Raw genomic sequence first — 144,179 nt, forward strand, 5'->3', positions numbered from 1 at the left:
GATGTCTAGTGCTGCCATCCAAAATGCCAAAATTATCTCTCTGGAGACTTACTCATTAAAAGTAGCAAATCAATTGAGTCTTTTGCAAAGTGTACGAGTGTGGTTTGGGCACTGTAAAGGACTCTGCAAAAAGGTGCTGTACTTGACAGTTACATGATAATGCACAAGGAAACCTCCAAGACAGCAGTCTTGATACTGTATCTTGCAAAGGGTAGAGAATTGTTCGAGATGATAGCTGACACTCTTCCAAAAAGGCACCATAATCCTGACAAAAATTGAGCAAGCTGGAGGTTGGGCTACACGATCTCCTGAGGTCCATTCAGCCCAAATTATCCTACGAGTTACTTTGATTGAGTGTTCAGAAAAATTGCGTTGTCATTCTCTGCAGGCAGAAGTCCTGGATTTGATGGAGACAAAACATTGCTTGGAACAATGGAAGGAGCAGATGAGTCTGTCAGAGCAGAAAAACACACTTCTTTAAGGTATAAACAGTCCTTAGGTGCCACAGTCGTTATGTTGCATTCGAAGAGCCGAAGTCCAAGAGGGTTTAGACAAATCTGAATCTTATTGCTGATATGTTCCTGGCTCCAGTCGCTGCTCTTTCTAGCTTTGCTAAAGTATCTCAGAATTCAACTGTGATGTGCCTACGTGAAAATAATAGAGAACAACCGTCTTCTCAATGCAAAGTTACCATATTTACCTATAAAAAGCACTAAGAGAAAGGATCATCTTAAAAATTTTTGAAATATTTGCCTGCAAAATATACAAAACTATAAGCAATAGGAAGTGTATGAATCTCCTTAGGGAGATTTTAACTTATTTTACAGTGTATTGATGGACATACAGGTGTTCTCATACATATGACATCCATTCACTTATAGTTTCAGAGTTCCCACAATTTTACAGAACGTGTTTTTTCCAGTTCATATACAGACATCAGTGCAAAGTCAACCACTTAAAGAAGAGATAAATCAGGCACCAACTATGTAAAATGTTAAGGAAGGAGGAAGTTAGCCCTGGAGGAGAAAGGGTTCTGCTGTTTACTTTTCTCCCTGTACCACAACTCTTGCATTGAATCATGACTGCATAAGTACCTAGCTTCTGTTCATACGCTTAGAAAGAGTGCTTCTGCAGTTAATCAAGTACATGTGCTTAGGTGCTGAATGAATTTAAACACCATCAATGGCATGTGTTGCTGAAAGCCTGCCAATTCAAATCCCACTCTGGAAGACAGATGCTTACATTTCTCCAAGATTCTATCCAAAATGTCAAAATTGATGCTCTTAATCTCACCCCGTAACACTAGCAAAGTGAAGAGCTTTACTAAACGCTCAATGCTCCCTTTGTGAGGTAGTGAACATGATAATAGATTGGTCATAACAGATGTTAATTATGTTGCTTAACACAATACACAAAGATACACCTGTACTACAGTGTTGACAACAAATTAAATAATAAAGAGCAGTATTTAAAAAGAGCAGCATTTTCTGTAACAACTGCAGTCTGGAAGGAACTGCTTGGAGCAACTGGCAAGGATAATTTATAATTAGAGCAGCATACAGCAGTAGGGTATTGGCTCCTGTGCTCTTCAGTTACGGGTACTTAACATAACACAAAACTGATGAGTTGGGCAAGTTCCATCAGCTGTGCCAAGGGTAATGTTACCTACACGCCTGGGCTGCTCTAACAGCTTGTTGCTACAAAAAAAAAGGTGACTTGTTATCACTCCACTCCTGGCAACATGGACCTGAGCTGCCTTGAATCAGCTCTGGGAGTTTTCATTTCACATGGTAAAATGATTTGACTCAGTAACCTTGGGAAAAAATTATTCACATTTTTGCTTTGTTATTTCTCTGTCATTTTAGAAAGTTGAATCAGGCAGGTATAGAATTGGGTGGTTTTTAGAGCCTGTGCAAAGAAGCAGAGACACCACGTGGCAGTTACCAGATTTATGTCCCAAACACTCAATTTCTGGTATTAGAAGATCAATCTCTTTCAGTTACTCCCCACTGAATCTGTTCCATTCTGTATAAATAACACATTAACTAGAGTAGGGAAGAAAACTTGGTTTGTGCTCTGTGGGGAGAACCTGGCTGTTGGGCTACAGTGCCAACGTGTATTTTTCTTCCCAGCATATTTCTCATATATATGAAAATGCATACACAAGAATAGCTCTTACACCCTGTGTTTGTTCATGAGAAAGATGATACAGTTTGCATGCCTAATTCCAAATATGTGTGCGTGATTGAGAATCCCTGTGGAATGACAAACTACCTTTGAAGTATCAGGGCTTTTCCTAGTGGATAGTGTAGATGGTTCTTCCCATCTCCAGGCCCAGCCCTTTCTGTTCTTAAGTTCACCTCAACAAACACTTCTGTTAAAATGCTTTACTACTCCAACATTATATATGGGGAGATTGACAGGGGGAAGTGCAGCTATGGATTTCATCACCGCTTTTTATCGAGGGATAGTTCCCAGTATATAAAATTCATTTTTTTCACTATGGTACTCCAGGACTTATGGATATTAAAAGGTGCGGGGGATGGTGCTGTCTGCAAACAGATGAAATGTATTTAAAGGACTACGCTTGCATAAAAATTACTGCCATAACCTGATACACGTACAAACCCTCACTTGCTCCATCTCCTGGCACTACGGACACAAACCCCTGTGACCTATGATCTCTGCTCCACTTGCTGGCACTGAGACCTCCATACACACACCATGGGGAGCCTCTTGTCTGGGAGAACAGTTAGAAATGGAGTTTAATGAGGCTGTGCTGATGAGATGCAGGGCATGGCTAGACAAGCATGCTGATCACAGCCTGTTTACAGGCAAGCAACCGCTTTTAACTCCTTACACCTCTATTTTTGCATGCTTTTTCCTCCCCAAACCAGCTTGATCCTTCCCTTTCTCCACCTTTGGATTCTCCTTTCAGTATATCGTAATAGATCTCGTAAAACCACCAAATGCTCTTCCCTTGCAAGCTTTTATGTCTCTCGTGTTCCCAGGCTGTAATCCCCCTCTGTGTGAAAGATGCCACCATGGAGAGTCTATCCTATGACTCCTCATAACAGGCCTCACTCCCAGGGCAATGGTTCACCTCTGTCAGCATGGGAGGGACAAGGCAGGGGTCCACTGCTGAGGCTGCATTTTTAGGATAGCCCCACTACATCGCATAACCTAACAAAACTAACTGTGCAGCACATGGAACATCTCTGGACACAGACTGGATATGACATGAAAAATAGTCAGGCCTGATAATAGTGTGAGAAGATGACAAAAGTTACAGAAAGCGCCATGAGGGATGGCAGGATTTTGCAGGGAGTTCACAGGGAGTTATGTGAGAAATGGCTGAACCCCACAGATAACAGGGGGGGAGCACTGAGGCCTTTCTGTGAACAGCATCTTGCAAGCCCCCCAAGTTAAGTCTGTATCAGTGATTCCATGTAAGGCCTAGGCAATGGCACCAGAAGACCTAGGCAACAGAATGAAATAAGGTTATGAATGTAGCAAAAACTGGGATCAGTGGGGAAGAAGTAATGAGAGGATGAGAATTTTAAACAAATATGAATGTACAAAAGTGGCAAAAAGTAGGACCACGAATCAGAAAAAGGGATAACAAGGTATAGAAATCACTCCAAACACAGTGCTGTTTGGAGTACCGATGGAGTAGGCCTGGGTTTGTACTGCATTACACTCTTTATCTTCTTGGAGAGGTCACAACAATCAAGAGAGTTAGAGGCAAAATAATCACACTCATCTTCAACAGTGAAGATAAAGGAACTACACCCTCTGCACTGAAGGAAGTACAAGCTGGTCAGCCTAAAATCAGTCATTAGGAAGGCTACGGTGCAAATTTTTTAGTCATGAAGGCCAAGAAGATTGGCCAGTATGGATTTATCAAAGGTAATTGCACCAAAGGTGACCCAGTGCCCCCCATAGTGAGTTGTCTGGGAGGATAGCAGCAGATGTTGCACAACATGACTGTAGTCAAATTGGGGATTAAGGACTGGATGACTAGATAATAAAGAGGTAGGGTGGATTGTCAGGTCCAACCTGTGGCCAGTTACAGGTGGCATGCCTCAGGTCACTACTGTTCATTGTCCTTACTGATGAGCTAGATGATGGAATACGGAGTGTGCTCTCTAAATTTGCAGTTATTGCAGGGGTAGAGGGTGGTGGGCTTCTGAGAGACCTGGACAGGCTGGAAATGAAGTTCATGAAGTTCAGCAAAGTCAAATGTCAAGTTTTGCCTCTGGTATGTAATAATCACATGTAACTGTGCATGCTGCAGAGACTCTAGAAAAGGATCTGGGAGTCACGGTGAGCAACAAATTGCCCAGTTAACCCTTGCAGCAAACAAAGCCTACCACAAGTTAGGCTGAATTAGCAGGTGTGTAGCCAGCAGGTTGCAAGAAGCAATTTCCCCCTCTATTCAGCAGCTGTTACGACTGTATCCTCGGAGTATTGTGTACAGCATGGTGCCCCCCAGTGCAAGAAAGACACTCACATACTGGAACTAGCCCAGTAAAGGGCCACCAGATGACCAGGGGAACATAACCTAGAGAGTTAACCAGTTTGCCTCTTAATATAAAGCCTCACTTTATCAAAAGAATACTTCTTCAGGCTCCATTGGAAGTTACTTAGTCACCTAAACATACACTTACACAGCCATTTTAAATGCCCCCAAACACCTGATACATCCTCACTGGGCTGACATAGGGATAACAAAAGACCCATTCACTTCTGAAGCTTTAAGGTAATTTAAACCAAACACTATTCAGGTTATTTCAAAGTACTCAAGACTGCACTACTGCTTGCCTGCTACCAGCTCAGTTAGCCTGCCAGGCTCCTCCCTCACTGAATGAAGCTTAAGTGCTGGAATATTTCCAAGATGTCTATTTGTATAGGAAATACCTTAACCTAGCAACCTGAGCAATTTTAATAGCACTGGCATGCTGGTACAGTAACTGAGCAAACGAACAAGTCTCAGTAATAAGACAAGTAAGGCTATTAAACATGTGATGCTGTACTGCTGCATTTAATTGAGTTGCTTTGGAAACACCCAAAGTTTATTTGTCAGTGAACATCAGTATGTTATTTGTATTGAATGCAAAGTCTCTCTTGTGAGTAGACAGGGAGCTTGAAACAACAAAATCAACAGAAGTGGATACAGCTGAACTTTGGCCTCCTCATATGTAGAAATACACTTTATATATGCTTCTCCAGGACTGCAAGGCTCCACTGATGATCATTTAACGTTTTTGTGGAGGATGTACATATGAAAACCCCGCCTTACATTGTCCTGGAGACAACCATATGTTCACAATTCCTGTTCATGAGCAGCCTTGTCCTTGTCCTCAAAGATGTGCAAACAGATATAACTGAAGATTTGGACAAATTTATTGTTTGCCACTGAAATGGATAATCTTATCTGATACAAAATTTCTGATGAATTCTACAGAAAACAAGTATGGAAGAAGACGAAGAAACTTACTCACACTATGCAGTTTTCCTGCCATACTGGACAATTAATTACACAATGGGGGAGGAATCCTTTATTGCAAGGGTACACCCTAGAAGTGTCTGTTTTTCTCCACTGATTGAAAAAAAAAAGAAACCTATGGCAATCCCAGTTAGCTTCGTACAATCTACCCACACATCTAGGCATATTTTAGAATGGCCAGCGCACATTTCACCTATTAACTTTTGTTTACAAAGGAACCTTTAGAAAAGACTGATTCTGCAAGCAAGTTGTAATTGCTAAGCACACACAGGGCTTTGAAAAATAAGCATTTCAAGTTTACAATACTCTGCAGAATCTGTCAGTTACGCGTCACATTGTTTTAGTTCCATTATGCTGGAAGATAAATTACATTTCCGTCACAAGGAAAGGAAAGACCACACACAAGTTTGTCTAATGCCGTAATTCTTCTAATTCTAAAATGCCGTAACACCGAAATGCCACCACGCTGAAATGCCACATTGCAAGTGATTTAAAACTTTGTAATAGTCAAAAGGGATTTCTAACGGCTTGCCAATATTCATGGCTCCAGCCTGACATTTTACCTCACAAAATTAGATGCGCTTTTATCACTTACTGACTTTATTATAAAAGGAAAATCCACTGCTGACAAAGTGTTTTGGAGAATACCTCAAGTGTTACTCTTGGCCATTTATTGATGATAATACAATCCTATCTTCAGTATCTAATAAACAATTAACAGAATAACATCTAGAGAGTGAGATTTCAAAGCACATTTACTAAGAAACTTGACGACACTTCTCATCCACCAGTTACAGAGCAGCACATCAAAGTACAGGTGGATTCCCTTTGTACCACGTCCTGGATGTGAGCAGACAGTCCTCCCTGTATATTTTTGGAAACCCTTCTAAATGGAAGGAGGAAGACTGTTCAGAAAGCCTTTCAATACTGGCTACTTGCCTCTGGCATATAATTACATCAGAGTAGCTCCAAAATGACAACCAAATCCAAGCAGATCTGCAGAAAGAGTTTTACCCCCTGACAAGGACTTACTTTCCCACTGCAGAAAAAAACATAAACATTCTTACTTATCAGAAAAGAAGGAAGAGGTTTGGAGTAGTGTAGAAATATCCACTGAAAAATATCTGTGAGTTTTCCCCAGGTTTATATGAAACAAGAAATATGATCTAGGTAATAATATTCTGAAGTACTGTATACATTTATTTTTGCATAGTTATATCTACTTTTATTTGGCTGAAAGACTGGTGATTTCATTTTACTTTTTAAACAGTGAGACCTTCTGTCTTGTTACGGATGAGATACCATTTACACACGATGCTTGTAGATGCAGAGGATTTTTTCAGCATTCTCTCCAGTGCTTCAACATTTCTATCCATCAGCTGTCAAAAATATTTGTGCAATATAATTCATTTCTCCTTGTTTCTTTTATCTTCCAGCTCTAAAACAGCCTCACAATCTTTTAGATTAACAGTTATTCAAATAAAAAATGTGCTAAATGCATTACATTTTGGAAAGTCATTTATTGAGAAAAAGTCAAATGAAACAAGCCTCCTAATCCTTGACAGGCTTTAACACATGCATAGCTTCTCAATTCATTGAGACTGTTACCAAAATCAAAATCGACCGGCATTTGCTAGATTGCAAAGTAGATTAGTAAATTGTCCCCTTTTAAAAGTCATGTCTTTGAAAAATGAATGATTTAGCAGAAAGGCACACTGAGAAATAACATACAGCTCCTCACTGATACAGAACGTGAATCTTCCATCACCTCAGAGAGACCTGCTCAGTCCCAAATGCTGCTGAGCACTGGGTCACTCTCGTGTGAGCCGCAAGTGTTCTGTGTCTTTAAGCACCTTTGCATTCCTAACATTTATCACCTCTGATAGGAGAAATAGCTGCTCGTTAGTGTTTCGTTATAGGGTATGGAATACTCTTGTGCTGATGTTCTAGAAACACCCGTGCAACCTGTCTTCATAAATCTCTAGTGCAGCACAGAATCTGCTTCAAGAAATACACATGAAAATAAATCTTGACTTCTCATCATAATGCCATAATGTGATCATTATGAATTCTTCTATGCAATGCTGATGTTTAATGATTTATGGAGTCTTTAAGCTCTGTTTAAGTTGACAAAGTGAACATGCAGGCACTTTTTAAGTAATGGATAAACGTGGATTAGATTATCTTTCTAAATGAATAAAAATGTGTTACAAAACTGTGGTCCAGGGCAGGTTTGATGTTTCTGTAATTTCAGTGACAGCAGCACGATTTTGATACTATTTTATCAACTAAATTAGAAAAGAACAGCACCGGCAACATACCTACATCTCTAGATTCCTTTCCTTCTATAACTTAGCTTAGCAAAGGCTAAGACTGGGACAAGCACAAACAATACTTCTCTCCAACACTCTCCCAACCCGCAGATGGTTTCAGCTCAGAAAATATCTTTTGCTACAAGGGTTTCTGTCTACATACTGGCTCTCCCCAGATTTTTCTTTGGTGAACTCGTCCGGTGCTTCCTTGGGGCCAAATAAACTCTTGGCATCACATCCTGCTGTGGTAGGGAGCTGCAGAACTCAATGAGCTGTTACATGAAAAATCACCTCCTTCTGCTTACTTTGAACCTGTGCCCTCACGGTTTCAACAGTTCCCTTGTTAAAAAATTGAACGAGAGCAAACACTCAGCTCCTGACTACTTCCCCTGTACCACAAATGACTTTGTAGCACATGCTCTCTCTCTTCAATTGTTTCTCACTCAAACGAAGAAGCCCTGGTTTACTTAATCATTCCCTATGTGGTAACTAGTGATACCTTCAATTATCATTAACGCTCTTTTTCAATCTTACTGTTCATTTTCTAGTGGGAGGAAAAGACACGGGAAAACTGAATTCGTATGGTAATTCACCAATGTCTTCCTTACTGTTCCCTCTTGCTTTTACAGTAATTCTCAGTGGATGTGCTTTTTGGTTACTACCGATTGCTGAAATTACTCTTTGTAAACCTCAGGTCTAACTACAGGCTGATGCTGAACAGCTCAGAGCCCACCATTTCACACATGGAATTAGAGTTTTTCCTGACACATATCCTTTTGTGTTTATCTACACTTCATGATACCTGTGGTTTTATTGGCCACCTAATCTTTCATGATCCGTTTACAATTCTGGAATTGCTCCTTATTTTTACTGTTCTAAATAATTCCATGACATTGGTGCATTTTGCCATTTCACTGCTTATCCCTTTTGCCAGCATCTACTAGAACTACTATTTATTACAGCCAACAGGTGTGCTAACTCTGAATTCCTTTGAAGACCTTGTGTAATTCTCACCTATTCCTTCAAAACTGTGGGTTTAACAGTCTCCTTGACATTCACCTTAAGTGAATTCAGATCCTCTGACATGTTTCCTACAAAAATAGATTTGGGGATGGGGTCCTCCTCATTATCTCCCACAGTAAACACAAATGCAAATAATTCCATTGGGTTTTTTTTGGCTGTGGTCTCATATATCCTAGGTATTCATTTTATACTGGGATCAGAGTCTGTGGCATTTTCTTTTGGTGTTTGAAGAAAGAATGAAGAAACTCTTCCATTATTGAGGAATTACTGAGGCAGATTCAGAGTTCATCCTAAGACAAATGGCGTAGAACAAGTATGAAATTTCAGGAAGAAGGGAAATATCAGCACTTCTTAATGATTACTGAGGCTCTGTATGCCTTGGTTGGATGGTCGCAGCCAGAGAGTTGTTGTCTATGGCTCTGTGTCCAGGTGGGGGCCGGTGATGAGTGGTGTCCCCCAGGAGTCCATCTTGGGTCCAGTGCTCTTCAATTTCAGTGACATACACAGTGGGATCGAGTGCACCCTCAGCAGTTTGCTGATGACACCAAGCTGAGTAGAGCAGCTGACACAACAGAAGGAAGGGATGCCATCCTGGGGGACTTGTGCAGCTTTGAAAAGTGGGCTCATGTGAACCTACTGAGGTTGAACAAAGCCAAGGGCAAGGTGCTGTGCTTGGGTTGGGGCAATCCCAGCTATGAATACAGACTGGGAGAAGAGCTCACTGAGAGCAGCCCTGAGGAGAAGGACTTGGAGTCCTGATGGACAAAACGCTGCACACGAGCCAGCAGCGTGCGCCTGCAGCCCTGAAGGCCAACAGCATCCTGGGCTGCATCAACAGAGGGGTGGCAGCAGGGAGAGGGAGGGGACTGTCCCCTTCTGCTCTGCCCTCGTGGGGCCCCACATGGATTGGAGCTGTGGGAGCGCGTCCAGAGGAGGCCATGGAGATGCTCAGAGGGCTGGAGTGCCCCTGCTGTGAGGGAAGGCTGAGGGAGCTGGAGGTGGTCAGCTTGGAGAAGAGAAGGCTCTGGGGAGACCTCATTGTTCTCTTCCAGTACTCACGCTTACCGGCAGGAGGGGGAGTGACTTTTTACACAGTCTGATAGCGATAGGACAAAGGGGAATGGTTTAAACTAAAAAACGGGAGATTGAGATTAGAGCTCAGGGGGAATTTTTTCACCGCGAGGGTAGCGAGGCACTAACACAGGCTGCCCAGAGAAGGCTGAGCTGGACGGGCAATCCGGGCCCCACCTACGCAGCCACACACCCACGGCTCAGCCGTGTCCCCCCCACCCCAGGGCGGGGCGGCAATGGCGGCGGGCGGGAGAGGAGGCGTTGCTATGGGCGGTACCGCCCGCCGCTCGGTGCTCTGCTGCTCAGGCCTGCGGGGCCGTCCGCCGAGCTCCGGCGGCGGGGCGATGCTGCTCGGAGCCGCCGCTTGAGCCTCGCTGCCAGGCATGGGGCTGGGCTCGAGCTCCGAGCTCCCGGACGGCGGCGCCGAGGGCTTCCACGTCCACGGGGTGAGGCGACGCGGGCCGGTGGGGGGCGGCGGGCGCTGGGGCGGGGATCGCGCTGCGCCGCGCTGCCTCGGGCAGGCCGGGCCCCGCGCTGCCTCCGCGGGGAGAAACTCTGGTAAAAAATGGTGGTGCTGCACCTGGGGGCTCTGTGCGCTCAGGCAATGAGGAGCGTGGAGGAAAAGCCTGAAGCGGAGCTTGGAAAAAAAAAAAAAAAGAAAAAAAAAGATATATATAATAATAAATTCACGGTTGTGGACTGCTTCCCGGGGTCTGTCACTTGCTATCTCAGTTCTGGTTCAGTCAAAAATCAATATTGACTCAGGTGTAATAATTAACACTGTGTCACTTAACATAACCGCAGATCCGTGTATAATTAAAAAAATATATATATTATGTTTTGTAGGTTCAGGAGAACTCCCCAGCTCAGCAAGGAGGGCTGGAGCCTTTCTTTGACTTCATCGTTGCGATAGGACACACCAGGCTTGTACGTCTCTCTCCTTAAACTTTATTTTATTCTTTATTTTTTCCTGGGCTATCATAATTATGAGAGGTAGAAGCCAAAGCTTCCAGGATACAGAATGTCATACTGGACGTTGTATACAGTATTAAAAAGGTAAACCAAAACCTGAGGATGTTATTGATGCCTCCAGTCACCCTGACTTCTTAACAGGTTAACTCTGTGCTTGTGATGTTATTCATGCCTATTTTCTGCCACAAGGTGAATATTGAGCTAGTGAGTCAGTGGTGAGAGCGAAACATTTGTTTAAGCAAACTTGTTTCAACATTTGATAAAGTATGGGAAAGAATCGTGGGTAGGAAGAAAAGTGCCACGTGGCCTGCCTGCTTATACTTTAGGGCTGGTCACAAGTTCCTGTATGGTGAGTTATTGAGGAAGAATTGAGTAAATTTTAATGTATTGTCTTGGTGTGAAAGGCTTTTGCTGTATGTTTCATCCTAGCTACATGCATTGTGTATTAGCACAGGTGTTGTTGTGGAAATGATCAGTATAACAGCAGATTGTGATGGATAATCGGTCCACCTGTCAACATAACAGAAATCATTGCAGTTTGCTCAGCTGCTCCCAAATAGTCTGTCCTTTACATGTTCGGTTTGCAGCAGTTTTGAGGTGTTACTGAGAAAGGATCAGTGCTGATCACCCATGAAGTGTTGCCACTTACTGTTGCAACTGTGTAGTTAAGATCTAACATTCCTGACCTAGTTACCAGCAGTTAGAAGGAGAGGAAAGGAAACATTAAAGGGAATGATCGTAGTTACTTTTTTAGAAGGGCATGAACTGACAGCGCAGGCTGCTTCGGAATAAAATAAAATAGCAGTTTCTGCACTGATTGTAAAACGTAAAGTCTAATGACTGTTTTGGTTCTTAGTATTCAAATTCTGCCACGGGCTGTGTTACAGGTGCAACTAGAAATAACGTTAACCACATATATGTCTTTCTGTGCTCTACAGAATAAAGAAAACAATATGTTGAAAGATCTACTGAAGGCAAATGCTGAAAAAGCAGTGAAACTGGAGGTGTATAACATCAAAACAATGAAGATAAGAGAGGTGGAGGTGATCCCCAGTAACATGTGGGGAGGACAAGGTCTTCTCGGAGCCAGCGTGAGGTTCTGCAGTTTCCAGGGGGCCAATGAACACGTGTGGCATGTTTTGGTGAGTCAGAACTCTTTGCTTCTCCAACAAGTTGTTGCTGAGCTAAGAGCAGAATGTAAATTGCCATTTCAAAACTTCCTCCAAGATAGAAATGTACTTTTTTATTACTGGAATCTATTCTGTCCAGAGGGCAAGCATCAAAAAGGTGTTTTGTAGAAACATAGAATGGCTTGGGTTGGAAGGGACCCCAAGGGTCATCAAGTTCCAACCTCCCTGCCACAAACAGGGCCACCAGCCTCCAGTTTTACAGTTCAGATTTGAAACTTCTCATCTGTTTGTGTGTGTGTGTGTGTGTGTTCTGTTAGATGAGGTATGCCATTTAGAAGGATTGCTAATTCATAGTCTGAGGTATTCCAGGAATGTTTTCATAAGGATTTACAGATCCTTATGCATGAGAATGTCACTGTATGTAGAATGAAGATGCGGGTGACTTGTCTCTTGGTGGCTTGCTGGTGTTCCTATAACCTCATTTTAAAGGATATTTTTTCAGAGTAGTTTGAATATAGAAGTGCAGGGCTGAAATCATGAAGAGAAGGGGAACGCAGTCTTGAAAGTTTGAGCTATTTGAACAGGGACACGTTGTTGGCTGTCAGTGTTGCCTGCCACTAAGAATAAAGTTAACCACAGTCCAACCAGTCCGTGCAGACTGCATGATGGGGAGAAGGGCGCTTTGTCTTGTGTTGAAGAAACAATAGCAAGGCAAAAAAATTAAAAAAGGGTTCTGGCTCGGTTGGTGTTTCTGTTGGCTCAACTTCATCAAAGTAATATTAATGTACAAAAAGCACCAAAAAGTTGTTTTAAAGCCGGGAGGGAGAGGTGAAAGTGTAGAACAGCTTAGGAAAGACTGAGCTGGTATTTTCTTATGTCTCTGGTTCTTGAAATGCAACTTCTTATCAGCTTCATCTCATTTTCAGATTGGTTCTTCTGTATTTGGTGTGTGTTACACGATGTTGCACCTAGTATTAGACAGTTTGAAGGCTTCTGTTTTGTCCTACAGACCAAATGTTCTTTTCTTTTGTTGTCTTTTGAGTTAGCTTTTAGTAATTTCATCTTCTGAGAGCGCAGGTGACGGGTGTCATTCTTTCACAGGATGTTGAACCTGCGTCTCCTGCAGCTGTAGGTGGACTGCAGCCATACACTGACTACATTGTTGGATCTGATCAGATTCTACAGGAGGTAGGGTTCATGTTCCTTCACATAATGATTGTCTTCATGCCTGCTGTGTTAGGATTTATAACCCGAATTGCATGCACATAAAATGTATGGGGGTGGTGGTTTTGGATTCTGTGAGGCTGACGTTTGAGATGCTTCATGGCTGAGGTAACCTTAACCTGTATCCATTCATTTATCTACCTATTTAAATCTGGGAAAAAAAAAAAAAGAAAAAAAAAGGTGCACATTAGTGAGTTTTAATCTATGTTTGGGTTTTTAATACCTCATGCCAAAGCAAATGCCTAAAATACTAATTTGCTTCTAGTTCCTCATCTTACGCCTTTAATAACTACTGTTATTTCTTTTCTCAGTCAGAAGATTTCTTCTCGCTGATTGAGTCCCATGAGGGAAAGCCGCTGAAGCTGATGGTTTATAACACTGAAGCAGACTCCATTCGAGAGGTAGTTGTGACTCCCAATGGAGCTTGGGGTGGAGAAGGAAGGTACTGATCTGCGGACAGCCCCTGGGTGATGGCAGGTTATACGCTCGCTGTAAATGAGCTCTCGTTAAGAATATTACCTTGTTAAGAATATTATTACGGCTCGTTGTTTTCACTGTAAGGCTTATTTCCTTGTCACACACAACTGTTCATCCTTCCATTTAAAAAACAACTAGCTGAGAAGTATCAGGCGTGTTCTGGATCTAATCCTGTTTGAGTTGACACTGATGGTAAAACCTGTGCTGACTTCCTCCATAGCAGATGTACTAGCTACGTTCTCACAGTCTAGCATTTGGTGAAGCAAGAATGAAATCCAAATCGGGTCAGATCATATATTGCATGAAGATATGGAAAATAGTTAACCAAAAGCTGAGCTACATCTGTCTAAATATCAGTTGCAGAGTATTCCTTCTGCTCTGTCAGTAGCAGAAAGGATTCTTGCAGGTAGGTATTTCCTGCTCCAGTTTAAGGACTCACACGCTTTTCCTTTTAGAGTCAGAATTTAAAAGGCTTACCAGCTTTGCTAAGGATTTCTTCCAAGTCTTGTTTTACTTCTGTTGTGCAGTTTGGGATGTGGTATTGGATATGGCTATTTGCACAGGATTCCAACGCAGTCAATAGTATCAAAGAAAAAGCCAGAAAGCAAACCACCTTCACCCTTACCAGAAGCTGGAACTCCTCTACCATCTACTAATGGCTACACAGAGGTATGTAGGAAGTAAGATAACATCTAGGCATGTCCTCTTGAATTTCAAATTTTTCTGCTTGTTTTAAGATTCATAATACAGTATTTTTGAGCACAGCATAAGTAAGAGTTGATGATGCCAAGCAGATGGCAGAAGGGATGGCTTGAGAGAGAAATAGCCTTTATTGCCTCAATATTCCATCTGGTATCCTTCTGTATTCATCACTGTAGTTGGGTATTTGGGTGCAATAATGGATATTCCAGTTATTCTGTCATTGGTATTGGCCGAAATACATTTTCGACAGATACTTGCTTCCTGTTCTGAGGACGTGACAACTGTCTCGATCAGTGAGAAGATGGTTTAGAATATCCTTGTGGCTAGGAAATAAAATACACCTACAAGAATTAGGTGTCAGCTGTTCAAAGAACATATCTGCTTTGAAAGGATACATTGTGACCAGTCGTAAACCGTGACTTGATTATTGATTTCAGCATCAACAAGTTCTCTCTGCACTGATGGACTTGGAGACCGAGGCAGAACGCTGTCTCAGGGGAAGGCTGACTTCAGGTGAAACTTGCATTGTGAAATGACGTGTTTTACTGTGTTGTTCCAGGCTCCATTATTGGCACCTACTTCTCAAAGTGACAACTCTGAAGTAGTTATGAACCTGGATCGTTCCACAGGCCAAGAAATGAGTGGGTATTCACCAGAAAGCTCACTTTCTCCTCCTCCCCCTCTCCAGAGAGTTATGGATCCAGGTATGTTTTCTTGCCTGCTTTTTCCAGCCTGCACCTTTTGAAAAAAATAAAAATCTTTAGAGGACATTTAAATAAACCAGAAAGGTCTTAACAAGTTTGAGCATTAAATAGAGGACTATGAGCGGAGGTGTTTCTTTTCCTTAACATTTTTAACATATTGGATTTCAGAAGTGTAGTATTTGATATTGTGAGCTCTATCAAAATAACGTTCTGTAGCATTCTTTCTGCTCACATCACCTAACTTTTAGGTGACATTTGTTCAGCTCATAAATAATACAGAGTTGAATAAATCAATTTCAGTCCGCACGTAGCGTGTCTTAAGTTTTGTGTTAATGTAAAAGTGTCACAACGTTTTCTTTCTTCAGGGTTTCTCGACATGTCTGGTATTTCACTTCCTGAGCTCACTGACTTGACAAACGTGTCCAGCGTTTCTTCCTCTGCCTCCTTCAGCATGCCAGCAGCAGGCTCTTTCGTAGGCACGGAAAAGCTCATGTCGAACAGCGAACCTCCTGCTTATTTTGGTAAGTCTGTTCAAGATTTCCAGACCTCTCTCCTCCTCTCTAGCATGGCACCAACTCACACCTGATCATGCGTTTTGGAAATAAGCTTTTTTTAAGGAAAAATCAGAAAGTGGACTTGGCTAAAGTGAAATGAAGCAGGAAACAGAAATCAGGTGCAGAAATGGGTAAAGCCAGTCTTATTTTCTTAATAAGGTTGTAAAACATCTCTCGTTAAGTGGAAAATGTCAATGATCCAAATTAAACTGAGCTTACAAGTATTTCTAATATCAGCATGAATGAATTTCTGTACCACCAAGTCGCAGAAACAAATCAGCAATCCTAATAGTGACGTACGTATTTAAAAACAAAACAACTTGAAATTATAGCCCTTCCTGGCTTAAGAATGTAGTAGATCAGATAGGTAAACATCTCTTGAAAGTTACTGCACCATGAGGTTTTACTGAGCTTTGTAGAGCTGAGTAAATGCAGCTCGTGTGTTTGGGAGCTGTGAATCTATGCCCTGTGCCTGTAAGAGGCACGTCACTCAAAATGATTCTCTAGGCACAGTAACCAGAGGCACTTAGAAGCGTTGGGGTGTGCGTGTTTGTTTTGTGAAATACTTCTTAATTTCCCAGAGAACACCACAGCTTTGGGCCATGAAGACATAATGAAGAATCCTGAAGGCTCTGCCACGCAGCCAGAGTTGGACCATCTTCTGCCTCCAGCGTCGTCTTTACCTTCTTTCACTCTTCCTAATGAAATATCTTCAAAAACAGCACTAGAAACTGATCCCAATAACCAAGAAACAATACTCGCAAACAGTTCTGAGAGCTCGTTACCCACCACTCAGGTGAAACCTAGTGATGAAGCAGCACGTGAAGGGCAAGGGGAAGAAGCTGCACAAGGTCACGAGTGAAATGGATGCTACTTTTGTTTAAAAATTAGTTTGGAATATTTTTCTGCTCTTGAAAGAATTACAGCTCTTCTATTTTGTTAGTGTAGACAACACTATATTAAAAAAAAAACACATATCCAGGTGAAATACATATTTTTGTCTTTCCCAATCACTGTTCAACAGATTGGTTTGCGTTCAAACTTGGAACGCTGTCCAAAGTCACCAAAGGGAAAGCAAAATTAATGCAGAAACCAGGTAGAGACTGGAGTCTTGAATGGAATCGAATGTCTGAGCTTCTGTAGTGACGAAGGAAGAGCTTTTCTTCTGCTTTTCTATTTGCTATTTTCATACAAATCATTAAGGCACTGGGGTGCAACCCGGTGCAGCAGCGCACATTGCTTTCCGTAGCTTTACTTTGTTTGCACTTGTTTTCAAATAGCTTCTGAATGTGTGGTACGTGGTGAATAGTAAATCTGAAATGAACAATGAAAAACACGAGGGTGTTTTTATACCTCTGGGGGCAGTGATTTATCACAGAATTCTGCATCTTCTCATTGGGAATATCTTCCCTGTAGTTGGTACAGTTCACCTGGTGAAAATCCTCTACAAACGAAGGGCACTGGGTACCCACTGGTAAAATTTGTTCTTTATGTTCCAAGTTTCAAGTACAGTTTCAATGTTAAATAAGGCAGAGGGGTCAGAATACTTTCTTCCTGCTTAAAAGACAAAGGGATTACGCCTTAAGTACAGGTAGTAGAATTAAAAGATTTGAAAGGCATTCTGCTGGATGGTCTGCTAAATACTGACCTTCTTTCTACTGCTGCTAAAATCAGTTCCTTCTTTTATTCCCTTAATTGACCGCTGGAAGAGTAAACATCCAAACACTAAAGATTTAAACTAATAATACTGAAGTAATTTAAGCGAGGGGTAACTTTTTCAGCCTGATAACTGAAGCCACACAGGTGATCTGTTGGTATCTTTTGTTTGTCTAGGACTGCTTCCAGCATTGCACCTTTATCAACATAGTTTTTAAGCTTTATAGCAATCCGTTTAAGTTAAGCTGTACCGTAAGCACCTTTGGACACTTCCTGTGCTGAAGTGTCACAGGAATAAAGAGCTTAGTGCTTACAGCAGTCTGGGTGCAGCCTGCTTCATCCTAAGTGGATCTTGGGAATGGGAGGAGTTGGCCTGAAGACTTGATCCAAAGGAACAATTGTCTGATAGAGCAGATCAGAGAACAGTTATATTCTTCTAACAGATAGCACTAAATTAAGTTTAACCTTCCAGTTCTCAGTTGCTGATCTCTTGCCAAGTTGGAGGTGAAGTCTCAGGATGCTTGAAGCTATGGTACTTTGTTGCCTCCCTGTTGTAACTAAGAGAACCAAAGGATTTTTTGCACTTGCAGGAATGAAAAAAAGCTCACTAGAATTTCCTGAGTTTCAGAATAGAACCTTGAAAGCCGCCCTGCTGCTGTACCAGGCCGGGTAGGGATGGAAGCTGCTCGTCCAGGCTGCCTTGTCTGTGAGTTGTAACTGGGAAGGGCTGCAGGTGTTGTAGAGATCATAACATTCACACAGGCATGGATGGGTTGGATTTCATCTCAGCTCCTACTGGGGATTACAGCAGGAACTTTCCCCTCTGCTGCCTTTTACTGTTTTTAAGTGAGAGCCGCTGCAAGTTGCTAATTGCATTTAATTGATGGTTCAATCTAATCTGTTATTTCCTGGGCGTTGCCACTACCATTCAAACATCATTTTGCTTTAGCACTAACTTGCCTTGGCTCAAGGTCAGGGCAATCAGCCTGGTCACTCCTCTCCCACAGAATATAAACAATTGAACTAATAAATCCCCAATCACATTTTCCCCCCCCCCACCTCTTCTGCCCATGAGTTAGAACTTATGGCTATGACTTAATTTTTGACTTTTTAATATATGATTTTTAGTGTTTCTGAAGTTCACACTAAATCCTTCAAGTAGTTCTCCTACAAAGATACGCTTCAGCTATAACCAGTACCTATGGCTGCTGGTTTCAGCACTACCCTAACTGAAGAGAAACATCACTTGCCATAGTAAATCTTGTAACAGGTTCTGCTTCTAGATACTTGATTTACAAAGCCTTTCCAATCTGAGCATAGGAATTAAAGCAAGTCCTACAACTCAATGGCCTTTCCTGTGATTCTGACCATCTAGATCTCTTGCTCTGTTCACAATGCACCATTGGGATGTGTCTCACGTTGACTTCAGAAAAGCTGGGCAGAGCATCTTATGTTCTTTCCTTCAGGACTCTTCCAGGCAGCAGTTCCCGAAAACAAGATGAAAAATTCAGATGAGCAAAAAAAAATAATTCCTCCTACCAGCCATTCCAACTGTGATGAGTGCTGGCAGGCTCTGGAAACGCCTCTGGTCTCTGTTCGCCTCTGCTCTCTCCTCTCCGAGCATTGCAGCTGATAGCACCCACAGGAAATATTTTGAGTATTCTGTATCAGCATTTCCAGCATCAGAAAACACAATGGTGTTTCCCCATTTGCCACTTAGAGCACTAATGTTTCTGCACCCAGAAAACTCGCTTGGGCTACCTCTATCACCATCTATCTGTGTGTTCAAGAAACATTTAGATATAGCGTTGAGAGACATGGTCTAGTGGGGTTATTGGTGGTAGGTGGATGGTTGGACTGGATGATATTATAGGTCTTTTCCAACCTAGCTAATTCTATGATTCTATCAGGGCAGTCTTCTTATGTTCTACGCTGGTAGCACACGGTATTCTCATAGTATGAAAGTAAGACTGCCCACAAAAGCAGCACTCATTGTGCACATTCTCCGCCTCAACAGCATCTCCAAGTTTGCATTTGAAGGCTTGTGTGCCTGCTGAATTCTTACCTTTGAAGGGCTGGATGAAGGCAGTGCAATTACCTCAGCCATTCCATTCCTTAAGGCTTGAAAGTACTCGGCAGTCCTTTGCAGTACAGCCACTATGTGGCAATGGTACAAGTTATGAACTCACATAGGTGATCCAAGACACAAAGCAACTTCAGACCATTTTAACTAAAGCCTTTTATTCTATGCAACTGTGAAACATCATTTATCCTTCTGGCATTGCAGACTCCTCTGTCAATCTTTCCTGAAACTGCAGTTTTAGGATGGTTTGGAGAAAAGGAAGAAAAAAAAAAAAACAAATAGAAAAATTACAACATCGGGTTATTTCAAACAAAATTACTGAGAGAATTTACAGTGTATACAATGGGTCAGCAAGATGACCAGAAAAAGTAGTACTGAAACAAAGCACAGCCCCTTGCTATTAGTAAATACAAGTCAGGACAATTTATCAATAAAAATTACAGTCGTGTTTAACCATTAATTCACAAACACTACTAAAAAAAAGTGCAGATAGAGCACAACTGTGTTAACGTGAGCATACACTGAAATGAGCTTTAAAAACTGAAACCAACCCTTCCAAAAGATGAGTAAAAGACGTGCTACCTTAGTTCTGAGCCACGTTTTTTATTTAAGCAATGAGTTTGTTGAGCTAGGTTAGTAGTGCAGAAGGCAATGATTTGACTATTTTTTTTTTTTTCAAATAAAATACAATGAAAAATATTTCACTTCTTGTTTGACCACTACAATCCCAGTAATATAATCTATTGGGACTTCCTTTAGGCCTCAACCTAAATCTTGATAGCAAGATACAGGAGGGGCAAGAGCATATGTCTCCCAAAGAAACTCGATTAATGTACTGCCCTCTGAAGGCACTTGTGCTTCTGCTTCAGACAAGTCATCTCTGCATCATTTCTTTACGAGGATTTCTAATTTGTTCTGGATACAAATGGTTTTCCTGGGACAGTCCCGCATTTTCTCAACAAAAGCTGAAACGCCGTTACCCCCCTCCCCCCAATAAGTTAAACTCTATAAAAGACTACTGTGAGTCTGTGACAGTCACACATTTGTTTAAGAAATAACAGTGAGAAGAAGATTCGCATACACCTACGACAAAAGAACAACTGCGTATAAAACTTTGGAAGAAAAGAAAAGTATTTTTTACATCATGAGTATGAAATCCGCTGAATTTGTTTGGAGTTTTCAGATTCAGAATGGTCTGAAGTTTTAACAGAAGTGTCACACTGTTATGGAGCAAAGTTACTAAAAATGACGGTGTCCTTAAAGCACACATTGCCAGAATTAGTTCTAGAGGTTCGCAAAAATTCTTTAGGTTGCCGCAAAGCACGTTCACTCTATTGTGATGCACAGCATCATTGGACTGACCCTGCTACAATATTTAACTAGTGTTCTTGTTTTGCATGACAACAGCTCTCTAAAGCAACATTCGAGTCACAGTATTAGAACAAGTCTGATGTTAATCCTTCACCTGCAATTAAGTGGGCCAATTCATTGAAGTATGCAATACCTATTTACCGAATGTCTTTAAGTGATAGAAATGGTTCAGGAACTCACGAGAGATCACTGTAGGTACTTCATGAATGGAATGTAATAAAAATACTGCGCGCGCAGTTCTGAGTTAGGTTGTGAATACCGCTACTAATTAATATGGCGGAAATGGTTTCATATCAAGCGTGAGCAGATGACAATATAAAGTTCTGGAAAAACAACAAAAGCAAAAAGGAGGAAGCAAAAGTCTGCACTGGATTATCATCCATTCTCTGTACACCTCACACAGTATCAACCACTCAGGGACTTCCCATCTCATTGACTGAGACGAGGACAGATTTTAGTTTAAATCATACAGGTTTTTGTCCTCTATATTACAGATCTATTAGTCACTTCAATTAAATGTATACTTTCCATCCATACTGAGTCATCAGAAGTCTCATCTACCTTAGGGGTTCAGTGGGCTTCTATAGTACTACTCTTGGAACCAGTACAGTATGGTCAAGTCAATGAGTAACCATGTGAGTCCACTCCTCCCCTTCACGTTGATTTCTGGCGATAATGAAGCGTCAGATCACCACCACTCTTCCAGATGAAGTGCTTTACAGTTCGAAGGTCCATATTCGGGTCCAAAACCTGAATAGTAAGAACATTATTTACTCCACAAGTCTGCTGCACTGTCAGAAAACTCAAGGGTTAACACTCAGGTTGGGCAAAACACTCCTACAAGTGAACTGGCAAAGACCAAACATGCAAAGGCTCAGATTCATCAACTAGCAAGTAAACCTCTTGTGTTATGGGAAGGTTTTTACCTTTTTACCCATGTAACATATAATTTCATTAACAACCACTTCCTCAATACTTAACCTTAATGCAAGCAAATGTCAGGAACAAGTCCTTGATTAAAATTTGGAGATGGATGCTTTTTAGAGCTTGCATCAAGAACTCCGCCAAACTTTTTTTTTTCCCAGTTCAACTTTGCTTATGCATTTCAGTGCTTACCATATTCTATGTACGTTTGTTGACTATGATCAAGGCATCTGTACTGGTGGAGCAGGGGCAGTGATCATGGGGAAGTGGCAGAGACAGAGCATTATGAACTGACCACAGCCCCCATGTCCTGTTTCCCTGCGGTCTTCAGAGAGACTAGGGTGGGTGGTGGGAAAGTCTTTTCAGTTTGCTTTTTGTTTTTCCCTTCTCAAGTTATAATAGGCAATAAATCATATTAGTCTCCCTAATGCTGAGTCTGTTTTGCTTGTGATGGTAATTAGGGAGTGATCTCCTTGTCCTAATCTCAACCCTTGAGCCATTTTCCTTCATATTTTCTCCTCTTCTTCCTTTGAGGAGGATGAGTAAGTGCAATGTGGGAGAGCTCAGCTGCCCACTGGTGTGAAACTATGGCATGATTCTACAAAGGCTGCTGGTCAGAACTGAATGAAATAGGCGTACTTCATGAATTCTCTGGCCTGGCTATCCACCACTGTCTGAACTTGTGTCAGCTGACATGATGAGAAGATATTTACTTATTTTAAAAGGCAGCAGATAATCTGTGGCATATTTCCATCTCAGTACTCAGAAATTCACAACTGCTTGACTGCTGGAAGTTGGTTTTATTCATGAGCTGAAATTCCTGAGTGACTTACCTGGTCCTGGCAAAGAAGTTCAATTTTCTCCTCTGCAAGCACAGCAATGTCCTCCTCTTTTTCTTGTTCTCCTGCTTTCTCATTATTGGAAGAGCTAGTGGTCTGAGACTCATTATCCAAGTTGATGATTTTCTCATACACGTGCTCCATCACTTTTCTCACCTGAAGCATATCACTTGCTGACAGTCGGTCTCTACGTAAGGTAAATAGCGGTTAGCAAGAAAAAACTTGAGGGAACTATTTCTTATTTTCATGATACCCTATCTGTTGCAAACCATGCAAATACACAATTAATTTTTGCACCTATTACGATATAGAGCGGTGAGCAGGATCATCCAAACAAAATACCATGACATCATACACAGCTACCAATCCAAAGATTGGCACCGAGGGACTCAGAAAACCAGTAACATATCTGAAAGACTGAATTAAAAATCAAACCTTATTCTTCCCATAGAAAAGGAATTAGTAAGAGAAGGACAAAGAGGACATGGAGCAATGAAAGGGGCAGAACAGAATATGCTGTTCTCCTTTCTACACAACAAAAAGTGAATTCTAAACAAGAAAGTGTCAGTTTTTCCACAAAGTACACAAAGTCCACAGAGCTCTCTTTCACAAATTGTCTCTGATGTAAAGAATTCAGCAAGAAGAACCAGACATTTATGAAAAATACCCAGAATTATTGCAAATAAATGGGAGGTGTATTGCCCACCTAACTGACTAGACACTTGAGAACCTGCACTGATTTCTAACCTATGCAGTCCACGCGTGATGGGCAGAATACATTGTGTTCCCTGTCAGGTTTTGTACCTTTTCCTTCTAAATCCTATTTTTCATTACTGTTAGAAAGAGCAAACGAACATAAAATTGTGGTTCTGGACAGCAGAACAATGTCTAAGTTTCTCTGAGTTCTGATGAAACACTACGAACAAAACGACATCAAACCAAATTCCAGTGTTCGGTTTTCAGAGATTTCTTAGCATAAACTTAAGAAACTGCCAGTTGAAAGAAACTGTATTTTCATCCAAATATTCTGATACAACTGAATGCTTCAGAGCATTGCTGCTTGGACGACTGGAAACTATGTATCACAAGTTCATCAAACACAGTAAGATTTTCTCCAGCAACGTTTTTCTGAGCTTACAACTCCCTCTTCACAATGTTGAAACTCGAATTTGCACTATTACTTACTTTTTTAGAGTTTTTGCCCCTGAAGACGAATGAGGTTGGAGGTAGAAGGGAATCTTATTGAATTTGGGCATATTTTTCTAGAAGGAAATACATTGGAAAGATGTTAAATTTAGAATGAACTGTTATCAACTCCCATTTCCACCATCTGGTAAGCAAAGTATAGTCAGTTCCTCATTATCTATAACCAAGAGGTCCTTAAGAAGCAACTACCACAGACAGCTTCCAAATTACTCACACTCCTAACATGCTCCAGTTTCAGTGACATACATACCGTGTCTACCTTTTGAATATAATTATTCTTCCCTTGAATTATTGAATTATTCCTTGAATCCCTGGAGGCATTCAAGGCCAGGCTGGATGTGGCTCTGGGCAGCCTGGTCTAGTGGCTGGCAACTCTGCACTCAGCAGAGGGGTTGAAACTCGATGATCTTTGAGGTCCTTTTCAACCCCAGCCATTCTATGATTCTATGATGACCCACCTCAAAGGAAATCAGATAAAAGGAAAAGACAGCAGCAGTGTAAAGGCTACTCTCTGTACCTCAGCTCTACACTTGAAAAGGATGCCTGATACACACAGTTCCTTTCTTAAGACTTCAATCCAAAGGACATGCACAAAAAACCTTAACTGGACACTTCAAAAAATAATGCTTATTCAAGGGTCTTGAATACAGTCCTTGAGACCACTTATTTTAAAGTGCAGCATGTGAAGGACAGAGGAAAAATTGAACATGTCATTTCAGATTGAGCTCAGTTAAGAATTTTGTAGTTGACCTTCCACAAACAAAAACGGAACAAACCCAAAATCTATACGTGGGAAACTTACATCCACAGTGATGTCAATCACCCATTGTGGCACGGTCTCATTCAGAAGCATTGACTCCGTTTCACCACCTGAATCCCGACATAACAACCTACGATACAGAGAAGTCAGCTTTAGAAATGAAAACATTCAGTGTTAAGAAATCAATCATGGTAACATGCATTAAAAAGCTTTCAGAAGAGGATGTGCCCTTTTAATGCACATACAGCCTGAAGCTGCTTGGCCAGCCTTTCACAGGATCAAGCTGATGGAGGAAGTGGTCAGGTATTTCCTACAAAGGCCAAGAAGTGTAACTGCGTGCAAGAAGGATCCCTAAAGAAGAAATAGGGAGACTACAGCCTGCAGCACAAACTGTGAAACTAATTTGCTCATGGACTGCATGTGTTTTGTGTTGTAAGCACAAAACTGTCAAAAGGGGAAAGGCACCTGACATAAAGCAGTTCTTTTCTGCTTGGGAAATATCGAGCCTCGCATATAAAATATCCACTAAACTCTCACTGAATTGAAAGAATAAAAATAATTTTAAGAAATGTGCACATGCATGAAACAAAATCAAATATTTATGTTAAATAAAGAGAAACTGGACACGAGCCAGCAGTGTGCGCTGGCAGCCCGGCAGGCCAACTCTGTTCTGGGCTGCATTAAAAGAGGAGTGGCCAGCAGGGAGAGGGAGGGGATTGTCCCCCTCTGCTCGGCTCTTGTGAGGCCCCATCTGCAGTACTGTGTCCAGGCCTGGGGCCCCCAGCACAAGAAAGATGTGGAGCTCTTGGAACGAGTTCAGAGGAGGCCACCAAGATGATCAGAGGGCTGGAGCACCTCTCCTGTGAAGAAAGGTTGAGGGAACTGGGCTTGTTTAGTTTGGAGAAGAGAAGGCTCCGGGGAGACCTCATTGTGGCCTTCCAATACTTGAAGGGAGCGTATAAACAGGAGGGGGAATGATTGTTTACGAGGGTGGATAGCGATAGGACAAGGGGGAATAGTTTTAAACTGAGACAGGGGAGGTTTAGGTTAGATATTAGGAGGAAGTTTTTCCACACAGAGGGTGGTGACGCACTGGAACAGGTTGCCCAGGGAGGTTGTGGATGCCCCGTCCCTGGAGGCATTCAAGGCCAGGCTGGACGTGGCTCTGGGCAGCCTGGTCTAGTGGTTGGCGACCCTGCACTCAGCAGGGGGGTTGAGACTCGATGATCTTTGAGGTCCTTTTCAGCCCAGGCCATGCTATGACTGTATGAAATTGCTTCACATTCTCAGCACACCTTGTTTTTATGAATACTAGTCAAGTATTTTCCCAGAGACTGCTGCAATCCAGCGTTTAGGTCCAACATGCAAAGCTTGTTTCCTCCAATGATGTCATTTTAATGTTCTCCTGAGAACAAGCTGTATAAGACCTGAAGTCCACCAGTACAGAATGAATGCAATATTAAGCTTCAGCCAAGGTGTATACACATTGATACTGGAAAGAAAAATTCCGCTTTCAAAGCTGCAAAAATTTAACTCGATTTTACTGATCCATTCATGTACTGAAAGTTACACCATTTTGAAACCTATGCAGCTTATGAAAGATAAACAGTAAACCAAAAAGGATCAACTCCCAACATTAAAATTCACTATGTTAATACTTATTAACTCTCTAGTGGGCAGGATCTGCTCTGTCCAAATCATTAATGCTCGAAGTTGAATGTAAGAGTTCTATAATAAAGTCCTACAAGAATCTGAAATATTACAGTTTCCTTCTAAAACAAAGTTCAGTTTATCTGTTCGCAGGAAGAGGGCACCAAAAAATGTCTCAAAGCTCTAACATGGAACTAAAAGCTATCATACAACTCTTAACACTGTAAAACCCCGCACCTTGCGGCTTGAACAATGCAAGTAGTATTATTAACTGCTGCTTATTTTGTCTGCCATGGGCACATCTTAAATGCACAGCACAGAACAAATACAAGGAATCGCATGCTGCTGAGGAAGAAGTGTTTGGTCACTCAGTGTATACTTTTGGGTTTCTATACCTGAACAAAGTGCGTCCTCCAGCCTCACCAAATATAACTGGTGTATGTGGTGGTACTTGAAAATATCCATTTCCTTTCTGGACTCTGTTCTCCTGCTCACCATTCACTGCTGGAAAAAAAAAAATACACACACCAATAAGACTGTACTTGACCTTACATAAACCAAGAAATATCTTCCCCATCTACAGTTAATCAATATAATAAATGAAACAAAATCATAAGCTCTGTAAAAGCAAGAAAATCCCCATTTACAACACTCAGCAAGTTTATCAGAAGGAGCATCAGCGAGTAAAGAGATTTTCCCCTATGCTTTCAGAACTCTGAAAGATATTAGCTTTGTTTTTCCTACGTGGATTTGCCAAATGTCAAAACACAGCACCAATAAAGCTCAAACTCACGCTTCCTTGAAGTTACTGCATTCTATATTCATTTATTTTTGGATAGTGCTAGTAGTCTGGTCTTCAAACACTTGAAAAAATGATTCTATATCCATGCAAAACTAAAAATAAAATCAGCATTAATTATACAATTTTTGAAGAGCACGACTTTTGTCACTCCGGTACTTGAAACACAAGTTGTAAGTATTTAGATTCATATCTTTCACTTGAGAAAACAACTTGAATATTTTACAGCATCTAATGACCGTGTCTGAACATTACGTTGAATTCCAGCAACATAAAAAACTAAGTGGTGCAGGCTCATCAGAGGAATAAAGCCTCAGCTTCCTTAAAAGCAACACACGTAGTGAAAGTAAAGAAATAAAGAAAAATCACATTAAGCAAAGAGCTCAAGAAAGGAAAATCCATTATATAAAAGAGGAGGAATGAATATAATGCTGAAGTTAAAGTAAGAGAGAAGTCCTATAGTTTGAAAGATTTCCTCATGGCAGTTCTGTTCACAACTGACAGTAACAAGAACAGATAAAGCTCTCATCTCTCTTCTTGAGTTGTTACTTTTGAGAAGGAAAAAAAATGGAGGCTCTGATTCTGTAGTGAATGTTCTGAACGTTTCACTAACCCATGACAACTCACAGAAATAAGCAGCGCAGCGTAAGTATCCCAACACTACAAAAGCCTGAGAATTACAATTCTACACTGCCAGACTCCAAAGCTGTGGGCTGTCAATACACAGAAGTATGATAATCAGCAACTTCATCCAGATGAGTCTGCTAAGTGCTGCAATGTTGCGTGGAGGTCACTTCTGGATGAAATTGGTAACCCTTGGCATAATCTTTGCCACAGCATGGCAAGAGAGTGCAATTAAGAAAATTGTTCAGTGCAGCAATATCTGTAGAAAGTAATTTCTTAATTACCATTCAAAGACCAGACTTTTTAGTCAACTCTGACCTGGGTTGAATGCATTTCAAAGTAATGCAAAAACTTGAAGAGTTACGCAGTTCCTCCCATTCTGCTTTACCTTAAAAGGCCATTCTAAGATAGCTTTGCACAGACTTACCACAATTTCAATATTCATTAAATACATTTTTTCCCAAGTAACTATTTACTTTATACCATTCATGATGCCAGAAAGTAAGTTGGAATTACACCAAGAGTAGTGACTAATACTGAGTAACTGAACTACTGCTCTTTGTTGTCATTACCTAGACCATTTCTTTTCCTTTTCCAAATTGAGCCTTACTTTTGCCAGTAATTGTTTTTCACCAAGGCATCATGTTTCTGCAACTTTAGAACCATCTATTCACTCTTTCTCTCCTTCAGATTAGAACTCTTCGTATTTTTTGTTAGCATTTTAGGAAGCAGAAAGCTGTTCAGCACCTTTCAACTCAAAACAATTTTAAAAGCAGTAAATGACATGAAAAGCCACAGTGCATACAGAACTGTAAGACAGCAAGTCAAGCTGCAACTGTTAAAGAAACAAAAATATATGAATATAAGAACAAATCTCAAAGAAAGAAAATATTAAAACACTAACCATGATTTATTTCATTTTCTTCTTCATCCATTGGATTGATGTGTGTTCTAGGCCAATACTCCAGCAGTGCTTGCAATAGAAGCCCTCCAAGGTTCACTGTCAAGACACAAGAACTTCAGTTATGTCAAAAACACCGGTGTTACAACATCCTACATCTGATCAATGGATGAAAATCTTCCACCAAGGTTCCCAAAGCAAACTAATTATGGGCACAGTTAGTTGCTTATCACGCACTCAAAACTGCATGCTACAATCTTTCAGAACAAGCTGATTTTTCAGAAGGACTGATGTCTCAGAATCACCACTACTGCCTCATTCGCTTTCTTCAACATTCTCTAGTTTTGATAACAGCTCTACGTTTAGGAAAACTACCTGGTTCCTTTTGCTTCCTGGAGGTCTAAAACCATGTTAAAAAGAAAATCTGAACTACTTAAATATTTCAGAAAAATATATTTTCTTCGGAGAATTCTTTGCAAAATGCAGACTCAAGAAAATCTCTCTAAATCCAACCAACGACTGATTTATCCGGCAAACATCTTAGTATGTAAATACTGGAATTTGTTCTGCTTTCGTGTTTCAGTAGAAGACCAATACTAGTAAAAACGTACATTTTGGATCAGAACCATCTGGACTGCTAAAACCAGCATCTTTCGCTGAAACCCAGGCTGCAAAGCAGTCACTTTCATCCAGAGTAATTGTCAGCATCTGTTGGAAAAAGACCATGAGCAAGAAGAATGCAGTAGTTGTGTTGTATTAAACAAGTCTACAAATTTACTGAAGGAATAGCTAGGAATGCAAAGCAAAAAATTAATTCCTAACTGTATTGTGGATTTAAACTGACACAATAGTGTAGAAGTCATACAGATTATTAAGAATGGAGGTACAATTTGCTGTTTTGCTTCAAAATAAATCAAACTCATCAGATACACGAAAAGTTCTTCAAAACCTAGAACACACTATAATCGTTGTGAAGAAACAGTATAAAAAATATTATTAAATATGACACCAGAAGAAGAGTTTAGGATTCGTAGCTCACCCCAGTTTTCAAGTCTACCGAGAACCAGTTTGGCACATACACCATTTTAAATCTCTTCTTAATTTCCTCTTCAAAATCTACTTTCCCAAGGTCTTCAACTTTACATGCCTGTACACCAAAAGCAATACAGAAGTTTTTCAATTCTGCCTATTAAATTGTAACAACTCTTAAAAACTTGATTTTCATATACATTCAAAATTATTATCATTTCTCCACTACTAGTTTAGTACAGAAACACACAAGTTAAAGCTTTAATTTTTTCTCCACAAATTGAAAAATACATTTTTTTCTGAGGTAACAGCATCAAGTCAGCAGAGAAGGAAAAGAAAGGAAAAGTGAATCTTGAACACAAGACAACACTTTGACTTGGTGAGTAACCCATCTCTAAAGTGAGCATTACGTACGCAGATTTATCCTGAAAACCCTAACAACAACAGCTGAAAATAACTGAACGAAGGTACCAAATTAACATTAGCACCTGACTTCGGTCCTAATGTTGTTCTCAAATATATACCAACTGTAAAACAAAAGAACACACATTCACTTTTCTTCAAGTCCTCTAAAGCATTTTTAGTGCATATCTATGTTCTCCATTCTCATTCCCATCTTTTTCACTTCAGTCAGCAGCTCAGTAAGACAGCCAAGTGTGCTTTAGTAAAGAATATTGTTAGGAGCACACAGGATTTTGCTCTTGGAATGAGTTCAGAGGAGGCCACCAAGATGATCAGAGGGCTGGAGCACCTCTCCTATGAGGAAAGGTTGAGGGAACTGGGCTTGTTTAGTTTGGAGAAGAGAAGGCTCCGGGGAGACCTCATTGTGGCCTTCTAATACTTGAAGGGAGCGTATCAACAGGAGGGGGAATGATTGTTTACGAGGGTGGATAGCGATAGGACAAGGGGGAATGGTTTTAAACTGAGACAGGGGAGATTTAGGTTAGCTATTAGGAGGAAGTTTTTTACTCAGAGGGTGGTGACGCACTGGAACAGGTTGCCCAAGGAGGTTGTGGATGCCCCGTCCCTGGAGGCATTCAAGGCCAGGCTGGACGTGGCTCTGGGCAGCCTGGTCTAGTGGTTGGCGACCCTGCACTTGGCAGGGGGGTTGAGACTCGATGATCTTTGAGGTCCTTTTCAACCCAGGCCATGCTATGACTGTATGATTTTGCAACAGAAGGAATGGCAAACAATCTCACTGATCTGGGATTCCAGTCCTCTCCTTGCACTATATTTTTTTCTCCTCTGACCAGTCACTGAGTAAAGCAAGATAAAGATAACCAGGGTCAGACAGCGCATCTTTCACAGAAGATGTCCCGTCTTGCATTCCTGCCTGCTACCTTGACAACGAACTGGGGAAGTGATGAATTCATGTCCCTAGAATACCCAAAGTTAGCATGCTCCTTTGGCATCTGTGGATTCATAGCAAACTCAGGACCTGAAGCACAGGCTTCCCTCTTACAGACTAAGCTTTCTTTTGCTATTACACACATCACTGGACAGACATGTCCAAGGCCCTCCTTGAGCTCTCCTCCAAGGAAAACCCAATTGAAGCAAACGTTAGTCAGGTGCCTATTTTCAGGAAAGAATCCAAGGATCTGAATTTAAGCAAATGAAGATGTTATGATCCAGCCTAACATCAGGCAAAGAAGCTCTTAGCATGCAGAAAAGCTCAGTAACGTTCTGTCCTCTTTCAATAAAAGAAGTGATCTTTGCATTATGTCTTAGGACAGAAAAAAGACTTATTTTTCCAACCAGAAGAAACTCCCATACCAAAAAAAATATTTCAAAAATAGCCCACAAAATAATTAGTGATCCAACAGTAGATGTTTAATCCAAAATCATGTACTTACCTTTAAGACATCCCAGTATGCCACATTATTATTTGTGTCTTTGGTTAATATGTGTCTCTTGTCATTAAGAATGTGGCACTGAATGATACTAGCACCCCCTGCCAAACAAACAAGAATTAAGGTCACTGCAGTAATCTTTTTGTCTAGCTTTACAGTAAATTAAACCATGTAACATGACACGTGTGATTGTTGTTTGGTTTTACTATTTTATGCAAGTATCAGCAATATTTAAATGCCATTCAACCATAACTAACGCTACATAAATGCTGTCTTTGATTTTATTTGTCATGGTTTCGCCTGGGATGGAGTTGATTTTCTTTGTAGATGCTGACATAAAGCTGTATTTCGGATTTTGGATGAAATTAGTGGTGAAAGCACTGATGTTCTCATTTGCTGCAGAGCAACGCAGAAAGCTGTTGCAGAACAGTCCTTAAAGAGAGCCAAGGGCTTTTCAGAAATCAAAGTGCCAGATACCTAAGAATGTGAGCTAGTCTTAAAGATCTACCATTTCTGCTAATGATAATGCTTTATAAGCACTCAGGAAAGCAGCTGTTTACCTTTTATAACTTGGTCAGGCTGCGTACACAGGGGTGGTATAGGATTGGTACAATCGTTATCATAGTCCCCAGATGCTCTAAAATTATGAATTCCCTTCAAAGTCTGAAGAAGCAAACAAAATAAGGACACATTCACAATCATTTTTAAAAATTTGCTTTTATCTTGACTGACAACTGCCAGTTCGTGCTCCTATTCAGACGTTAACCATTCATGGCTGGATATTTTACAAATAAAAGCAGCATAGGCAGACAGATAGTAAAGGAAGCAATTCAAAGATATATGTACTTTGGTCAACTTGAGTATTAACATATTATTTAAAAAACAAAGAAAAACCCTTATAGATCATCACAGCTCAGTCTAATTGCAAGTAACACTCTAGTAGATGCTAAAGCAAGGCTGCACATTCCATGACTACATACTTGGATCCACAGAGTGTAAAATATATGTCACTTACCCATTTATTCACAGAGGACTTAGTTGTTGCAACCCAGATTGCTGGAGGAGGATCAGCTGATCTATCAAGTTCCATCTAAATAATGGAATTATAGATACTTTCAGTCACTCAATTCAATTTTGCTCTGTGTATGCATACAGCTTATATACTGCCTTTCCTTGTGAGCATATCCTGTTGGCTTAAGCATATAAGCAATATACATACATATAAATCTATATAGCTTATATACTGGTTTCTGTTTCAATTACCCACTCTCTTTACACCTAATTCCTAGTCATTAAGAGTTACAGACAATAAAAAACTTTCCAAATTTCAAAAGCAGTCTCCTCAATAGGCTCAGACTCATGCACGTTTTTTTTCCACCCAGTTAAGATCACATTGTTTCAGTGTTCAGAAATCTTACTGCTGGTTCACGATTACACAAAATATTACTAATGCAGTTCTGTGCATGTTGCTAAGAAGCAATTAATTTTTATCTAAAGCCTTGGTAATGCTGATTTACTTTCTAAAAGCCATACCAGAGCCCAGCAGAAGCAACTTTTCATATTTAAAGCATATTCAATTTCAGTAATGCCTGAATTTATACATTTTTGGTAGCTATCAGGCATTTTTCCAAACAATTAAGTTTCAGATGTAATTTAGGAGAAAAAGCCAAAATATTGGAGATTGTTAGTCAGGTAAAAATATGCAATATACACTCTTGTCAACATATACCTGAAGACACTGTTTTGTTAGACAGGATAAGTGCCAGGACAAGAAGTAGATGGCACAAACTGAAAAACAAGAGGCTCCCTCTGAAGATGGGGAAACAATTATTATTTTTTTTTATACTATCCTTTTTTTGGATTGTGAGGGTCACCAAGGACCAGATCAGGTGTTACAAAGTCTCCCCCTCCTTGGAGATTTCAATTGCTTTCTTGAACTGGTCCTGGGAAACTGGCTCTAGGTGGTCCTACTTGAACAAGGGGTTGGACGAGATAATCTCGACAGATACCTTCCAACAAAAACCACGCTGTGATTTTGTGAAGCAAAATCAATTACCTTAAGAACTGGTGCCTTTTCTTCACAGATAAGCACACGGATATCAGGATTCCGTAAATCTGTACAATAAATCTTCCTGTCTCTTCCTCCTGAATAAACATGAGTGAATGCTTCATTGACCTGCAGAGCCCAAACACCTTCATCATGGACTCGATATGTGGCTATACATCTCTGCTGCCCAAGGGACCACAGACGAATAGTCCCATCAGAACTGCCTGAAAGACACTGAGCAACAATCATTGTAATTTCATAAAAAGCTTGCATAATTCTCGTTTTTCCACTAAGCTGATGCTAAATCAAAACTGGCAGTTAACAACTCTCGTCACTAGTTCCCGACGTTTTGTATCCATCACTTTCCCATACATGAACCCCATTCACTGCCAGCCACCCCCTCAATCACTCAGCATCTTAACAATTCTTGTTAAGCTATCTTCTGTAATCTACAACATAAAACAGTTATCATGCTGAAAAGACTAATAAAGTTTTTATGTTCTATGAAATGCCTTGCCTCAAACAGTAGCACATACCTGGGTACCATCTCTGTTCAAAAGCAAAGCTTTTACGTTGTCTGTGTGCCCCTTGAGTTTCATTAGTTTTGCACAAGTTCTTGGATCCCACACCCTGAGAACCTACATAAACAGACACAGGAGAACTACATTAACATTCCTTCCATCTATGCATTCTCTATAGAAAATTAAGCCTTTCTGAATAAGCTGACCCTTATTCTCAACATGTACACATCCATCACCAAGAGCATATTTCATTAGAACAGGATACACGACTAGATCTTATGCATCTCTAATAAACAGACAAGATTTTCTTCCCTGGATTGTAAAGGCATTTGTTCTGGCTTTTTCTGTTGTCCTCCTAGGTCCTTAATGAATAGAAGTGTCTGGAAGCAAGACAGTGTGATGTGTGAAAAGAAAAAGAATTCCGAGAATCCTGGCTGGTATATTCTACTTCCATTTTCACACTGACTTGGAACCTTTTGGTGTTCTACCTTTCTCTACAATAAACACTTTCAAACACAAAGCTTCACTAGCTCACTTTACTGACCACCCTGAGGGGGCCTTGTAAGCTGCTGTACCATCTCCTTTATGCCTGTGGTTTGTGCTTCAGTTTGTGTGATCAGCTGAGTAACATGCCCCCAAAAACAAGAGTCTTACAGTGATCATAATGATCTCTGATACACAGAGATTTACACAAGCTATAGTTTTAATACATAATCTATAGATAACTTCAACTTCCACTCAGAGAAAAAAAAAACCCTCAACAAAAAAGCATCTACTTTCCCAACTTAAAACACAAAAGCTGCTACAGAGATGAAATTGAAGATGAATAAAATTGTCTCTTCACATTAAAAGTTGAACAGAAGCAGAATGAGCCTTACTAGATTTTCACTTACCTTCTCAGTGGACCCTGATACAATAACTGTTCCCATCTGATTCATTGCAAGGCTGTAGATAGAATCTTTGTTCCCACTCAGGGAAGAAGCTGTTTCAAAACACAAAGTTAACATTTTCAATTTTAATGCTGCCATTTGAAAACATGCTTATTTATTTACTAAAAAATGCTGTCTTTTGCAGACCCAGATGCAGGTTTTGATCTATAGTGGTGCCATCCTACGCCACATATGGGGCTCTGCTAAAAAAAGGGCAAGACTGTAGACAGCATATTGCTATGCTTTCTGGTTCTTGACCTAGTGTTGTATAAAACCTCACAATTATGGTCACTACAATCCTGGTGTCCACAATGATTCAGTGCAAGGTAAATTTGCTGTTCTCAGCCACTTCATTTGAGAATGGTACTTCTAAATGATCACCTGATAAGTGTTTGGATTTAAGTGCAGAGATTCTTCCAAGCCAAGCAACAATAAAATTCTACTTGAACCTAAAAAGCTGTACTAAAAATCTCTGAATGTCCAACAAACATAATTTATAAAAGGCTTTAAAACTGCCTCTATGGAGCTAACACGGGCAGGAGGACATCAGGAACATAGGAGAAAATCTTAAGTGCTTATAAAGAAAACTCATGCTGGAACAAAAGCAATGCTCAACTCCCTCCCATTCTAGAAGGGACAGCCTCTCAGAAGCAAAACTCCCCATCTAATTTGAATTGTAGCTATGCTGACTGAAAGCAAGCTTCCTTTAAATGTTGGCTTGTGGACCTTGCTCTCCTGTCATCAGACAGGAAATTAAACCACAGCCTTCACTTGCACTCTGAGGAAATCTGTACTGTTTGAAAGGACTGTGGAAAGCCAGTTTATTTACGACACACATGTTCTTCTCACCAGAAGCATTTTCAGTTGGGAGCACTGTACTTACAAAGAACAGCTTCCCCTGCTTCTCTTCCCTCTCCCTTATCCAGCATTACTGCTCTCACACCAGAAATGCAAATTTATTTCTGTCATCTTAGACATAAAGCCTCTACTTCCTTTTCATTTTGTGCTCAGAACAAATCATTTGGGTTCTGTATCACTAAGGCAGCATTTAAGAAACTCATTTTTCCACCCCCCCAAAATCAAATCTTCCCAGGAGCAAGCCAATTCTTTCCTCAAAAATTCCCTGTTCTACCAAAACATAGCATGTCTTGAAGTTATCAGCAAAATTTGGTGATAAAACACTTCTTTTGGTGATAGCAAACTTCCAGGGAAAACACATAAAACTACTTAGCTATATGTAATCGTGTCATCCCTCTTATTCTGGGGTCCAAAATAGCTCACTAGAAGCCAACCCGCTGCTGAAGGCCACACAAACATGTCAGCACAGGGCTACACCTGAATTAAAAATCCCATACATGGATCAAACACTCCGTATGAAATGATAGAGACCGCTCACTTTGAACACTATACTCCTGAGCTACCTACAGGCCGCAAAGCACGCTGCGATCAAACTAGATCTCCTTCCACAAAACATGCTCTGTAAGAGCCACCGCAGAACGGGATGCTGTTGATTTGTGTTACTCATTCAAGCAATTAAATATTACCCAACTGGAAGATCACTGTCGCATTTTCCAGAAGAGAAACTTGACAGCACTAAGAAAGTGCTGTTGGGATTGCTCTCTGGGCAAAAAAAAAACCAAATCTCAATTTACTGTAGTCTCTTCAAAGGGACAGAGAAGAAATGCAGAGTACTCCTTAAAAGACGATGATAAAATTAAGGATTAAACCTGATGTAGAATCTACTGACAGTCTCCCCTTGCCCTCTAACATTTAACAGCTGAGTTAGATTTCTCCAGTACCTTACCCCTGTGTGTAATTAGTGCTTACCATTACTTCAACACCACCCACAATGGCAGGAATTAGTATCTACATTTATCTAGTAACTTTATCCTTCCGATAGAGACATTTATTGAATGTATCAAATTCTGCTCTGGGGGCTGTACTGCATCTGTTGAGGCATCTAGATAAGCACAGAAAATGCATCATAGAAATTTTCCCTCTGGATATTCCTCAGTGCATTTTCTGCATTAGTTGAGGAGCAAAAAGCTTCTTAAGCTAAAGCTCTGTGAACTTCTGATGAACAACATCTCATTACATTTCAGGAGAAAATGTCCAAGAAAGACCTGTTTTTTATTCTGAACGTCATGACTGCTGGCTGCTCAACGTTTTCAACCATTATATAATGCAACAAATGGACCAAGTATAGATACCCTAAAAATCTTATAGATTCTTGCACATCTTTCCATCTGCACACAGAAATGAGTATCTTTGGTCTCAAAATGATCTCACAGATTATGCTACTCAATAAAACGTGCTGCATTTGTCTCCCCTCCCCAGGTACCTACTTGTGACAGTGTTATTTGAGGCAGTCAGTGCTGTGAGAGTATTTACATCCCAGAGGAATATCTGTCTGTCCAGCCCGGCAGATGCTACCAGTTCTTTATCTTTTGCATATGCTAAGGCTTTCACATAATCCTATAATAAAGTATAACAACGTGACTCAACAATATTAAACATTTGAAGCTTACAGCATTTAAAAGACCAGCAATTATCATATATAGTAGTTACAAATAATATTTTTCACCTTATGTGTCCTTAGTGTTGACATGCAAAATCCCTTATGTGCGTTCCACACTTTAACAGTAGTATCTGAAGAAGCAGATATCACTAAATCGGAAAGGATAAAGAGCAAGCTTTAATGGCTTATGTATTACTTTAGAAAATGTCTGAACTATTCTTTAAGTTCCTTAACAAATGATTTAATGAAAACACAACGTGTATGTATGATTCATTTAAATGTGCTTATGGTGTTTTAGCAAATTAATAACAACAGGAACCATAGAAATACATTTTACAGGCTTAGAGAAGATACATTTTAGTACTTACATGTTTTACCATTGCAGCAGAGTACAATATCGTTTACCCAATCCGTGTGATGTTCCATTGATGCAATATAAGGGTCTTGCTGGAAATTAAAACAAAAAGTTTTAAGTCCCCTGGTGAATGGAAAAGATAATGTGACAATCAGATTCTGTTGTGACATTTGCAATCTTCGAATGGATCAAAAGCTGACTAATATGATGCTGATTGAAGTCACTATTCTGCTACAGAGAGGAACAGAACAACCAAAACACCATTCAGGATCTCTCAGGCATGAAGCTTAAAGAATCATAGAACTGTAGGGACTGGAAGGGACCTCAATTGATCAAGTCCCACCCCCCCGCTGAAGCAGTTCCCTGCAGCAGAGCACACAGGTAGGCATCCAGAGAGGTCTTGTGCAGTCTCCTTCTCTGGAGATGTTCAACCTCTCAGTGAAGGCTGTTCCAGTGCTCTGTCACTCTGATAGTGAAGAAGTTCTTCCTTGTGTTAGTATGGAATTTCCTGGGTTCCAGATTCTGCCTGCTGCCCCTTGGTCTATTATTGCTCTGAAAAAGAGTCTAATAGAAACTTATCTCCTGCATATTTCACACGGAAGCTTTGGTTTCCAGTAATCTGCCCAGATTCATAACGCCCACCTTCTGTTCAGTGGGAGCCAAGGCTGGTGACCCCAAACTGGAAAGCAGTTTGGTAGAAAAGGACCTGGGGGTCCTATGGACACCACGTTGAACATGACCAAGCAGTGTGACCTTGCTGCTAAGAAGGCTAATGGTATCGTGGGCTGCATTACGCAAAGTATCACCAGCAGGTAGAAGGAGGTGACCCTTCTGCACTGTGTCCAGTTCTGGGCCCTCCAACACAAGAGAAACATGGAGCTACTGGTGAGAACCCAGCAAATGGCCAAGAAATTAAGGGACTGGAGCACCTCTCCTCTGAGGAAAGTCCAAGAGCCAGAGCTGTTTAGCATAATGCTTTAATAAGCTTTCCTTAGCTAGAAGATCAAATGCAATGGTGAAAGAAAGCAAAGCTAATAAGATCTCATCAATTGATCCTTTTCTCCTTCAAAGTAAAAATAACAATAAAGGGTAGATAATGAGTAGAGATCATCCCAAGATACCAGAATATATGAGTTCACCAAAAGTTCATTCGTAACTAACACAATACACACAGATCTAAGCAATCTTATTTTATGACTTCTTTATCACTGAAAATTGCAATGTTCTATATTTAATTTACCTCAGTTGTGATTAGCTGTTCAGGACATTGGCCCAAATGCGGGTTTGTAAGCTCCAATATACCTTGTTACAATATGAACAATTATCAACAGCATTTTTCTACCACAATGATTGGCAGTTGTTAGAAAACAATATCTGGTGTATACCTGTAGCATGCTAACTGAGAAAAAACAAAAGGAGATTTAGACTGAGAAATCCTCTTGGCTTACCTTGTGCTGATTGACACTCCATATCCTTATAATAGAGTCTCGGCCTGCTGTGAAAAGTCTATTTAATGCTGGATCCAGCTGAAGTGCATTTACCCCATTTCGGTTATACTTCTCCACCTCATCTCTAATCACATAGGAGACCTAAAATACATTTACACAGATCTGATTACGGTATTGAGATACTGAATCGGCCACGAAACGCTACCATCTAATTTCATTCTAGTGAGGTTCTCAGGTAGAAAATACTAAGAGCTTTAAAAGCATTAAATGAGTCTGTCAGTTTGAAAGTTACCATCGCTGCCCTCAGTCAATTTTCCCCCCCATAAAACGGGGAAGAGCAACAAAGAAGATGTTAGCAGTGCTACATACAGAGCCCAAGGGATTATTTAATCCTTACAAATCAGGCTTAGAGTGGGAGAATCCTTAGTTCAATTCCCCGCTCTGCACAGAGATTGTGGATGATCCCAGACAACACAATGCGTTCGTGTCTCATTTTCTAAGCAGGTTTCACGGTTTCTAAAGCTGTGATGACACTGTGTCCCAGCCTTGCGAGGAGAGGACACCGCCAGAAAGGATTACAAAGCACTGAAAGACTGCAGGTTCAAATGCTATCCCAGCTATCACTACTAGTACTACTGTGACACTTGGAGAAGGGCAGTAATTTGACCCTTTTTTGTTTGGCTGTTCTTTAAAAAAGAAAAAAATACTCCCTTTCTAACGTAATCAGGAGCAGAAATATTTACTCTTCTTCCAATTGGAGAGATTCTTCTTTCAGTTTTGTTCCTTCTGTATCTGACAGTACCGTGCATATTGGTCACTTCATTTTTTTTACTCAGAAACAACAAATGGAGATTTAAGGGGACAAACTGCAAGGCTTACAACAGTCTCCACTATTACTCATGCAGCAAATGCAGTTATAAAGCACTGTAGATGCTTCCAAGCTAACCTATTCACACCATGCTGCCTCTCTCCTGATCACTTACACAGGGTTTGCTTATGGCTAGGAGGAAAGCTCTCCATTTAGAGATCATGAGGGGAAACCAAGAGCTATCCTCCTTTCCAGATTCTGGAAAACAATCACAAGAGGGTAAAACACTAAGCTTGATAGAATACAGGTTGCCCAAGGAGGTTGTGGATGCCCCGTCCCTGGAGGCATTCAAGGCCAGGCTGGACGTGTCTCTGGGCAGCCTGGTCTAGTGGTTGGCGACCCTGCACACAGCAGGGGGGTTGAAACTAGATGATCATTATGGCCCTTTTCAACCCAGGCCGATCTATGATTCTGTAATTCTATGAATACAGCCTGCCAATAGCTGGAATTATTTGTACCTGTAAGTGCCAGTGTTTTGAAAACATTTTCAAGGAGTAGTTTTGGACTTAATAAAAATAATTTTTCAGACCAATAAGCACCTTATAGCAGTATAAAGAAAATGTTTTCCACTGAGCAACCATGCATAATACTGTTACGTTAAAACACTTGAAATGTTTTTGGGGTTTTTTTTAGTGGTATACAGAGCAAGATGTCCCTGCAGCACCTCATCCGGCCTTGGCCATGCCACATCTATGTTGTTAAAGGCCCATGCAACTCGAACAATGTTACAAACAAAGTCAAGGTCTAACACAGAAAGTAAAAAGGAAACCCAATGTCACACCGCTTTCCAATTTTTTTGAATAAAAGCAATGAAAATATTCAGTTAAAAATACTAAATGCAAGGCGTTCAGCTCTTGGCAAGTGTTGTTTATATTTCAAGGGAACTGAGAAAATGAGAGTAAGTATCCTGTTTCAGGGTTAATAAGCCTCTGATACACTTAACAGCAAATGGTAGATGTTAGTACCAGTTCAGCATTGGATACAGCATCACTCTTCTTTTCTGTGAGAAGCCTGACAGAAGAACACTGCAACAGCAACTGAATTTTAAAAACCTTATTTCCTACTGATTTTTTTTTCCTGGTGTGTGTAAATAAGTGACAGACTGAATGGGGAAAAAAAAAAAAAAGACAGCAAACTAACAAAAAAGCTCGACACTAACAACATTACCCAGGAGTAACTGCTACTTTTCACAGTATTCTGCCATTTATTCCAAACACTAAAAAATAATCCAGAAGTCCCTGATAGTACAAGGGGAGAGAACTGAAATGAAATAAAATGATCTTGCAGTTAGCAGGTTTATTGGATACCATAACACTGTTTCAGACGAATACCACTTCTGTGTTCAGAGCATCCAGGTAAGGATGAGAGTTTGCAGCAGGTTGAACCACTTCTCAGGAATAAAATATGAATGGAAAATAATAAGGATGGCACAAACAGGGACTCTACTAATGACATCCTAGAGTCAGAAGAGACTCCACAAATTTCCTTTTCACATCAAAACCAAAAAAAACAAAGCGTCAGGTGGGCCACTCTGGCAAACCTCAATCATTTAGACTGAAGCAACCATTTTATACATGAAAAAGCTAAAACAAGACTAACAGTACATACGGCTCAACTAAAAATAACATCAAAAGGCACCCATACACCCCAGAAGCATCCAAGACTGTATTCAAATAGTTAATCACGTTATATGTAATTTGAAGGGACCAAATAAATCTTCCTCATAATCTGCTGAAAGGATGCTAGAATGCTTCTCAAAACAAGGAACTTAAAAATCAAGCAACAAATACAACAGCAAGTTGATTTCAAATATCTGACAGTTGTTTCAGACTGGTAGACAGCAGTCACATCCAATAAAACCTAGAGATCACCAAGGTGAACAGAGAAAGAATGCTGGTTATCCACATGTCATTCTCCATTATTGCTTTATTTTTGAGGTCTGAAGTATTATTATTTGTTTTTAGATTGGAGTGGCAGTCAATACAGGAACAAAATAACTGTTAGAAAATAAAGTAAAAATACTATAAATATGAAGTATACATTCGAGTAGGTGTACACAAACACACAAAATAACAGATACAACAGGTTTTGCTGTGGTTAAATTCACTTCTGCCCCACAGCACAGACATTTTTACTAAGCCAGACGAGACAGCATTGCATCTGGAGAGGATGTGAAGCTCACCAGGAAGCTATGACTTGCACCACCTGGCAGTCACTTCAAACAAAGCAACTGAGAGCACATTACTGCTTGGTTCACTGCATTGATTCACGAAGTCAGCATCAAACCACAAAGACGATGACTGACACGGAGTTTGTTGTGATGTTGCCATTTGATAGTCCAGGCAGGGCAAGATGGGTCACGAAATACTTTAATAAGGACCAAGCCTTTTTATGTTTATGCTGCTATAGCATTTATAAACTCTTGTAACAAATAACACCCTTTCACTGCAGTAAACACTGCACAAATATTAGAGTGATGAACCCTCACTATGAAGAATTTATGGGATTCAGTATCTTAAATGGATCAGGACTAGTCATTTTAATGACTAAGAGCTCCAGAGATACAGGCAATATCAACAAATACATTTCAGTACACAAGTCCAAATGAACTTCTTACAGGATCTGTGATATGTGTCCTTCATGAACTGTATCAACCAGTTGGAATTCTTGCTCCTCTAGTTACAGTACACACGTTATAACAGATTTTCTTAATGGATGGGTAGAATCTGCTGTTAAAAATGCCAACATTCCACTGGAAGAAACAGCGACCAGACAAGGCATGAAGGCACGCATTCCTTGTTTTTAAGTAGAAGGAAATTCTCAAAGATAGTTGCTATCATGTACAACTAGGAAAAAAAAAATAAGATATTTTTCAAAAACTCTAGAATGCATCAGCTGCATTAAAAAATATGTGATGAAGCAAGTAGCCACCAAGGAAAAGATAAAACAACAAGCTTTCTTCAGCATCTTGGCAGTGCAGATGGTACTCTTTAGAAAAAAAAAAAAACAAAAAACATAAGTTTCTAAAACTAAGAATACACCGATATTTGGATTTTCATCAGAGGATTCAAGCCCTAGAAGAACAGTAATACACTGAGGAGTTCAACTTATCCTTTTACAATGCATCAATTTACTGGCTAAGGATTAGACAGAAAACTCCGCTTTACATCTTAAAAAAATACTTAAAATTGAGCCAAATTTCACAGCCAAGATACTGGTCCAAAACACATCAATATTCACCTGTTGTGTCGAGGGATTTTGAGAACAGAGTCACATTTACCCTGGACAGGTAGCAGGTTTGGGATAGCAGTTGTAAAGTTGTAAAGTCACCCCTCAAGGGCAGCTACTTCAAGACACCGGCTGAAAAATGGCTTCACCTTGAATTGTTTCACAGTAACACATCTGAAAGCCGTAGCACATGGCCAACCACTTCTCATCACACAGTGGTGCTTACTACTCCCAAACCTCCACATCTCCATTCCCTCCTCAATTAGTGGGGGGATCCTACTGTAGGAACACTGACACACTTCAAATGTGTGCCTTACATTGAAACGCTTATACTTCTTACCTTTATTTATGTATGGATGTTATTCTGAGGTCTGAAACACCTATCCTGATTAAACCCTTATACAACATACAATTATATGCAGAAGCATCCTACACTATTCTGAATGGTTCTACTGACCAGTAAAACAGGTGCATCAGAGACAACAACAGTTCAGACTTGCATATATTTTAACCAGCTCTCATGTCTTGTAAAGAATCAAGTTCCTCCACGAGTTCCCCCATGCCTGATGGGCATTTTTCTAAAAAGTGCCTTCCCCTTGCACTGCAGATTTGGGAGAAATCTCTATCGCTTGATGTAGAAACACCATAAATGCTCAGTCATTTGGAAGCAAAATAAACTGTTCATCGTTTTTACCACCAGCAGCTGATGGATGTAAGAGCTACTTAGAATTCCATTACCTGACCAAAATCCTGTATCTATCCAAGAAAGTGAAATAATAGGACTGCAGTTAAATACCTACCTTGTAGTTAAGACTTTATATGTGCTTATAATGTAACCGAAGTTATTCTCCATTGACCTAGACTTAGAGTGTACTGGCTAAGGCCCAGATTGGCGTAGCAGGATAGGGAGAAGAAAAAGCATCAAGTAACACAATGACAGCAGATCATCAAACAAATAGCTAGCTACAAAATCCCCTTCCCTGGGAAGCCAATCTTCAAGAACTTGCGTATGGCACATATGATGATACCATATTTTGGATTTCTTGTATTTTAGAGAATGCCAGTGGGTTTTTCAGAAGGGCAAGAGAATTCTTTATGCAGCACTGATCAAGTGATTACGTTAACTATAAAAACCACTATAAGCTAGAAAGAATAATACATTTCCTCTATGTGACAGAGCACAAAAAATGCCTTACAACACAGCACCCAGCTCTGTTTGGAAGGATGCTGATACAATTTCAGGCTTAATCGATATTCCTTCTGACTACAACAGTTAAAAACAGGTGAAACTTGCACTTGCCACCAGAGGTAGGCATAAAACATTAATCCTTTTCCATACCGAAAGATGTAAAACTATTTAAAGCGCTGGCAGTACCTCAGACAAGAAAACGAAAGATCACAGTGAATCCATTTTCGTGACTTTACTGTTCACCGCCACATCCTGACTGGTCTGCGGCCTTCCCTTCAGAACGGTTGCCCGGAGCCGGGCGGGCGGCTCAGCGCTGCCTTTCCCGGGCTGAGGAAGCCGCTCCCCTTCCCTCCTCAGCCGGGCCACGGACCCGATGCCCGCCTCCCTCGCACAACACCACGGAGACCCCTCCCCAGCAACCATCGCACACCTCCAGGGCCCCCCCGTTCTCCTGAGAACGGCCCACGCACATCCAACCCGCCCCGAAGCCCCGCTGCTCCCCGCAGCCGAGCCCCGCCGTGCACCCACCTGCACTTTCCGCCGCCCCGCCGTGTTCTGCCGGTGATGCGCCGCCATCTTGCATGTTGACACTATGATGTCACTTCCGAGGAGGACGAACCGTTCCGGAAGTCCCGCCCCTCTCCCCGCCCAGACCCGGATAGAGAGCAGGCGCGGGGGCCGGCGTTGACTGGGGCGTTGCTAAGGCAACCAGTTGGGGGCGGGGCCAGACCAGGGGGCGGGGACAGACCAGGGGGCGTGGCCAGTGTTCCCGCTCTGTTGTGGCCGTGCGCCATTTTATGCCCTCGGTTGTGGTTTCTAATCCTTGAAGCTCAGGGTCTGGGATCATTTTCTCATTCATCCTCCTGCTCCCGCTTGTTTTTTTCCTTTTATGTGGTGGCTGGAGGGCTAAGTTTTTATCCCTGGGAGAGCAGGGGAGGCTAGGCCTATGGACTGAGGTTGTTTGACCCCAGCTGAAGAGCTCTGGGGCTGAGGTTCTGACACAACACTGGTGCATAGCCATGACCGTGAGGTGCTCTGGCTCACTGTGTGCAATGGTGTGCAGCACATTAGCACCTCTGAGCTGCTGGAGGCTTTATATGTGCCTTTAGAGGTCATAGAATGGCATAGGTTGGAAGGGACCTTAACGATCATTGAGCGTTGGAGCTGCCACAGGCAGAACTGTCCCCTGCTGAACTGGGCTGCCCATGGCCCCATGCAGCCTGGCCTTGAGCACCTCCAGAGATGGGGCATCTACAGCTTCTCTGTGCCAATGCCTCACCACCCTCTGAGTAAAGAGTTTCCTCCTATCACTTAACCTAAATTTCCCCTCTTTTAGCTTAAAGCCATTCTCCCTTGTCCTGATGTTATCAGACCGTGCGAAAAGTCGCTCCCTCTCCTGTCTGTGCTTAAGTACTGGAAGGCTGCAATGAGGTCTCCCCAGAGCCTTCTCTTCTCCAGACTGAACAAGCCCAGCTTCCCTCAGCCTTTCTTATAGGAGAGATGCTCCAGCCCTGGGGGCATCTTTGTGGCCCTCCTCTGGACCCACTCCAACACCTCTTCATCCTTGTGCTGGAGCCCCAGCCCTGAGCTCAGCACTCCATGTAAGAGCCCACGAGGGCAGAGCAGAGGGGTACAGTCCCCTTCCTCTCCCTGCTGCCGCCCCTCTGTTGATACCACCCAGGATGCTGTTGGCCTTCCGAGCTGCAAGTGCTTCTCCACAGAGTTGTTCTCAAAGAGTTCTTCTTTGTAGACACATCTGGGATTGGCCTGACCCACGTGTAGCACCTTGCACTTGGCCATGTTGAGCCTCATTAGAGTTACATGAGTCCATTTTTCAAGCTTGTCCAGGTCCCTCTGGATGGCAGCCATTTTATAGGAGTGTGCTAGGGGACAAATGCTCAGCCTGACTTTTGGGCTTTCCCACTGAGACAATAGCGAAGACTCAAACATCTTCCCTAGAGAGCCAGGGAAGATTGTATTATTTTGTCTAACAGAAAATGCTTCCTTAAATTCTGAGTGTATGACTGTATGAAATTCTACGCTGCTTTTTAGAGGTATGCCTCCCAGCTTCAAAACATCTCTGCTACTTAACCCATTAATGCATGAAGTGCTGAGTTGCAGCAATGACCATATTTTGTGTTAAGATCTGTACAGAACTGTGTATGGGGATGTTATCTTAGCAGGTTTGTTTTGGTATTGATTATTTCATTTACTTCAAAACAGTAAAGGTGACTGGAAGAGGGGAGTGGTGAAATGCAGAGGATCGATAATACCTAGTAAGAAACATTTACAGTGACAAAAATGGGTAAAGGAGTAAGTAAAGATTATATAGTCACATATTCACATTCCTGCTGATTGCAGCCGTGATCACTGGCCACTCATTAATGCTGATATAAACTGCTTATTTTGATAAGAATTGCATTTTCCAGCATGGCTGAGCGCAGTGTCCTCCTTGCAATCCTCCTTGCAATTGCAAGCAGAGGGTATTATTCTTAAAAGAGATTTGCCTTGAATAAAGCTCTTTCTTAGCAGCTATATTTCCACTGTTTTCTGTTATTACAGCTGTACAGAGCATATGTTTCAAGGCATCTAAGACAGATGTGACAAAGTTGTATTGTTTAACGCATCACATTTTTTTTCAAGATAAAAATTAAGGCTTTTTTAAGCAAAAATCTAGTTGTATCCTAGCTTCAATTTAATGGTAATTATCAGATTGTTTCAGATGCATGCATTGCCTATGTAATCCTAATGGACTGTGAACTAAACAAAGAGGCAGCGTGAAGTTTTTCTGCTTAAGTAAAGGCTGAGCCAAGTGCCTTCCTACATTTCAATATGCATTAGTCCATTAAGGGATTTAAGACTTCTTTCCACAGAACAATAATTATCATGCATACTTTAAAGTCTCTCTTAAAGTCTCTCTGATAAAGATATTGACATGTTTATGATGTTTTGTGTTATTCTGATAAAATGGAATAATTTACTTAATTAACCCTAATAATCATTTCATAATCCATGATCAGAAATGGATTTTTCACTGAACAGAGTTAATCTTCATATTGTGTCTTCAAAGGCAATCTTCTTGTTTTGTATATTTTTAAAAAAGATTTCTTTATTGATTGTAGACCTTGTTTACTTACATTGTTATGCAATTTTAAAATTGTTTTTCCTCTCTGCATGTCAAGGAACTGATTTTTTGTGGATAGTCACTGCTACTAGTGTTTGTTAAACCCTTCTCACCAACAGTTCCATTACTGAAAGGAGAAAAAAAAATGCACAATGCTCACTTTGTGTCAAAGAACCATTGAAGTTGGGAGGGACTTCTAGAGATTGTGTAGTACATCAGAGGTTGTCTTTGCTGAAACACAAGAAGTATCACGGTGATAAGTGGTAAGCTGCTGGTTTCTGTGTGTCTGAACTACTCTTTCAGCCTATATATACAACTTTATAATGTTAACTGTTTGCTTTTGGCTTTGGACGAGAAGGAACAAGATTTATAGATAAATCCAGGGATTATTTTTCAATTTCCCTAAAAATCTGATAATCTTCGGCTGAATTGTGATCAACAATAGATGTTGAGCCAAGAAGGAAGTGGGATAGAACTGAGCAGGATTCAGGAGTTAGGGCAAGACATCGAGATAAGGAGAAAAGCAAGTGGGTGCTTATTGGATAAGTAACCATTGTAAAAAACATAAAGATGAAATTTGCTCAATAATAATAGGGTCAAAAATACTATTGCATTTTCCAGCTTCTTCCCTCTGCTGTTCCAGTCCCGCTTTGTGAGGCTTGGCTGCCACAGCATTAAGAAAAACCTTAAAAGAATGTAGACATAAAATATAACAATGATTTGGAGCCTGGGAAGCAGGGATTACATTGAGAAGTTCAAATGTTTATTGGCTACAGCAGAGAAGACGAAAGGAAACATTATAGCAGTTTTCAAATAATTGAGAAGAAATATGGAATAAACTCATCTTCATGCCCATGGTGAATGAGAAGTAATGGGCTGTAACTGCAGTTCAGAAGGTTCATACGAAGCACAAGAAAAAACATGTCTTGGCAGTGAGAGTTGTGAAGCTCTAGAAAATGTTGTATATGGAGGGTTTGGAATCACCATCCATTGTAAGAAGAAACTAGGCAAATATCTCCAGGAGTTACATCAGTATTGCTGGTGGTATTTGAAGCTGAACCATGAACAAGGTGGCTTTAGGATACCCCTTCCAACCCCATTTTTTCATATAATTATAGAAGTAGAGAATGTTTTTCATAAGCAAAAAGCTCTTTAGTCCTGCAGGAAGTTGTGTAATAGGTGATACAGCTGGGAGAAGAGCTACATAAAATCAAGCTATGAAGAAAACATTCGTTTTAAGACCAGCTAATCACTGAACAAGTCCCCAAAGGACATGATAGATTTAATGTAGCTTGAAGCCTATATATAATTTATGGACATGACTCAGAGGAAACTGTTTGAAATTACTGTATTTAGTCTGTATTTTATGAGACGTGAAAGTTGGTGATCTTAGGTCCTATTTTATTGTGGGGCTGATTTTTCTTGGGATACCACATTCTATGTGACTGCATCAACAAGACATTTGTTCGAGTAATATAACCCACTTTAGTCTCCTTTATGTTCCAAATCTGCTGTAAAAGTCACCAGAATATTTTCACAGAGCAATGTGCAATGGCCACAGGTTTTTTTTTTGGTAGCGTTGTGTCTATAACTGCCCCTCTTGCTTCTGGATGCTCCACAAAGTTGCAGAATTCATCTGGAATAAAGTTTTAAAGTGTAAAAATACAAACATATTTTTAATTATGTTACTTTCTCTGCTCAAAATGAAGTAATATTTGTAGGGGGGTCTGTGGATATATATATATATATATTTCTAATGACTGGCATTGATGTGAGTAGCAGTCATGAAGTAGAACCAGCATGATAGCAACTGGAAGCAAAGAAAGAAATTATTTTTTCTAGATTTTTAAGTCATTTTGATAAATCACGTGCTCAAGCTAGCCAGAGAGGAGGGACAGAAAGAACTGAACGACTGGAGACTTTGGAGGAAGGAAATGGATAATTATTAAATGGATAATTAGTTCATCTTTAACATTGCTTTAAATATGCTTTCTTGCATTAATCTGAGAATTACTAAATATTATATTCTGCTTCCCCAGCATATATAGTTTGTTTGCTTGTTTTTAATTTGTAAAGCTGTTTGCTATTACATAATTTATTGCAGCCTTGACAAAAAGTTGAGGCTTAATCTTTAGTCTTCCAGGGAAGTATGGTAAGAAATATTTTTGAATCCAAATGCTCAGACCTTGGTGGAGCTCTTCCATTTTTCATTTCATAATTCTGCTTGGGGGCGTGCAATAGACTGAAGAATGAACTCTGTGAGCAAGAGCACATCAGAAATGCTGGAAATCTTTCAGAGATGATAGTAGCAGTATTTTGCGTGCTTGTAATAAGCCTGTTACTTTTGAGAAATACAAAACGCTTCAAAAACGCTGTTTTTCAGACTACAAAGTGGAAGCAGATGAAATGGCTTGAACTTTAGGCGCTCAGCTAATTTGCAGACTTACTCAGTGTACAGCAGGTCATTAGGCAGAAAGCTACTTTGTGTAACAACGCATTTAATGTGTACTTACCATAAAAGCAATTTCCTGTTATTCTGTAAAACCAATTAGCTATTTACCAAATACCGAATTGCACGTCCGTGTGATTTCTTTCTTTCTTTTTTTTTTTTTTTTTTTTTGCTATGAAAAAAGGAAAATGTGAATCGTAGAAATTTTTACCTTGATAAATTCATCTCATACTTTACGCCATGAAATAATTTTCTACAAGGGATTGGGGCAAACCTTTAGCGTATCTCAGAAATGCCCGATAGCCTGAGCCCCTGAATTTGTCTCAGTGATAAGCTATGGCCTTTGTATCTCTGTATAATATAAATCTGCTTCTTTGTGTGCGAATTTCTGCTCTTTTCTCCTTTTATTCTTTGCATAGTTAGCGTGGATTCCATGTATCGTAAGAAGGTGCATTTCTGCACTTGTTTAAATGTTTTGGTTGCAATTCCTAAGGTTATCTGTTTACAGCTACAGTTCTTCTCCTTTTTATCCTTGCCTCCTTTCTTCAGGTTACAGGTGTTAACAGTTTGCAAAGAAGGCAGAAGTGCAACTCTTCGTACTCCTTTGATCTCTCTCTTTATTCCCTATGCCCCGTTTTTCACAGGGTTACATTACTGAAGGGGATATAGCAAAAGCAGTGTGCTCAGATCAGGAACTTTCTTTGTACTTAGTGATACTATCAGATAGGCTATTACACAATGTGCTGATTTTGACCAGAGCAGACACAGTGCCCTGATGGAATGATGTTGCACCAATACTTAAAATCCTGCTCTTGAGGACATACTAATGCTTTCAGGAAAAATATCTTACACTTGAACTTCCATCACAGAACACTTAGCATCGCTATTTCTTTAAAACTGTCCTTAGTTGTTGCTTTTGCTGATGGCATCTATTGGGCAGTGTTTGATCCCGGTTGCTTTTCAGTTTGTGTGCATTAGGGCTGCTTGGCTTTTAAGGACAACATAGCTTATTCGCTGTATGTCTTCCAGCAAAACCCATGACAGCTCTTAATCACTGTCAGAAAGATTTAGGCTCTGTCCGCTAAAGAGTAAAACAATTTTTGGACGTTAATGAGTGCCGCTGATGTAACTAAAAGAAAAATAATTGTACTCATCAATAAGACTCATCAGAATGTATATCCAATACCTGTTGCTAGTAGATTTTGTACATAAATTTTATTTCAAAAATATAACCAATTTCAGGATACAAAATTGTGGGTTTTGTTTTACTCAAGCAAAGCTTGTATGTTGTAATGAAATAACTGCGTAATATTGAATGTATTGTAAGCTAGGATTTTACATATGTAAGATACAAACACAACTATATTTTATAAGGGCATGTAGCAGCAAGACAAGGGGAAATGGTTTTAAACTGGGAGAGGGCAGAGTTAGACTAGATGTTAGGAAGGAATTCTTTACTGTGAGGGTGGTGAGACACTGAACAGGTTGCCCAGTGAGGTTGTGGATGTCCTGGCAGCATTCAAGGCCAGGCTGAATGGGGCTGTGAGCAACCTGGTCTAGAGGGAGGTGTCCCTGCCTATAGCAGGGAGTTGGAACAAGGTGATCTTAAAGGTCCCTTCCAACCCAAACCATTCTATGATTCTGTATTCACTTTGAGATTTTATCTTTACAAGCCGTAATGGATACGCATCATAGCCTGGGAATAATAAAAAGTAGAATTCTAGGAATGAAAACCAGCAATGTATTAAGTGTCATTTCTAAACAGAAGCTTTTAATGAAGCGCAAAATTTGTCCTAACATTCAGTGTATGCTGGAAAGTTCGGCTGGTTAAAAGTTCAGAATGAAATACAAAGCAGAACAACATTTTCCTATTGAACGGAAACAGTGTGGGCTTTTAATAAGTGCAGCTGTAAGTCCCAAAGAAACAAAACAACTGAGTAATATTTAGGTAATCATTCTTCAAAAGAATCACCCTCTGGCTTTTCCCTTTTTTGCTGTACTCCCCATGAGATCACAAGACCTCAGAAGAAGAACGAAGCTCCTCCCTACGTCCCTCCCCCAGCCATCCCAATACAAAAGAAAACTTTCTGGGTGGGAGCTGGCTAGGTGGGTAGGATGGTCTTTGGAGCAGGGTGGTGATGGTGAGGAAATGATAACTTTCTGTCTTTTAGAAAATGAGAGCTAGCTGAAATTGGCTTAAAGAAATCCATCCGAAGGCTTTTTATTTCAAAGGGGACATTGTAAGTGTTTTGTTTCTGCTAAAGATTGGTGTACTGTGTGAAAAATCCATTGCTAAATTTGTAAATTTAAATCTGTGTGTTTGTTTGAAATATTGTAGGGTTCTCAGTGTGTCTATGTGCGTATGTATGTATATTTATGTATGTAAGAGCACCTCTGTTTTTAAGTCTTAGATGTAGTTTTGTTTTTAGTTACGAGCAGAAAATCTGTTTTTAATGTAGAACGGCTACCTTGCAGCAAACATACTGCTATTCTTCTAACATGTATCACATTTTACTAAATGTTAATGAAATTCTCATTCATTTCAGGCTGCTTTTTTGTCTGTCTTTGCTACAAAGGCTGATGCATGGTAGTATTCAAATTGGCTTTGATACTATCTATTCTGAGCTTCAATTACCTTCTTTTCTCTTCTTGCACAAATCTGGAATGCTTATCTCCCGAAAATGCTGGTGAGGGATTTTCTCAAGGCATTTAAGTAACGCAAGATGTGGCCCAGTATCTGTTTCTGATTTTGGAAGTGATGAGCAGATTTTATTGTGTTATATTGAAATTGTGAATACCTTTTTATTTTATGCCTGTTTCAAAGCAAACAAACAGCTGCCTATACAAAATAACACAAAGTTTGTGTAGGGGAAAGCAGATTGCAGAGAGTGGGGAACAAAGCGCTAGGTGGAGGAAATGACTGTGTATTTTGGGAACAGCATTAGTCCAATAAAACGCGTTCTATTTCCCAGCTTGTTTTTAGAAAAGGATAAAAGAAATCTGCTAAATCTTTTAATAATTATTGGCGGTTAGACAGAAGAAAATTGTAATCTGAGAGCAGATGTAATTTGAATGTGTTGGAACTGAATCGGTGATAGCAGCTTTTTGCAAGGTGTGGGACAGCACAGAAAAGAGGGTTCTTAGCCTATTTTGCAGCGTTGTCATGAGCTGCTTTCTCATTTTTTCATTTTCCTTGCAGTTCCTTGTTTCAAAAACCTTTGAGCTACGTATGAAATAATTTTGATTCTTTTTAAACTTTCTTTGCTTTTTTTTTGAATATTAGTAGTTATTTTTAATCGTGGCATTCATTGCAGTATATATGTCTAGTGCATCAACATGTAAAATTAATGATTAATTTGAAGATGTTTGTAACATTCAGCATTTCTAGATCAGTGTTTGCTGTGCATGGTAAACTGATTAAATGTAACATATGAAATCTGAAATAGCTAATGCAGGTGGTTGGTTTTACTGACATCTAGTTTTGCTCTTACAGACTATATGAAAGGTGATTCCGTAGTGTTCAGGGTGTCTGCTTAACAGCAAGGAAAGTTTTGGCAGCTCTGATCTGATTCACTGTAAGATTGCATTTAGATGCCTGTCTATGATCTAGGAGTTTAATCTTCCAGTACCAACACCAGAGATTTATTGTCGCTGGAAATTTAGGTCATTTTAAAGTAGCTATCTCCCTTTGATCATTCAAGTATCTCTCCAACCTTGATTAACTATGCTTACTAATAGATATCCACTGTTTGTTAATGGGACGTAAGATGCTTTGATCACAGGCAGGATCTCAATGAAGGAGTCTTTATCTACAGGCAGTATCCAACCATAATACATTTAGCTTCCTGAACATCTGGCCTACGTGTTAATATGCATTTTTATTTTTATATTGTTAAGGTACTAAAAAGGCTACTGATTTTGTTGCCATAGCTAAAAGGCTCATTTTGTTGAGTGAACACAAACTGCTATACTCAGTTCAGTGTGGTTAGGTACGCTTTTCTGAAGTACTTGGAAATATTTCATTCTGGGTGGTTTGTTATTATGATTACCTGTGTATAAGATTTATTCAAATTTGATTTTGCACACTGTCACTTAAAATGATGTATTGAAAAACACACAGACTTGCCCAAATAAGCTTTTGGAAATGCTATCAATGAGTACTGGAAAAGGCATGGAATCATAGAATCACAGAACTGTAGGGGTTGGAAGGGACCTCAAGAGTCATCATAGAGTCCAACCCTGCTGATAAAGCATTTCCCTATAGCAGGGCACACAGGTAAGCATCCAGACAGCTGTTGAATATCTCCAGAGGAGATGCCACAGCCTCTCAGTGCAGGCTGTTAAGTGCTCTGTCCCTCTGACAGTGAGGAAGTTCTTCCTTGTGTTAGTATAAAACTCCCCATGTTTCAGTTTCTGCCCATTGCCTCTTGTTCTACTGTTGCTAGCCACCGAAAAGAGACTGTCCCCATTGACTTGAGTCCTGCACTTGAGATATTTATAAACAGGCATGACATCCCCTCTCAGCCTTTTCTCTTCCAGGCTGAACAGACCCAGGTCTCTCAGCCTTTCCTCATAAGGGAGATGTTCCAGGCCCCTGATCGTCTTTATCACACTCTGCTGGACTCTTTCTATGAGAGCTATGTCTTTTTTGAACAGAGGAGTCCTAAACTGAACATAGTACTCCAGACCTGGTCTCACCAGAGCAGAGTAGAGGGGGAGGATCCCCTCCCTCACCCTTCTGGCCACTCTCTTTTTAATGCACCCCAGAATCCCATTGGCCTTGACAGGGGCACACTGCTGGCTCAAGGCCAACCTGTTGTCCACCAGAACACCCAGGCCCTTCTCCGCAGAGCTCCTTCCCAGCAGGTCAGCCCCTAACCTGTACTGGTGCATACAGTTCTTCCTCCCCAGATGCCAGACTCTGTAGTTGCTCTTGTTGAACCTCATCAGGTTCCTCTCTGCTCAACTCTCCAGTCTGTCCAAGTGGAATAAAGCTCTGCAGCAGCTTAGGTTTTTGTAGTTGCAGCCTTATGATGGTAGGTCTCATTGTAAGTATTGCTACATGTTATGATCTTTGTTTATTTATTTATTCATTTTGTGGTACTTCTTAACCTATGTTAAACATGGAGTTACTTGATTTTGTGCAAACAAAATCCTATCACAGTGAGACATTTTTATTCCTTATTTTTTTCTGTGAAAGAATCTGCTAAATGGATATTAAAACCAAATTAGCAGATAGTGCAGTTTATCCCTTATTCTTGCATATCCAGTTGCTCACAGTAAATATGCAGTGGGCTGTTACAAATGAAAGAGCTGATAGAAATAATTTGACGATCAGAATTAAATATTATACATACAGGAAATAAGTTGAAACCCAAATGAGGTTGTTTTTTCTGTTTTTTTTTCTGAGGTTGTTTTCCTACTAGTTTTCCTATTATATTTTGAGAATTCCTTCCATCAAAAACACCCTTCTGAGTGTGTATTTCATTCTGAAAGTCTAAATCTATTAGTTATTATCTGTAGTGATTAGTCATTACCCCAGTGAGCAATTGTGAATTCTGTCTGTATTAATGGTCTAATTTTTTGGCAGTACTTTGCCATTCTAGAAAATCTTGTTCTGAAAGGAAAGTTTTTGTCTTATATTTTTTTAATAGATAATTACTTGTTCATCTATTCCTAATACTTTGCTATGTACTTTTCATCAGTATACCTGGAATTCCTTGGGTTTTTTGTTTTTTTTTGGACATAAAAAGGTTGTGTTATTTTCATAGTCATCAAAGTCATCCTTAAGCCACTTAGGCTTACCTAAAACCATGATTAGTTTATTCACAATCAATTCAGTTCCTTTCCTCAAGATGAGAAAAATCAGCACTTTCCAAGTTAATTAGAGAAAAATGTGAATTTGATGAAATGTTTTTAAATTCCTGACCCTGTAGAGTGTTATCCTTCAGGAACTGAGGTGTATTTATAACTGTTACTTGTGGACCAATGTCTATTGGACCAGAGATATCAAAATGTAGCATAGGATTTGTGATTCTTAGGTTAAATTAAATGGAATTTTCATACATACTCTGCATTGGAAAACAACAGACTTGCATTCTAGCATTTTATTTACCTTTAGCAGCATGCTCTGGTAAGTGTGTGGTTAGGATTTTCCCCCACTTACTTGGGTGTGCACATTCTAGTCGATGAGGTTCTGGAAGGAATCCCATCCACTGTTGCTTTGTCGTTACTTCTGGGAGCACATGTTCTATAGCTTCCCTCTCAGAATTGTTTGCTAGAGGCTTTTATGTCCAGTGCAAAGGCTGACATTACTTCTGAGGGCAACACAAATGCATGGCAGATGGCACAAGGGCAGCATTTCTGTTGTTCCATGTGAATACAGTGCTGGTGTAGGTCTCACATTGTCCATGAATGTCTGTCCACTTACAACTTGTAGTTACTGCTGCTGAAGGAGATGTGTGGGTTTTTTTTCCTCTTGATACTGCTTTTGGCAGTTCCATCCTTCAATTCTCGAAACCTTAGTATTAAAACTGTCTTCATATTAATTGAAAACATTTCCTTTGCTTCATTTATTACATTCAGTGCAGTTATCTAAAAAGTCAGTCGTTCTGTTATCCTTAAAATCTCTTTGAAGATAAAATCAGCTTTCTTAGAGTTATTAAAAATTGAAGAAAAGAACATACTGATTTTTTTGCTTTATCTGTTGACTGAAACGGGTCTGTGGTTTTGCAAAATAACAATTGTTTGATTATACACTTCCAATTTGTTACGATGATACATTTTGATCTCAGAATTGTGGTGCCTGGTCAGATCTCATTTTGCTTTTAAAGTCCCAGAGGAGGAAAAAATCTGAAACCAAAATGAAATTATTACGCAGTCGTTCACGTTGCACAATGTGCCAGTCACTGGCGTATTCTTTTCAAAGAAATACACTTATGCATTTAAAGAAGCAGGCTATAGTTACAAGAGCATTTAGCTTCCCTGTCATGGGCCACACCTGAGCTCACAAAAGTAAGATAGCGCAGCTGGACTTCAGGCAATCAAGAATGCAGAGTGCTTTAAAGACCTGCTGGTGACCAAAAGTGTATAATAGAGGGATGCAGTTGGTTCTGTTGTGAGTCAGAAAGAGTAAGTCATCCTTTAATGATGCTCAGTTTTCTTCATCTTTTGTGGATGAGAACCACAGTCATGTAAATTGCTGTCAGCTGTAAGTGATAGGGTGAATTTGGACCAGATGTAATTAGTATATGAATACTTACAATGGTTTGTATTAAGTTACTTCAGTACTTCTTATTATCTTGCCACCCACTCCTTTGTCAGTGATTTCAGCTCAAGCAAAAGGTACTCTGGTAAACCCCAGAATAAAAGCAGGATTTGTGAGTATGTGAGAAGGTGAAGTTGCTTCTTCGTATTCACCTTTTGCCAGGCTGCTACGAGAAGCTGAATTGTGTTTTCAGTCACACCTGCAACCTGTCAACATGAATAAACAAATCAGTGATTTGGATCAAAATCACAGTAGTTCAAAGGAGTTCAATGTCTTTCCTCTAGGATATGGACAAGAATAGTTATCAAGCAAATAAATATAACCAAGATCTCCAGACACTACTGCATACCCCCAAAACATTGAGGCACCTGTGAAGCTCTAGGAAGGTAGTGCTTTATGAGTATCTTTACTTAAATTCTGTGTAACAGTCGGTATGGAGCTTCATTAGTGTTGATCAATGGTCACATCATCTCCTAGTGAAGCTTGTTCTGAAGAAATGCAGATCCCTGGCATGCGGAGCAGGGCTGCTTGCCAGCAGAATTTAGCATAGAGGCTATCCCAGTTCCATCACTGGTGCTGCTGTAATTAATATATATATATATTTTTTTTTTGAGAACTGTATCTAATGACTCTTAATTACCAAATCTGGTATGAAAGCATGTAAGACTCCTTGTCGGCAAAGTGTTAGTGAAAAGCAATATCAAGCAGCGTGCTACATTTTGTGATGTGATGCATCCTACCTCTTGTACACTTGTGATTGATCCTGTGAAGGTAAATGAGTAATTTCAGAAGAAATCTCAGCCAAACTCCAGGAGATCCGCAGGCATATTTGAAACTCAAATGTTTCCCAGACTCTTTTCGAGCTTGAAAGTTTATGAGATCATTGAATAGTTTTTTTAAGGCTAATGAAGAGACAATGCAAGTATTCTCTCACCACAAATTGTAAACCCTCAGCTGCAGCCACATTCTCACTTAACAATCTTAGGAAAAAAAACATTGTGAGCAGAGAGGTTTTCAGAAATGCCTAAATGAGGGAAAGAGTTAAGAATGTAGTTTGCAAAACAGCAAGAGCAAAGCATAAATATAACTAACAAATGAGCAGAATCAGAGGAGAGCAAAGCACGAGACCATTAAAGTAGAAACCTTCCATTTCTTGTTGGGTTTTACTATGAGCTGTGATCATCTCCTAGGACGTACTCAGACCTCAACTGTACAAAGCTCAGCTGAGCCAAACTCAATGTTGGCCTTGCTTTGAGTAGGGCATGGATCTGCTGAGCCTCAAAGTCTCTTCCAATTAATTATTTTGTGAACCTATGGGATCAGAAGGGGTGGTAAATGTGGAAGTGCCGTTAGCAAAAAGTGCAGGAATTAAATTGCAAGGCTGCTAGAACTATAAATTGTTTCAGAGAAATAATTCAGGGGTTGTCAAAGTTCTGATAGAGACGTGATTTCGATGCTTCCTGGATGAAAAAGAAAAAGGAAAAAATCTCTTCTGCAACCTGAATTGTACAGAATAAATCCAGAATCAACAGCTGATCTTCATGGGTTTAGTTTTACATTACCCTTTCTTCTAAATGAGTGTGTTTCTAGTTGCTTCTTCTCTATTTTCATACAGGATTACACAGAAAGAAGAAAGAATTTATCTAATTCATATTAGTCTGTGTATTTTTTTCTATTAATTTCTACTTATCAAGAGCTTTCTCTTTTAAGCTATTTCTAGTGCTGGAAACAAACAGATAGAAGGAAAATGGATCCCTTGTTTTGGCCACCAGAAACTACCAGCTTTCAGCGTTTCACTCCCGAGTCCTTGGCAGCAATTGAGAAAAAAATTGCTGAGAAAAAAGAGAAGCAAGCCAAACGTAAGCAGGAAACTACTGACCAAGAAGTTGAAGAGGATAAACTGACTCCTCAGCTTGATCTGAAAACCTGTAAAAAACTGCCGTCTCTCTATGGTGACGTTCCTGTGGAGCTTATTGGGGAACCCCTGGAAGATTTGGATCCATACTACAGTGATCACAGGGTTAAAATTTTTAAAAGCTTTTTTTTTTTTTTTTGGTTTAATTTTATCTGCTATACTCTTAAGAGATAATAAAAATTGTATTCAGTTGTTGCTATTTTTTGATTGCTCTGTAGACAGATCTTAGAACATTATTAGTATTTGTTGGGGTAGATGCACTAAAGTGTGTCCGTAACTATGTATCTACAAGGTATTTTTTTGAGGCCCAGACAACAATCAGAATTGACTATGAGAATAGAGTCACTGGATAGATTTTGATCAAAAAAAGGTTCTGAGATAACTGATGCTTTGTTACTCAGAAGAGTTTCTATGAAGTGTGTGAGGCTGCACTCAGTCACTGTCAAACAGCAGGTCACCCTGACTTACTGCAGATGCTTTTGCTTAATTACAAATATACAAATTAGGAGAGACATATTTGAAATGTTTCCAGTGTGGCAAAAAGATTCATTTTCTGTAGACTACATTATTTCTGTTACTTTGTAATGTCTCATCAGTGTTGTTTATTGTACCGTATTAATATTGCGTATACTCCATGCCATTGCAAAGTGTTTTCTCTAGTTGCCTATAGCGGTATGTGAATTAGATGCTGTCGGATTCTCTTCCAAATTAAATCTGTCGTATGATTGCTTGTTATTGAGGGAGTCTTGACCTGAAGAGCAGAATGTTCCAGTCTGATGTTGCTATCTTTAAAATATACTAGCAAGTCACTGGAATGTGATTGCTTAATCAGAGAGCATGCAGAAGGCTTTGTAATTATTGGTGAAAAGGGCCTTCCAGAGACTTTTCTTCTCAAAGTAATCAGAGTGATAGTCTTGATGAAAAGAAACTAAGGCTGATTCAACCAAAGGCATCTACATAAATGTTAGTTAGCTGTGTTTTTGATTAAAGATAATTAATTTTTACTTTACCTGCCAGTAGTACCGAGCTGCGATGGACCTTATGGTAGCTTGCAGGTAATTTACATAGCTACTTGATAATTTTGTTTCTTTAAAATATTTCATACGCTATGATTTTTTTTTTGTATAGACTTTCATGGTGATCAATAAAAGGAGGACTATTTTCCGGTTTACTGCCACACCTGCTTTATGCATACTTGGTCCTTTTAATCCGATCAGAAAAGCAGCGATTAAAATTCTGATCCATTCATATCCTTTTGTTGAGTTCTGTCATTTGAATTTTAGAATGTATGGTGCCAATTTCTGTGATTCTCCTCTTCATATTAATCAAATTTTAAACTGATGTGGCTTTGATACTGAGAGCAAAAATATTTACATGCGATTGCTACATTTTGGTGTTAAAAAACTCCTATTTAAAGAGTTAGATTTGAAGATTCTGTTATGAAACAAAATTTAGAAGCTACAGCATGATGCTTTAGCCCTTTTCCAGAACTTTTTGTGAATCTCCAGTGTAGTGACAAGCTTAAAATTCTAGTTAAAAAAAAAAAAAAAAAAACAAAAAACAAACAGGGACTACCTCGTAATTAAAAGGTAGGGAATGGGAAGTGCAGCAATGCTTTGCTGAAGGAGTCTGGTGTTTCGCTGAAAAGGATATTTCAAACTCGAGTTCATACAGCTCTGAGCACCCACCTCTCGTGTTTGCAAAAAGATAAATATAGTTTGAAGGAAGTTAAAATACTAAGGCTTGCAGGTGCAGAGCTGTAGACTGAGTGGTTTCTGTTCTTCCTGCCAGACATCGTTTTTCCTTTAGATTTATTCATTTGTGAATAAATGTGGGAACCTATGGCTAACTTTGAATGTGTAGTCATGCCATTAGAAATTACTAATTTTGTTGTTAAGTAGGAAAAAAAAAAAGTATGTAGCAGGTGATGACTGAACTTTCATGAAGGGATGTTTTTTCTTAGGTATGTTTTCATCACCCACCAAAAAATGAGAAGGCTTTCTGAACTTATTGTACTCATTGTAAGAATGTGTATATGTACTCACAATTTCACAGACTACTGGTTATTGATAATTAACCTTTTTCCTCTGCTTTTTTTTAGGCTTTGTTAGAAAACCCGTTACTGTGGGGTTGTGGCCCACTTCTCTTTAGTCCATGTTCCTGCTTGCAGATAATGGAGGTTTCTAAAATTTCAAGAAATACTAAACAGCAGAGGACTCTCAGATCTATTTCTTTTTATTTTACTTCTTTTATTTATGATCCTTATCTCTTCCAGCAGCTCTGACTGCCCAGTTATGTCCACCTGGAATTTTCAGTTAATGTCCTATGTACCAGAACTGTCTCCGCTTGTAGAAAATTTGTTATTTTTACAACATGAGGTTTACCCATCCGAGCAGAAATTTTATCTGAATTTATCTGTTTGGAAAATGTGTGAAAAGTCATGCATATTAGTAACCAAAGCAGTTATATGAATATCTGTATGGTTTTTGTTTGTAAATTAGCAACTTTCCTGAACTTCATTGTCTTATAATACAGCGCTTTTTCCTTAACTTATTATTCACATTATTTGTTGCCTTTATTACATGTACTGTGATACTCAACTGTGCTTCCATGGCTATAGATAACTTTCCACCAGAGCTCAACGGGACTGAGTAAGTATCTCAGTTGCCTTTTCTTCACTCTAAGGAAACTAACATGCAAGACTGAAGAAGATTAAGTAACGCGGTGAGCTAATTCTTGGGTTTTAAAATCCTCAGACAGACTTCTGAGGAAGATTTGGGGTTACTGTATTGTCAGTTGGTCTTTGTGAAGCTTCAGCCTCTTTTATAGAGGCGTACTCCTGTGCGCTTTATATTGGCTACTTTTGCCGTCTGGTGTAACATAGAAGGTTGGCCCATGTTTCCATTGTAGGATTCAGCCTTTTAGAGAAGTGGTACAGGATGATTCTAACTTACAGGATAGGATCAGACAGAATTGGGTAAAATAGAGTAGACAACCCAAGTGTTGTCAGCCTCTTCTCATAGGACGTGCCTTCCAGCTCCTTTACCACATTTGTTGCTCTCCTCTGGGAGTTTCCCAGACAACCTCTGTTCAGCTGTTCTCATTACAAAGCTATCTATCTATATTGTCTCGTTACCTTTGGTAATTGTGCCCTGTATCCAGTTTAACTCAAGAGAATATTCTGGAATTAAAACTTGAAAATGTGCTTGTGGCATCAGAGGTTCCGTATTTGTAATTGCTCTTGTTTTGGGGTAAGCACAATGATGATGATTGCCTAGTTTAATGTAGAGTTTATTTTGGATACAGAATATTTGCTAGAATAAACTTAAAAGATGTGCAGTCTTTCCAAGCTTTGCAGAAGAAATGCCTTTTGCTGCTACAGTTCTGCCAAAATGTTAAGGCTTTGATATTTTCTGTAACATAAACATGGACTTTCATAATTTTTCATAAGGGCATTTGAGCTACTCTTCATCTGGAAATAGTATGTTAAACTTCCATGAACACTTATAATCACACATTTACATGGAAATTGTACTGAAATTCAGGAAGACGTTTTTTATATTCCTGATGTTTCTGAAAGTAATCTTTCCTGTTTTTATTTCTGTATCTTTAATATATGCTTTCCTTCTCAGACATGCCTTTACTGCCATATATACTGGTGAAATACTGATAAAAGTATTAGCAAGAGGATTGGTTTGGAATGAATTTACTTTTCTTCGAGATCCATGGAACATTCTGGATTTTGTTGTTCTTGTGGTGACGTAAGTAAAGCTCAGTTTTTCTTTCACACTCGAGACAAATGCACAAATTAAATGCTGTTTCACGTTCCAAAGATCTTTGTAGTAGCTGACATTCTATGGGCTCAAAAGTTACTCTGCTGAAGTCACCCCCTGTGGATCTGCTGCCCAGCGAGAGAAGAGTAGTTGTAGACTTTAAAACAAGACTTAAGTGCAAAGCTCATCTTTTTTTGAGTTAGCTTTCATTTGCTTGGTACCTTCATGTATTATCACAGTTAATAGAACTATTTTCTCAACTTAGTGCATTCTTAACTTTCTTTAAAGACTTTTCTGCATAGACAGCCAAAACCAAGCATGCCTTGTGTTGTCTTACTTGTTCTTCTCTGGATCAGATGAAGCTCATTTGAGAAGGATTTGAAGTACATAACAAGGTGTTGAATGACATGCTGATATGTAGCAGATGAAATTTAAATAATGTGAAGTGTTGCTCAAGGAAAAACAGACCTAGCTTTACATATTCAGCTACAAGCTCTGAAATAGGCTTCACTAGTTGGGAAAAACATTTGGAGTTTAAACAAATAATCTGGTGGAAAGACTACTCTGTGTGCAGTAATGGTCAGAGAATAAAATAGAAAATGAAGACACTGAGGATAAGAAATAACAAAGTGGAGCACAAAGTTATTTCCCTACAGAAATCTGTCTTGTATATTTTTTTTTCAGGACTGTATGTAGTTTTGCACCTGCAGCCTTGAAAGATGACATAATTAATAAATATACAGAGAGGATTGACAAGGATGATTAAATACATGTCTTGTGTTCCAGATAAAGAGAAGCTACATGGAGTAGGACTCATGAAAAAGAACAGTAGGAACATGGTAGGAATCTCTAGCTCAGATCCAGAAAGAGAATAAATCCTTTATAAAAATAAAGATGAGCTTGAGGTGCCAACTGAAGTTTTCAGATGGCAGAATGAAAAAGAAGGGTTTAGCTTTTCACAGTGTGTGTAGGCGCATTACCATAGGAGGTGGTGGATGCAGAAAGCTTTCTTGCATTTGGAAGGTTTCTGGACGGAATCGTGGATGAGAACACATTGAGGGTTATATTTAACACAAAGATAGGATGTTTTTGTCAGGAAATCCCTGAGCTGTAAATTTTCTGGAAGAATGAAATCTTGGCAGCATCACTTCTATGATTGCCTTGATTGAAAACTCTTCTGTAAGCATTTATCATGGGCCATTCTTGAAGATAGGGTAAGTGACCAGACGGATCGCTGTGGTGGTCATATTTAAGCTCATAGCAAAACCAGCTGGCTAGGTAGACAAGAAATGGGGAAGAAAAAAAGTCAGAATTTGCATCTCACATGCAGAACATTAATCTTGGCAGCAAAATAGTCTTAGAGCAGTGAACAGATGCGCTCAAAGCCAGGTCTCAGAGCTTTTGAAGGTTTCTCCGCCATTTAGCATTGCTGTATATTATTGTTTTAGTAGTTTTTTGTTTTTTAATTTGTCAGAGTAATGTGGATTGAAAGGGAGAAAGGGACCTTGAGAAGTCATGTTGTCCAAAAGCAGAGTTAATTTAAATTAGGTTGCACAGGATCTTGTCCAATCAAGTACTGAGTTTCTCTAAGGGTGGAGATTCAGCAAACTTCCCCATGCAACCTATCCCAACTTCATTTTGATTTTTTTTTTCTCCCAAATACCTGATTAGAATGTCTCATGTAGTAACTTAAGTCTGCTATCTCTCATCATTTCATGGTAAGCTTGCAAGAAACAGGACAACTGCAAATTCAGCTGAACTTTGTCTTTCTCCTTCAGCCTTCCTACACATCTTTTAAAATACATTAGTCAGGACCTCCCTGTTGAGATAAGCAGATCTTCTGCTGTGCTTGCTTGGCTGTCTGCAGAGTGGAGCATGTTGTTCTTGTGCTTTGAAGAAAATATCCTTAAAGATCAAACCTGCTGTTCTAGGGGCTACTTTTCCCTTTGAGACAACTTTTTCCTGAGTTCCTGCCAAGCAAATCTCTGAACACGCTGAGTCTGTTGTTTCAAAGTCCAGGATTTTTATCCCCCTGTTCATCTTGCTTACTGCTCCCAGGGTCTTTAAGCTTGCAGAATCTAATGCGCTCTGTAGCAAAGACAACTTAAAGCTATTGTATGCATGGCTGGTTTTCCCTTGAGAGTAACAAGTTATGTACTCAGATGTCATCATATATAACCTACAAACCTCTCAGGATTTTATACTGAAGAGATTTACACAATCACTAGCTATCAAGTAGTCCACCAGCTGTACACACAATTACGTTTTGCAGTCTTGCCTCGCTACACATACTCCTGATTCATTTGTATTCAAGGAGCTATGAGCACTTCTCAGCATATTATCTATAGTATTTAGAAATTAACAGTACAGTTACTACTTCAGGTACTTAAATCTTACAGGCGAGGCAAAGCTGTAGTGGTCTGATCTGTCGCTGATAAAAATCATGCTTTGAGTCAGTAGTTGCCTAGATCATTCCCAGAGGTCCTTTCCAACCAATGTTTCTCAGATTCTATTATTGAGACTTTGTGTTTTGAGGAATTCTGTTGCCAGATACAGTCTCATTTAAAGAAGAGTCACAATATCCATTCTCACATGAAGGACATCTTACAAGTATGAGGTAACCAGTTCAAGTGTTGTATAGAATATGCAACTCTTAAAGACCTCCTTTTCTAAAATTTCCAAATTGTTGAAAAAATTAAATGGAAAATGGTTTATATATTCAAGTTTTTAATTAACTGACAAATAGAAGTTACATGCAGTACAAAATTAACATATTGCAAAGCTAATTTTGCTCATCTCGCTTTCCATAAACTATATATCATTTAGTTTTATGGGATAGTTGCAATATCTGTGTTCAGTTTAGTAGGTTGTTGCAGTATATATTTTCATGTAGCATTCTGAAACAGTCAGTTTGAAATGATGTGATTATGTCATTGAAGGTTTTATATTTACTGACATTTTGCTGGGTAAACGTTTCAAGATTTAAGCATCCAAATCCACACGAAGGAAAACTTGCTGTGTTTCCTTTGAGTGGCACTGTTTGAAAGGCACGTTTTATAACAATCCCTATAAATGAATTTAGATTCAAAACGTCAGACTTCTAATTTAGGATATATTTGACCTTTTTCTTTTCTTTATTGTATTAATTACTGTATTCTCTATGTTTGTACTCTCGGAAAAGACGGATCTTTGTCATGCAGTTGTTACATGGTGGTTTAATTTTATAGGTATGTTAGTACCTTTACAGCTCCAGGCAATGTTTCAGCTCTTCGGACTTTCAGAGTACTGAGGACTTTGAAGGCTATTTCAGTAATACCAGGTAAGGAACAGCATGTATTACTAATCATCTCTTTACTTCAGCAGAGATTTACTAATTCCTCTCCTGTTCATAGAATCATAGAATCCCCAAGGTTGTCTAAGATCATCCAGTCCATCTGCCCACCTATCACCAGTAGTTCCCACTAACCCATGTCCCTCAGTAGAACATCTGAACATTTCTTGAACACCTTCAGGGTTGTGTTGTCTGGTCACTTTTTATGTCAGTTAACATGGTCCCAAGGTGTGACTGTTTCGGAGTGTGTAGTAACTTTCAGCAGCGTCCTAACAGAATATGTTTTATCATCCCTACACAAAATGATTTTGCCCCATGCAGATTTTTCTATTTCTCCTCTTTCTATACCATCACTAATGCTCATTGTTATTTACTTATGTCTTTTCTGAACAGTGCACCCTATCCAGTTTCTTGTCTTAACATAATAATTACTATAACAGCATATTTCTGGTTTCATGTTACACTTCATTAGCTTAAGCTGCTATGATTAATTTTGCAGAATGTTGTCTTCACAATATGTAAGGATGTTATTTCATAAGAGGTTGTTTGGCTGGCGTCTTAAGCTAGATGACATCTTAAGCTTTAATATTCAAGTTAGCAAAATCAGTTTCAATAATGATCAGGAAATTTAAGTAAAAAATACATTGCTTATCATATTTACCTCAATACTGTGAAGCTACAAAATAATTTACACTGATTTGTTTTTAACATACTCAAAACTGCTGTATGTTGTCATATGGCAACGTTACTACATTCCTCTTCTCGTGATACGTATTATCAAATCTTATTTTTCTAGGTCTGAAAGTCATCGTGAATTCCCTTATTGAGTCTGTTAAGAAACTTACTGATGTGTTGATCTTGACTGTTTTTTGCTTGAGTATATTTGCTCTAGTAGGCCTACAGCTTTTTATGGGCAATTTGAAAAACAAATGTGTCCTCACAAATGCTACGTACAATGACACATTATGTAAGGATGCCAAGATATATAACGCAAGTGAAAAAGGTAATTTTTATTATTGTCTTTTATGTCATCTGTATATCTTCCCACATCTGACTTGTTTTAACACAAGTGTTACAAAATAGCTGCATGTGTCTCTCGTCAGAAGGTATTTGCAGGGATAGTGATATGAAATCTCTGGAACAGCTAGATGTGAGATTAGTGAGTCTAGTATTTGAGGAAAGATTAGCAGTCTATGTTATAGCACAGACTGCATTTTCTGTAAGCACTTCTTTACCTATGCATGTTGCACAGGGATCGTTTTTTTAAGGGAAGTGCACACAAATTGAATTTATTTTAACATAGACTGTGTCGTTCAGGGATTTTGGCTACTTCTTTTAGGCATTTCTATTTTTACAGAGATGAATAAAATCTTACAATAAATACATTTTCAAAAAAAAAAAAATGCCATAACTATAATGGATCTGCAGAGAAACGACCCTAATATGTCTTTCACTGAGATTTTGTATGTTAGGCCATCATTTATAGTGCAGTAACGTATGGCTTACTATCTGTGTATGGTAGGAACTGAGTATGTGAACAGCTACTTGAACCTGGAGAGTTTCAAGGCAAGAACTTCTGAGTTCAAGATTCCTTTTTTTTTTTTTTATTAGATATCTGTGCCAGAATGAATAGTTCTTCTGACATACTGCTCTGTGGTTATCGTGGTAATGATACGTAAGTGAAAAAACAGTTTCAGTACTTTCTTGTTTTCCCCTCTAAATAGATTTTGGTTTTATTTTTGGCATGAGGAAATGCTGATGACTTTTCAGAAGGATGGATGTTTTCTTAATTCAATAAAAATCATATTTAATCTCAGAGAACAAATGAATGGAAATACTGGGATGTCCACAGTTACAGATGTGCTTTGTTGCTAACCATTGGTAATATAATTGGTAGTGTAGAATATGAGATAAAGTAGGAGGGGAACAGATCAGTATACAATGTGAGGTATTAACAAGCTCTCTTCATCCTGGTGAATTATTTAAATGTAAGCATAGTTTTATTTTTTCCCCCTCTATGTATTCCTTTGTATGTATCCCATCTGAGAGGAGAGTTTCTGTGCCACAAATCTTTGACAAGTCAAATGACTTTCCAGGATTGTCTGATATAAATCAGCCCTTCTAGAATCACAGAATGGCTTGGATTGAAAGGGAACTTAAAGATCATCGAGTTCCATCCCCCCTTCCCTGTTCTGTTTGCGCCCTACCAGATCAGGCTGTATGGGGCTCCACCCAGCCTGGCATTGGGTACCTCCAGGGATGGAGCATCCACAGTTTCTCTGAGCTGTAGTGCCAGTTTCAGCTTTCTAGCAGAATTGTATTGGGGATCAATGAAACGGGACTTTCAGATGAGCTGAACAAATTTGTACATGATGTTGTGAACTAGAATGCATTAGTGTACATTCTAATACTGCAAGCGTGAGTATCGTTCTCTTTTTTTATGTAGAGGAGAGTGCCCTGAAAACTACACCTGCTTGAATGTTGGGAACAATCCTGACTTTGGCTACACGAGTTTTGATCATTTTGGCTGGGCCTTCCTTTCTTTATTCCGTCTGATGACGCAAGATTCCTGGGAGCGTCTGTACAGACAAGTAGGTACTTTTATTACTTGCTACATTGACTTTAGACATGAAGTTCAGAGGTTTATGTCCAGTAGAAAAATCTGCACCTATTTTAACATTACTGATACAAAACTTGTTTTAAAACCAATGTTAAGGAATAAGCTTCAGTTGGCTAAGTTGTAACACTTCCTGCAAGGCACATTGGATGGCAGCATTCTTACCATGTGCACTCATAGTTTTGTTGGAGCTGAGGACACTGAGTAGTACTGAAGTATGTTAATCATGTAACTAGTGAAGGATTGGGGGTATATAATAGGTCCAGCTAGTGAGTTCCCTGCTATTGAAGGGGCTGTGAGGGCTTACATACTGTTTCTCTCTAAATCCTGACTCGTCATTAAACCTTTTGGCTCAGAACAAACACACTTAAATTTCAGAGCGTATTTTGATAACTGGGACTAAAAAAAACAGAACCTTTCATGTTTTATTTTGTAACCTTTATATTCTGTTTTTTGACATAAATATGGGAGTTGTATGTAGAGATCTTTCTGGATCCCTTATATCTATGCAGTACCTGTGCTAGAAGAGAATTATCTTCTGCCTTGTTCTGTAGTTTTCATGTGGTTCACTTTAACTTCTCTCCAGCAACTTTCATTAACTGACTTTTTTTTTTTTTGATGGATACATCTGCGGATTACACCAACTTGGGTAGGACTGTTGATTTCCCTCATGGTAGGAAGGCTCAGCAGAAGAGGTCTGGGTAGGCTAGATTGATGGGTTGCATCCAGTCTCATGACATTCAACAAGATCCAGTGCTGGGTTCTGCGCTTTGATCACAACTACTCCCTTTTGCAGTATGGGCTTGAGGAAGGGTGGCTGGAAGGTTGCCATGTGCAGAAAGATGTGGAGGTGCTGGTAAACAGTCAGCTGAACACGAGCCAGCAGTGTGCCCAGATGGCCAAGAAGGCCAATGGCATTCTGGTTTGCATCAAAAATAGTGCAACCAGCAGGAGCAGGAGGTGATTGTCCCTCTGTTACTGGCACTGGTGAGGCTGCACCTCAGGCTTTGGGCCCCTCGTTACAAGAAGGATACTGAGCTGCTCAAGCGTGTTCAGAGAAGAGCAAGAAAGTTGATGATGGAATTAGAAAACGAGACTTAAGAGGAGTTGCTGGGGGAACTGGGCTTGCTTAGTGTGGAGAAAAAGAGGCTGAGGGTAGACCTTATTGCTCTCTACAAGTCTCTGAAAGGAGGTTGTAGTGAGGTGGGGGTTGTTCTCTTTTCTAAATGACAAGTGATAGGATATGAGACTATGGCCTCAAGTTGCGCAAGGGAAGGTTTAAACTGGATATCAGGAAGAATTTCTTCATAAAAAGGATAGTCAAGCATTGGAACAGTCTGCCCAAGGAAGTGGTGGAGTCCCCACCCCCAGAGGTATTTAAGACACATGAATTTAGCTTTTAGGGACAGAACTCAGCAAGGGACTTGTAGAATTGAGTGAACGGCTATAATATATGATCTTGAAGGTCTTTTCCAACCTGAACAACTGTGTATTCTTTCTGCCATTTCAAAGTCTTGTGGTTTTTGTTTCTAATGTCTCAGAGCTTGATTTTGAACCATCTCTTCCATTGCTATTTTAAAAAATATAAGAATAAACATTCTAATTATTGCATCTTATTAACTAATGATAGCATCTTTTAGGATTTTTAAATAATCCTAGCTTTCTTCCTTTTTATTTTTAGTAATTTCTTCTGTAGTCACCTGTATATCTGTTTACATATGAAGTTGCCTTCTCATAACTTAAACTCTGATCATCATTTGTCTGATTTGCTGAGAGATATTTGATTTAATTTTAATAACAAATTTTGTTCATTCTTCTTCTGAACCATATAGAGGATCCTTATGAATGATTGAATAGCAGTACATCATATTATCAGAGTTTTTAAGATCTGCGATTTATTTACTTGAGGCCATAGGAACTCCTGATTAGATTTATTCCTAGACCCCCTGCATAATCTAGGCCTGGGGTAGATCCTGCTGTAATTTCAAGAAAGCAGTGCAGTGTCTTGACCTCTTGCATTGTATGGGAAAATAAGCTGTTAATTTTTAATTCTGTTGCAAATGTTTTTCTTTTAAGAATCTGTTATGACCTTTCCTTTCTTTCTCACAGACTATCCGTTCATCTGGGAAGAGCTACATTTTATTTTTTATAGCTGTCATCTTTTTGTGCTCATTTTACCTCTTCAATCTGATATTGGCTGTAGTAACTATGGCATATGAAGAGCAAAACAGAGCTACTCTTGCTGAAACACAGGCAAAGGAAAAATTACTTCAGGATGCTAAAAAAATTCTAGAGAAGGAACAGGTTTGTAAATTGTTATATATAATCTATGATAAAAGAAATCTCTTATTCTTATATCCTTGGATGTAACAAGCTCCTTTTTTTTTTTCTATTATTGTGTAGTCTGACAAATGAAGTACAGGTATATATGCATCCATGAGAAAAGTTGACATTTCTTTAATTTCTTGAGATTGCTGTTGGAATGCAGATGGATTGTGTAAGAATACTTGCTTTTTGAGCCGCTGTGTTCAGCTGAGCTCTTCTTGAATGACTGCACACAGATTGTCTACCAGTCGACAAGAGTCTTTGCCAGGCTAATGCCATTAGTTCCATATTCATGTCAAGGGGCATCCAGATACTGCATTAGTTTCTTTGCTGTTGGTTTTGACACACTTCAGATTTATATTTTCCTCTTCTTCTTGGCATAATATTGCCTAGATTCTTTAATTCCCTGGCCCATAACGGACTTGGGATCATCTTGTTTTTATTTTATTCCTAAGAGGTTAAGCTCTCAGCTGAAGCAAAAATATAGATTGAAAATTATTGGTAAGATTTCATTTATCCTCAGAATTTTATGAAAGATACCTCTAATTTGCAGCTAGCGAATGTCAGACTTACAAATTTTCCATAGCAACTCTCCAATTTCATTGTTAAGATGAAAAGCATCACTATTGTATCAAATTCCTTCTACAGAGTTGTGGATAAGCCTGTGATGTTTCTCTGACTGAAATTTAAGCTTGTCAAGTTTACTTAGGCTTAGTAAAGAAAGATTTAATATTTTAGGATGTAATTTGAACTCTCGATTCTTCTATTGTCATTATGCTTAAGGTCCAAAGTGAGAAAAGGGAGAGTAAAACGATACGCCTTAATATTCTGTAATTCAGATATGAAATACAATATCTAAAGTGGCAGGGAAAAGTTTCAATTATGGCAGCTGAGAAGTAACACTGCTTTTATCTTCCAGTCTTATGAGTAGCTTTCTGTATTCCTGTATCTTTACAGTAGTTTGATATTTGAAAGGTAAAAATTGTTAATGTGGAACATGTAGATACCATAATAATAGATATGTGGCACTGAGGGATGTGGTTTAGTGGGCGTGGTAGTTGATGGTTGGACTTGGTGATCTTAGTGGTCTTTTTCAACCTTAACGACTCTGTGATTCTGTGCTAATTATAGAGTCTATGATGCTAGTCTATTTGCTTTGTATTAATAGACAAACTTTTTGTTGTTTCATTTACAGATGTTGTGTGCTGGAGAGAGTGATAAAGCCTCACATATCGGATCTGAAATGTCAGTTGCTGGCTTAGAAAATTCACAAGAAAAAGAGACAAAGGGAGGAAAGCCTATTTCAAGACAAAGTTTAATTGTAGGTGATCAAAGCAATGAGGAAATTATGTTTCATTCACAGCCTGATCATTGCCACAAGAAGCTGGTAAGCATTCAAAATTCAGGGTATATTCATTGGACTTGCATGTGATATGGCCGTTTGATGAGTGGAAGGTCTTTCCTTACTTGCCATTTTTTTTTTTTTCCTCTCTCCCTCATTGCTTGCAGTGGATTGAACTTGTTTTTTAAACCAAGCTGGGAATTAGAATTTGAGACCAGAGGAAGACAGCACTCTGTGGACTTAAAGGAAAGTTAGAAGTGTGTCAGTAGTATAGTTAGGACACACTGTAGACTGCTGCACTTACAGCTGTGGTGAGATCTGCCAGCATCTCTGCTGCACTGCATAAACAAACATTTGAAATCGTGTCATTTTTCAGAACTTCCCTTATGATGTAACCTTTCTTTTTTTGGTACACAAGGCTAATTCTCCAGCCTAAGTATTTAGAATTGCATTCAGTTCAGTTTGATAGAAGCATCATCAGCTGCTCTGATGTCGAGTTCTACCAGTTAATCACATAAATATAATGTTGCCCAGAGAGATTGTGGAGTCTCCTTCTACAGAGTTTTCAAGACCTGTTTGGACACCTACCTGTGCAACCTATTGTAGGGTACCTTCTTTAGCAGGAGGGTTGGACTCCGTGGTCACCTGAGGTCCATTCCAACCCCTGCTATTCTGTAATCCACAGCTCTAAACAGTTTGTTTCATATTGTGGCAACCTACTAGTTGTGCAACCTGTGCTGAAACTGGGGGCTCTACAATATATGCTTTACTCTTAATCATAAGAAAAGGCTAAAGATGCCAAAACAAAAAGAAAGTGGGTCGGACAGAAAACTTTAGAGAAGATCATCAGTTCCAGAAGAACTTGAAGAACTATCTTTCTAGAGCCTATTCCCATTTTAAATACCAGTTTTTCAGAGGACTTCCCATCACCAGCTGTTTAATTCGGTTAAAAAGAGATGAGTAATGGTGAACGGTTTAGTGTTGATGGATATTCTTAACCTTTCTAAAGACATATACTCAGAAAGTTTGTGAACAGACAGGAATTTCAGAAAGAAGACGTTGGGAACTTCAGTGAGGCAGGCACATGAATTTTTAGAGGTTTCTCAATATTACAAATATTGCAGAAAGGAACATTACAGAAGGGACCAAATATTGCAGAAATAAATGAAAGGACAAGTTGCCCTAGTAACTCGGATGTGATTAGAATGATCTAATTGGATTTTTTTAGATTCTGAAAAAGTGCAGACTGAAAAAATGTTCATTTTAGCACTCTATTACAAGTTCATTTCAGATGTCTATTTTATGACTGTTCTATCAGCTAAGTTTTCCTTAGCTTTGAAGTCATTAAAATATCAAAGAACAAAAAGAAATTAGTTAATATCAAACCTCTAGGGCTAAGGATGTCAGTTTAATTCTCTGAATAATAGTTTTATGGAATATGTTATAAGAATTTTCTTATGGTGAAAGTCTGAAGTAATGATATTGCATGTCTTTAGTTTTGTATCCTCCCCTTAAAAGGAAGTTATGTGAAATGTTGTGCAGAAAGTGAATACTAAGATTGTACATTGTGATATGGTCAGTCAGTAATTCGTTACTAGCTGGTGGCTCTAATTCCATCCTCAGTAATGCTGGAATCTTCCTTCTTTCTGGTTTTCTCTGCCTCAAAGTTTCCCACCTATTCTTTGTAACCTGTTTTGCAATGGTTTAGTCTTTAAAAACTGTATATGCACTGGGGGCATCTGTACGTAGTTAATGTGTCAGGAACCATATCTTTCACTATAATTAGTATTTTGTAAGATGCAGGTGTTGACCTGGCTGTTTTGTCAGTGTGAATCAGGAACACTGAGGTCAGCATTCTGTAACTTTTCATGAAAACAGAAGCTGTCCCATTCCTTGTTTTAAGCAGTTTGATATTAGTAGAGTTCTTGATAGGCTTAAAAGGGATGAGGAAACCTGTAATTTTGACTTACTAAATAGCTATTATTAATATTAATTTTTACCATTCATTAGAAATAGTTTAATAACCAATTATTCAAACTGATCTTCAGTCTTCTTTTTGTGTGTTCCTGTTATTTGTCTCAGGAAAGGTTGGAATTATTTCTTTTTCCTTTGCTCCCCAGTTAAGGATTCTTACTTTCTGTGATTATATGCATTTTATAATGGCATAATTATTTTTTGTTGGATTTTATTTTCAGAAGGAAACAGCTTCTTAAATAGTAGTGTTTTCAATGAAATACCCTTGTCTTCACATGATATTTGTTTTGTTTTGTCTTACGTTCCATTCTTTCAGCAAGGCAAGGCTTCATTATGATGTGCATTTTAAACAAATTTTAAACACATTAACTAACTGTATATTTATCTTATGCTGTGCATAATTTTATATTTGCATACATTTATTCATGTTCTCTTGTTATGCTGTCTTCTGTTGTCTCTCTAACCAAAGAGGCAGATCCTACTGTCTTATGAGTTGTCAGCAGACTCTGTTAAGGATCCTTATCGGAGACAGAGGTTAATGAGTGCAGCCACTATAATTACAGATAACATGGGTAAGTCATTAATTCTTCAGTGTTTTTTCTACTGTGATTGTGTAACTTGACCTAAGAGAGCAAAATGTCGCAAAGAATTGATACTGTTTTATTAGTCACTCATTCATCTGCAATAAAATGTAAGTTTCAATGAAATTTATATTCTCAGACCTCACGTAACTGCAAGTGTAACTTGAAATTGCCAAGCCTGAATCACACCTGATTGCTCTGCACAATACAGTCACTGGGGTTTGTAGGTGTGAGGAGAGCAGTGTTGTCACTTACATTGTCTTTAGCAAGGCTTGTATCTCCGTTGGGATGTCAATGTCTGCGTGGGTGAGCAGCCAGCTGGTCAGAGAACTGGCTGTATTCTTGGGCTTTGAGAGTCTGGTGAACATGGTGTATTCTGCTTTGAGTCAGGTAGCAAATGGTTGTATCTTAGGATCCTTTCTGTCCTACTGTCTTCATCAGTGACCTGGAGGAGGCAATAGAATACTCGCTCTTAAAATTCACAGATGACACCGAACTGGAGGAGACTGGTTGATACGCATGGGGTAAGGGACCTAGGCAGACTGATGGAAGGGGCCAACAGGAACTTTACAAAAAATCAACAAGGACAAGCTTCTGTGGAAATGTAGGAATCTCTTGCAACGATATACACTATGAGCTGGCTGATTGCCTGGGAAGCAGCTCTGCAGAACAAGCCCTTGGAGTCCTTTTGGGCAGCAAGCTGAGCATGAGCTGGACTATATTAAAGGAAGCATAGCCAGGAGACTGAGAAGAGTGATTATTACCCTTAATTAAACACTTGTTAGACCACATACTGTGCCCAGTTTTGGTCCCCTCTCTTATAGGGAATGCCTTGGGGAACTAGCTTATATTCAGCAGAGTGCCACTAAGACAGCTGGGGGCTGGAACACTTGCTCTGGGCTAAGTTGATTCAGCATGGAGAAGAGAAGGTTTGGAGGGAAAGTTATTAGCAGTTTTCTAGAATGTGGGACATTGTTTTGAAGATGGAAGTGGGCTCTTCTCTGCATCTGTGGTCATGAGGGTACAACTGACAGAAGACAAGTTGTGCATGCATTTTCCCAGAGACAGCTGAGTTATTTCTCCTCAGAGCAGGTATGTTCTCATCCCCCATGGTAATGACAATATGTACAGGTTGGTAACATCACCTGTTTCTGTTGCGTATGACCTTCAATTAATTAGCCCATGAGTAAGTGGTGTAGAGTGAATGAAACAATTTTTTTTCAATCATGCCATTTTTCTCAGAAGATAGGAAAAGTCTGAAAATACATATGAGTGATAGTCTTTTTCTTCATACTACGGAATTCTACGTTAGATTATTCATATGTCACTTTTGTCATTTAGAGCTGCGAGATTCAAAGAAGAGATTCACTTTGGTTTGGAAACGTTTTGCTCAGAAGTATCTAATTTGGAACTGTTGCCCATTCTGGAGAGCAGTCAAAGAGAAGGTGCAGTTGGTGGCTTTGGATCCATTTGTCGATCTCATAATCATGATTTGCATTATAGTGAATACTTTTTTCATGGCTCTGGAGCACCCTGGCATGTCGGGAATTGAAAAAACATTGATTTATATAAGTGACAAGGTAAGTTAGGTCAGTAGCTCCAGACTGACTGGGTCAGTCTCTTAAAGAGACATGCATACTCAGTGACTGTTTGGTGAATTTCTTTTTCCAGGTCTTCACCCTGATCTTTGCAGCAGAAATGGTTTTTAAAATCATCGCTCTAGATCCGTACTACTACTTTCAGCAAAAATGGAATATTTTTGATAGTATAGTTGTTATGATTGGCCTAATAGGCTTTGATGCAAATCTGTCGTTTTTCAGGCTGGTAATTATTTCTTTATTCTTTTTTAGAAGTACTTACGTTGTATAGATGTGTGAAAACATTACAGTGAAATACATTTAATATGTTTGTCATACTATGTATATTGGATACTGCAAATACTCTGGCACAGTGCTCCCCCTAGCACCGTCCCCCCTAGAGATTTGACTTAGCAGAAAGTTCACCACTTCTCTGTTAGGTCCATAGAGTGGCACTGATCAGCTACGTTTTAGATTTTCAGACAAGAAAATACGTTATCTGAGCTTAAAGATGGCAAGGGGTTCCTTCACTATGTATATTTTCCTAGGTACAGTGTGGCTTTTCTCAAATAACATGGCCTTCCTCAAGGCTTAGATTTAGGAGCAGGCTTTCCAGCTTCTTAGAAAAAGGGCTCTCTCTCAGATGTCTATGTATGATGTCATTTTTTTTTACTACGCCATTGCTGTGAATTCAGAATTATATCTGAACTTAAGTAGAATACTTTTGGATCTGAGCAGTTAAAAACCTTTATGGTGTTACTGAATATGGCAGCAAAGACAGCATGGTAAAACAGGATCTGTTTTTGTGTTTGTGTTGTGCTGTCTGTGTAATGTTCTGCCACTCATTGTTCCCTTGTGTTTTACTTGCAGCTCAGGATCTTCAAATTGGCAAAGATGTGGCCAGCCTTAAATACTCTTATGAAAATAATTCTAAACTCAGTTGGTGCTCTGGGTAACCTCACTCTGGTTTTGATTATCACTGTATTTATTTTTGCTGTAGTAGGAAAACAGGTTTTGGGCAAATATTATGATACTAACTATTGTAATATAAGTACAAGCAGGGATTTACGCTGGCATATGAAGGATTTTTATCATTCATTCCTGGTCATATTCCGAATATTATGTGGAGAATGGATTGAAACCATGTGGGAATGTATGGAAGTGGCTGGACAAGGGCTGTGTCTTCCCATTTTCTTGCTAGTCCTGGTGATAGGAAACTTAGTGGTGAGTTTCAAGCTGTTTTCCATCTCTACTGAACCAAGTCACATTGGCGTCTTTTTTCCCTTAGGCAAACATAATCATTTGAAGAGTATTCATACATTTCCATTTTCTGGATGTTAGCTGGTTTCTGTGTGTTTTTTTTTTTTAATTTTCTATTTTTCATTTTTTCCCATATCTTTCTCACACAAGAAGTGGCCAGAAATTAAAATACACAGAATGATTCATTCTAATGAGAGCACAGACATGCAGCGCTTTCCGTAATTTGGTGATAATTTGCTTTCTTCATCTTTTGTGCTGCTGAGGTCAAACAACAAAACTGCTCAGTGCTTTTAATGCTTACCAGCTTATCCTTACAGTATCAAAAGGCTACAGTACCCAGTTTTTCTAGACTGCACATTTTAGACTCATTCTGATGTATGAGTTAGTTTTTTCTTCCTGTTTGTCTGTCTTGCATACAGCTTCCCTAGAAGCTTAAACTTTCTGGAATATTCAGCCTCTTTGTATACTTTTTTTTTTTTTTTTTATGTTATGCTTTGGTAAAATACTTCATTACAGTGAGCATTCATTCTCATTCTGGCACTGTGTGGAAGAAGAAATCTTCTTCATGCATTTGATTTGATAGCAGTGGTTGATGAAAGAGGTGTTTGTTTGTTTGTTTGTACCTAAGGAGAGTTCTCTGATCTTTTTATTTTTATTTTTATTCTGTTAGAAATAGCGGTGTCTTCAGCTTACTTTGTCTCATTTAAGGTGCTCAACCTGTTCATTGCCTTGCTGCTGAGTTCCTTCAGTACTGACTCCTCACCAGGACAAGAGGAAGCTGAAAAACAGACTAAATGTGAGATTGCCATTGCACGGATTCATAAAGGCCTGCAGTCTGTGAAAGAGAGAATTTTGGATAAATGTGGCAAAACGATGAAACGAAGCAACAAAGCAACAGTCAAAAAGAAGTCTTCGGTAAGAAGTTCTTTCAAAGACTTAGAAGAAAATAACTATGCCATGACAGATGCCAGAAGGGATATGGACAACACTTGCTTTGACATTGGATGTTACGATAATGAAGAGAGTTCCTCAGTGAAAAGGAAATGTGAAGGCTCTTTAAACTACCAGAGAGGCTGCGTTCCCATTGCAGTAGCAGAGTCTTACAATGATAAAAGTGGTGATGATGATGAGCAGAGTGTGTGCACAGAAATGGAGTACAGAAAATGGGTAAGGAATATTAATGTTAGAAAACTTACTGTAACTTGCATCTGCAAATACAATCTTGAAGGCCAGTTGTAAATGTTATTTATTCTGTCATTTCCACAGTTTTATCCTCTTTGTTCTTCTAGAAGCTTCAAAATGCAAGAGCTATTAAGCAGTCTTAGTTATTCAGTAGGAGAGGTTGGATATCCACTTTTATTATTATTCTGCTCACTGATAGCTGTAATTCTGCTTATGCCTATTTTATTTCAGTTTATTATTGTCAATTGCTAAATGAAGTTCCATCAAGACAGACATTCTTCCTTTTTGTCTCCTTTGCTTTATCAATGGCACCTGGATGTTTTGGAATGTTGAAGTGCTCATATATTGCTTCTTGATTGTATGGAAGCCAAAGCAAATAAAATTCAGAGCTTTACTGGAAAAAAAGCCACATCAGTTTTTTTTTTTTTAATCCCCTATTGTCCTCTGTGATATTTTAGAATCCCTTTTATATATCTTGATATTTTTGCAAAGGGCAGGAATAAGCTGAAGCTGTAGGCACTAAAATGCAGTTACCTACATATATATGTATCTTCTCTTCAATATTTTGCCAGAAGGTGAACAAAAAGAAATGTTGCAAAACCTTCTCAGACATACCAACATTTTGCGTAAAGGATGTACCTGTAGAAACTGGTTAATGCAGTGTAAGAAGGAACTTCTTAATGAGTTACTTGCATAAAGTAAGGTAGAACGCATCTTACAAAAAGTAGCTTGTGATATTTGGGCTCAAAATGCAGTAACTTTGCATTATGCCTTGGCAAAAATGTGAAAAGCAGGTGCTGGTTTTGGTTAGATTGTCTTATGATCAGTGTCTAGGTGGATTATTAGAATTCATTTCCTAGATTTTTGATCACAGGGGATGACATTGTCTTATCTTTGGGCAAATTTTTGAAGAAGCAGAAACTGCTTAGGATTGCTTGTTTTGGATTGTATTATGGATTATGTTATGTGCTATGTACTGTCTTCATTTTACATCAGCAGAAGGACTGAGAGCTGTTAGGGGTCACTGAGCTCTTCTGTCCCTAACTAGAAACAAGAGTCTACTGGGATGCAGCTGCAGAGACTGCAGCTGAGCCACTGCATTGGATGCAGGAACCCATCAGTAGGATGAATGAACATCTTGAGAAATCATATACTTTCACACTATAACCATGGGACCAAAGTGTTTGAATTGAGGCAAAAGCATTTTTTACATGCCTTCATGTAATTCTCTATAAAAAACAGACATGCTAAATTTTGTGGACGCTTTATATTCTGTTAAATATTTATTTCTTCAAGAATGACTCTCAGGAAGAAAAAGGCTGAAAATCAATTGTTTTGCATTACTTCATTCAGGGAGACAGATTGAGGCATAGAGAGCAGTGCCGGAACTCAGGTCGCTTGAGTCAGATTTCTTGGACTTCAGAAACGTACCAAAAGAAAGAGCAAGATGAGGTATTTGTACCTGTTATCTTCTTCTGGAGTGTGCTAGGGATTAATATTTTCACTATGGTTCTCTTACTCAGTAATAACAGGATGAGCAGTTTCTAGAGTCCAAATCATGCGGGAGGCGGTACTTCGTAACAGTAATTTGAAACATAAGTCATAGAATCAAAAAGGTTAGAAAGACCATTGAGATCATCTAGACCAACTGTCAGCCCATCACCACCATGCACACTAAAACGTGGAGATTATGAGACCAATCAGCCATTGCCAACAGTGTAACTTAATATGTTACTTTCTACAAAATCAGTGAACAGAAATTAAGCAAGGAACACTCTTAAAATCATTTGATGCATACTCATCAGTTTTATAGGTAGTAGTTTGCTGTCATCCTTCAGTGCAAAAACTTGTTCTCTAAAAAGGGTACACTCAAATAACTACCGATCTAGAAACTTAAGCTTATTCTAACACAGTGCAGTTCCACATTAATTAAAAAAAAATAAAAAAAAGTGAATATTTGTAGCTTACCTCCCAAAAATGAAATGGAAATTCAGTAATTCTGGATCACTACCTCCAAAAACCCAACCACTTTAAGATTTGCTGGTTTTAGATAAGATTCCTTGGAGATTTATTTGGTGTAAGTTATTTAATTAATAATAATTTTATTAATAATTATTATTTAGTAATTAATTATTGAATGTAAATACCTAATATCAAAAATACTAAAATTCCTATGGGTTTAAATCATTACATTTTTGTCTGTGTTGAAGATCTTTGTTGAATTTAAAATAGTGTAGACCATCATGGCTGTCAAAAGAGACAGTTCTCCCTTTTTCTGGCTTCTCATTCCTATCTCCTTCCCCATGCCTTGCCTTTCCATGTCAGACGGGGAATTTATGCTTTTGGGCTGATTTATGCTTGTTTTCCATAATGACTTTAGTTCTATAGGTGTGTTGGTTACCTACCAGTAGCTACGGTAGACCACAGTGACATTTCTTTTCTGCTAGGCTTTCCCCTCTTCAGGCCTTATTGAGGTGTAGTCTGTATCTGAGAAAATGAAAAGCAAATTGGAGAGACGTGAGGCAGGGCCTGCCTGAGCACTCCCACTACAGAAACTGCAAAAAGGAAAAATGAAAACCTCTCAGTATAGGAAACAGTCTTGTCTGCCCTATTCTTTGTAGTTTTATTTTGACAATTCAGCAGCATTGGGATTATTAATACTTGTAGATATCTATTTATTAATTAATTTATTTGAAGCAGGGGGGTATTTTTATTTATTTTAAATGTGCTTCAAATGTCTTTATTAAGCAAAAACAAATACATTTATCTTCTTTGCCTTTTCCTGTGCAGAGATTTGATGTTGGTAGCTATTCTGAAGCCAGCACTGTGGACCCAGTTACTCTTATAGAGCTGTTTCCCCAGCCTAAAAAGCCACACTTACCTAAGGACTGTTGTGCAGAAAGTAAGTATGTCTTATGTATCACAGGGAGACTAAATGAACTAGTATTCAAAGGCATCTGTTTTGGAATATTTCCATATTGGCAGATATCATTTGCCTGGGTCGTTTGTTTGTACATACAAAAAGCCAAATAAATGTACCCAAAGCCAACACACAACCAGAGCAGGACTGAGATGCCTGAACACAGGCATTTAGTACTATATGGAACACCTGAGAGTACCCATGACAACTGCATAGAGCTGGCAGAAATGACACAGGCACTATGTGGTATCCCAGTGGGCCTAAAATGGATCTAAACACCTGTGTTTAAGCTGCAAAATGCTGTCTTTGGAGTGTGATTCACGCTTACATTGAGAAAGCAGGCTATAGGTGTCTGTATGTTAGTGAGGGCATTTAAAACACTTCTGAGAGGGCAGATGGAGGTCAGCCAGGATATATAACTTGGCTTCTGGTATCTGAAGTGGCATTTCAACTCAATCTGTCTGAAATCTCAGTGCAGTGGGTGAATATCCTAATGGAATTCAAAAGACTGTACAGTTTATCCCAGAGTGGACATCTACATTTAATTGCCTCAGCAGCTCCTTAGACAGTATGGACTGTCATGTTTCAATCCTGTTGCCTTTAGAGATGAAAGAAGGATGCTTCTGGTGCAAAACAGCAAGCAGAATCTTGTTGCAATATCTGTGCAGTGCAATCAAGTGAAATAATGAGTGAAGGAAATAATTTACTAAACCTGTAGTAAGGTAATATCTCTTCTAATAGTAAAAAGCATAAATGCAAGATAATAACCAAGGGTTTTTCTATAGAGCAGTGATAGCTTTTCATATTAAATGCTTGTGTGTTTGTATACGCAAAGGTTTCTCTGCTTTTTCCATGCGTGAAATGCTCTATAAAAAGGGATTTCACATGCCTACAGATTTTGTCTTTTCTTTAGCTGTAGATCATTTCAGCCACAGCAATGCCATGTGAGTGAAACAGTATGTTCTCTGTGCAGTATTCAGAAGCTTTTTTTGTGATGCTCTATGCCTTTTAAATTCTCCCTGGCCATAGCTTCCCATTTTCCATTAAACCAATATGCTTTTCTTTTTCTTTTCAGGTTGTGTCAGATGTTTTCCTTGCTGCAATGTGGATATCACTAAGTTTCCAGGCAGCACTTGGTGGAAATTTAGAAAAACCTGCTACAAAATTGTCAAACATAGCTGGTTTGAAAATTTTATCATTTTTGTAATAGTATTGAGCAGTGCAGCGCTGGTAAATTTCATTTAATTTCTCAAACTTCTAATGGAGGGTTGTCAACTGGTGGTAGTGGGAATGGGTGGATAGATCACTAGAAATGCTGACCACAGGAGATGTAAAGTGGAGATGGAGATAATATGGTAGAGAACTAAAGGATGAAAGGAAGAATGAAGACATTGCCAGAGGATTGGTGAGGAAATAATGCAACTGTTAAAGGAATTGGAAATTGATTGGCAATATCACTAACTTATAATAAATTGGTAGACCAGCAAATCTATTAAAGGCAAGTGAACAAGGCAATGAAGTGAACACACAATAAGGCATTTTCCGAAACCCTTACTAACAGCAAGTAATGTCAGGGGTTTTGTGAGAAATGTGAAACTCCAGAAATGAAGAGGTAGGGTGTGTGTTGTGTTTTTTCATACCTGTGTTACAGCTCTGCAGACTGACTGAAGATAGCAGCTTTGGAAGGTTTAGGCCTGAAAGAGATTGGTTAATGCGTTTAATTTAAACTTAATTATGGAGGATTTCAGACTTTAAAAATTATCTGCTTACTTGGGAAGCTAAGATTTTTGGTAGCTGTATCGGGCACTCATCAGATGCTTATTGAAGTCTAGAACAGAAATAACCCAAAGTTTTTCAACCAACTGGAAAATGAGACTGTTTACTATTTAGGCTTTTATTTCTAAGTATAAAAACAAGTTGCCTGTAACATAACACAAAATGGTTAGAATAAGCCAAACTGTAGTCTTGTGCAGTTCTAAAATAATGTGCTGTAAAACTACTCAACAGCTTTAAACTGAATTCTGAAATTCCAGGCATTTGAAGATATTCACCTTGAGGAAAGAAAAACAGTTAAAAAGCTCCTACAGTATGCTGATAAAGTATTTACTTACATCTTTATTCTGGAGATGCTTCTGAAATGGGTAGCTTATGGTTTGCACAGTTATTTCACAAATACATGGTGTTGGCTCGACTTCATCATTGTGTGTGTAAGTACATTTAGAATTTTGATTTTTTTCTACATAAAGAACTACATGGAAAATTGGATTAGGATTAAGCATGATTGTAAAAGACAGTTTCCAGAAGCTGAAAAGAATTGCAATCAAAAGTGACTGTGGGACAAATTTAAATGGAAATTGTAGGTGATAATAAGTTGCTTAAAAATATTTTATCAAGTATTGCTGTTGTTGAGGACTATCTTGGTTACATAAATCTTCTCCATTGTAGAGAGAGAGAGAGTGCAATTAGCAATCAGAAATTAAATTAAGATAAGTTCATTGAGATGATAGGAAAATGTGAAAGTGCTGGCTGCCCGCTCCATCATACAGAAACAGAAAAAAAGTAGAGTTGCTTATTTTAAAAAGAACAAATTTAGATGATAAGCAGAGCTTAAAAGTATTGTTGGAAAAACCATTTGCCACAAAGTTGAAGAAGTAGGAAAGTGTGTTTTTTGAAGAAATCCTGGCAGTTCTTCCCAGGAATATCAAAGTAGCTGTTTCATAGACTCTCTAAATAATTACAGTTGAAAGCTGTGAATACTAAGAAATTTCAACAGAAAAATCTAACTATAACTGTATGAAAAGAATGTAAAGCATGACTCTAGCAGTTACAGATCTGCATTTTTCATGGCAATGCTGACCAAAACAGTGAAAGAGCATGAAAGAGCATCCAGTGACTAGACAAGAAGATAACAAATTCAGGTAGGAAGAAAGAGACAAATTATGAACAGTGGGGAAAAAGAAATAAACCCTAACTACTGAAACAATTTTTCTAATGCTTTCAGTTCAGTTTCTGTCTTATGAAGATTTAAAATCGAGACTGTATATCTCTTGAAAATTATTTTTTTTCTATAAAGGTATGGTCATGACATTAAATTACTGGATACACTTCTGAGAATAATTGTAAAGAAAATGAGCATAATTTATTCGAATAATACTTTCAAGCCTTACATTGTGTGGAATTGCCATAGTTCCATTTTTGTTGTTATACTGACCTTCTGAAGTATCATAAGAACTGATTTTGAAAAAAAAAATCAATAAGCATGTGTGTATGTTAATTGAAATGAAAGAATGCCATTATTTAAAAAATGTCCAAAAAATGAAATTATATTACCTATTATCTGGGAGTGAATATTGTTAGCATTTGATTTACTGATCAAAGGTACAGTCACCATTGATCTGTGATTGTCTACAAATAGAAATGGAGTAAGCTTTTGAATGGCAGTTAATAATCTCAGTTTCAATTCAATAAACACAGCTTTCATGTGTTTCCTGGGGACTAAAACAAAATTTACAAGAAAATTCACTCTGTTCCTCTGAGAGCGCCCTGAAGTCTCTCAGGACACTCCGAGCACTGAGGCCTCTACGAGCTTTGTCAAGATTTGAAGGGATAAAGGTAAGGATATTGGGAGGGATGCGTATATTTTGGAATAGGTACATTTGAAGTTTTTTATTAAATTACAACATCTTTATTTGGAGACTTGAAATCGCATTAAGATGGTTCAGATGGTCATCATTTCAAAAACAATTTCGTAGAAATATATAAACACAAATGAAGAAAGGAAATTGAGTTATAGTGTGCTGACACAGTAAATTATGGTGTGTTATCAATGAGATTACTGAAATGTTTTTCCACATGTCCACAATTTCAGTGCAGTTTGTAGAAGAAACAGACTTTTGTTTTGAACTTGCGCATTTCTGAAGCCCATTCCTTAGTTTACTTTAGCTGTGGAAAACGTTCATCCAATTAACCCAAACAAGCTGTTATGCAAGGAGGAAACTATGCCATGAAGGTTGTATGTTCTATTGATCTCCATGGCCTAAGAAGTGTAGTGACTACAGCCCTTTCTTATTTTTTCCTCCCCGCCTCAGACAAGAAGTTAGGAACTGGAAAAAATGATTAAAAAATTCATTGTTTCAGCTGAAACTATTCACTTTTTGTAGCTCTTTTTCATAATTCCCCTTCTTTAAACTGCTGTGATTGTATCAACTCATCTTGACAGGTATCTCTGGGTAGTGTCCCTGCTCTGGGTGAATCTGAATGAGGGCAATCCTTTGCATACTTAAATTAGGTGGGATTTTCTTAACAGAGAAGGAGATTCTTCTTATTTAACCTTATTTAACCAGAAAACTGCTCTGAGCGGACTATCTGGAGTATTTAAAGCCAATGGGAAGATAAAAAAAAATGTGATTGTAGTATAATTTATCTGACCTACATTAGATTACAGAATGTGATGAGATGCTAAAGTTGGGCCCCAGGCTGGATATGGAGGAAATTCTCCTTAAAAATCTGAAGGACAAGAAATCAGATGGAAACAACTAGTGTGAACTGACTAAGGGCATACCTGATTGTCTTCTATGACATGATGGCTGAGGGAAGGAAAAGCTATCAGTGGTCCCATATGGAGATTAAATATGGGTCGGGTAGATGAACTATAATGGAAATTGGCTAAACTGCTAAGTTCAATGTAGAGAATTAAGTTCATTGATGACATAGTCATTGATGAAGTTATTGATGGCATAGTCCTGGGGTCCATACTCTTTAAAGCTTCATTAACAACCTGAATCTTGTAGCTGGAGAGGCTAAGACTATAGCTTGTTCTGTCTAGGGAAGAGAAGATTAGAAAGAGGATCATATGAGATCTAATTAGATAACGGATCGAATTGCTGCCTTAATTACCTAAGTTACAGTAAATTGAACTAAAGTTTTCTGGTAGAAATGCATTGGGAAGATGCGAAAGAATGAGTTGGCAGTGAGTGATATTCCTGTTAAATAAAATAATCATCATGTGGATGTAACTCCTTGCCCAGAAAGGTTGTTGAATATCCATCCTTGGGGAAAAAAAAAAAAAGCAGAACATGACTGGTTAAGACCCTAAAAAACTTAATCTAGGTTGGAACAGCTGATGTGTGTTTCTAGTGTGTTATAAATTTCTAGTGAATATAATCGAAGGCCAGAATAAAATGCTTGGAATTTTCTCATAGTTCAAGTAGTGATGTATTTCCAGAGAACTCTTCGTTATGCCCCACCACAAAATGATGAAAAAGGGTGAAAAGAAATAGAAGATAGTCCCAAAATTCCTACTGGCAACAACCATGGTCTTGCTTGACAGCATTAATGTGCTGGATTTCTGAATGTGAGTTCTTGTTGCTGCTTGTGCCAGCTCCACCGATGTTACCAGTAGAGACACTAAAAGTTGGCATCTCATTTTCAGTGGTATCATTTCTGTAAGAGGTCTAATGCACACCACAGTCTTGCATTCACCTTGTCCTCAAGCAAGCCTAAGTGAAGGAAGAGTGCTAACCAAAATAATTCGGTTTTCTTGAAAACCTAACTTTTGCTTCATGTACTGTTTGCAGCCAGCTCCTAATGGTTATCATGCGAGGCTCATTTTGTTGTGGAGGTCAAGCTCTTGTTCTCTTGCTAAACTTCTCCAAGATAAATGAGGATTATTTATGGCATGGTAGTATATGAGGATGACCTGTTCTCCTATACCTGATTTTTAGAGTCCAGAGCCACTGTAGACTCCTTTTTAAAAAACGTATGTCTTTTTTTTTACTCAAGGATAATTCTGGTTGCCATCTGTTCTACTTCCTCAGAATGACAAGATAGATAGCACAGGATGTTAAGACAAGCTTGGTGTTGGTTGAGGGTTGGCTTTAAATATGTCACCTGCTAGTTCTTATGTGAGTGAGAAGCTGCAATAGATACTGAAGAAAAAAACAAGTGTTTTTGGGGGAGGGGGAAGGTGTTCTATTGAACATGAAAAGTTTATTCTTTCTTTTCATTCATTTTATTTATTTAAGGTTGTTGTGAATGCACTTTTGGGAGCTATCCCCTCGATCTTGAACGTTTTACTCGTCTGTGTTGTCTTCTGGCTCCTGTTTAACATTGTAGGAGTAAAACTACTTGGACAAAAATTTTGGAAATGCGACCTTCAGACATGTGGTAACAGAGAAATTCATCACAAAAATGACTGTGTCACGTGTCATGGAAAATGGGAAAATGCTGATGTAAACTTTGATCATGTTGGGATGGGATACTTGGCTCTTCTCCAAGTGGTAAGTTCTGTTTAAAAAAAATAAAATAAAAAAATTTGTCAGTTTCATCAAGAAAAGAGCAGCTCAACCACAGGAAGCTGCTGCACTTCTGCTTTTCACGCTGAAAGTGGGGATATTTTCCAGCTTAAATAAATATTTTTCGTGTCTACAAGCTGCTCAGTTCCTGATGAAGTACGCTTTTGCATATGCAACTTTGTTTCATCACTTTTTGATTTTATTGCAGTTTTAATAAGTATACTAAGCCTGAAATGTTTGTGGATTTTAATTACTCATTTTCTCTAGAGTAGAAGTTAGTCCTGCATTGGGGAACAGAGAAAAAGCTCAGTGCAGTTTGTTTGTATTTCTGGTATTATGTAAGTCATGAAGTGTTCAGATGCTGACTTTCTGATCTTCTTAGTACCACAAGAAAGGCAATGGGAACACCTCTTAAAGTGCTTCCTATCCCCATGTTCTATCCAGCGGTTTTTGCCCTACATCTTCCAAAGCCTTCTAGAATCCTGCAGAAGTGCTAAAACTGCTGTTTGTCTTAGAATTTATTTTCTACCTTTTAGTATATACTTGCTAATTAAACAGAAACTTCTACTGTTTTCCAACAAACATAGACTTTACAAAAAAACTTAATGAAAAAAATTAATGATAAAAGAGATTTAGCAGGGTTCACACCCCCTTTTTTTTCAGGACATAATGTTAATTTGTTTCTGTTTACTAATCAAGTAGATCATTAGAACATTTTTTGTAGCACACTGCTCACTTTTCCTCAACTGTTAACACATTTATGTTAGCTCTACCTCATCTTTTATTTCTATTTTTATTTATTTATTTTTAAGGAGAATAAACTCACTGATGCAATTATTTTCAGGCGACTTTTAAAGGTTGGATGGACATTATGTATGCAGCAGTGGATTCAAAAGAGGTAGGTCATTTCCCTTTTTTTTTTGTTTTAGACATGCAGTGTATTTTTTTGGCTCTATTTGCATTATCAAGTGAGAAATACATTCAGATCAATGCTTTACACTATGCAGTAAAACATAAATCCTTGCTATACCAAATACCTGGAACTTAGATGAAAGAAAACGAGTTGAAATAGAGTGATGCTGCACAAAAGCCTACTAGAGCAAGAACGGAAGGGAAAGATGTTGCAAGTTTTATAGAAGTCTCTTTTTTAGGAACAGAGTTGAGAATATCTTAGAGAGATTATGCATCTGTAGCAAATTTTCCTTCATGTTTAGCAGGTATTTCTGCAGGCTTGTTCCCTACGTTAGATATTCTTACTATTTCTTCCCCATTTCTGTGTGCTATTTCTCACTCTCATTAGTACAGTATGTTTTAACCTTTATATATTTAATTTTATTTGCCGTTTCCTTATTCATTCAAGCACTAATCATGAAGTAGCTGCAAATTAAAAGTAAGATCCTTGCTTGAACAGTTGATCATAGCGGGCTAGCAATTTAAATTGCTGCTTCTGTGGGATAGTGTTCGAGAGGGTGGCAAGTCCACCAAAATGTTTTAGCCTGAGTTTTTTTTTTCTGATCCAGACATTCACAGCATCCCTTCTGACTGGAAATTATTATCGATTACTTAAGTAATTCGCTAAAGCTAGGTTTGGCATCTTCATTTACTAAGAGCAACAAGACAGAACGAGACTGTTATTCCACGCGTAGATGGTTAAATATGAAAAAATAATTTATTCCTCCTTACAATAAAAAAACAGTTAAACTGGAAATGACAAAGCTGTTATTATCTGATTTTTACTAATCTTTTTCCCCCGTTTGTTTTTTTTTGTAACAGACAGATAGTCAGCCAAAATTTGAGTCATTCTTACTTATGTATTGTTACTTCGTGATTTTCATTATTTTTGGATCTTTTTTCATGCTGAATCTTTTCATTGGAGTCGTTATCAGCAACTTTAACCAACAAAGGAAAAAGATAAGTACTGTATGAAATAATTCATGATCTCTTGTAATCCCAATTTGATTGTGTCTATGCCAGTTTGGCATGTAGATGTGTAAAATTTTCAGGTAACTGTTTAGAGATATTTAAGGCTTGGAGAATAAAAGTCTTGGTGGCCTTTTATGTTGGAGTTACAGCATCAGTAGATAAAGGAAGACCAACTGACGTCATCTACCTGGACTTGTGCAAAGCGTTTGACACTGTCCCGCATGACATCCTGTCACCAAATTGAGGAAAAATGGATTTGATGGATGGACTGGTCGCTGGATGGGGAATTGGCTGGATGGTCGCACTCAGAGCTGCGGGCAGTGGCTCGATGTCCAGGTGGAGACTGGTGACTAGTGGCGTTCCTCAGGAATCGGTGCTGGGACCAGTGTTATTTAACATCTTTGTAGGCGATATGAACAGTGGGATCGAGTGCACCCTCAGCAAGTTTGCAGACGACACCAAGCTGAGTGGTGCAGTTAACACGCTAGAGGGAAGGGATGCCATCCAGAGGGACCTGGACAGGCTTGAGAGGTGGGCCCATGCCAACCTCATGGAGTTCAACAAGGCCAAGTGCAAGGTCCTGCACCTGTGTTGGGCCAATCACAAGCACAGATACAGATACCCATTCTCTGTTGGGCAGAGAATGGCTTGAGAGCAGCCCCAAGGAGAAGGATTTGCAGGTGTAGGTTGATGAAAGATTCAGCATGAGCCTGCAGAATGCGCTTGCAGCCCAGAAGGCCAGCTATATCCTGGGTTGCATCAAGAGAAGTGTGACCAGCAGGTAGAGGTGATTCTGCTCCTCTGCTCTGCTCTCATGAGACCCCTTCTAGAGTGTTGTGTCCAGTTCTGGAGCCCCCAACACAAGAAGGACATCAAGCTGTTGGAGCAGGTCCAGAGGAGGGCCACAAAGATGATCAAAGGACTAGAGCATCTCCGCTATGAGGACAGGCTGAGAGAGCTGGGGCTCTTCAGCCTAGAGAGGAGAAGGCTCCAAGGAGACCTTATAGTGGCCTTCAAGTACCTGAAGGGGGCCTACAGGAAAGCTGGGGAGGGATTTTTATAAGGGCATGCAGCAACAGGCTGAGGGGAAATGGTTTTAAACTGGGAGAGGGTAGATTTAGACTAGAGATTAGGAAGAAATTCTTTACTGTGAGGGTGGTGAGACACTGAATAGGTTGCCCAGTGAGATTGTAGATGTCCACTCCCTGGATGCATTCAAGGCCAGGCTGGATGGGGCTGTGAGCAACCTGGTCTAGAGGGAGGTGTCCCTGCCTACAGCAGGGGGTTGGAACTAGATGATCTTAAAGGTCCCTTCCAACCCAAACGGTTCTATGATTCTATGAAAATAATATTTAGTTTTGTTTTTCAGGTCTTGCTGACCAGTTTATGCTTAGGGAGCGTTTGGTACTTTTCCTGAAAGGTTTTAGTAGTTGACTCGCAAGTCCTTAATTTGCCCTAAGTGAGAGGATGAGGAGAATGTTGTGGGTAGTTTTTTGAGAGGGGAATTCAAAGAGAGCATTATGCAGTCTTTCATACAGCAGACTGGAATTCTTTTGCTTTAAAGATTCTCTGTGGTGAACAGAACAACCCTTTTTGTTGAGAGGAAACACCTAACAAACATGATGGGGATAATCAAACCCCTTAACTGCTGATGGGAGAAGTAGCAATTGTTTTCCTGGTGAATAAAAGGCCTTGTTAATCAGAACTTTTTCTGTAACCAGCTTCATTTTTAAAAAATCTAGTCTTCAGTAAATTACAAATTAATTTATTAAGTTTAAAAAAAAAAAATTCTGTGGTCAGATCCAAAGATCACCCCAGGAAAAAGACAGATAACCATTTAAAGGATTCTTAAAGCCCATGAGGACTGCTTCCTCTCCTCATTGTTGCTGGATTACCTAAAATTTTTATTAAGTCAGAAACTGAAGTGCAAATCTTAAAATGAAAAACACAGCAAGAGAAAAGCAACAGCCTTCCCTGGTAAGCTTCAGCATCTGGAGCCTTATTTATTATCAAGCTTATTTGTTGATTGAGTTCTCTTCCTGATTCATTTAGGAACTTAATGTATCTGTAATATTAAGGGCAATTGAGTCAATGAATCCACTTGGGAGTCTTATAAACAAGTAAGCATTTTTGTTGGCAGACCGACAGGAGGTTTGCAATTTCAAGGTACACATTTGGAAAACAGTCTCCACAGGAGCAATTTCATTTTTTTCCATGGGCTGAATTTTTCATCATTTCCATAGGCTGACTTTTACACCATGTACCAAAGCACTACTGCCTTAAGTAGGAGAAGATAAAAAAAAGGCACACAAGAAATTAGTCTCTCTGCACTTGGACAGAGAAAAGATATGTATGAATTGAGGAGCAGTTGTCCAACTTCACAGCCATTATTTCCTTTTACAACAAAGTACCAGTTGGCATGATCCCAACTGACAGCAGTAATGCTGGTTAAACCACTGATGAGCTCAAGCACTTACTAGAATTTGATGTGGATGTAACACTTTTTTTTCCGAGTACATGCTATAAGTGTGTGTTTGTTTTTTTTTTTTCATTTCTTTCCTCCTTTTGGGGGATTTTCATTGTGATAGATTGTAATGAATTTAAGTTGCTTTTTCAGTGGTCTTGCTGGAGTGATTAGGTGTTACTTCACTCTTTAGATCTTTAGATGCCCTAGGAGACGTTGTTACATGTTTCTTTTACAAAATGCTAATCATTCAGTGATTCTGTGATGGCTTCTCCTGGATAGCTGCTAAATAATACAGACGGCATAGGTGGTAAATAGGAAAGTACCAGAAATTTGTAATAAAGAAAATCCCAGAGAATTTGCTCCCAAAGTGCTTTGTCTTCCATTTACTTGCTAAGTCAGCCATACACTTCTGCTCTGGCCTTTCCCAAAAACATAAATGAAAAGCATTTATTTGATGAATCTTCTGTTATGGTTAGAGTATGAAACAGATGTGTGAAAACTTCAGAAAGGCTCTCACAGTTGAGGAATCTAACTCGGGAATGCTGACTGAAGTAGATTTTCACGATCAGGCTCTGATCATGTTTTTCAGTACCCCTTTTCAAAGAGAAGGAGAAATACTGAAGGAATACTGTTTTTGTGTGTTATTTTTGTTGTTATTTGCTTTTAACATAAACTTGCTGGTATTTATTTAGTTGAGTGCTTAACCTTCAACTGAATAACAGTATTCTTTCCCTCTACTTAGGTGGAAAAGATCTATTTTTGACTGAGGAACAGAAAAAGTACTATAATGCCCTAAAAAAACTCGGATCCAAGAAACCTCAAAAACCCATCCCAAGACCCCTGGTGAGACCATTTAAAATGGAATATGGTAGAAAATATAAAGATAGCGACCAGTTTAAAGCAAGCAGCAAGACATCTGGAAATAAACTTACAAGTTAGAGCCCGTTGTCAGCCTACAACACTGCTTATACTAAAATGTCTGCTTCAATAAGTATTTCTATGCACAGAGCAGTCACAGTGTCCTCTGAATGTTTACCTTTTGTGTAATTTTTTTTCTAAGGAATGTAGTTGCACAATACTTGGAAATACTTGGCCACGTACTGAGTGTTATCTTAAAATGTCTATGGAAATCACCTAAAATGCTTCTAGCACCTTATTGTTAAATTTGTATTCTCTTAAATTCCCTTTCAAACCAAAAATTACTGTTTAATTCTTGAATGTTGCCCGAGTCTTAGAATTAACTTTAATCAGTTCTTCTCTCTCTCCACAGAACACATTTCAAGGATTTTTCTTTGATATAGTGTCACACAAAGCATTTGACATTAGTGTTGTGACTCTCATCTGTCTAAATATGGTTGTGATGATGGCAGAAAGTAACGATGGACATGTCAGGAATATTCTTAAACAGATCAACTACTTCTTTGTGGCAATATTTACTGGGGAATGCGTCATAAAAATGATAGCCTTGAGACATTACTTCTTCACCACTGGCTGGAACATATTTGATTTAGTAGTTGTGGTCCTTTCACTAGTTAGTAAGTATCAGTTGCTAATAGATCAGGTGCTGTGTCTTCAAACAGCCAAATTTCAGAGTGAAGTAACAACTTACGTATATCTGATAAATTCCAGATCCGTTTTACAAACAGTAACAAAAGTGATTCCTTATAAAATGCTATGTACTGTTTTGCATTGTATTTTTGTGGAGTATTAAAAGACTGGGTTGTTTTCTCTCTTTCTTTCCTTCTTTCTTTCCTTTCTTCTTTCCTTCTTCTCTTCCTTCTTTCTTTTGAAAGTATGAGTTTTATTGAGTAATTACTAGAATAGCATTGTAATGAAGCAGCATCTTTTCTAATCTATTGTACTTAAGCTGTGGTGATCTTAATGTTTTTCTACTTTTGATTTGTAAGAAATCCAAGTAACCATCATTTTGACAGTAAAAGTGAATTTGGGTTAAAAATTCATTTGTATGAAAAAATGGGAAACTGCTCTCTCATTTCCAGGACTTTCCTTTAAGAAGCCAGATCATGAGAGCTGGTGAGGAAAGCTCAGGAAAACTAAGTAGCTTAACACCATTCTATGTCTGCATGATTATCTGTGGCTGTGGAAAGTCCTATCATAACCTTAGGGCAAAGAAGGTGATAGGAAAGAAAAACTGGTCTGAGTTCTCTGTTTCATCCCTAATCATAGAACCCCTCTGCTATTCCATGAAATCCAGAAGATTGCTGATTCTTAGGTCATCTGTTTGTGATCCTACTTTACTACTGCTGAAGGTAACAGTAGGATCATTAGAATGAATTGTGATGGGGGATTAATAGCGATGGCAGTTTTCCTTTATTTTCATCTTCTCTGATCTCTCATCCAAATACCAAGCATTATAGTAAATTTCAGCTTGGCTCATGCCAGCAGAAGTAGGAGCAATTGGACAGCAGCTAGGAGATGAGCCCCATAGCTTCCAGCACAGATGCCAAAGGATTTAGAAAGTGTTTTTTAAAAGAACTTGAGCAATGCATACTTAGTCCTCTGAATTACAGAAATTTGGGAGAATGCATTTTTCAGACTAAACAGAAACTTGATAATTCTGCAATATTTAAAGGTACTACAATTTGTTTTGCTTTTCCTAAGCTCTTTCATAAGCCATTGCAATATCGGTGATAATGTTTTTCTTGAAAGTGATATAATATAAAGTGATAAAGTTGATAGCATGAATGTAGTTGAATGTAACAAAATGAGCTTAAATGTAGAATGTCATTGATATGTCCTGAAAATACTTTATTTTCTTTTTCATTTCAAAGGTATTGCACTTGCTGAAGTCTTTTCAAAGTTCTTCTCTCCTACGCTTCTGAGAATTATTCGTTTGGCACGAATTGGCCGCATCCTGAGATTAGTTAAAAGAGCTAAAGGAATTCGAACTCTTCTTTTTGCCCTACTGATGTCTCTTCCTTCTCTGTTCAACATTGGCCTCTTGCTATTTCTGGTCATGTTCATTTATGCTATTGTGGGCATGACAAATTTTGCCTGTCTTGGCTGGGAAGGCGGGATCAATAACCTTTTCAACTTTCAAACTTTTGATAGTAGCATACTCTGTCTCTTCCAAATTACAACGTCAGCTGGCTGGGATGGCCTCTTGAGTCCAGTGTTAAAAGAACCTGAAACGTGTGCTCCCAACTTACATTTAGCAAATAAGAACAGCACTAGTTGCAGAAATAAAGTGGTCGGTATTACGTTTTTCGTAAGCTATGTCATTATATCATTTCTTATTGTTGTAAATATGTACATAGCTGTCATTTTAGAGAACTTCAGTGTTGCTACTGAAGAAAGCACAGATCCTCTTTGTGAGGATGACTTTGATATGTTTTATGAAACCTGGGGAAACTTTGATCCTCAGGCAACGCAGTTTATTGAGTATTCTGCACTTTCTGACTTTGCGGACGCTCTGGCAGAACCCTTACGCATTCCAAAGCCAAATACAATTCAGCTCATATCCATGGACCTCCCCATAGTGAGTGGAGATAAGATCCACTGCTTGGATATCTTGCTTGCCTTCACAAAAAGGGTTTTAGGAGAAGCTGGGAATTTTGAGGGTCTTGAATTACACATGGAAGAAAAATTTATGGCTGCCAATCCATCTAAAGTTTCCTACAAGCCAATTACTAGTACGCTTAAAAGAAAGCAAGAGGAGGTGTCAGCACTTGTTATTCAAAGGGCCTTCAGGAGGCATTTGATGCAGCGTTCTCTGAAACATAAGCCTTTCTTACACTGTCGTAGACGTTATAACAGTGCTATCTATGCAGAAGAGGTACACGAGAAAGATGGTCTCATTACATCGATGCCTGGTGAAAATTATGGGAGGAAGCTAGGTAAATCACAAACAACATCTTCCATATCTCTCCCTTTGTTTTATGATGGTATTGCTGGAACAGATACCTAATAATGTGGGCACATAAGTTTGGCCCAGGCTGCAGCATTTGTGACAAAGCTGATGGCAGTTGTTTTCTGATAGAGCAAACCTCTTGCTTCCAGAGCATGATATTCTAAACGTAAAGCAATTGTAATGTCCATTAAGTATTGTAATTATTCAATTTAGCGAATGCTCCTTAAATAAGATGGGTACAACTCTGTCATAAAAATTAGGTGAAACTCAAACTATGGATTTTTTTTTTTATCAGGTGCTGGAGTTCCTGAGTTAATTTTTACTTCTGTCATTTTTTTTTATTCCTTCGTATTTCTGGCTTTATGGAGGAAGTCTGTACAAAATCAGCTGTAATATGATCAGTAGGCACACAAGGCTGTACACCAATGTATGTATATCTCCTCAGGGATGATGCCTGAATTGAAAACTTGCTTGTTGTAGCAAAATGAAATAATTACTGCATTACCTGTGAAGGAGCTCATTCAAGATGCTTAAATCTAATCAGCCACTAATTTCTAGGTTGTCTGAGACCATCTTCCTCCTGGCTCCTTTGGGAGTATTTACACTAAAGAATTTTTGAGATGTCTTTACGCGTGCACCTAAATGGATTTAGTAACTGATTCTCAAGCACAGCCATTGGAGAGTTGTATATAATGTGTCTTTGTGTCATTCAGCGCAGGAAAGCTGTGATGACCATGTCTGCAAAAAAATCAAAGGGTATTGTGCTGGAGGTATTGTTTCTTGAAAATCTTAAAGATTACTGTACATAAAATGTCATCATGATACTTCGTCCAGATGTCATGGTATGATCTAGTAATAATCTGTAAAATTTCAAGGTACATCTTAAAGACAGCATTTATTAGAATTTGTGTAAATACTTATTTCACTGGCTCTGAAGAATACATGTATGTATGAGTCTGTGTTAACCTTACTTTTACTAATTTTTTGCAGTTTGGTTCTGTCAGGTGAACATACATAGTTGCCTCAGAACTGCTGATGACCTGTGACTAATTAATAAAGAGCTCAGATGCTCACATAGTTGTGTCTGTTTCATAAAAGGTATCTTATCTTTCAGTTTTGGTTTATTACATGTCACAACTAGAGGGTACAACCACAGCAGGAGGTTGGACCTCAGTGATCTTTGAGGTGCCTTCCAACCTAAGCCATTCTATGAAATATGAAATAACTCTACGAAATAGAGCTGTCCAATAGGACGAGAAAACTCCAAATGTTTTACTCATTACAGGGCGTCCAAAAAGATTAACACTTTTAGCCCAACAATCAGATAATTACTCAATTTCTATAGTTATTTCCTGTACTAAATACTATTAAAACATGAAAAATACAGTCAAATCTAAGTGTAGGATACGTAGAGGCACGTCATAGCTGAGAGATAACGAGTTTAGGATTGAACTGTATTACTTCCAGGGCAACTTACATTTGGGGGGAAAAAAAAAATATTGACCTTGCAGACCTTTTGGGATAACTCAAATTTGTGTGCAGGGATTTGGTGGCTGTGCTTGGGACCATTCCTGTCCACCACAGATTGCTTCTGTGCAGGCAGTGCAAAGTGAATGATGCTTTGGAGGCAAAACTATTCCTTCTGTTTGCTGCTGAGAGTTGTCAGCTCATGTTGGGCAATGAGATACCGTTAGATGGCAGCGTTTACTGCGCTTTAGAAGGTGGCCAGTCAAGCGAAGCAGATGGCAAGCTTCCATCCTTCAACGTGGAACTATTAAATTAATTGTAAGTAACTTCAAAAATAATGCCACAGTTCCCTGTTTTTCTGCACTGGGCTCTCAAGCTATAGCCACGGTTCTCAGCAGGGGCTCTTTTAGCTGACTGCGAACCGGATTTTACATGTGACAGCTTGACAGATCTTCATTATTGTGAAAAACTGCCTCCTGCAAGCAGCCGTCCTCCTACAGCACTGCATCTTCCAGGCAGTGGTTGTAAGCGTGTCTCCACTCACCGCAGCGGGAAACCTTTGTTAGGACAGGGGTAAGAGTGCTGTGCTCTTACGCACTGGAGAGGAAAGAAAGGCTGGAAAAGGTACATGAGAGAATTTTAAACAATCTTCACGTATTACAAAATACCAGGGTTTTTTCTTAAATCTAATTTTTACAGTTTGAAATTACGTTGAGTGAAACAGCAGGTGCTGTGTCATAGTCCAGAATTGGAAACGTAGAGACGACCTAGATGGCCTTTAAAGGTCCCTTCCAACTCACATGATTCTATGATGAAGATTTTCATAGACACGATTCTACAACGAAGACTTCATTTTCATTGTTGGAACTATTCAGCTGTGGGCAAAATCACAGCCAGCATATACACATCCTTGGGGATTATTTCACCTCAGAACCATAATACTAAAAAAAAAAATTCAATACAACATACAGTACAACAAAACGTGGCGATGCAAATTTGAAATTCAAATCCAATGTGAATCGTGAGCTTCTCCCAGTAATGTGTGAACTTCTTGTAGTGGCCTGCCATTCTCAGAACCCGGAATATTTTTTTTGGTTAAAAAAGTTAAAAATTCTGCCTCACCTTCTGAAATGGCTGTGACTCATGTTATGCAAAAGACAGGCTGAAAGGTGCTTTTCTTGCTCATTTAGAGTGACTAGGCCCACGAGAACAGCACAGCCAATAACTGTAGCTGCTTTATGCACAGGTCAGGATTGCTATTAGGAATGAGAGAAGGTCTGTTGTATTATGCAGGAGGAACTATACTTACTATCATTGTTCTTAACTATGACCAAGTAATAACAAGTCTGACTTGGGTCAGCAGACTTTACAGTCTTACCTTCCGAAGGCTCTTTAACCTGCCAAGGAAAAGTTCTATCAATTGCTTCAGAGATGAGGAATAAAATGGGGCTGGTGCATGCAGAGCTGCTCATCCCTGTTGCTCCTCATAACACGGACATGCCTTCAGCATGTACACCTGTGTGTGCAGACATGGTATTTTATCACATCTGGATGAAGGGAATGGCTTCTTCAGTCATTGCTAGGGTTGTAGAATGCTTTTCAGTTTTAATAACCCAGCAGTTAATTCATAAATTCATACTTATTAATATTTTTAGTTGCTTTATAAAAAAAAAAAGAATTCATTGCCTACTTTGCATCCCATCAATACCAAGAATGTTTCCAGAAACGTAACAGGAAATTAACAATGGAGTATCAATAATTGCATTAGCGAGTTCACTTCGTGCAGTGTCTCATCCCAGATGTGTAGTGAGGAAACATCCCATATTCTGATAACTGGTGAAATAACAGCATAATGACACTTCCCCTTTGGTATCCTGAAGTACACCGTTTCTAGCGAAAGGGTGTTCTGAAATGAGAGCTTAGAGGCGTCCATTACAGCTTCCCTGCTCAAAACAAGCGTCATGTAACAGCAGATTTTAGTTCCAGAGTTAGAAATATCACAGAAAAGCCTATTGGGAGCAAAGTCTCCATCAGTACCTCTGGGGTACATATTCCTACAAAACATATAACCATTCCTAGCAAATTGTTTGATTCATGCTACATTTGGAAGGCAAAATGGCCAATGTATCTGTTACTTTGAACAAAAGGAAACTTTCTTCCCAATTCTCAATCCAACAGTACAATATCCCAAGCTTTGCTTTAAAGAGGCAGATATTCCTGCTGTTTAACTCGGATTTTACAAATTCAAACCCAGCATTTCAGTGCTCTACTACCAAGAGGTAGTCACCGATGATTAGGAATCAAATTCCATGTCTCTTACAAGTTAAAGCAGCTCAATTAGTTTTGGGGGATTCCTCAACATAAAAGACATTAGAATACGTCCAGTGGAGGACTAACAAGATGGTGAAGCACATGACTATGAAGAAAGGCTGAAAGATTGTTCTGTCTTTTAGTCTTAAGAAGAAGTGGGGATAGGATGGCTCCTAGTTTTGCCTTCAGCTACCCAAGGGGTGATTATCGGGAAGGGAGAGTCTCTGTGGAGTGCACATTGATACATCCAAGAGGCACTTTAACAAGGGAAGTTCTGATTAGATATTAGTAAAAAAAAATCCACGGTATGGGTGGGTAAACATTGGAAAAGATCACCCATGTAAGTGGGATTTCTGTCCTTGGAGAAATTCTCAACATGACCAGGCACGACACTGAGCAACTTGATTTAATTCCAAAGTTGGATCTGGATCTGCCTTGGGTTGGGTTAAACAAAACTCGGATTGCTCTATGACTCCATGACAGTAGCTATATCCTTCTCAAATGTAAATGTTGTGGGCACACGAGACTTACCCTCCTTATTCAACAGCCATTTGTTTTATACAGGGGTCTGAGTAAAACCAGTCAGCAAGATTTTGGATATGCAGCTCTAGGTTCTCTGTTCAGTAGATGAATTAGACAAATTAGAGAGAAAATTAAGAGAAGATTTATTATCTATCCCCCCCTGGGAACACAATGATAAGAATCCTCTGTAACTCCTACAACATCGTGTTTGATTTCTTTCTGAGAGTTTCCTCAGTAACCCCATCCATTATAAATATTTGGCTTAAAGACACTGAGCGGTGTCAGAGCAGAGTGTGGTGGCACAAGTTTAGGCTCTTTGCTCTGCCACTTCCAGAGAAAATATGTGAAGGCATCAACTTAGTAAGTGGTTTTATTGATCTGCAAGGAGGTTTGAAAGAGCAATAGAGATGTTTTTGGCAACCCCTCAGGAAATATAGCTGTTTGGGCGGATCTGTTACTCTCATCTGCTTTCATGGTTCTGTGGAGCTAAGGTAAGACAAGCCAAGCGGATTTTGATAATAGTTATTGCTTTAATGCAAAGCTGCAAGTGTTCTGGGCAGAGTGAGGGCAGTGCAGTTTCTTCTCTCCAGGATCCAGGGGAGTGGGCTTGTACAGGAGCAGTCAAAGGTCAGAGCATTCCTAGGTTAGATTTACCAGAAAAGCACTTCTGGACAATATTTAGAGAAAAATTCTCCCTCTTTTCAATGAAAAAACAGTAAATTTTAGTCCATATAGTAACAATGGGACCCCACCACAGCCCCTTTAGAGAATGACATTCAGTTCCTCCCTATATGTATGTACGGCCCATCAGGCTCTCTGACATCCTGTTTAATATAAAACTTGTACTTATGTCCATTTTGCCCATTTTGCTGATCATAATCTCAGCTTCCTACTGTATATTTTGTCCACCATCTGTGCAATGGCAGAAAAAATGGCTTTGGTTGAGAGTACATCCCATATAATGGATAATCACTGAGGTCTCTCACTGTCCCCTGAGTAGGGTCCTTGTCCCTTAACAAACAGCTGCACATCATCGTAAGTATAATAGATGTTTGTTTTTCAAATGAAAACTTATCTCTGCGTTATTTTGTTTCCTTATGCTATATTGTTTCATCACATTCACGGTGATGCTCATGAATATACCCAGCTGCCAAAGAAGAATCTTATTGCTCCTTAAATTAATATTGCCCACGCTGTTTTTCTACATTTACTCCATATTCAGTCCAGGACAAAGGCATTTTCTTCCTATATGACTGACCAGGAATCCTGTATCATGGCAAAGGCTCAAAGGAGATGGGGGAAGTGCAATATGCTGTCAAAGAGTAGGGAATAATGAAGAGTGTTGCTGATCACAATGGCTGCAAAGAAAGCTGACTTTATCTCAACACAACGGAGACCAAAGGGTTGCCTTCATTTTAGTTGAACTTCTGTGGCGGTTGAGTGGATCAGCTGGTGGTGTAAATATTTCTCCATGAATTCTTTAACCGAATGAGAGTATCTCTGGAGTTAGTCAGACCAGCATGGGTGGTGAGTACAACTGGCTCAGTCCAACACAGCATGTAAAAAGTTCGCTAACAAAAGAATTTGATGAAAAACATGTGCTCAAACTGATTTCAACCCACATAGCACTGCATCCACATGTGGAGTCCTCGGTGCAGGAGAGATGGGGATCCATTGGAGTATGTCCAGAGGAGAGACACAAAAATGATCCCAGGGATGGAACACCTCTCCTACAAGGACAGGCCGAGAGAGCTGGGGCTGTGCAGCCTGGAGAAGAGAAGGCCCTGAAGAGATCTGAGAGCAGCCTGTCAGTATTGAAAGAAGGAGGCAGACTCTTTAGCAGGGTCTGTTGTGATAGGACAAGGGGAAATGGTTTCAATCCAAAAGAGAGGAGATTTAGATTGGATAAAAGGAAGATGTGGTTTGCAGTAAGGGAAGTGAGGCACTGACATAGGTTGCCCAGAGATGTGGTGATGTCCCATCTCTGGAGACATTTAGGGTCAGGCTGAACGGGGCTCTGAGCACGTGATGGAGCTGTGGGTGTCCCTGTTCACTGCAAGGGAGTTGGACCAGACGGCCTTTAAGGGTTCCTTCCAACTCAAACATTTCTATGATTCCATGATTCTATATTCCTTCCTGGTGAATGGGGATGCCCAGCGCCGTAACAGAGGCCATTTTACATAGTGGTAATGAGGATTACGTTAGTATTATGATTCAACTGTGTATTGCAATTGCTATGTTTTGGTAAGTGTAGCTTCCATTTATGTTGTGACTTCAGTATATTTCATATCACTACGTTAAATCAAAAAATACCGTGAATCATCTAATATCTTCAAATAATGAAATTAAATACCACACTCTCCGTATATGTCATGTCTAAAAGAATCTGGTCAGACAGTATTGGACTGTACAGTTATCCAAAGGCAAGAACATAATGAAGCAAACATTTTGAGCAAGACTTTTCTGTTTGTTAAAGATGGGCCAAACATAAAAGAGAAAAAAAGCAGAATTTTAGAATGTATTTGCTCACATTAATTGTTACAGAGAGAGTGACAACAGCCTTCATTTAAGGCTGTAGAATTTATATGTTTATCTATGTATACAGAAGCAGGTATTTTAATTGCCAAGCAATTAAATTAACTTCATAATGTTTTATAGCATCTCATGAATTATATATATAAGAAATAAAGTGGATCTAACTCCACATTTCCTGGTTTGGTGATGTTGATGGATTTGAATGCTACATCCAGCTGTAGTAAAGGATAAAACAATGGGCAGTGGTGATCAGTGAGGGGAGGCCTTGTGGTGGCCCACAGGAGTGGAGGGGCAGTGCTGAGCCCTGCTCTTCTTGTGGGTCCCTTCCAACTCAGGGTGTTCTATGGCTCTACGAATTTAAGCCATTTTCTCACAAGACACTTTGCCTTTCTGCAGTTGATTCAGTGAACCAGCTCCTCTACACAACCAAATGGTGCTCCATCTTTCCCGTAAGGCATTTTTCTTTTTCTGTCTTTCTGTGGCGTTGGAGAACAAAGACATTTACTGGCTTGAGAATGCTGCTGGCCTTTAGCCCATGCCAGTACTACTAAATGCAAATTCAATTCCCAAGTCCTCTACCACAGCAAAGAGGAAAGTTTTTTTGCTGGCTTCAAACTCACAGAAGAGTCGATTCCCAGAAATCTTAGAAGATCTGCCTTCCCAAACACTCAGCATTTGTATGATACGTGGTATCTGTACACCAGTTAAAAAACAAAGACTGTCCTACCATTCTCTCTATTCCAAGCACACTACTTGTCTGTTCCCATAAAGCCCAGGAGTCTGAAGATTTGGGGTGAAATCAAACCCATTTATCAACACAATCCTTCTAGCTTCTGCTTCGTTTTTAAGCCAAAGAGTATATATGGGTCAAACCCGCAGAAATGAATGCTTTCCACGTAACAAAGTAATGGTTCCTATCAAGCCTTTTCTTTGTAGAGGTGAAAAATATCAAATCTTTGATGCCTTAAGAAGTAACCCCTACCCAATATGCCAGCTCTTGATGACTCTGCTTACCAAAAAAACCCACAAAAAAACAATACAGTTTCAGTTACCAAATGAGATGCTGTGTGACACTGGTACAGAAATTCAAACACTTCTTTCCTTTTCACTTTCTCCAGATGTTTTGCAAGAAACTGAATGATAAAGGTGTTGTTATTAAAATATGAGAATTGGATCACGATCTAAAAATCTTGTCCTGTATGTGTTTCAAGTCTGGTACCTAGAAAATGTTTGTATTATTGTATGCGAACAAAAACAACACAGCTTATGAAATAATGTAAACATGTGATTCCATTTACAGGGCATTAATTTTACCTCAGGAAAAAAACAAATCTATGCACTTAAACGTGCAGAGGCATTTGTGGATTTTTAATGTTACAACAAGTGCCGGTAGACAGCTTGTGTGAATGTTCCCTTCTGGAGGATAATGAAGCTCACATATCACCACAAGTATGAGGGTGAGACGCAGGTGAGGCATTAATGTTGTTTCAGATTATTACTACCTCCGGCCTTCATGTGATTCTGACACAAAACCAGCTGTGGCTGACAGAGCGCGGATGCTTGGAACAAAGCAGGAAGAGTCCTTCTGACCTTCCAGCCGTGTGTTGCTGTTTCCACAAATTCCAAGCTCTTCTTTTATCTGTAAAAGAGAAGGGTGCAATGAGTGCTGAAACAAATCCTAGATATTTTCTATTCTGTTAGTTGAATTTGATAGACCTTTAAAGCATGTTTTCGGAAAGGCGATTTCAGACACTTCTAGCAGGGCCCAATTATGCATTGGCTGAAGCTCTCTGTATCTATCAAAGTGTCACAGATGCTTTCACGTAGGCAATATATTGCTTTGTTAGGCCCAAGAGAGGGGGAAAATGAGGCACCCCAGAGTCTTCTCCTTAAGTAGGTGTTGAGCAAATGAGCCCCATTACAATTCAGCATGCATTAGTCCATTAAAGAGCCGGAGGAAGATTCCTTTGTGCGAATGACCAAATGGCTTTGCTGTGTATTTGTATTAGTCATTTCCTGTTATTCTTTGAAGAAAGTTCCTGATACCTGATATTTAGAAGATCTTAATTTCCATGAGTGTAACTTTAAAAAAGAATTTAATGAAGGAAAGCATTCCCATATATTTAAAGAGGTAATTAATTACTTTTAATATCATCAAATTAAATTACTTTTGGCTCAAAGAACACAATAATTTCTCAATTTGCAAATACTCATGCAGTTATCTTATGGTTTAATGTTGCTCCTAGGGTACAAAGCTTCTTCTCCTTTGCCAGAGCATTTCTGCTGCTGTTCCCGGATTAATGGTAGACCATACCAAAGAACAGGTATCCTCTGTCAGAGGACTTAGACATTGCACCTGGATCAAACATTCTCAACATAAATCAGCAGGATTGACTGTCACAGGAAATACATTTCAAGTAAAAAGATGAAGTACCTGGCATAGCAGATTCTGTGATCTGGGAGGGGAAAAGACCTTTCTCATGGATGGTTAACATAGTAAGTAAAGAAAAGGACCCAGAGGAGCCCATGATGATGCTCAGAGGGCTGCTCAGAGGATATATAATATATCCTATAAAGATAGGATTTGAGCTGGGTTTGTTCATCCTGGAGAAAACTCTGGGGAGACCTCATTGTGGCCTTCCAGTATTTAAAGGGGCCTACAGAAAAAGTGGGGAAAGACTTCATCAGGGAGTGTAGTGACAGGAGAAGAGGTAACAGCTTTAAACTAAAAGAAGATAGATTTCGGTTAGACATTAGGAAGAAATTCCTTACTCCAGACGTGCTGAGGCCCTGGCACTGCTGCCTGGAGAGCTGTGGGTGCCCACCCCTGGAGGTGCTCAAGGCCAGGCTGGATGGGCCCTGAGCAGCCTGTGCTGGTGGGTGGTGTCCCTGCCAATAGCTGGGGGCTGGAACTGGATGGGCTTTAATGCCCTATCCAACCAAAACCACTCTGCAATTCTGTGATTCTATGTTTTCTGGCCTTGGGTTCTTGGGTTCTGCAGCTAAGCTGCAGCTTTGACTGTGCAGCCATATAGTAAAGTGGACGGGAGAACAAATCTAAAGACAAAACTAAACCAACTGCAAAATAAAAAGGACAATTTTTCGTTCCACCAAATTCAGAGTTCTGGTTCAGCGTGCAACCATACCCTATGGAGTGAAGAGCAGAGGGCGGTTAGTTGTGCTGCCAGAATAAATGCTAAAGTCATGCACCCACAAAGCCTCACTGTATGACACTGGTGCTACCGTAGAGCAATGCTCATAGCCTGACACAAGTGGCAGCAACAGTGAAGAGAGACAGAAATTTTTCTCCCTGATGGTGAATTAGGAAATAGCATACCAACTCAGAGAACCCTCATGAAATTAGAGCTCTTCAGCTGTTTTGGGGCGTCAGGTTGGAAAGCTGTGTGGTAGTGGACTGATGCCTTGACTGTGAAGTTCTTCTCTCACTCTCTTGTTCCATCAGGAGTTTAAAGATCAACTGAAAATGTATAAAAACTGACTAAAAAACTTGCATGCTCAATTCTCTTTGACCACAGACTACCAGAGCCCAAAGCGGTCATCACTGAGCAGGAAATTGCAAAGAAAGAGGCAGAGATACTGAAGAAAGACCTCAAAGAAACGTGTAATATATGCAGAATTTAGTTATGAAGATAATGAAGGGAAAGCTGCTGGAGATTTCTCAGTTAGGATTTGCTGTTACAAGTACTTCGCACAGCTTCAAAGGGTCACAGACCTCTGTATTTCCAAACAGTGTTTGACAGCCTTTTTTTTTTCACATATTCAAATCTGATGAATAATACAGGCTCTAAATCACCATACTCAGCCAAATGGATGCTTAGGTCGATCAGCTTATTATGTATTAATTAGCTTATCCGCTTGCTCTTTGTGTGTAGATCCTCAAAATTGGTTACTCCTGAAAGTTACAGATTGCTCTTGCCAGCCTGGACCAACACATCAGGGTATAACATCTTGATGTAATTCTAAGCTGCTTCTGATTTACATCAGATAATAAGATTTTTGTATTTATCGCAAAAAAAATAGAAATATGATGGATAGGAAGGTTTCTTAAAGAGTAAATATCCAATGTCTGATAGAAATAGGGAAATATCTAGATATATTTAATGCTGTTTGATGAAATAGTACTAGTAAGGTTCATTTTCTAACTTGATTTACTTCCCTGCTCTAATTCTCTCAGTACTGTTTCTGATAGACCACTGTGGAGTGAGGGAAGAGCACTGCACACTTTTCCATTTCAGTAGATGATAAGCAAATTTTCCTGATTGAAATGTGCATTGGACCATTTAAAAAGCTGAGAATTACTGTATGTAACAATGATTTTAATACATACTTACAAAGAAAGCAATTTCCTGTTACTCTGTAATACCAATTATCCATTCAAAAGAGGCTGAATTTTTTACATCACTGCGATTTTTTTTTTGTTTAATTTCATTCTCTGATAAAAGGAAATGAGATTCCTTTATACTAGGTCTTTATTTTGACAAAGATGGCAATTAACTACTTTATACCATTTAGACTTCACTATTATGTGGATCAGAAAATGGCTTCAGCTATTCTTTTAAAATAAAACAGCAATGTAATATATTATAACAGCTATTCTAATCTCCGTGCAGTAAAAACCACCGTAAATCCCTAAAAGCTCTCTGCTGCACCATTTTCCTTGGTTTCAGGCTGGTCTATGAATACTTAGCCCATAAGCCACGATTTATGAGGGGTTCCTCTCTTGACCAGAAAATTTTGGTCTACATTGGACGTGTGATGGAATTACACAGAAAGGGTTCCCATGCTGTGAGGTCATGGGAACACTGCATAGATGAGCGTATCTCGTGGATATTGATGTGATTTGGAGGCTGCTCTCCATAGCAGAGTTACATTGAAAGAATAAAATCAGTGACACACCCCCTCAAATGAAAAATTTCCAACACAAATCTCATCATGGTGATTTCTTTATAGGAAAAAGAAAGCATAAGATGGGCGATTTTGCCCTTAGTTTGTCTAGTAAAACCATATCTGTAATAGCTGAAATTATTGTACCGAAACAGTGCGTTCACAGAAGTTGTAAAATTTATTTTTTTTTTTCCAATCCATGTTAGCATTAGGAACCACAATACTTGCAATTAAGAAACTGTTATTTATTGTCTAGATGTGGCACTGAGGGACATGGTCAGTGGGCATGGCGGAATGGGTTGGCGGTTGGACTCGGCGATCCTAGAGGTCTTTTCCAACCTTAATGATTCTGTGATTCTATGAGTCTACTTTAGTTATAGGCAAACTGCTCCAAGTCTGTGAAGCTTTACTTTATTAACGGCTGTATAATTTCACATGGAACAGCTGAAAGCTGTCAAAGAATTTTAACGCACAGTATTGCTAGCAGCAGTGAAAGAAAGCATCACAATGCAGATTTTCTCATTTCCCAGATGAAGGCACAGCAGTTGCTAACACTTTCTATTTGGGTTTCATGTCTTCTCCCCCACAATGCACAATTGAACCAGTTCTGATTGACGCATCTTTCTCAAATGATAAACTATGTCCAGTTACAAAATGAAAACTGATGCCATGTCCTTAAGGGAGGATGGCAGTGAAATGGGAAAAGGATTTATAGTTAACATTTCCAGATCGTATCCGACTTCTCGGAGAGGTCCAGCAATTAATCTTTGCTAAGTCTGGTGATGTTGTGATATTTCAGAAATACATGCAAAAATGTTTACACTTGTGCAACTCATCTGCTGCCCCCCAATTAAAGCTGTCATTGTAGTTGTTATTGTGCCCCTGTTACCATAGCAATGAAAGCTACGTAAAAAGCTGGATAGATGCTGACTGATTGCTGCACCTGATATATAATTTTTCACAATCTACCTTCCATTCATTATTTCCTAAATTGCTATAAAATAGTGTAATTTATTATAACAGATACGTATGTACACGCAATTACAGGATCAACAGGAAACACACAGAATGAAGCTGGTGGTTACGTTAAGGAGAACAAAGAAATGAAATTCCATTGTACTATTTTTAAGTGACCATTCCTTACCCTAAAGCTGTTGTTACATCGTGGAGGGTAAAACGGAAGAGACATTTCAATCTCAATTTAAGCTGACTGTTCAGCTCTATTGTAGATTAAACTACTTTAATTTTAATGAATAACGCTCTCTTCTAATAGCAAACATACATCATATGAATATGTTTCGCTTGTCTTTAAGTTCAAATATCTCTCCACATATTCATCAATCAAATATCTGACCACTTAATTAAGCCATTTTAGTATCACTAGCGGGCACAAACATTGCTTGGTCATTTAAATGCTTCTCAATTTTTTCCCTCTAAGAACCTTGATATATATAGATAACTTCCAAATGTTTTCTTTACAAATGGGGAATGCTTTTTGGCTCTTCATTTAGCAAGGCTGACATTTTTTTCACGGCATCATTCACATTTTTCCTTTTTCCAATTTCTTCTGCTCAGATTGGTTTGAATTTGCTGAGGCTGGAGGTTTTTCACTTGATGAAGAAGAGGGGACTCAAACTGCCGTGCTGTGAGAACAGTGGGTGAAACCAGGGCTTTGTTTTGGACGACGAAGGAAAAGACACTGGCAATGGTGCACCAGCTCATCCAGCAGTGAACGTGTATTTTCTCCCCACACATTTAAAGGAGGTGTTATGTTGGCACAGCAGGCAGAGGTGCAGGGTGGTCCTCAGCTCACAAAGACATTCACATTTAGATGCCATCATACATAAGCTTATGTATAACCTCAGGATTTAAGATGGAGCCAAGTCAACAGCTCCTCTCTCCTTCCAGTAAATGAATGTTTTCTTTGGCTACTGTCATTCATAATTTCTGCATTTTTCTTGATTTGCTGCCCTTCACAAGCTGCTTAGTGAGTCATGACCCAAAGCCACTGCCCAGAACAGGTGATGTGGGTCGTTTGCTTTCTCAGCCAACCATTAGGGCAAAACTTTTTGAATACTGTAACTGATTTAGTTCTTCCTTGACCGTAAGCAATCAGCAGGCTAGGCTAACTCAGTGTGCAGAAGGAATGTATGTTGAATGCAATCTGTATAACCAAATGCCTTTTGAAAATGCCCCAGAATATTTTTAATTGCTGAGAGCTAATCTTCTCTCTGATTAAGTCTGGGCCAGAACTGAAGACTTATTTGCCTTTCAGGCTTAGCACATGGACCTGGTAAAGCCTGAGATGAACATGAGTTGTGGCTCCTTCTTTCTTCACCCAGAAATGACAATAATTCCTTCCTATGTTTATAAACTTTCCTCTAAAGCAGAGAAGAGATAACAGGTAGGATGTCACACATAATATTTGCCTATTCATTCAGTTCGAGAGTACAAGGTGCAGGTGGTTATACAGAGAAGAGGATCTTCACAACTACCTAAGCCAAGACTCTGACATCTCATGCTTCAGAATTAATGTCAGATGGTTTTAAAAGTGGTTTTATGCAGGTATATATATAAAAATAAAAAAACCCATAAAAATAAACAATTTTTGATGGTTTTATATGCAACCAAAGACAATCAAATAGCTTGCAGGGAACAAGAGAAAATATGAATGGAATGTGTGTTATGAAATATGAGATTTGTCTGGCTGATCAGAGCATGCTACTTTCCGTACATGAGCTTACTTCAGAGCCTGGGAGCAGTGACAACTGTGAAATGGGTGTGTTAATACATCTTTTGCCTGTTTCAATCTACCATGAGATTTCCTAACTTCACTCGTGGATAGTCTTCCTGACCATTATGTATGTGCTTCTTCCTACAGCAACACTCTCACTTAAATCAGAGCCATACAAAAACTTCTGCCCCAAATGACGATGTTCTGCCAACACATCAGAGTCAGAAACCTGGTGTACCCTCATGACTTTTATCCTAATCTCTCACATTCCTACAGAAATTTAAAGAAGGTCACTTTAAAGATAGAAGATCAGCTACCAACCCACACTTACTGGAAAATAAAATAGCATTTATCTCGCTATATTGCAAAATTGTGTACCTGGAATGTTTCTCTACCACCTCAACCAAAGCTGCCAAGGCCAAAACACAGGTGGGGGAAATGATTGCTTCATTGATCCTGATTTCATTTAACATAGGGAAGGAGCTGTACCCAGATCTTCTTAGCCAAAACAGTTCTTACATTTTGAAAGGACTCAGAAGTAGAGGCACAATCTCATATTCCACCCAGAGGTCAGCGTGCTTTCTTATCTTTGATCCATTTTGGATATGTAAAATGTTACAGATCCTGAAAGAGAAATGCATTCTGAAAGAATGTATCAGCCTTGACCTGTCACTTTGGTGTCTGATGCTCGCATTTAATCCTTATACAGACAATGCTTAATAGAAATAAGTCATCTTCCTTCTGCCTTAAAAAGTTCAGCACTCTGGCTAATTCTGAAATACAATACTCAGGATCCTTTGGATTAGATTAATCGTTAGCAGGATCACACCCTCTGCTCCTAAGCAAAACCACGTGGAGAAAGGAGAGCACAGTGACAGAAATGTCTGTTCTCCTGCAGGACCACCAGGATCCACTAAAATTACACGAGTCCCTCCTTGGAGAGAACTCTGGTTTACCTCTGTGTTTTTGAAGCATGAGAAAATGTAGCTTAATCATAGAAGAGAACTGCAGAATCTTTGAGGTTGGAAAAGACCTCTTAGACCCCAGGTCCAACCCCAGCTCACCCTCACTATGCCCACTGATCACGTCCCTCAGTGCCACATCTCCATGGCTCTGGAACACCTCCAAGAACAGTGACTCCACCACCTCCCTGGGCAGCCTGTGCCAGTGCATCACCACTCCTTCTGAGAAGAAATGTTTCCTAGTTTTTGCACTGTGCCAGTTAACATCAGAGCCACAGGATGAGCCCTGTCCCATTTTCCCAGCAGTGCAGTCACAGCCCTAGGGAAGTCTCTCTCCCATTTTATTCAGCATGTAGATGTATATACGCATAGATGCAGTGATGGAACTGTCATCAGCTTTCCTGCCTTCTACCCAGCCTCACTCGTAACAGTTCAGTATATCTTGTATATTCTGCATTATTCACCTTCCTAACAGTTGACTAAAGCAACAACTGAAATACTCAAATACAGTACAAAAGCCAATGCCTTAATGAAAAAAAAAATAATGTTTCAGAGCAGAGAGCTCTCACTGCGAGAATGAAACACACATTTGCCCCCACACTGCCGGTTCACTCTGCTCTGCTCCCTCTCGATGGTCTGCTTTCTTGTAAAAGACAGTCAGAAACCCATGGATGGAAAAAGATCTTAAAGCAATGCCCGGCTTGGAGCCTCCCCAGCTTTGCTTACTGAGTTTACAGCCTTTCCCATGGGGCTGTGTACCATCACATCAGTTGTTCTGATGGCTAAATAGATGCCTTCGCGCCGTCCTCCTTTCCCTCCCCCAGCACCCCCCACGTACAAATAACACCCTGATAACGAGCACTGCTGACTGGCGAGGGATTGCTGAGAGGGGAAGTGGAGCCGATAATGGCAGTGAGGAGGATTTCCAACACTCTCTTGTGAGATAACTGGGCTGTGTTCCTCTTGCACCAAAAGAAGTGACTCCTCGCACCTTCACTTAGAGGGCATAGGAAAGAACGTAAGTTCTGTGGTTTGCTGCTTTTGTCTTAGAATAGAAGTGGTTTGTGCTAGGGTCTCCTGCAGGATTCCCTCACCTGTTATTAAGGAACTTAAGTAGAAACTTTTTTTTTTTTTTTTTTTTGCATAGGATGATATGTAAAAGAAATGGAAAGTCGGAAGAAGGGAGTATGTATTACTTGAAATGCAATGTGTTTGCACAGGAAATGGTTTTGTACCATTATTTTGTTGAAATGTGTTATCTAGGCTCAAAAATAACATACAGAACAGAGCATGGGCATATAAAGAATAGGCATATGGGTGTATAGAGGACTTTTATTTCCGTAAGAATGGTGGATATATTTTTATATACAAAGTTTGGGTTCCTGAGTTGTAACTTTTATTTCAAAACAAAGACAGAAAACAGTAATTACCTTAAGTTTAAAAAGATTAATTTATCTTATGTAGGTTTATGCTACTTGTTGTGATACAACCTAACATTTATTTTTTGTCAATTAATAAAAATGGATCTTACTTCACATTGATTTGTTTTTAACCAAAGACTTAATTAAATTTCTGTTTTATTTTTGGAATGTTTTGGACTATTTGTTGAATACTTTTATCACGAGAAACTGTGGAGCAAGTACACTAATAAGCGAATTTTGGTGGGGAATTGCTAAAGAATGAAACAACCAATAGGAGAACACATCCTTGGCTGTTTGCAGGGGAACTGGCAGTAGAGAGGACCACCTTTTGGCACTTGCAGAAATCTCAGGAACTCTTCTCTTTGATGAAGTGGCAGAGATTAGAAGTTTCAGGTTTGCATTTGAAAGAGCTGCAATAGCTTTTATCTTCTAGGAGTGGTATAAATGCATTTGTTTTACCGCAGAGATAAGAGCAACATCTCTAGAGACATCATTTAAATGGATTCAAAGCAGTATATCATGCAAAGATATTCTGTAAGGATGATAAGGATGATAAACTATGATAACTCATATAGAGACCCAACAGAACAAGTTGCTCTGGAGCTTCTTGCTGTGGTGCTGTATTGCTCCTTTACCATTCATATGTTTTGATTATTTTGTACTACTACATTTTGGATTTATTTATGATTATTTGATAATAACCTGAGACTATTTTCTGTAATGATGCAGAACTTTTCTATGAAATCGAGATTTCTTTCTGTGGAATGAAAAGTGCAAATGGTGAAGTTAATCACAGAAAGTGAGAAACTGCCTCTTAAATGACATATCTAGTGCAAATACAATGTCCAGAACTGACCTACTGGCAGTCTGATGTTTAGGTCCCTAGATCTGGTAACACACAGTGTGTGTGATTTTGTAAGCTCTGTATACTCTGAAGAAGTGATGGACAGTGGACCCAGAGGCCATGGGGTCTTCTCCTTGGAGATGTCCAGAAATCACATGGACGTGGGGATGGGCACCCTGCTCTGGGTGGCCCAGGTGGGGTAGGGTGGGACCAGAGGCACCCAGAGCTCCTGCCAACCTCAGCCAGTTGGGGGTTCTGCGGTACAAACTATAATGGTGACACCATCTGAACTGATTATTTCGGTTGCATTAAACTGCCCTGTGGACACAAGTTTGAAATTAATGTGGTTTTAGTTTAATTAACTTTCTTTTCTTTCAGAGCCAAGTAATTTCACTAAATTTAAAGCCACTTCCACTGAGCGCTTCATGGCAAAAAAAGCAAGTTACTCTTTAGTAAAAAACATCTGAATAAAACTCCAGCTCTTGTTACATACATGTACTTAGCTTCTTGTAAATTTTAAGTAGTGCACAGTTCTCATTCCTTAAGGATAAAGAGAATTCGAATTCCCTCTGTTTTACACTAACCTCGCATATACATGAAGTCTGGAGAGGTTTCAGTCCAACACAATGGAAAATACGCTGCTAAAAATCACACCTTGTCCATCTCCCAGCTGCAGCACATGCCCCTTTCCATTGTCCCTTTTGCAGGATCCAGCCTTCCAAATTTTGTGAAATGAATGTGAAAGCTCTTTTCTCTTCTTTTCTTACCCATGTTGCATGTCTGAAAAATGAGAAACTCACCCTCTGTGGCCACACTTCTTAAATCTGTCTCCACATCAGCTGATATTTCTTGTTATGACACTTCCAAATCAAGATGTATTTCATATCACTCAGGGTTTCTTGCACATAGTAATCAACTTTAGACAGGATTATTCCTACCTGAATTAGGATAGGGCTTACTCCTAACTTCCTCTCCTCTTCCTCTTCTTCCTCTTCCTCTTCTTCTTCTCCTCCTTCTTCTTCTCCTTCATCTATTCTCTTTTTTCCTTTTTCTCTTTAAACTCTACACCTGAGATTTATTGTCCCATCATCTGTGTCCAGCAAGGTGTCAGTTTTCTTAGCAGATGGGAATATAATACAGGAAAGGGATCTTTATCTCAGGTCTCCATGCAATGGTCACTACTTAAAGCCAAGTGACAGCGTGTCGTGTCAATGGACTTGTATACAAACAAAGTTTAATCACAAACATATGCAATTTTATGAGTTATGTGGCTTCTCTGTAGCACAGTTCCAGCCATGCTGTGCATAGTTCTGGGCTGTGGGTTCTTCTTGAGTTCTTGTCCACTCATTGGGTTCCTCACAGGTTGGAGATATGGTCCTGAATCCTGCCGATGGGTTGTAAAGTTTTCCACCAGCCTCTGTCCTCCTGTTACCCACTATCCTTAGCTAAAGGGCTGGGTAGGGAATTCCTTCCTGTTAATTATGCTGTTCAAACTGCCCCACTGCTTTTGGATTTGCTGTTGCCATTGTTGATGCTCACAATCTTGTTCCAGCCATTTCTGGACACTTCTGCACTTCTTGATGACCAGCAGGTTGTTTGCATTGTTTGGCCATTTCCTTGTCATTGTTTCCCAATACCAATGAAGTTCATGAGCATATACTAATAACTATGCTGTTAAGATCTAATTCACCTTAACTCTTGTTGCAACAGACTAGTCTATGGTCATTAAAGGCACTTCCACTCTTTTCTCTCAAGATTCCTGTGGCTGCCACAGGTTTTTAACTTCCTCAGGGCTTGCAACTGGCTATTTGACAATTTGTCAATTGACTGCTCAAGCACTTACAAAAAGTGATCTCTGCACAGATTTTAATTATTTATGATAGCAAAGTAGCTGAAAATTAGTCCAACCTTAATATGCAAAGGGAAATGTGACTTAACGGTTCACTAATTGCTAAGAAGGCCTGTCCTGTAAGTAGTCATTAAGGAAGCAATGTAATATCAGGCAATGCTAGAGTATTTACAAGTACACAGTCTGCTGGCAACTAATGATGTTTGCTCAGTCCTGTCAATGACTGTAGAATCACTGATGTTTGGAAGTTTAGCATTTACCCACTGGCTGAAGTGGAAGAGCAGGCCTAGAAGATGGGGAAGCAGAATTTATCTCATCTCACACAAGATATCTCAGGTAGTCAGTAGCTGTCAGTCAGCACTGCTGCCTTGTGATTCAATCACCTGAAATAAAGGCATCTCAGCAGGCAGTTGGAGAGCTGGTGGAGGTGTTTCAGTCTGGTTCTGAGGTGTCTGCAGAGAGGTGAGACAAATCTCACCCAAAGGGGCATTCAGGGTGGATGCTAACAGCCTTTATTGGGTCTTTCTAAATTATTTTGTGCAGCTCTACACTGTTTTCTACCTTCATTCACCAGCACTGGGAACTGGGAACAAGGAAATTCCACAGTGAAAGGGCGGGGTTTATCTCACTTTGAGTTTTATAGGCAACAGCAAAAATCAGGAGAGTTTTCAGCCTAAATTTGGCCTAAACTTTATGTTTATTTATGATTAGCTCTTCTGTGCCCTCAGCTTCGGTGATTACTAGGAAAGTATAGAGTAGCTAGTTCAGCTGTTGCCATCTCCTTTCGGTCAGATGTCACACTGAGACTCTCAGCAGGCTGGAGTTCTTAGCCAGCATGTCTACAGAGGGTAAACAAATATTGGGATTTAACCTGGTCCGGGTAAAGTGTGATAATGTAAAGGTGTGAAACTAACAAGGGTATATGCTATCATTTCTCTTGGCGACCTCAGTAGAGCTACTTGGATGGTATTATTCAAACACAGGGTGTTTCCAGTGGGCTGTTACAAATAACTAGGCAGAACGTGATAACGTTGATATAGCATTTGGTTTTCAAATATAGATATGTGGGTTTTTTGTTGTTGTTTATTTTCATTTACCTTTCAAATCAATGCAGTATTTCAAATATTTTTGTTGTTTCATTATTATTATAGAGGTTCATGGAGGGAGGGCAAGAGACAAGGAGCATAAATTGAGACAAAAAGGGGCTTAAATAGATTAAGACAGCCAAGAATGGAAACAAGTTGCTCAGAGAGCTTGTGCAGTCTCCGTCCTTGGAGATTTCCTTGGATAAAGCCCTTCCCTCATGAGTGACCCATCTTTGAGCATCAGGTTAGACTGGAGACCTCCCAAGGTGTTTCCAACCTGAATTATTCTGTGATTTAAAAGTTATATGCCGATAAATAAAAGCTATTGTCATACATGTATAAAAGATCACTAAAACAACTCCAGTTTGGTGTGATTAAATTGTCCTCCTTATAAAATATAGAAAAGTTTTTTGAGGATAATATGGAACTGTTCTACAGAAACTTTGAACTGCTGTGAATGAAATATGTCCTTATTCAGTTCTAGAAAGTTTTATCTTATATACTGAAAATTCAGACCTAGAAAGATGCAGCACAGGCCAAGGCTACCATGGTAACTTCAGGAGGTGCAGCTGGCATGTCTTTCCAAGGTCCATATTGATGTTCTTGGCTCCTCATATAATTCTTGGGAGTACAATTAGCTGGTTCGATTTAGAATCCCTAACTGTTCCCCCCCACTTTGGAAGTTATTACCACTGGATAAGATGCAGAAGAGGAGGAAAGCAGCAATACCAAAGGCAATGATAACATTCTAGTTGCTCCAAGAGAACAAGTCTTTTCACATGTAGTCTTCAAACAACTCCAGCTTCTTAAGAGAAACTTCCTGTGAATGTTAGGAAGGCATTTTTAAGTAAAAAGGACAGTTTTAACAAATAAGAGCTGGAGTCATCCAAGCTGAAGTAAGAAGTGCGTAATATTTAATTCTGGATGTTGTGATTGTGTTAATTACCCTGGTCAAAAAGATCACAGCAATTGTCAATATGTTTTCACATCTTTCTGCAACACCTCATGAATCCAGGAAATCTAATAATTGGAAGCAACACTTATTTATTAACTGGGGATTGATTTGGAGTGATTGTAATTGCAGGAAAAGTAGAGAAAATTTCTCTGACAATAATCTTGTTTCCTTGTCTGTCAAAATGAATATTTCTAAATTAGAAAAGACGCCAGGAAGAAAGGAATTTTAGTTCAGGAAGCTATCTAGCTGCGCATTCATGATCTGAAAAAACGTTTCATAGGAAGTTCATTTGAGATCTAAAAGGACAAATCATCAACACTTTCTTTGTTTTTTTCTTCAGCTATGTGAAATTCATTCAGGGTGCTCTGATATTCAGTCTGTTGAAGGATAAGAACACTTTATTTTAAAGAGACCTTAAGCTTCACACTGCTTAGATGATATAGGTCTTGAGAAAAGACCAAAACAGTGCTTTATTGCTTCATGAGCAAAAATAGATTTACAATAAAACCTTTTACTTTGGTCAATTTGATAAATCAAGCTTTATTCATACATAAAAAAATAAAGTCAGCTGTACATTGAAAGCTATACTCTCTGAGACAATGAGCAACAGAAATTATTAACGTAGCTTGAATGAACCTGGAACACATTTTTTAAGACTACTCCGTGTTTAATATTCATTAGATTTTATTCAGAAATAGGCTGAGTAGCTGAGAATTGCCTGTGAACAAAAAGTTTAATTCAGTCTTCTCCACAGCTTGTGGCTGCTATCAGGGGAAGTTTTACTGCTGATGTGTGAAACAGCAAGGGAAAGCCTCCATTTCCTTTCCTTAATGGTTGGTCACCTGTGGAGCAATTTGTAAAAGCACCTGCACCAGGAGAGATTCCCTTGCCTGATTTCCAGCTCTGGCTGAGGCTCTACAGACTCTACCTGTCCCTGTGCCTTCTCCAGCCCCCATCCCTGCAGCACTTTGAGTGCCAGGATTTTGCTGTGCCTTGGAGTAGCCCTGAGGGGAGAACAGTGTGAAAATCAAAGGTCATTTTCAGGGATCTGAAAGACAATTTAATGGGAGAAAAGACAGAAAACTTAAGAAATCTGCAACAAGACCAGAATTTTAATGGTGACCTTTTTGCAGTCAGGTAGGCTTTTATGAAAGTACTGCGTGGAGGGATGGGTATGTGTGGATTATTTGGCACAAAGCAGACTAAAGCAATTATTGTATTCCCTCCGTGCATTGCACAGAAATTGTGTCATTTCATGCATCATTCACAGCTCTCATTACTGACACCACCAGCGTCTAAATTACTGCAAGTATCAACAAAACAAATACCACTTTGGCTAGTTGAAGTCTTGAAAGTTTGAGAGTGAATGGTATAGTTTTCATTTTTGCTGAACTATTACACACAGTTTCTAGATACTTGTCTTGATATTGAAAAGCCTAAAATAATGAGGATTTTTTCCTGAGTGTCCTTTTTCTTTTCCAGAAATGTTCTTATTTCTGTACTAGAAGAAGTGGTTAATTTTTGTATTTATTGTTTTGTATGCTTATTTAAATTAGAGGGATGGGAAGCCTGGAAAAACTAAGAGCATTCACAGTGGTGAGTTTGTCACTGTCCTCCAGCTGTTTTTGCAGCACTGGTACCCTGCAGTTGTGAGGACAACTGAAATCACGTTGTATCTGCTGAGAACTGAAATCGTGTTGTGTGTGTGGTTGGGGAGATGCAAGGAGTTTGCACACAGGTGGCAAAATTATGTATTAGCAGTAAAACAAAGCCTCTTGATTCAGGCTTGGTGTTTTCCTGGGATGTTCCATACAGTGCATAGAAAGGAAGAGTACAAGAGCAGGTTGTAATCTAAACTTTAAAAGGTGAGTTCAGGCTGCTACTTATGAAGTCAGTATTGAAGGCCATGTTGAAGTGAAGATGGATGGAAAGACTTGGCCATAATCCCAGGGGTCATAATCAAAAAAAAAAAAAAAATCCTTGAAGAAATATCCCTGCAGAGCTTTTAGCATGAGGTCTGGATCCTCCTACAGTCTGTATCATTTTCAATTTTTTTCACTGTCAATTTATGTGGACTTCCTGGGCTTTTGTTGACGCAATTTGCAGTGTCCTCAAGCTCTCAGTTGATCCCAAAGAAAATCAAACCACCCTGAAGTTTCCTTTATTTCTTAATGGATGGATTTCTTCATCATATATATTCATTGACAACCCTCCCTGCTGTAAGGGGATTGGAATTTGATGGTCCTTGGGGTCCCTACCAACCCAAGTTATTCTATGATTCTGTGATTTTATCTGCATGAACTTTACTTTTTCTCAATCAACTTGATTCATGAAGGAAACATAAGACAACTAGATTAGATACAGATGTCTGTGTAGTAGAGACTAAACTAAGGTAAAATTAGCCACAGGTGTGAAATCCAAAGGTGTTTACTATACTGCCAAGTTATAGACTCCAGGAATATTTAGTTGAATGGATTTTATCTAGTATCTGATGAAAATTCTCCATGAAACCATCTGAAATGTTTATCTGGTATCATCTAGTTGCTGTTGTTCTGACAATTGGGTAGAAAATATCAAGCTTTTCTTAAAATTTGTCGGATAAATTATTTCCATCCATGTCAGTCAGTGAGTCACAAGTTAAATCAGATCTCATTCATCCTCCAGTGGTAATCCTGAAGCCCAAGAAGTGATCAAAGCCTCTGCATGAACCAGAAAAATTTGCTGAGTGACCTAAATGAATGTGAACGAGCACTGCTCCTGAGAGTATGCCTCATAAAACAACCAGTAGGTCCTTTGTGAAAATCAGTGCAGGAAGCTAAAAGAGATCTACACGTATCCCTTCAGTTCTAGGGAAAAGCAAAACAGAAAGTGATCTTCAGAAGGAGTGGAAAAAGTAGTAGCTTAGAAGGGATTGGCTGGGGCATCCTTCTGTAGCCACAAAGAGACGTTTCTCTTGATATCGTCACACAGCATCCAGCACCGAATGGGTTTATGCAATGAAAGATTTTTCAGAGAGAGCTGAGGGTACATTGCCATCTCTATCGATGCTTCACCCAGCAGGCCTTTCTTCCAATGCCTGGACACTGCTTGTCCCTGTGCTGATGTCCACGGCACCACAAGAATGGGTTATCTGTCTGAGCATTTATGCTGGCACTAGATATTTTCAACGTTTCTAGTGCAGAAGTAGCTTCAGTGTATTTAATGATGTTGCGTTCAGTGATTTTTACTATCCTATTTCTAAATACTAAATTAAGCCAGCACCTTATGTTTGTCCAAACCATAGTTCAGGAGTGATTATGCTAATAGGTATAAATACCTTCTTAAAGTTTTAGAGGTCTTCCCCACCCTATTAGATACAGAATTTAAAATAAATACTGAGCAGACATCTCGTTGAAAAACATCTTCATCATCTATATCTTTTCTTTTTATAACGTGATGGCTAAGAAATGTATGAGTTTGGCATGCGTGGACAAAGAGCTCTTTAACTCTCATTACTGACCTGTTCTCGAGGTACCAATTTTGATTTCTCTTTCAGTTATTTTCTATTTGGATAGAATCACTGACAGGAAGAGGAGAATGAAAAATGGCTGATTTCCTGCTACTTGGTACCAACAACTTCCGTAAGTTCACTCCGGAATCCTTGGCTGCTATTGAAAAGAGAATTGCTGCCAAGAAGGATCATCAAAAAAGTACCGAAGACCAGAAACCTACAGAGAAACCGCGTCCTCAGCTTGACCTAAAAGCTTTCCAGAAACTACCTGCTCTCTATGGAAATCCTCCTCCAGAGCTCATTGGGGAACCACTGGAAGACCTTGACCCATACTACAAAGATCGCAAGGTTAGAGCCAACCAAGCTGTTTAGATCTTAATTTGTTTTGTTATGTGGCTACAAAGTGTTTGTGTGAATAGTCTTTTAAGCAGTCTTGTTTATGCTCCTTTGGAAAAACTGTCATTGCTTTCTATGTCATAATAACGTGGGAAGTTGGCACAGCTGAACGACATGCTGTAATCTTCAGGAAAAAACAATTTTGAATTACAGGAATTAAATATTATGTTCTACATTAGCATTTAAATCAGAATGGAAACATCAAAAATGAAATGGATAAAGGAAGAAAATGAGGTTTTGACTCAGATTTACCAGAAATAATTTCAGAAATTTTCTTTATTTTCGGGGTTTAAAACTCTCTTCCTCTCTGTCCCAATGGTTGTGCTCTGCTTACGTGTACAGTAAATGATCATCCAAGTATAAAAATTGTTATAAAACATTTGCTGGTGAATCCTTAAAACCTACTTACTCAAGCTCTGTATTCTAGTCATGAACAATTGAAGAAAATAAATTTTAATAAAGAGCAGAGAAAAGGGAAATAATCAATTGGAAATGAAGCTTATTGCTTGAGAAACTGAGAAATATTTTGAGTTAATTTCTATAGTCTTAGAGCTAGAGGATACTATCCATATTAACAAATAACGCTTCAGTCTCACTCTTCCTTTCACCTTTGTACAGCTTGATTCAGAGGTCCAATTTACCTAAAGAGAATAGTCATAAGCAAAATTTATTTTGTGTTCTTCATAAGGATCAAGGTTTAGAAAAGGAGGTTCATGCTGAGATTTTTTTCCATTTTAATTCTTAATGGATATTAACTCATTCATCAATTTATGATAAAAGGATTGCAAAATATTATGGTCTTCTCATTTAAACAAGCAAACTGAAGTTATCATCAAATTCTTTCATAGAACAGGATGTAGTAACAAAATATATTCTCTTCAGCTTCCTGAAAGTTGTACTTTGTTTCTTTATTTTTATTTTTAAGATCTTCATAGTGATAAACAAACAGAAAACAATCTTCAGGTTTACTGCTACACGTGCCTTATGGATCCTCAGTCCTTTCCATCCAATCCGAAGAGCAGCAATTAAAATTTCAATACATTCATATCCTTTTTTTTGGCTTTATTCACTCTCTTTTGTTACAAAGATCCATGTTATCCTGTCCTATTATATTTTAGAGCATTGAATGGCTCTAGATTTTTCCTCATCCAAACAACTTCTAATTATGGTTTACCTTTGGTATTACCAATGCCTTCACGTTCTTGTTCTGTTTAGTAATAAATAGTTTTATGAATACTCAGGGTTTTGAAGCCTGACCTTCTACTTTATTTTGTATTGTAAGCACGATCTCTGATGTTGATTACCTGATATCTCGTAAAAAAGTATCTCATGCTGAGGCCTTTCTCAGTGAGAAAACTAATAAGGACTCTATTGTTTATCTCATGTTCTGTTTACCCGTACTATAAGAATTAGACTCATCTCCCGTGTCAAAGCAAATCACTGGCTAATTCTAAGAATAAAACACAGACGTAAGCACACATATGAAAACACAGAGAACAAGAAAGCATACTGTATTTTTTCTGGAAACCAGATTAAAATATATATCTTTGGTATATGGAAGTAAAATTTGTCAGGAATACTGGTGTAGTGAAAGGATGCCTTTGGAATAACAAGGTAATGTACATCCCAAAGCATAAAGTTAGGGAATGGGACTCATCAGTGTATTTTTCCGATTTGGCACTTGAAAATGAGAGCAGAGCAAAAATGCTGTCACTCAGGAATGAATCAGAGCCAGAGCAGTCTGTGGTGTTACTGCATGGAGGTTAGGTTCTCAGCCATCTCCTCACCATGCAGCGTTGAAACAGATCCAAAGTTCTGGTCATAGGAAAGTACAGGTATCCCTGGAGGAGTGATGGTTCTCATCTGAGGGCTTCCTTGGGTAACAAGTAGGCTGTTACTGGCGTTTCAGCACTTGTGGTCCATCTCCCAAGTTTGTGCCAATTTTTATCTGTGCCACAGTTAAAGCCAAGACATTTCTGGGGAGGACTGAGAGAACTGGTGATGGAAAGGGTAGATGTTTTTCCCATGCTCATCTACATCCTGGGTTGCCAGAAGTGTGGTATGGCACTAAGCATGAGGTTCAACTCCGGAGACAGGCACTTCATCTTAAGTACCAACACTTGAGCTAGATGCCCATGTTCCACTTCATAACTTATAGTCTGTGGGTCCCAGAGAATAGGTGGGCAATACCAAGTGCTGGTATCTAATGTCCTTTGAGACATCCACAAGTATCATGGCAGACTTTGCCCTGTCCCTACGAAAGAATAGAGGTCTCACAGTTTAGAGGGGAGTGACTCCGGTTGTTATTTAATTTTTATGAACTATTCATTTCATTTAAAAATAAATATACTTCCATTGAAGTTCTATGAGAACTACTTTATTGTCACCAGTGCTTACGTTGCAGTGCTAATCAGGAACTTCAGTTTGTTACCTGCAAAGCTTTGCTCTCAGCACTGTCAAGTTCCCATATGAGTTGAAGATAAAACTCCACGAATTACATAAGTTGTGAAGAAGAGGTAGAAAGAGAGCAGCAAAATATGTTTTAGGCACATGAACTTGCACCAACCATCCTTGTGCAAGGAGAACTGATAGGTGGTATCAACTGGGTTTAGTTCTGAGTTATATCCTGGTTTTTGCTGAGACCTTGAACGAGTCAGACACTCTCTATTTAACAATTCTTTGCTGTGAAACGAAGTAAAAAGGCATCCTTCCTCGCACTCTGTCTCAGTGATTAGTGGTCATTTTACCAAGTCTGAAGTGTCTAGTGCCTGTATGGCAATCAAGACAGCATAAACAATGATGGCAGTGTGTTGTCATCTAATGTGACTCAGCATCAGTAACATATGTGCTGGCAGTCCTTACATGTGCTTTAAAAAATATTAAAAATATTATTTTCGTAAACTGGGGGATATGTAACTATGCTTCTAATTTGATGTTGTATTTTTTGCCTTCACTCCATGACTTACATTATTCACTTGGTTTATAATATGCACAATTATAACTAATTGCGTGTTCATGGCTCAAAATGAGTCCTCTAGGAGTTCATCTCCATCATGGAACAAGTATGTCGAGTAAGTATCTGTGGGTATGTATGTATTTCAGTTCTGTAGCCCTAATTAACTATTTAACCTACTCTCTGCCTTTTGTACAAGGTAGTTTTGAGGGGTTTGGAAAACTATTGCTTGTGTTAGGAGTTTGTAAGGTTTTGCTCTGAGGCAGTATTTTTGTCTCTAGACTCAGTAACCACAATAATTATGGGTTACAGGAGTGTGTTACTGTAGATTATATTCTATAGAAGTTCTGTTAAACTAGCATCATGTCTGTCCTACCACTTCAGTTCATTATCCCACTTCCTGAAGTTATTTGGCAGTTATTTGCTTTTTATAAAAATATTAGCAATAATAAAGGTATCTTCATAATTAAAAATATCTTCATAAAAATGTTAGAATATGAACTCTGTGAGTGCTAACACAACATAAAGGAAAAGATTCCAAATTAATTAGTTTACAAACAGTTGTAAAATTGTTTCTGTCTCATGATTTATGATGCTGAAACAGCTGGGAGTGGAAAATTCTTAGGCAAGTAGGAACAAGAATCTGCATGGTATTAATATACATATCTTCAGAGGACACTTCCCTGCCTGTGAGAGCACTAAAGTTGAGATAAGAGTTATGTTTGCTGTTGGCATCAAAACTACTGTTCAAATGCATTTCAATAATAATTTCAGATTAATTCTTTCCAAATGAAGAGGGAAGTACTGCATACATATAATTTCCCAGAGCATTTACTGGGTACCAGATGAATGCCTTTTGAACTCCTTAGGGAGATCGCTACCTTGTTGAAATGATAAGTGCACTCAGTAAGTCCAGAAGAGCTTTTACTGATAATTTTCCATTAATAAGACTAATTGCCGTCTTAAATTGAAAATCCTCTACCTTTGCATTTCTCTAAGCATTTTAAACATTCTGTATAGAAATGGATGCAGTGCACCCCAAGTAAATAATAAGCCTAATATCATACATTCACTTGGCTACTTGAAGCCAGAATGAGACATGAGTTTTGATCCTTATTTTAGCAAGTAGCTGGAAGTTCTGTGTTTCTCAGATTTGGGGACTCACATGGAAGAGTTTGAAAGAAATAACTGGATGCAAAAAAAAACCATGTCACGGGCAGGTGTGTTAGTAGCCATGGCTGGATGATTGTCAACTACTGTCTCAAACTACATATAAAGAGCTTGAAATCAATAGGAGTTTTTCCATCACTTCTCCACAGCATTTGCTTGGATCACTGGCCTAGACAGTAAATCGTCTGACTGTGTCTCTTTTCCTCTTGCATTAATTACTAATGTTGCTGTTTCCCTTTGGCTCTTAGACTTACTTTCACTGGCATTTACACGTTTGAATCATTGATAAAAATATTGGCCAGAGGCTTCTGTCTAAATGAATTCACTTTCCTTCGAGATCCCTGGAACTGGTTGGATTTCAGCGTGATCATTATGGCGTAAGTGGGAACAAATAGAATATGGACTACCTGTGCTTCTGCTCTGTATTTAAAGATTTTGTTGCTGTGGTATCAAAGGCAGTCTGCAGTACAATAAATAAATGATTTAAAAAAAAAAAGGGTACATCTGAAATCACCCCGTACAGATGACCATCTAGAGTCAATAACCATTTACTCTCCCCTTGTTTTACCACTCTGTTCAACTACAATGTATTCATCTGGTTAATCTCTTCAATCCCATCTCATACCACTCTGCAGCCCTTTTACACAAATGAATGCATTTCAGTGTAATAGCTGGGCTGTCCAACATGAGTTCCTATTGTGAATGGAAGTGTACATTTGAAAACAGAGCACTGCGTCAAGACAGCAACACAGTGGATTACATTTGAGATCTTTCAAAATTCACAGTCCAAACTTCAGTTTGCAATAACTAGAAAGTTTCCATACTGATTGCAAGCAGCTATGGAAGGGAGATAGATTTAAACTGGATCAGCCTGAAATGAATAATTTTGAGTGATATCTTTCTTCATGTTTTAAGTGTGTAATATTTTAAGATGTTGACAAAAAAAATCAGCTTTACACAAATCACGAGTAATAATTACCTTATAAGTAAACTCTAATAATTCAGAAAAGGCTTTCTATTGTATGAATCTCAGAAAAACACTCAGTATGTCGTTTATTAACATTCAAAATACACTCAGGATGATTAAAAGTTAAAAATGAACACTGTAAAATAAGTGTTCTGATTATTCTATTCAAAGTGTCCTGACTTTACAGGTATGTGGGAGCATTCAGCAATCTGGGGAGTGTGTCGGTCCTTCGGACATTCAGGGTTCTGAGAGCACTAAAAACCATTTCAGTAGTCCCAGGTAAGAAATCCTATTTGCTGAATGTTTTCTGTGATTTATAACTGATTCTGTACTCCAAACAAAATATTGGATTTTCCTCCCTTCCCCTTCCCATGAGGGAACATAAACAGCCTCGTGTTTAATTTACTTTTATTATATTGTACTGATTTTGATAACATGCTATTATGTTGGTTTTACGGTGTTCTTCTGGCTAGTCTGTGTGGGATGGTTCAACAGAAACACCTCTGGTGACAGAACAGGCTTTATTATTAATCATTTTACAGCATCCTTTGGACAACACTTTTTTTTTTTGTTACTTTTCCCCTACTTTACTCTTAGTTATAAAGTTAGTGCGTGTTTTCGCAAGACTAAATACAAGCTCAGAACCAGTGTGTTGCTCCTGTGTTGTCCTCCTGGCCTTTTTGATCACATTCATTAATGCATGCAGATTGACCATGGATTTTCAGTGTTTGGACTATGCATGTTACTCTTTCTGTATATATATATATTACAAAAAAAAAAAAACAAACTAGACTATCCCTCATCTCTCGTCCTTGCCTAGATAACTTACAGGGAATAATGAAACATCCAGAAGTTGTAGGGTCAGTCAAATGAAAAGAAAAATTGTTCTTATATTAATTACTCTCAGTTTTTCATCCCATTTTTCCCATTGTATATTGTCTCTCTAGGACTCAAGGTCATTGTAGGTGCACTTATCCAGTCTGTTAAGAAACTTGCCAATGTGATGATCCTGACTGTTTTCTGCCTGAGTGTCTTTGCCCTCATAGGCCTCCAACTTTTCAAGGGCAACCTGAGATACAAGTGTATGAGGAATTATACAGATTCCAGTATCAGAGACTTTTTACTTAATAAAACATGGGAATCCTTTGCAATGTTTGCTAATTATACAGGTAATTGTTCTTAATTCTTGCTTTATGTGTCACTGTAAAGACCTGTGTGTGCATGTGTAACCACTGTTGTACATGAGATTGAATATCTGGATGAGCAACTGCCTGATAATGCCCATCACATTGCTAGAGCATCTTGCAGCCATCCAGGAATGCTCCTCTTCCCTTCATTATAATAAATAACACTCCTAATTTTTCAAGCTATCTTTCCCAGAATCACATGACAACTGAAACACGAGATAGTTCTCTAACGCAATTCCTCAAAGTTCAGCTTTCCCTATGTGTTGAAGAGTTCTAGCATCTTCATTCAGCTGCTCAGTTATGTTGTCTTCAGCTTGGAACAGATGAATTTCTTTAAAAGTGAAAATTAATTTCTTCTTCATAGCATATGTACTGTATATCAGGAATGTATTTTATCTATAGGATATAAAAATAATATACATATTTCATATGTGCATTAGGTAGGGCTCAAGAAATTCAAAATCTGTGTTGCTTCTCAAATTTTGTCTTGTTCCTGCCCTATCCCTTCCATCTTGCATGCAGGGTCGTTTGCAACGGTAAAAAATCAGGAGGTGCCAGACAGGCTTAACGGAAGCTTTCCTGCAGGACTTATGACTTGCCACGTTGTAAGGCCAGTTTTCAGTTAGATGACTTTTTGGTGAATTTTCCACAGGCTGTTTTGGTCCTGTCCTAGTGTGAAGTTTCTTCCCCCAGCATGGACACTACATATCACTATAATCTTCAGAAGCTCAGTCAGTGAATCTTCTTGTAAACTACTTTGTCAGTTGGCAGGAGCAGAGACAAAATTTGGGTGGAAAGTAGCCTGTACAGTGCATTTATGTGGTACAGTAGAACAGATATTAAGGATTCCTGTGCTGGCTCTGAGTCACACTGACATATCTGAAGAGTCCAGCTGAGATGTGAGAAGCATCAGGAAGAGGTGGGATGTACCTTATATCTGGGATGATAAAGTCACATCTTAATAGCACTAACTATCCCTTAGCATTGAAGCCATTACTTTCAGTCTGCTGCTAGCTCAAGCATCAGAGTAACTCATGCAAAGAGGAGAAAAAAAAAAAAAAAAGGGAAGAGATCGAAAAGGGCATCAGTATTTCTCAGCTTAGCAGGATTAGGACTTGTTTTCTGGCTGCTCAGAGTAGTGACATGGCATGGTTTTTATCTATGTAGCCAAAGACTCTTTCTTCCTCCTCCAAGCAGGGCTTTCTTTTTATTGCTTGGAAGCAGAAATGGTCTATGCTACCCCCAAAAATGTCCAAACTCTGTCTTGGAGAAAGTCAGTTTTCACAGGCAAGAGAGTATGCTAACAGTTGCCAAATGTGAAGCTATGCTTGAGCCTGCACCCTCCAGTTCTTTGTTGGCTTCCATAGATGGGGCCAAAGAGATAATATTGGAAAAGCTTTCTGTTTCAAGGGATTCCCTCAGTCTGAAAATTGTGCATATAGAGAAGCCTGCGTATGAGTGAGGAAAGTACATCTTGCAATAGAGAGCAGCTGCTGTGAGTGTGGGGAAACTCATCACACTTCCTTCAATGTTCTTTTTGTGTTTGTTTGAAGTGATTTGTGTGTGTGTATGCATACACTTACAGCTCACTGCTATTACCACCACTTCTGTTGAAGTATAGAGGATACAGCCTGGAAAATGTATTGGTTTTATGTTTATTTTCTTCTCTCTCTCTCTTTTTTTATAGAACATTTTGCCATTAAGCCAGGCACCTCAGACATCTTGCTATGTGGTCCTGGCGCTGGGTAAGTGTACTTCAGAATATTTCTTGTTTGGAACTTTTCTCTGCCTCAGTGTTTCTCTGTTTGCTTGGTCATAAGAGATGAAAATGTAGTAGATATTCCTGTTTTCTTTGTCTACAGAAACAGGAACTCAGGCAGTAAAATACAGTGGAGATCAGACAATTAAACACGTGTTGAGAATGAAGTGTGAACATGTCTTATCCAGGTCTAAATTCCTTCCAGAAGTGCTATCTTTCTCTTCCCCGTGGATGTATGAGAGTTGAAAACACGAAGGGTCTCCTGGGAATGGTGATGAGGGGGTTGGCCTGGGTTAGTAGTTTTTTCTAGCCTCTCTTCTTTCTTTGTTGCTAAATTGTAGGTGCTGGTTTTTTTCCTTCTCCAATTTCCAGCCAAATACTGCCAGGAGTAGAAGTTTGGCTTTCAGTACAATGAATAGCAGAACTAAATAAATCATCCAAACTCTCAAATAAGCTGAAGTGTTTCTCCAAAACCTTCAGTTAAAAGAGCTTCACTTCTTACTATCCCTCTAGGACCTGTCCTCCAGAATACACATGCGAGAAAGTTGGGCCAAATCCTGATTATGGTTTCACCAGTTTTGATACATTTGGCTGGGCTTTTCTCTCCTTATTCCGCTTGATGACCCAGGACTACTGGGAACGTCTATATCAGCAGGTACCAGCTTCATGCTTTATTCAGAACCAGTCATCCAGACGGAGCAATATCTGGAGCAGAAAATGGTTAGAGAGGAAACCTCAAATAAAGAAGTAGCCACAAGTCATTGTGCCCACATCCTCCCTTCTCCCTTCTAGCAAGCTGTGGTCCCCCCCTTGACTCCCTGAAAGGGCATGTTCAAGTGCTTCCTATTATGCTGCTGCCTTATAGCCTTCAAGAAAAGTGCTAAAAGGGTTCCATATTGTCCTTCAAAACGCAACAGTGCCTGCTCAGCCATCCTCATGGGGTATACGGTCATGGGTTCATGTACGATGGCATGGGAAGGATGTGGGGAAAAAGGGCTGAAGGTGATATATTTCTATTTAATCTTCCTAAGGCATTTTGTCTAAAAATCTGAGTGCTTCTAAAGAATTTCAGAGACTCAATGAAAGCCTCTTTGGTATTAAATATGGTAATTTTTATCCCTGGGATGTTGTGCTTACAGACCCTCAGAGCTTCTGGGAAGGCGTATATACTCTTCTTCATGCTGGTCATCTTTCTGGGCTCATTTTATCTAGTCAATTTGATTCTGGCTGTAGTAACAATGGCATACGAAGACCAGAACAAAGCCACCATTGCTGAGACAGAGGCAAAAGAAAGGAAATTTCGGGAAGCCATGGAATTACTACAGAAAGAGCAGGAGGTATGTAAATTATATCCTTGCAAAGTTTAATCTCAGTGCTATGTTACTAGACACATAAGAAAATGCATTGCTCTCTGTATACAGCCGCATACGATAGTTATCTGTGGGAAGAGAAACGCTGTTAAAAGCAGTGATTCTTAGGGATACAGGAGAAACTCCTTGTTCTGCTGAGTATTTTTTTCCACATTTTTCCATCAATGACTTATTTCGTTGGACAATGATCTTTAAAATCTGTTGTAAGAAATATAAAAAAAACGGAAAATATAAAATTCCATAAACTAACAGCTACCAAAATAACATATGTTCCTCTTCTGCTTCATCGCTGTGGACTGCTGAGCAGAGGAATATACAGTAATTCAGTTGTTCAAGTGCATTAACATCTGAGCCAGAGCCCACTGTACTTGAGTGAAAAGTGTCTTGTAACTTACATAGTTTAGAAGCTTCTGGAATGAAGTATTCCTCTGCATTTTGGAAACATTCAAATCCTAAATCCAGTATGGGAAGGCAAGTGAGCCACAGTGTGAATACCATCCTATGGATACCCAGTGGCAAGACTGAATTTTAATACTGTTTGAGTGTTTATTTGGGGAAAAAAAAATATTCTCCAGCATTACTTTCAAGCTGAGTATTTTTATTGTAAGCAGTTATGCCATATGGAGGAATAGGAGCTTTAGTGTGATTATTTCGCCCCTGGCAGGCGCAATACACGCGATCATGTAACATACCGCAAATAGCAAATTGTTCACTGCCCCATATGTTGCAGAAATTCTCTCCTCTTTCTTTTACTGTTATCACATATTGGAAGATTTTTACCAACTTTTGTGAAACACAGATTGTTAAGAAAAAATAATATAGAGCACAGAAGTGTTTTCTTGCCGCTTGTTTTGTAAGTACCCAGCAAAAATGTTTTTGTTTTAATTTTAGTCATTGACTGCTAAAGGGATTGATATCCTGTCAATTAGCTCCTTTGAAGGCTCTCCTTTGTCTGCCAAAGAAATCAAGGAAAGAAGCAATAGAAAAAAGAGAAATAAGTCCTTGGGGATAGAAGAGTATGAAGAAGAACAGTTTCCCAAGTCACAGCTCACAGACAGTCAACGAAAGTTGGTAATCTATTGTCTGAATCTGAGATCCTTACAGCTTTTCCAATTTTAATACTAAAATAAATTGCTTGAAAGCACAAACTAAATCCTGTTGCAAACACTGATCGCTCTTAAGCTTTTAACAACCTTATGAGATAAGGAGGAATTATATGTAAAATTTACTTTGAAAAGGAATTACTATAAGCAAAGGGTGGAAAAAAAAAAGTTGTAACAGCAGTTAAAATAAATTTTCTATAACTCTGAGAAATAGAAAAAGTGAACAACTATCAGAATTTAACTTTAGTGCCATCACTTTCTTTTTAAAAATTCTCATTTAAAATATGAATATAATGCTTATCATAAAAATAGCTGATACGGCCGGCAGGATTTTATTATCTACCTTTTCAAACCTAAACAAAATCCTTCCTGGATAATCTAAATTAAATAAGAGTTTTGGACTTGCTATGGTTGACAAGAAATGTCATGAAACTCTAAACTTTAATCAGTTCCCCAGATGTTCTGTATGATTTTCTGCCATTCTCTCTTTATTTCTTTCTTTGGTCTTTCAGTCCCTCCTTGGTTTGGTGTACGGTCCCAACGCCGATCAGGTGAAACGTAGGCTTAGCCATGGCAGCGTATTCAATTTCCAAATACCTACTTTAGAAGTTGACTCCAAAGCGGACTCCACCGATGAGGAGGCACACAGCGTGGGGGAGAACAAGATCCAGGGCAGGTCAATGTCGGTGCCACAGGTGGGAAGACGCTCCAGCATGCAAAGCCAAAGGAGCCACGGCTCCCGCCCCACCACCCCAGGCTGCATGCAGAGCAGCAAGCGGGCCAACATGGACGACTGCAATGGCATGATTTCGGTGACAGGAGGAGGGAACGGCAAGGTGCACGGCTTAGATCCTGCCCCTTCTGAAGGGGTAATGCTTCCACCAGTAATGGAAGACCTGGGGAAGGGTGATCTGGTAAGGAAAAAGGCTATTTTAAGTATATAATTCATATTATGATTTCTCTCTCTATATATATATATTTTAAGATGTGTTACTAGTGCTGGCATTGTAACCCTCCAGAAAGTCTCTGTCCAGGAAGATTGTTTTGGGCAGCACCTTTATGTCTTTCTCCTATATAGCACCTTTGGAATCATGCAGAAGCTTTGTCTGCAAGTCCCCCATGCAAATGGGTAGAGATGTGCTGCTACTATTTTACCCCTCATCTCTCTCCATTTCCATTAGTGTCTGGAATGTTATTGGATCTGTTTGCCCTCACACCTATTTCCAAGCTTTGTATTTGCCCTGTTGCTGTTACATGCTTGAGGGATCCATTTACTGTAGCATTATTACTAAAGTGTAGGACCTTTGTTCTGAACACCTATTACATCTTGTAGACAGGTACATTTATTTGGCTGCGTGTCATCGTTCCTATTAACTTTCATAGTTATTCATCATTGCATCCTTCTTCATTTTATTCCTGTGGTATCTCCCTAATTGTGTTTACTTCTTTAAGCAGCCAGCTGTGAATGATGAGAGCAGCATGATGCATTTACATCCTCAGCTATCAGTGGAGTACTTTAATGAGACTCTTCAGAGACAAAGGGCAGCAAGTGCAGTCAGCATAATTACCAGTGTCTTAGAGGGTAAGTGGCTCCTCATCATGCTTACTTCAATCCTGAAGTAATGCTAGGGTAAAAGACCAAAATATCAATACGTTTCTGAAAAGTTAACAGAGATTTATAGATGTGTAGTTAGGAATTACATGACTAATTAGTCTCTTTTTTAATTAAAAAGAATGCATTATCACACATTCTTCATGTACTAGAACGTATCCTTTGCCTTTCATAAGACTGAGTTTCATAGGACTGAGGAAGAGGTTGGAGTGATGATGGCTGGGAAGAATTTCTCTGGGGCATGAGAAGCAGGACTCGGGCAGTGGCTTCTCCTCTTGGCCCTGTGACTGCTACTCCATCACAAATATGCATGCAGACTCAAACGTTAAGGTTACACAAGCAAAATTAATTGTGGCAATTCCTGGAGTCTGAGCACTTACCATTCTACGTGAATTTTTGAGGGCTGTATTACCGACAGGTATTTTGCTGTCTCGTAGTTTCATTTCAGATCTTTCTGGGAAAAAAAAACAGCCTAAATTTCCATTGTTTTCTGGACAAGAGTGAGAATGAAAAACATATTTTTCTGTCCTTGATGTGGAGATTTATCACTGATTCTTGGAGAACAAGTATGAACTATAGCAAGGGTGGTAGTGCTGTGTCAGGGAGGTCCCCTTTCTTAAATTTCTTTACAGTGCTCTTGGGAAAATCACGGTTGGAACACATCACCTGAAGCCTTGCTTTCAAATTTAAAATGTAGATATTCAGTGGAGTACTGGGATGGAAACAGAATCTCCATGTAACTGGGTCCATTGATGTTGGGTCCCTGTCCATGTGTCTGTGGATTATCCTGAGAAAGGGGCCATGGAATAGGAAGCAGGGAGGTCGTCTTCGCTGGGATCTGAATGTTGGCCCTTCTAGATCTGTACCACATGATTGAAGAAGGAATTTGATTAAGAAGAAGAAAAAAAAAAAAGAGCTAAACCTGGAGTTGAGTCAGGGTCATCACACTGGAATAAGCAGTGTGGGGTGGAATCTGGAACTTGAATCTGGAGGAGAAGAAATTACATCAAAACTGTGGAAAGAAATAAGGACAGGTCCAAAGAAGAAAAGGGTAAAAATTGGTTCCAGCTTATCAGACCTTTGAGAAATCTTCACATCCCTGAAAATCATTTTACTTAAAACTCAATACAAGCACTGTAGGAATGATTAGTAAGTTTTACTTTGTGAATTTGCCTAAGACTTCAGCAGAGTATAAAAGTGCTTTGTAGCACTGACTAATATTCAAGAAGGAAAGGAGATTTATATTTGACCAAGAGCCTGTAAATGACAAAACCAGAACAGCTTCCATTGCTTACTTTACTTATAGAAAATGGAGATGTGTTGTTTCTTGCATCAGCTTAGAAATGATAGGCATGAATTTTCTGTTAGAGCTGGCCTAAGGTGAAGCTTTGTGTGCTGTGGTTTGGTTTTGTCTCATCTACAGTCTGAACATTTGGAGCTGCTGTTCACTCTCCAGAGAGTCAGTGGAAGCAAAGGTGTTGGATGTGATGCAGTCAGTGTCCTACAAGTCTACATATGGATCAAATGAAATTATAGAATCATTAAGATTGGAAAAGACCTCTAAGATCATCAAGTCTGATTACCAACCCACCCCCACCATACCCACTCCCCATGTCCCTCAGTCCCACAACTCCATGGCTCTTGAATACATCCAGGAACAGTGACTCCACCACCTCCCTGAGCAGCCCATGCCAGTGCCCGACCAATCTTTTTGTGAAGTTTTCCCTAATACCCAGCTTGGATATTAGGAAAACATGTCCTAGCTGCTGCATTACCTATCAAGATTATCAAGGGTGAGAGGCTGAGGTGTAGCCTCTTCTTCCTAAACATCTCTGTTAGGTCAGGTGATTGTAGTATGATCACGTGCCTAAAACCTGAATCAACAGCTTTTGAAGTAACTTCACGTCAATTAATTTTGATTTTCTCTAATTTTTTTCCTCTCTGAATTTTACCACTGGACTTATTACTGATGTAGGGACTGCATGAGTGGCAGAAAGTGCAGGGAAGCTTTGGGGCTCTATGTGAGATTTGAAGTTGCTTTTTCTTCTCTTGTCTTGTTTTTAGAACTTGAAGAATCCCAACAGAAATGCCCAAGATTCCTGAAAAATTTTGCTATAAAGTATCTAATTTGGAACTGTTGCCCACTTTGGTTGAGAATCAAGAAAAAAGTGGCTGCTTTCATAAAGGATCCCTTCATTGATCTCACCATAACGCTTTGTATTGTGATGAATACTTTGTTTATGGCATTGGAACACAATAATATGACAGACAATTTTAAATCAATGCTTAATGTGGGCAACTTGGTAAGCAAATTTTCAACCAGATGACCTTTTATACCAAAAATTGATTGATGAGTGTTTTCACTTGAGACACAAAGAGTAGCAGTAAAAGTGAAGGCTTAGCAAACTCTGTATTTATGAACTTTACATTTCTAATACAGACAATTCCAAGATTTTATTGATGCAGCTCTAATGCACTTCTGAGAAAGCAGAAAACAACTCTCCCATTTTAACAGAAAGTACATTGGAAGTTCATAAAAATTGGGTTTATTGACCTGCCCGTGAATGCTACTGTACTGGTGGAAACATAGTCTAAAGATAAGATTAATTAATGGTAACTTTTAGGCTGATGCTACTGTTTCTTGATTACAGATCTTTACAGGAATCTTCACTGCAGAAATGGTCTTAAAAATCATTGCTCTAGATCCCTATTATTATTTTCAGCAGCCCTGGAATATTTTTGACAGCATAATTGTCACATTGAGTTTAATTGAGTTGAGTTTACCCAGACACAGAGGCAAAAAAGAAAGGCGAAAAGGAGGAACCCTGTCAGTTTTACGATCCTTCAGACTGGTAAGCCTTACGTATACATCATTCTATGAAACATTATGTTGTGAATATAGTAGAGAATACTTCTGTTGTCTGTAGTTAGGATGCAGGAAATTATTTATTTTATTTTCTCAGCAGTGGGAATAAGAAAAATACTGTTAAACTCGTAATGTTAGAATTGAAGTTTAATGCCATACATATTTCCATTTAATACAGTGAGAAGTATTCAGATAAAAAATATTCCAGGGTATAGGTGTTATAAAACCAAAGACAAAAATGAAATACTAGCCCAAACAGTCTGACGAAAAATTGTCCTAAGTGCCAAGCACTTACCAGAACTCAGGCTAGCCAGGCTCTTAAGGATGTTGTTGGTTTATCTCTGCAATGTTGTTCAACTGTTTGGGAAATAAATCTATACTTTTCTAAAAGTGTTAGTGTTGCAGTGCCGCAAACATTAAATTGCTGGAGAATGTCTATAAAATGTTTTTTACAGGTTTGAACAGCAGAAAGGTGGGTTATCTCTGCTGATGTCTAACACAGGTTTTTTATGTTTTCACACAGCTGAGGGTCTTCAAACTGGCAAAGTCCTGGCCAACTTTAAACACTCTCATTAAAATCATCGGTAACTCCCTAGGTGCGCTGAGTAACCTGACCCTCGTCCTGGCAATCATCGTTTTCATTTTTGCAATAGTAGGGGTGCAGCTTTTTGGGGGAAGCTATAGGATCCATGGTGATAAAATTAAAAAAAATGGTGAAATACGCTGGCACATGATGGACTTCTTCCATTCATTCCTTGTCGTTTTCCGAATTCTGTGTGGAGAATGGATTGAGACCATGTGGGACTGCATGGTGGTAGCTGAAAAACCACTGTGCCTTCTTGTCTTTCTGCTGGTCATGGTAATAGGAAATTTAGTGGTGAGTTTTCCAATATTTTCTTCTCTTTATCCTGTCGATGTTAGAGACAACTTAATTGACTTTTTGTCAATAAAAAGTAGATCCCCAAAGCACATTTAGAACATTTACCAGTGTCTCTTATAGTCTGTAAAAGCCTGTTTTATTTTTTGCCATTGAGCTTCTGTCTGTATTTTCATATTTTCATTTTTTCCAAGATCTTTATCAGCGATAACAGAATCTACACTCATGCCTCTGAAATAGGGATTTTCTTTAATCATCTCTATAGATGAATTCTCTGGAAGTCTATTTACATGCAAAAGCTCCTGCTTATGCCACTCACTTCCATGGAGATCCTGCTGTGGATCCAGGTGTTATTTGCCCTGTTCTGAAAGGAGAAAAATTGAGCAGTGTAAATCTCACTCCAAATGGGATCAGAAGGCTTATTATGAAAAATCCTGTTCCATTCTCCCATTGCATTTAAATAAACAGGGAAAAAATGGTGTTTATATATATATATTTTCTTTTAAAATGTACTCAAAAACAGGGAGAAAACCTGACTTTGAGCTTCTCTTGATTTTGATTTTTTGCAGCAATGTTGTATGTTTGACAGCACTGCTGTGTCAGAATCTGATTTTACATCCCAGTTGGGAAACTTCCAGAGAGGACTGATTTAATTCTTGTTTGAAGAGGAGAGATGCCATTAAACGGATTGGCCATGACCATAGTATTTGTTACTGCTATAATGTTTGAAAGTTGTTTTGGCCAAATAATTAGATATCATTTTAAGTAACTTTTAGGAGGAAGAGTGACCTGGGAACACTGAGCCTTCTGAGAAGGAAATTTAATTCATCAGTTGTAACATGGTTGGTAATAGCCATTTCATTTTTGTCTTGTTTTTGTTTGATCAGTAAGACTGAGCTTTTGTAGCATCTGTCCTCTACTTTAGAATTTAGATTTCAGAATGCAATTCTCCGGACTTTTTATTTTATCATTATTTCAATGACTTTTAGGTACTCAACCTCTTCATTGCACTGCTGCTGAACTCCTTCAGTACCGACTGCCTCCAAACAGCGGAAGATGATGGAGAAATGAACAATCTTCGGATTGCCTTTGCTCGGATTCACAAGGGACTGCACTATGTGAAGAGCGTTACCTGGGACACCTGTTGTGGAAAGCTCAGGCATCTAAAGAAAGCACACAGGAAGAAAAACAAATTGACTGCCCAGAACTCACTGGGTTTGGGAAAAGAAAGAAAAAATTTTAAAGACAATTACAATATTGAATGGGCTGAAAAAAATGGGGAAATATGCTCAGGTCTTGATGATTTTATTACCAATCCCAACATTCTTGTTTGTGTTCCTATTGCTGAGGAAGAGAATACAAGTGAGGGTTTTGAAGATGAGGATAAACTGAGCGCATTTTCAGACACAGAATACAGTAAACAGGTAATAAATTTGCTTGTTTGGGGATCAAACCCACCCAGATCAAAACACCCTGGGGGTGATCAAGGCTAGGTTGGATGCGGTACTGGGCAGCCTGATCTAGTACTTTATTTAGCAGTTGGCAACCCTGTCTGCAGCAGAGGGTTGGAATCTGATGATCCTTGAGGTCCCTTCCAACCTTAGCCATTCTATGATTCGACAATTCTATGATATTAGGGTGCACGTTAACTGAAAGATAAATGCATGTAGAAGACTGTCTCTGGCACAACAAGGTGGCATGTGTTGATTCATATTTCCACAGTTCACAAAATTTGAACTAGAACCAATTAGGAATGTTTAGAATGAGGGTAAATTTGTCACTTGTAGCTTTTTAAAATGTCCTTTTCTTGTCTCAATGTTTCCCACGTGAAACTTCCCTTTTTAATCCCCATGCAAAAACTCTCACTTCCATAGTCTCAGAATCCAGGTGTTAATCAGCTCACTGAATTACTAATTCCTTATAGCTGTATGGCCATTAGGAAAACTTTCCCTATCTCTATTGCTAGGTAATATTAGATTCAAAAAGATCACATCTATGAATTCTGTCCAGAGCATCCCACCTTAAACGAAATGTACAACTTATCTTTCTGCCCTTTCCAATTTACACCCCCCAAAATGGAAAAAGAGAATCCTACTAATCCATAGATTATTTTCAGGAGGAAAATCACCTGAGGCAAAGAGGGGAAAGAGGGAAAACTTCAGGAAGCTGGAGTAAAGTGTCAGGACTTTCCTCTGAAGAATTCAGTGTGCTTTACCTAGGAAAAGATAAGAAGGTTGAACCATCATCACCAGAGCATAAAGAGGTAAATATATAGATATATGTAGATAGATCTTATGGCATTGACTTTCCAGTGCTAGTTAGGCTTGGGTACACTTTTGCTCATGGACTCGATGGAGTGGATCTCAGTGGTGGCAGCAGCACTGTGCTTGTTGTAGATGGTCTGGCTCGTTAACGATGGACCCAAATTCTGTGAATGAAAATGAACCCACGGTGGGTTTCTACATATTGATCTTTAAGAAAAAAAATATATATCTATGGGAAAGATGAATATTTAGAAATGGAGAAATGTCAAAATAATTTGATTCAAATAAATAATTTGCAAAATTCTCTGCTGATGTCCATTTCTTGAAATCAGAGTCCACAAAAAAAAGAGGGTGACAAAATATTTCATTAAAGGAGAGAGAGATTTCCAAGCAAAAGTGGGAAATTCCAGACAGCCAACCTGTGTCCTAAGTACCTCAGTTTCAAGAAAAGTAATATTATAAGTGAGTGTATCATTATGATTCATAAATAAATTAAGAATAATTCTGAATTAAGAAAACATTCAAGAAAATGAGCTCCTCTTTAGCAACACACAAATAAATAAATAAATAAATAATCCAAGAGTAAGTCATTTGTAACAAAGAGCTGACTCATCATACATTATATCTATGTCTGGAGGGATAGAGAAAAGCTTTGGAATTGAATAATACGTTATATAATTCCAAATTCTAATTCATAAATACTCTAATGGATATTCAGAATATATATTTCTCTGGTTCTCCTGTTTGAATGTATTTTCCTAGGTTTTCCTGGTTTTAGCCCATTAAGGACTACATGTACTTGAAAGGAAGTTTAAATCTCTCTGATTTATGAGCTTATTAAGCAGTTAAAGTGGTTTCATGTGGATAGATACTGTACATATATGGCTTTGGCTCCTATTTGAATGTACCTATTGGTACTTCCAAGCTTACATACTTTTAAAGTCACAGTCTGTTCTATTCCTAACTCTACTTGAAATATTAGCACATAACCAAGTTTTGATTTTGAGTGTTATTTGCTCATGGATCTTATTCATTTGGAATTGAATGTAGGGAGAATCAATACCTGATCTTCTTTTTCCTTGTTAGTTTGACAATGTCAGCTCATCCGAAGGCAGCACAGTGGATCTGACAAACCCTGAAGATCTGTTGAGGCAGATTCCAGAATTTGCTGAAGACAAGAAGAATCCAGAAAAATGTTTTCCAGAAGGTAAGCTTCTCATGGTTACGTGGTTGTGAAGTGCCAAAAATAGTCATGTTGGTCTAGGAATGCTGAGCTCATAGGGTGAGATGAATTTCACTTAATTTTAATGTCAACAAGTGACTTTGTCATTGTCCCTGTGTAGTGAATGGAGAGACTGTGGCATCAGAAAAATAAACTCTCCTTCCTTAAAAAGCAATGGATTGCTCCTAAGTGGTGAAGACCAGAACACCAAAGTGTCGATAATTATAGAGAGGTGAGGTGAGCTCTGCTCTGCTGGACAGAGTCAAAATCAGTTTTGGATTAACTCAAATGTATAAAATTAGAACTCACCTGACATTGGGCACCAGAACAAGGCACATCAGATTTGTCCTTGGTCCGCATGTACTTCTGTTACTTGCAATCATTATCTCTCATTTTCAGGTTGTGTTCGATACTTCCATTGTTGGAAGGGTAGAACTGTAAACTTTGGAGGAAAAACGTGGTGGAATCTGAGGAAAACCTGCTACCAAATTGTTGAGCACTCCTGGTTTGAAACCTTTATCATATTCATGATTCTTCTGAGCAGTGGAACCCTGGTTTGTGGAGCACAATTTCACGTATTTCTTTAGAAGAATTTTTAGCTTTAATAGCACTCAGATAAGTTACGTTTGGCAGGAAACACAGGATATATCTTTGACCTCACCAGGTGAAAAAGAACAGTCGTTTATCTGCTATTGTAATTATCACAGTTTTATTATTCTTACTATTACAAGTTGAGAGAGCAATGCTAAAAATACACAGCTCACACAAGCTGTTTCCATTCTGGCTGTACATTAGATTCTTCTGGCTTTCACAGTTGTGAAATGTAAATGTTTTTATTTATAATTAAAATATGTAAATGATATTTAGTACTTTATTTCTCTTGAAAGTACAAAATTATGGGAAAAAAATAATCTAGAAATATCCTTTCCTCCTAAGATCCTAGCACGCCTGGTCTATGTGTGTCCATGAGTGTGTATACTGTAGAGAAAAAGAAAGAGAAAGGAAGGGAAGAACTACAAGTTTGTCAGCTGACATAAATTTGAGTAAAAGATGAGGTTCACATCTGGGTAAATTATGTATTGAACAATGAAGAGGCCTTATTGTTTCTGGACTTTCATGTTTTTAAGCTTATCTCTGACTTTGCAATTTATTTGTATATTTTGGTATCAGGTATTTGAAGACATCCATATAAACGAGAGAAAAACCATCAAAGCTATGTTGTCATTCCTCGACAAATTGTTCACTTTCGTCTTTGTTCTGGAGATGTTGCTGAAATGGGTGGCTTATGGCTTCCATAAGTATTTCACCAATGCCTGGTGCTGGCTTGATTTCTTCATTGTAGATGTAAGTTGTGCCTTCAGCATTTCTACGTTTGTATGTCCCATCCCCGGAAATGTTCAAGGCCAGGCTGGATGGGGACCTGGGCAGCCTGATCTGGTAGGTGGCAACCAGCCCACCGCAGAGGGTTGGAATTGGTTGGGTTTTAAGATCACTTCCAACCCAAGTCATTCTATGGTTCTAAGATTCACCACAGGTCCTGATGCAAGACTTAGCAGTACAATCACCAATACTTTTCTGGACATAAAATCAAGAAAACACTCTTGCCTCCATTAATGATTGCACGTGGATATTGTACTCCAGGCACTGAATTTTTTTTTTTTAGTAGGAACAAAAGAAACAGATGCCAAGATGTTGCTAATCCTTTTTTGGTCTCCCTGTTCAGGTCTCTTTAATAAATCTCTTAGGTAGTTCACTTGATGCTGTGAAATCTCTTAGGACTCTTCGAGCTCTGAGACCCTTGAGAGCACTGTCGCGATTTGAGGGGATGAGGGTAAGTCTGAATACAAATTAAAGCCTGTCAGTTCTAATAAGCGTGTGACGGTATCATAACACTTGGCTGCGTATTTATGAGTTCATATGTCTGCACCAAGTTAAGTTTAGGATTCATAAAATTAATTTTTAAAGGGCACCTTTGCTGAGCTCCTCTACACTTGGCAGCTCCTACAGACTTTACTCAAGTGATCAATCCCAAATGCTGTGAAATTAAAATGAGACCAGGAAGAACTTCGCTCCTTTGCTGCTCAGCCATTCCTGCATTTCTGTCTTACAGACAGAATCTAAAACAAAGCAGAGGAAAAGAATTCTGAGGTAGCAATTTTCAATCCTAAATGCTCATGAAAAGCTAGTTCAGAGGAAAGAATCATCTCCATTCTGCGAGTTTTTACTGAATTGGTTAACAAAATCTTTAGGCTGCTCAGGCATACTTTACCCAAGTTATTTTTCCCAATATAAGTATCCTTACAAAAAGTAGGTCTGATTTTCTGTAGAATATTTTCTGCCTTTTTCCAACGAAGGAGTCTTTGGAACAACGTGAAGCTGTTGAATGTGACTGATTAGAAATCTGTTGTTGCACAAACGCAGAGGAAGTCAGTCATATGCAAAACTTCTATATACTATCATGTGAAAGAGCAGTGGTGACCACAGCAGTATTTGGGCTCAAGTCTGGTCTATGGAATACACTCAGATTTGTCACCACGGATTTCATAAATGTGCATGGTATCACCGTCACACATTAACATGGGAATGCAACCTCAGTGCAACTGAAATAGAAATTGTGCTTGGATATAATATGGAAGTGAAGCTGCAAGCTCTCTGCAACATCATCACTGAAGGTGCAGAGAAATTAATGC

The 144,179-nt window shown here is 39.0% G+C and overlaps 4 protein-coding genes across 6 annotated transcripts in view; 3 read left to right on the forward strand and 1 right to left on the reverse strand.

Moving 5' to 3' along the window:
* On the forward strand, positions 10,170 to 18,680 carry GORASP1 (golgi reassembly stacking protein 1). The gene is made up of 9 exons (XM_021386650.1): positions 10,170 to 10,361; positions 10,762 to 10,842; positions 11,826 to 12,029; positions 13,119 to 13,205; positions 13,553 to 13,683; positions 14,246 to 14,387; positions 14,980 to 15,124; positions 15,490 to 15,645; positions 16,260 to 18,680. Exons 1-9 carry the CDS (start codon positions 10,299 to 10,301, stop codon positions 16,538 to 16,540), a joined length of 1,290 nt encoding a protein of 429 aa, XP_021242325.1. The 5' UTR covers positions 10,170 to 10,298; the 3' UTR covers positions 16,541 to 18,680.
* Positions 19,556 to 45,157, reverse strand: WDR48 (WD repeat domain 48). Its single transcript, XM_021386649.1, has 19 exons — positions 45,002 to 45,157; positions 39,189 to 39,329; positions 37,754 to 37,832; positions 37,452 to 37,534; positions 37,213 to 37,342; positions 34,832 to 34,920; positions 33,954 to 34,055; positions 33,427 to 33,651; positions 32,386 to 32,460; positions 31,931 to 32,033; positions 31,374 to 31,471; positions 29,531 to 29,638; positions 29,103 to 29,199; positions 28,495 to 28,590; positions 26,563 to 26,671; positions 24,560 to 24,647; positions 23,737 to 23,813; positions 22,546 to 22,738; positions 19,556 to 21,538 (listed from the first exon to the last, which is right to left on the reverse strand). The coding sequence occupies exons 1-19, from the start codon at positions 45,047 to 45,049 to the stop codon at positions 21,443 to 21,445; spliced, it is 2,037 nt and encodes a 678-aa protein (XP_021242324.1). The 5' UTR covers positions 45,050 to 45,157; the 3' UTR covers positions 19,556 to 21,442.
* On the forward strand, positions 47,630 to 97,739 carry LOC110394274 (sodium channel protein type 5 subunit alpha-like). Of its 3 annotated transcripts, none has more exons than XM_021388063.1 (27): positions 47,630 to 47,860; positions 59,024 to 59,333; positions 60,357 to 60,475; positions 61,790 to 61,879; positions 62,861 to 62,989; positions 66,229 to 66,320; positions 67,129 to 67,335; positions 67,944 to 68,007; positions 68,779 to 68,923; positions 71,059 to 71,253; positions 72,470 to 72,661; positions 75,060 to 75,162; positions 76,513 to 76,751; positions 76,843 to 76,995; positions 77,619 to 77,972; positions 78,717 to 79,175; positions 80,544 to 80,642; positions 81,981 to 82,092; positions 83,186 to 83,340; positions 84,144 to 84,317; positions 85,585 to 85,722; positions 88,134 to 88,388; positions 89,248 to 89,301; positions 90,177 to 90,314; positions 93,532 to 93,636; positions 94,064 to 94,328; positions 95,586 to 97,739. In XM_021388063.1, exons 2-27 carry the CDS (start codon positions 59,061 to 59,063, stop codon positions 96,719 to 96,721), a joined length of 5,445 nt encoding a protein of 1,814 aa, XP_021243738.1. In that variant the 5' UTR covers positions 47,630 to 47,860; positions 59,024 to 59,060; the 3' UTR covers positions 96,722 to 97,739. The 3 variants fall into 3 exon arrangements, with proteins under 3 accessions (XP_021243738.1, XP_021243737.1, XP_021243739.1); XM_021388062.1 differs by lacking the exon at positions 47,630 to 47,860 and adding an exon at positions 51,672 to 52,286; XM_021388064.1 differs by lacking the exon at positions 47,630 to 47,860 and adding an exon at positions 51,672 to 52,187.
* The window catches only part of LOC110394545 (sodium channel protein type 5 subunit alpha-like), a 34,030-nt gene continuing 9,005 nt past the window's right edge, over positions 119,155 to 144,179 (forward strand). The window contains exons 1-22 of the mRNA XM_021388456.1: positions 119,155 to 119,390; positions 121,789 to 122,091; positions 123,065 to 123,179; positions 125,102 to 125,210; positions 126,511 to 126,639; positions 127,417 to 127,508; positions 128,177 to 128,398; positions 130,104 to 130,161; positions 130,689 to 130,830; positions 131,315 to 131,512; positions 132,437 to 132,616; positions 133,161 to 133,562; positions 134,104 to 134,230; positions 136,325 to 136,563; positions 136,912 to 137,112; positions 137,650 to 138,003; positions 138,993 to 139,427; positions 140,120 to 140,266; positions 141,354 to 141,474; positions 141,889 to 142,043; positions 142,660 to 142,833; positions 143,213 to 143,320. Coding sequence (XP_021244131.1) covers positions 121,837 to 122,091; positions 123,065 to 123,179; positions 125,102 to 125,210; positions 126,511 to 126,639; positions 127,417 to 127,508; positions 128,177 to 128,398; positions 130,104 to 130,161; positions 130,689 to 130,830; positions 131,315 to 131,512; positions 132,437 to 132,616; positions 133,161 to 133,562; positions 134,104 to 134,230; positions 136,325 to 136,563; positions 136,912 to 137,112; positions 137,650 to 138,003; positions 138,993 to 139,427; positions 140,120 to 140,266; positions 141,354 to 141,474; positions 141,889 to 142,043; positions 142,660 to 142,833; positions 143,213 to 143,320 — 3,963 coding nt within the window. The 5' untranslated portion in view covers positions 119,155 to 119,390; positions 121,789 to 121,836. The remainder of the gene's footprint in view (positions 119,391 to 121,788; positions 122,092 to 123,064; positions 123,180 to 125,101; positions 125,211 to 126,510; positions 126,640 to 127,416; positions 127,509 to 128,176; positions 128,399 to 130,103; positions 130,162 to 130,688; positions 130,831 to 131,314; positions 131,513 to 132,436; positions 132,617 to 133,160; positions 133,563 to 134,103; positions 134,231 to 136,324; positions 136,564 to 136,911; positions 137,113 to 137,649; positions 138,004 to 138,992; positions 139,428 to 140,119; positions 140,267 to 141,353; positions 141,475 to 141,888; positions 142,044 to 142,659; positions 142,834 to 143,212; positions 143,321 to 144,179) is intronic.

This window comes from Numida meleagris, chromosome 2 (genome assembly GCF_002078875.1).
Source record: "Numida meleagris isolate 19003 breed g44 Domestic line chromosome 2, NumMel1.0, whole genome shotgun sequence".
Classification (NCBI taxonomy): Eukaryota; Metazoa; Chordata; class Aves; order Galliformes; family Numididae; genus Numida; species Numida meleagris.

What these genes read in the sequence shown, in the direction of transcription:
- GORASP1 (XM_021386650.1), top strand. Translation starts at nt 10,299, where the DNA reads ATGGGGCTGGGCTCGAGCTCCGAGCTCCCGGACGGCGGCGCCGAGGGC. An exon ending in CGATAGGACACACCAGGCTT is followed by an intron (nt 10,843 to 11,825) that starts GTACGTCTCTCT and finishes TGTGCTCTACAG; the next exon opens with AATAAAGAAAACAATATGTT. An exon ending in GCTTGGGGTGGAGAAGGAAG is followed by an intron (nt 13,684 to 14,245) that starts GTACTGATCTGC and finishes TCTGTTGTGCAG; the next exon opens with TTTGGGATGTGGTATTGGAT.
- WDR48 (XM_021386649.1), bottom strand. Translation starts at nt 45,049, where the DNA reads ATGGCGGCGCATCACCGGCAGAACACGGCGGGGCGGCGGAAAGTGCAG. An exon ending in CTGCTGCAATGGTAAAACAT is followed by an intron (nt 37,535 to 37,753) that starts GTAAGTACTAAA and finishes TTTCCGATTTAG; the next exon opens with TGATATCTGCTTCTTCAGAT. An exon ending in AGATGGTTCTGATCCAAAAT is followed by an intron (nt 28,591 to 29,102) that starts GTACGTTTTTAC and finishes GTGTCTTGACAG; the next exon opens with TGAACCTTGGAGGGCTTCTA.
- LOC110394274 (XM_021388063.1), top strand. Translation starts at nt 59,061, where the DNA reads ATGGATCCCTTGTTTTGGCCACCAGAAACTACCAGCTTTCAGCGTTTC. An exon ending in GGTTATCGTGGTAATGATAC is followed by an intron (nt 68,008 to 68,778) that starts GTAAGTGAAAAA and finishes TTTTTTATGTAG; the next exon opens with AGGAGAGTGCCCTGAAAACT. An exon ending in TGATTTATATAAGTGACAAG is followed by an intron (nt 76,752 to 76,842) that starts GTAAGTTAGGTC and finishes TTCTTTTTCCAG; the next exon opens with GTCTTCACCCTGATCTTTGC.